This window comes from Marmota monax, unplaced genomic scaffold (genome assembly GCF_021218885.2).
Source record: "Marmota monax isolate L192 unplaced genomic scaffold, Marmota_monax_Labrador192_F-V1.1 WCK01_AAM20220418_F8-fsc00025, whole genome shotgun sequence".
Classification (NCBI taxonomy): domain Eukaryota; kingdom Metazoa; phylum Chordata; class Mammalia; order Rodentia; family Sciuridae; genus Marmota; species Marmota monax.
The window spans coordinates 2,023,555-2,132,808 of record NW_026691950.1 but is presented as its reverse complement, the minus strand read 5'-3'; the positions used below and the strand labels follow the sequence as shown (position 1 = coordinate 2,132,808).

At 36.6% G+C, this 109,254-nt stretch overlaps 1 protein-coding gene, 1 non-coding gene and 2 pseudogenes across 10 annotated transcripts; 2 read left to right on the top strand and 2 right to left on the bottom strand.

Moving 5' to 3' along the window:
• Window positions 1–22,119: 22,119 nt before the first annotated feature.
• On the bottom strand, window positions 22,120–97,090 carry N4bp2 (NEDD4 binding protein 2). Of its 9 annotated transcripts, none has more exons than XM_046452224.2 (20): window positions 96,956–97,090; window positions 91,542–91,605; window positions 88,888–88,987; window positions 77,352–77,430; window positions 75,329–75,675; window positions 70,384–71,545; window positions 66,576–66,700; window positions 61,186–61,274; window positions 56,681–56,757; window positions 52,213–52,368; window positions 47,442–49,810; window positions 46,726–46,811; window positions 46,139–46,184; window positions 44,469–44,665; window positions 43,099–43,217; window positions 40,377–40,515; window positions 36,253–36,441; window positions 34,973–35,141; window positions 30,397–30,520; window positions 22,120–29,171 (listed from the first exon to the last, which is right to left on the bottom strand). In XM_046452224.2, exons 5-20 carry the CDS (start codon window positions 75,555–75,557, stop codon window positions 29,126–29,128), a joined length of 5,322 nt encoding a protein of 1,773 aa, XP_046308180.1. In that variant the 5' UTR covers window positions 75,558–75,675; window positions 77,352–77,430; window positions 88,888–88,987; window positions 91,542–91,605; window positions 96,956–97,090; the 3' UTR covers window positions 22,120–29,125. The 9 variants fall into 9 exon arrangements, with proteins under 9 accessions (XP_046308180.1, XP_046308020.1, XP_046308092.1 ...); XM_046452064.2 differs by lacking the exon at window positions 96,956–97,090 and adding an exon at window positions 96,217–96,344; XM_046452136.2 differs by lacking the exon at window positions 96,956–97,090 and adding an exon at window positions 96,217–96,344 and having other exon boundaries at window positions 75,329–75,584.
• LOC124110130 (small nucleolar RNA SNORA73 family) lies at window positions 88,299–88,484 on the bottom strand. Its single transcript, XR_006857190.1, has one exon. It is a non-coding gene; the product is annotated as a small nucleolar RNA SNORA73 family (small nucleolar RNA).
• Window positions 97,091–100,888: 3,798 nt separating the features above from the next.
• LOC124090613 (cytochrome b-c1 complex subunit 7-like) lies at window positions 100,889–101,158 on the top strand (annotated as a pseudogene).
• A 6,414-nt stretch (window positions 101,159–107,572) lies between these two features.
• Window positions 107,573–108,118, top strand: LOC124091528 (large ribosomal subunit protein uL11-like; annotated as a pseudogene).
• The last annotated feature ends 1,136 nt before the right edge of the window (window positions 108,119–109,254 follow it).

The window sequence follows — 109,254 nt, the reverse complement described above, 5'->3', positions numbered from 1 at the left end:
TGGGAAAGAATGTATTGGGAAAGGGATCAATGCTATCAATGCATTGCCTTCTTTCTCACTCCCTCTCCCCAGGCCACACTTAGGGTTTGTCATTTTCCATATCCATCAATAAAGTCTTGAGAAAATGAACATGTGGAACACAATGTATACCTGTATTGAAACATTACCACATTAATATGTACAATTGAAGTTAAAAAATAAAAACAAATTATTTTGAAAAGTTAGAAAACATAGTTTGAGGCTGGGTGAGATGGCACATGCATGTGATCCCAGTGGCTGGGGAGGCTGATCCAGGAGGATCAAGAGTTCAAAGCCAGCCTCAGCAAAAGCAAGGCACTAAACAACTCAGTGAGACCCTGTCTCTGAATGAAATACAAAATAGAACCGTGGATGTGGCTTAGTGGTGAGGTGCCTCTGAGTTCCATCCCCAGTACTCAAAAAAAAAGAGAGAAAGAAAACATAATTTGATATGGTGGAGATGCTAAGTTATGCCCCCAAATCCCACTCCTTAGACATAACACATATTTTTTAACTAGTACATGGTAGCTCAGAATAAGGCTATTTTTTTCCCCATCTTCCTTTCAGCTAGCTGTTACCCTATGGCTGAGTTCTGGCTAATGGGATATAAAGCAAAACCCCCAGCACCCTTCAGGAGTGTTCCTGATGAGAGCAGTTGCTCTCTCCTTTGTCTCTCCTTCTTGATGCTCAAGTCTGAGCATGGTTCATACTTGGACCATGAAGTAAAAGCCATGAGTTCAGCTTAGAGGAACAAGAAAGAAGAACAGAGAGCCCCTGATGCTGGTGTTGCTGCCATACCCACCTTGGACATCTACCTCTGGGCTCTATTTGCATAGAGAAGAGAAATCAGCTTCCCACTTGCTTTGCCCACCGTTGGTTTGGGGTATCCGTTACACACCATGCAGTCCTAATTGAAATATTAATTTACTAGATGAACTAATAGCAAAAATGCTTTTAGAAGAGGGGTGACAACCGTATCCCTGAACTGCTATTGAGGAGAAATGAACTAGCCTTGGGACTAGCTTGCAAAGGAATACAGAGGCTGAAGAGGAAGGGCTGGCAATGCAGTGAGAAGCCAGGGCCCAGAGGAGTATTGGAGGATTGGAGGATGGAGGCAAAGATTTGTCAGAGGATTTTTAAGAATGAGAAAGCTAGGGCTAGGGTTGTGGTTCAGTGGTTGAGCACTCGCCTAGCACGTGTGAGGCCTTGGGTTCAATTCTCAGCACCACATACAAATAAATAAAATAAGCGTATGGTGTCCACCTACAACTAATAAATAAACATTAAAAAAAAAAAGAATGAGAAGGCTAATGTTAAATATTCTGATCTTTGGGGCTGGGGATGTGGCTCAAGTGGTAGCGCGCTCGCCTGGCATGCGTGTGGCCCGGGTTCGATCCTCAGCACCACATACAAACAAAGATGTTGTGTCCACTGAAAAATAAATAAATAAATATTAAAAATATATATATATATTCTGATCTTTTGAACTCTACTACAGTGTAATTCCCTAGTTTATCCTCAAGTTCCCAGCAGAACTCTAGTACACACAGTCCTCTGGCTAGGGTGAGCGGGCGGTTTTAGAAAATCAAGGAAAAGGCAGAGTAAGACAATAAGAGAAGTGAAACATAAAAAAGCTGCACATTTTGGGGAAGCAGGAAATCACAGCTTCTAATAAACAAGAGCTTCCCTGAAAGCACATGGAAGGGAATACAAAAAGAAAAAGAAAAATGAGGCAGAGCTCATGGACCAGTGATGCTTTATTCAGCACTGGAGGGGCACATCTTTAGGGGCAAAATGGCGGCGGGACACCACAAAGTTCTGGGTTTTACAGCAGAACAAGGTCATGGGAGGAGTTAGTGACTTTGGTGGACCCTTTTGATGGGCAGGGGACAGAGCCAGGTCATGGGAGGGGTTTTGGTGGCCGGATCATTTAGGGTAGGGGAGGAGGCCAGGTAGGGGAACAGGAATGTAATCTCTTTGGGGCCTATTGTCCGAAAATTCTTCATTTCCCACAATCTCTAGAGGAAAAAAAATGGGTAGAAATGCAATATTGGCCACTCAAGATGAAATGCAGTTCAGAGTCAGTATGTTACATATATTTGCATTTTTTGATAATATATTTACATATGCTATGCCCTAGTTTGTAATGGTAGAGGTTGCTTAGAAAGAACTTACCTCTCCAAAATGCAAACCATATTTTCCTACAATTATGTTTTATCATTCTTTCAAAATTACCCAGCAATGACACAACAGTTTAGATTCTAGTCTCTGGTATCAATTTGCCTGCTTTCAAATTAGGAATCTAAGAATTTGCTTTTGGAAATGATGAGAAATAAGGATAGAAGTTCATCATATTATCAGTGATGAAGATTGATCAGCCTGAATGTCCAACAATAGAAAAACAAATCATATGTTACATATTACGGAGTATGTTTGTAACAATTATAATTAATTTTAAACACATGTAAAATATGATCCCACCTCTATTAATTTTGAAGGACATGGAGAATAAGCCCAAGGGCATTTCCCCTATCTGCAGCTACTCTCCCACCCACCTTCCTGCCACTTGTGTGGAGATGTCTATTGTGAAGGATACAGAAAATAACATCCCCCAAGAAAGAGGAACAGCACCCAGGGAGAAAAGGAGGACAGTGTGATCCGGAGGGAAGGAGGGGAAGGCAAACAACAGGCCCTGGCTCTGGCCTTTCATCCAGTAACAATGGGTTTCAAGCTTTTACAACTGTTTTCCTGAGTTAGATTTTTAACCTGCACAACTAGTTTCCTAATGGCCCAACTGGCACTTTGTCCTCAGTCTCTAATGATTAAGTCACACTAAACATTCGGCTATGATTAACTCTCATTAAGACCTAGGAAAAACAGACTCCTCTTGTAACCAGTCACCAATTTCCCCCCTGAAGATGTGCCCTTCCACCGCTGACTAATAAAGACAGCCCGCCTCAGCCAGAGAGAAGGCAGGAAGGGAAAATGGGGAGAAGACAAAAGCAACTCACTCCTGACTGAACTGACTGTCCCCACGGCAATAGGCCCCAGAAAACTTCCCTACCTGTCCTCCTCTCCCACCCTAAATGAGCACGCCAAAAGTAGCTGACCAACTCGTTCCATGACATGGCTCCGCTAAATCCTATAAAACTCAGACCCTTGTCGTAGCCCATCGCCATTTTCTCTCCTGAAAATATACCTTTTCCTTGCTTAATAAAAAGCATAGCTGACCCATTGAAGTTGGCCTCCATTTTGATTATTTTTGCTTTCAAGTTTTATATATACAGAAAGGCTGGACAGGAAAATTAGCAAAATGTCAACTCATAAACATGCCATAGATTAGCTCTTTAGCTTCATCCTATAATATCTATTGCTTTGCATCCTTTAGTCTGTATCTCCCTATTCCCTCCCCATCCCTCCCTCAACTCATCCTAATAACAGTTTAATTCTTCATCTCTATAAACTTAATTTTTTTCTTTTTCTTTTTTTTTAATAAATTTCACATATAGGCAATATCATGCAGTATTTTTCTTTCTGTATCTGGTTTATTTCACTTAGCATAAGGACCTCCAGGCTCATCCAGGTTGTAACAAATGGCGGAGTCTCTGTTTTTAAATGCCATATAATATTCCATGGTATATACACAACACACCATCGTTTCTTTATGCACTTGCCTGTTGAAGATTATTTCTGTGTCTTGGCTATCGTACAGAACACTGCAGTGAACGTGGGGGTGCAGAGATCTTTATGAAGTAGTGATTTCATTTCCTTTGGGCAAATCCTCAGAAGAGGGTCCCTGAGGCATCCATTAGTAATGAGTGTAATTTCTCTAGGAGCCTCCAGAAGTCTTCTGTTGTTGCTGCACCAACCTAAACGCCCTCTGGCAGGTGCACAGTTGGTCTCTTCTCCACACCCTCCTCAACTCTTGTCACCCCTTGTTTCTTGATAATAACTCGACTTGTTTTGAATGAGGTTAATGAAGACTTCTTTTCTTCTTCTTTTTATTTTAGTTGCAGTTGGACACAATACCTTTATTTTATTTATTTTATGTGGTTCTGAGGATCGAACCCAGCGCATCATACATGCTAGGCAAGCTATCTACCACTGAGCCACAACCCCAGCCCACTTCTTCTTTATACTTCTTTTTGTATTTTCAGTGTTTTCTCACAAGCATTGTTTTTATCATCAGAAATAAGTCAAGGAAAGTTTTGGTTCAAAACCTAAAATCCAAACTCTCTGTTCTTGTTGAAGGATATAGAAAATGACAAACCCCAGGACAGGGAAATGACAACAACCCCCCCCCCACACACACACACACACACTGAAACTGTCTGACCTGGAGGAAGATGGAGGAGAAAGGAAATCATGAATCCTCTCCCAGTAAATCCTTTCCCAGAAAAATGGCCTCCAGGGGAAAAAGCAAACTTTCATCCTTTCCTGGGGTTCATCCCCAGAATTTCCACCAAAAGCAACATCCATCCCTTCCTAACCACAATGGGTCCTAACGGGAGGAGGTGGATAACGAAATGCTGGGCTCTGAACTTTTACCCTTTCTTCCCATTGCAGATGAGTCCTGGAAGGAGAATAGCAAATAGTGAAGCTCTGGGTAACAATGGGTCCCAGAGGAAGGAGATAGTAATGAACATTGAGTTCTGAGCTTTTCCCAGGGACAATGAGTTTCAGACTTTTTACAACATTTTTCCTGACTGCTCAAACCAATACATTCTGCCTCAATAACTAATTCACCCTCATTGTAAACTATAACACTCAGGCCCCTTCTGTAATCGGGGGCCATTTTCCACTCCAAAAATGAGCCCCACAGCGTCAGATTGATTGACTCCGCTGCTGATCCATTGAGGTCTGCTTCCATCTCGGTTATTTGTGTTTTCATAATGGTACCAAAATTGTATTGGTTATTTTTTCTTACACTTGTACTTACTTCTGGAGACAGAAAAAAAACGAGAGAAGAAAAAAGATAGGGAAGAGAGGAGAGGATAGGTGAGGAGAGAGAGAGTTACAATGCAAAGAAAACAAATATAGCTGGTTTGCCAGCAGGGGCAACACACAAACTAATTAATTGACCAGCCCAGGCTCCGCGCAGCAAACACACAGTGGAAATGTGACCAGCTGGTTGACTCGCCCTGGTGTATCCCCACCAATGTCAGCCTGCTTGTTTCCAGGCTTCCTGTGTTAAGGAGAATGCTAGTGGGAATATCTGGACCACAGCTTTACGTTTTCTGTACACTGTCTCCTTCCACAGGGTACATTTCCCTCTATCTCCTTCCATAATTTTTCACTGTGAAGTCTTTCCTGGCTGCCCCAGTCAAAACCGTCTTCTTCCTGTTTCCCCCACATCTCTACTATAGGATTTATCATCAATGCTGTCTCGTAGGATAGCCATGTATGTTCTTTGTCTCTGCTGCTATTGCATATGTCCTGGAGGGCAGGGACTGTGTCCTCCACACGGCAGAGTTTCACACTGAAATCCTCATCCAGAGTACTCTTTGTCATCGTAGGGTGCTTTCCAGAAAGCCCCTGGGGTTATGGCAGTCAGTTGGCTTTTGCAACTTTGAGTTGCCAGTTAGCTCACAGTTCTGAGCAATGGAGTGAGGTGTGAAAACAGAGGTTTCCTAACCCAGCTCCTCGGTGGAGACGAGAGGTTCTAGGAGAAGTTGGCCTGATGTGCATGCAATGCCCTCTACTGCTGGCAGGAGTAGAGTTAGATGTAGGTAAAGACCTTCCTTTTTTTCTGGGCTGGAGGATGGGAGGATGAGGAGAATGGGGAGGGGAATAGAGGAGCAAACTGTCAGCATCGAGGGGGTGTCAACTGAACATGTTCTCAGAGATCCCTACAGGGAATACTAGGTGGTGTTTTGCAAAAGACAAAAAAAAAAAAAAAAGTTCGTAGAGGCAATATAATCAATCATTCAGCAAACATTAATACTTCTTCAGCTAGAAATGTGCTAAATATCAGGAGATTTTAAGAAAAAAATAATACATATTGTTAGGAAAGTTACAGTGAAATACTCTCACAGATTGAAACCCACATTGCAGAATTGAATTGAGTTAGAACTTTAACGTATGAATTTGTGGTGGTGGGGGCCTAATTCTACTGAAAACACCCACCAGCATCTTAGGGGATAATCCAAAGCTAAACCCAAATGTCATCAGATCACATTAAACAGCTTCCCTGAGCAGGTTGCACATGAACTACTGCCCCCATCGTCCCTGGGAGCAAAAGCAGTGGGGAGGGAGCAGGGCAGTGGAAGGTCAGCAGCTGGAAGAGACCTGGCAGTCTTCCCTGGAGCCTGGCCTCTGCTTTTCTAGCTCACTCCTGCCAGAGGGAATGGGCGCATGGCAAACAGCGAAGGGGACAGCATGCCCTGCCAATTCAGTTTGGAGGAATTTGCCAAGGGCGGAAGGCAGCCCGAGAAAAGTAGAAGCCCCGTCCTTTAAATCTGCAACCCAGCAAGACGGGCTAAAAACATCTAAATGCTTCTTCCAAATTCTAGTATACTGACAACACTGGGGACTAACTAAAACACGCCAATCTGCTTTCACTGAAATACTAAAGCTGAATTCTTAAACAGGTTGCCAAGAAAGCAAATAGATCTTCCAATTGTAAGCATCTAGAAAATGCATTTCAGATCACCAGCTTCTTGCCCCAGTTTCAATCACACCAAGAGGGACTAAGGCAGAAAAGACCCTTGAGCAATCTGAGGATACTGGCAATACAACTGCACTCTTAAATGGCCCATGACATACTAACCCAATTATTTAAGTTAATGTGCAACCTGATACAGATATTGAACAAGAGATTATCTCATTTTGCAGCATCTGGCCAAAAAGACACAGCTGGAAAATATATATATCGTAAATAATTTCTAATTAGAACACAAAAATGGATCAAGTTTGCTGAGTTTATGCAGATGTTCTTAGGAGACATCTACCAGTTCATTTCCTTTTGTATTTGTAATCTTTAGAGAAATTGTCTCATGAACACTTAGGTTGGGAAGTGGAGTGAAGAGGCAAAACACATGGAGGTTTATGATGGGGGATGGACTCAAGGCAAACTCCAAGTAATCCAGTTCTAAATTGTGGTATAAAAAAGCTACAGGGAGCTGGGTGCAGGGGTGCACACTTATAATCCCAGTGGCTTGGGAGGCTGAGGCAGGAGGATCATGAGTTCAAAGCCAGCCTCAGCACAGTGAGGCGCTAAGCAACTCTGTGAGACCCTGTCTCTAAATAAAATACAAAATAGGGCCGGGATGTGACTTAATGGTTGAGTGCCCCTGAGTTCAATCCCTGGTACCTCCCACTCCAAAAAAAAAAAAAAAAGCTACAGGGAATCCTAATTCTAAAGCCAATTGGTAAATTCTCTGAACCTCACCAGAAATATGAACCAAATTTTAAAATCATAAAGCATCTAGTCACACAGAAAAATGAAAAGGTAACCCTCTCCTCACCTCCAAGCCACACAGCATTCACTGGCTAATCTCTGACCTCTGGCAAAGTTATGAGGTTCCCAAATATATATACTCAAGTCTAAATTATTGCTGTCAATGAGAAAAGAACACATGGATTACAAAGAAAAGAGTCATCCAGAGAAAACTGGTCTCGTCAACCCTTGCCGGTTCTGGGGACATTAGTGAATTCTGTGACCACACAGTGAGCACATTGTGCAAATGTGACTAACTGGTCTACCTCGTAAGTCTATATCCCCACTGATGCCAGCCTCTTTGTTTTCGGGCTCCTTTTACAAAGGAGAGTATTCATGGGAATATCTTTAACACTACTTTCAAGCATCATGCGAGCAATTCTTGTCCAAAACCTCCAAATTAATAATCCTTGGGATAGTTTTCAGACTCCCTTCTGCTCCTTTCCCCAAATTCATCATAGTGAAATCAGTCTTGAAAATCAGGATCGGGTCCTTGTTCTCTGGGTGTTGGAGATTAAACACCCAAGAAACACCAAGGCAAGAGCAAAACAAATTTATTTAAGAAATAGAACAGAGACAGAGAGAAAGAGACTCCTCTGGAGAGGAGGGGGTTCAGAGCTGGTTCCTGAGGGAGTGAAGGGGCTTGCCCCTTTATAGATTTCAGGTTTCCTTTCTTCTCCTGCCCCCTCCTCCTCTTATCTTGCCCATGTGACCAAGAAGTGCTATCTACCCATTTCCTTTTCTTTGATACTCAGCTACCTCTCCTTTGCCCCCATCTCAAGAGTACTAGTGATCAGTAGAAAACCCAAAAGCAATCAAAGCAAGGAAGACAAAATATGGATAATTGGTCCCCATGTAAGTGCCAGGGAGTGCAGAGATGTTACTTTATCACTCATAATAGTTTCCAAAAGCATAAGCAATATTAATACGTCAAGAGAAATGTAACATTTAGACCTCAGAAAGTAATCTTCCCACTATCATTTATAACTTGTCAGACTTAAAACTTAGAAATCACAGAATGGATGTAACCCACTCAGACACTGGCCCAGTTTAGTCCTTTAGAATTCACACGATATGCAACACGGTCACATGCATTCCCTGTGTTTTTCTCACACCGGTGTCATTTTTTTTTTTAAGAGACAGAGAGAGAGAGAATTTTTTAATATTTATTTTTCAGTTTTCATGGACACATCTTTATTTTTATTTTTATGTGGTGCTGAGGATCGAACCCAGCGCCCCGCACATGCCAGGCGAGCGCGTTACCACTTGAGCCACATCCCCAGCCCGGTGTCTTCTTTCATTGCATGGAAGATGCTGGACATGAGTGTTTTTATCTTCTCGTTTTCCTCCACCCTTCACCCAAAACACTCTTAATGAAAGCGAGTTACCTGCTGGTTATTTTTACACAACCTTCTGCCTTTATGAAATCACATAGACACCTATTTCCATTGGCTGTGCTACAAAATAGAATTAGATACACTTTGGAGTTTTTTGTCTGTTTGTTGGCTTATTGAAAAATAAAACATCATGAGTGTCCTCTGAGTTAACTGGTATGGATCTGTGGTAGATTGTATTACCCAAAATAGCCACAATATATCTTGTTCCACAGGCTTTTCTAGAACCTGCCACGTTCCTGTAAAAATATGGAATCTATTTCCCCTTTTCTTGAACCTGGGAGTGTGAGAAATACAAAGTCCGGGGGCCCAATTTCAGAAGATGGTATTTAGTCTTAAATGTAGACTTATGGAGGATATAAGAAAATCAGCAGAAAAGGAAATAGAACAATGTTTACCAGCAGTTAACACCTGAGTGTGACAGCTTCACAGCCCCTTGACAAACAGGAGGTGAGGGGGAAGGAGTGCCAAAATGCTTTCTGCCACCAGAGGACAAAGGGAGGTGGAAATGACTAAAGGTCTATTTTTCCCCCCTTGATATTGGGGATTTAACCCAGTGATACTTTACCACTGAGCTACATCCCCAGCCCTTTTTTTAATTTTTAAATTTTTTTAAAAATTTTGAGACAGGGTCTCACTAAGTTGCTTGGGGCCTTGCTAACTTGCTGAGGCTGACCTTAAACTTGGAATCCTTCTGCCTCAACCTCCCGAGTTGCTACGATTTCAGGCATGTACCACTGCACCCAGCTTAAAGTATAGTTTTTTAAACAACCTAATAGGAGACAATAAAACCTAGGTGACATTTGGGGAGATTGTGCACCACCTAATACTCAGCCAATGAGGAACCAAAGGAGGGACCTTTCTCCTTAGGGGATAAAAGGCTGATAGTGACAGCCGCATGAGCCTTCTCTCCCAGACACCCCATCTGGCAAAACCATCATAAAAGTAGAGCCTGGCTTTCTCTGTACCTTTGCCTCTCAGTCCATTCTTTGGGTTTAGATAGGTGAGCATGTTTCCCACAGGAGGACCTGTCTCTGTCCTGACAAACAGACTGTGACAGTGGTGATACTGTGTGAGCAGGTTGAGAAAGACAGTCCTCCTCTTCCTTCTCCTCCCAGATGCCACAGTGTGAGGCCAAACTGCCTCAGATGATTCTAGCACCTACCACTGATTCCTTTTCAAGCCCCAAGACACCATGAGGAAGAAGCCATTCCATTGTGCTTTCAGTGTCTCTGTGGTGCCTTGTCCAAATTCCTGACCCACAGGATCCATGAGCATACTAAGTTTTTTTGTTTTGTCAGTAAGCTGCGAGGGAACTTTGTTACATGGTGATAGGTGACTGGAACCTAGTGGCTAACTTTCACAGTATGGCTGCAGCAACCTGCTAGATTACCCTTTTGTCGTTGTAATTAGTTATCCATGACACCAGAATGCATATCGATTCATTGTACGCAAATGGAGCACAACTTTTCATCTCTCTGGCTGCACTCCATGTAGAGTCACACCATTCGTGCAATCATAAATGTGCCTAGGGTAATGATGTCTGTCTCAACCCACCATCTTTCCCACCCTCGCACCCCCAGCCCTCCCCTCACTCCCCTTCATCCCATCCAAAGTTCCTCCATTCTTCCCTTGCCACCCATTATCAATTTTTCGTGAACGCTAAAGTAAAGGCAACTGCAGACCTCGATGGATTAGTGATGTTATATGAAGCAGCTGAGGGGCACATTTTCAGGAGGAAAAATGGCAACTGGTTACAATAGTGGTCTGAGTTTTATATGGTTCCGCTAGACTTGAATGTGTTGGCTGAGCAGTTTGGAAAGTTCAAAACTCCTTGTTGCTGGGAAATGGTGGAAGTCCAGAGCCCGTGGTTTTCCTTCTCTCCCTGGGACCCATCTTTCTCCTTCTCCTCCTGGGGGTTGTTGATTCCTGCATCCTTCCATTCTCTTTGAGGGCATATTAGTTTATTTCCAGTTTTTGCCACTAAACAGAACTGCAGTAAACAATCTTGTATGTTGAGACTTAAGTCTTATTTCATGAGAATTATAAAGTAGAATTGCTGAGTTTAAGGTGTTGTTTTTTTTTCCAATGATTTTTTTTTTCAGCCCTGAGGTTTGTAAGGGTTTTATCTTTCTTGAGAGAGGAGCTTTTTGATTTGTCTTTCTCACTGTGTTTACATGTCATTAATATAAGTCTTTATTTTTACTGATTCCTTCCACTATTTTCTCTTCCGGCTCTTTTTCTAACTGTTTGGGATGAGCACTGAGTTCTTGTGTACATCTTTTGTTGGCTCTTGTAGTTTGGGTATATTGGGCTTTCCATTTTATCTTTTACAGGGTTTACAATTTCAATTCTGTTTCTAGTTTGATCCAAGTATTATTTAGAAGGTTGATATTACATTATAATTAATAAATAATTAATTTTTTAAACATTTATTTCTAATTTTGTAATGGCTTTATATATCCCTTGTTGCTTTGAAACTTACATGGTTTTTTTTCTTTTTCCCAAACTTCTTCTCCCTGATCTTCTTTTCCCTAACCTTCTCCTTCCTGATCTCTTCTCCCTAATCTCATTTTCTCTGAATCACCTCTTTAAATGCCCCCCACCCCCGTTCCTGCTGATGGGCAGAATCACAGCCTTTGGGATATCTCCTGTATTTCTCCTTTGCTAGCAAAGCAATAAACCTTATTTTTCTTTTTTCTCAAAATCGTGTCCTTGTTATTGGATTGTCAATGGGGACAAGGACCAAGCTTTCAGCAACAATTTCATTGATTTACCTCAAATTTCATCAGATAATGTGACCTGCAAATATATCATTTACGTTTTTTTTTAAAAAAAAAACTGTTTGCATGTGTGAGTGTGTGTGTGTGTGTGTGTCTCTCCAAGTTCATGATGTTTTTATAAATAGCCAATGGCCAATTAGAAAAACCTGTCTATTCTGCACTTCTCAGAAGAGGATATACAATCAATCAACAAATACATGAAAAAATACTCACCATCTCTAGCAATCAGAGAAATGCAAATTAAAACTACTCTAAGATACCATCTCACTCCAATAAGAATGGCAGCCATTATGAAGTCAAACAACAATAAGTGCTGGCAAGGATGTGGGAAAAAGGTACACTCATACACTGCTGGTGGGACTGCAAATTGGTTCAGCCAATTTGGAAAGCAGTATGGAGATTCCTTGGAAAGCTGGGAATGGAACCACCATTTGACCCAGCTATTCCCCTTCTCAGACTATACCCAAAAGACCTAAAAAGAGCATACTACAGGGACACAGCCACATCAATGTTTATAGCAGCACAATGCACAATAGCTAGATTGTAGAACAACCTAGATGCCCTTCAATAGATGAATGGATAAAAAAAAAATGTGGCATTAATACACAATGGAATATTACTCAGCACTAAAAAATAACAAGATCATGGCATTTTCAGGGAAATGGATGGCATTAGAGCAGATTATGCTAAGTGAAGTTAGCCAATCCCTAAAAAACAAATGTCGAATGTCTTCTCTGAAATAAGGGGGGTGACTCAAAATGGGATAGGGAGGAAGAGCATGAGAAGAAGATTACCACTAAATAGGGAAGAGAGATGGGAGGGAAAAGGAGGGAGAAGGGGAATTGCATGGAAGATGGAAGGAGACCCTCATCGTTATACAGAATACACATATGATGTTGTGAGGAGGAAAAAAAAAAGAAGAAGAAATGTGTCACATTAGATTGGATAGAGAGATGTGATGGGGAAGGGAGGGGGGTAGGAAGGAGAGCAGAATGAAATAGACATTACTATGGCTGTATGTATATAGGTGACTGTATGACCAATGTGATTCTGCAACCTGTACAATCAGAAAAAAAAAGAGAAATTATACCCCATTTGATTCAAATGTATGAATTGTCAAGATCATTGTACTGACATGTGTAACTAATAAAAAAAGAAAAAGAAAAACCTGTCTATTCTGTTTGAAGGATGTATTATTCTATACATACTTGTTAAAGCAAATGCACGGATTATACTTCTGTAACAGTATACTTCTGTTGCCAAAAGCTCAGTTCTTGTCCTCAATGCCAATCTAATAATGAGGACACCATTTTGAGAAAGAAGAAAAAGAAGTTTTATTTCTTTGCTAGCAAAGGAGAAACACAGGAGACTCCTGTCCCAGAGGCTGCAATTCTGCCCATTGGAGGGAACATGGAGCTGTTAAAGAAGTGATTCAAAGTCTACATTCCACGTGCTCTCTGTCTGTCCAGGTGGTGACGCACTTGTGAATTGGGGAGAGAGTCATTTCTTAGATCTTTTGCTGCTATCCTCAAAGTCTGAATTACTTTGTTCCTGTGGTGGGTGTGTGCTCAAGGACAAATTACTCTGCCTATGCTGGGAAGAAAGGTAAGAAAGGTAATCCTGTCCCCCAGAGTAGGGAGAGGAAGATTAGGGAGGGGAAGCCATTAGGAAGGAGGGAGAGAATAAAACAAACATGTCCACTTAAAAAATAAGTCACAGTGGCAGAGCAGCAAGGGCTCTCTATATTCAAAGCATAAAGTGGACCACTGTTACACTTCTATGGTCTTTCTTATTTTTTTGTCTACTAGATCTATCTAGTTCTGAAAGATGTATAGTAAAATCTAATTTCCTTTTTATGAAGTTAAACTTACATTTATAATTCCCTTTTGATTTATTTATCTTTGGTCATTAGGTTGTTTGATGTGTATCTTCATGTAGATCTTAACCCCTCCCCCAACCCCATCTCCTGGGTTTTCTGAGAAATTTTGCAGCATTGACTCCCTTCTCATCAAGCACGTCTCCTTTCTCTTTAGTCTTAATTATCATGTAGAGTGCATATTTCCAGAGAGTCCATCTTCATTCATATTTACAATAAGTGTCATTGTTCACTCATCATTTTTTTTCCTTTCTTGCAATCTCTCTTGTCATTCATTTGCTGAGTCCTATTTTCATTTCTACTGATGGGATTATGTGAATGAGATTTTCTTGGAATTACAATGGTGCCACCTCTTTCACTCTGGCCAGTGAATGGTATCCACAGCCCAATTCTTTTCCACTTGTAAATAATTTATTTCTGTCTGGAAGCATGTAAGGCCTTTCTCTTTAACCTTGAGTTGCAGGAATTCTGTCAGAGTATGTTTAGGCATGTGCCTTTTTTCATCAATCCTGCCTAGAATTTATTGAGCACTTTTGGCCTGCAAATATAAGACTTCAGTCAGCTCAGAAAATTTGCTTCTATTAAATTTGACTTTTCCCTTTTTCACTGTTATTACTCACATATTAGATCTCCTGGATCTGTCCTCCCTCTTCCAGTAGTTACAGTGTCCAGGGAAGATTTTGAAAAGGTGGATTAATGCCTTTCCTAAAGGTATTGGACCATCACAGATACCAGCTCAATTTGCTACTGTAGCCCTTGCTGATCTGCCACAGCAACTGAATTTTAAAATGGGCATGTTTCTTTCTCTTCCTCTCCCCCACTCCTCCCTAATCTCTCCCTGTCTGTAATCACAGGGGAAACGTGATTACCTTTCTTCCCATCCTAGGCAGAGTTATCTGTCTCTGAGTACACACCCACCACAGCAATGAAGAAATCTAGACTTTGGGGATGGTACTGAAAAACCAGCCTCTACCTCAGAGCAAAGCCTGTCCAAGGAAGGGGGTGTGACCCTTGTCCTTGGAAAGACCCACAGAGCACTCCTAGGCACATACCCACCCTGCTGAGTTGTTTATCTACAAATAACAGGAGAGATCTGCGGAGTCAGGTGTCCCTGACTCAGTCAGGCTAGGTGAGGACCCATAGCAACCCCCTAGCAACCACCAATCAGCATGAAACAGGGAAAATACCTGGGATGCCAGATGACACCCCAGTAGTTTATGGTGGTCGATAACATGTTGGGAAACCATATAGTTCAGCATGTACTCTCCTCATGGCTTAAACCAATCAGTTCAAATTAATCCCCCTCTTGTACTAACCAATCACCCTTACCCAACTTGTTCCCACCAGTGAATGTGCTAATCATGTTTTAGAGTTGTTTTATGATTTTCCCGAGATGTGTGATGATTTGCTAAGAGATGCTATGATGTATGTGAAGTCCCTGCCTTCCCCAAAGAGAGAATAAAACTGCTGCAAACCCTGGGCTCAGGGCCTCTCAGTGTCACCAGTTGCTGTGTGCACAGAAGACCGAGCTAGTTCTCAATAAACATCTTTTTGCTGCTTACATCGATCTTGGTCTCTGGTGGTCTTTTGGGGTCCCGAATTCGAGCATAACAGTACCAGAAGATCTCAGAAATGTCTGTCTCCCAAATTAACAAGTGAATTACAACTCCAACAGAAAACACATGGAATGTAGCCTTTGAGTCACCTCTTTAAAAGCCCCCTGTTCCTGCTGATGGGCAGAATCACAGCCTTTGGGACAGGAGTCCTCTGTGTTTCTTCTTTGCTAGGAAAGCAATAAACTTCTTTTTCCTTTTCTCAAAACCATGTTCTCATTATTTGATTGGCATCGGAGACAAGGACCAAGCTTTCAGCAACAGTACTAAAAACAACCTACATGGAAATATAATAAAATATCATAATTTATTCTGACCTTGTAACAGTGGTCCACTTTATGCTTTGAATATAGCCCTTACTGTTCTGCCAATTGTGACTTATTTTTAAAACAGGCATGTTTATTTCCCTTAGTCTTTCCCTCCCCCTCTCCAATTTTCTCCTCCCGTATCTGGGTGTGGGAGACAGGATTACCTTTCTCCCCATCCTAGGTAACAATCTGATCACTACACATTGTATACATGTATTGAAATGTCACTGTACTATATGCCAATTAAAAATAAAAACATATTAAGGGCTGGGGTTGTGGCTCAAGTGGTAGAGCGCTCGCCTAGCACACGTGAGACACTGAGTTCGATCCTTAGCACCACATAAAAATAAAATAAAGATATTATGTTCAACTAAAACTAAAAAAAAATAAAAATATATTTAAAAGAAAAATACATACAATTTGCAGACTAGATAATGCTAGTTATCAAGTATGATTTTTTATTATATTTAAAAATATGCATCTATTGTCTCTTTTTTTAATGTTTTCTAAAAGTGATAGTTAAAAAAAAAATTTTAAGACAAAGAAAGTAAAATCTCCCACTCCTCCCTCTGACTCCCCAAGCCTATCCCCATGATAATCTGCTCTTATGTTTCTCATAGAATCTTTCAGAAATTCTTCATGTGTAACAGGAACAAAAATTATTACTGTGGGAGTATTCATGGCTTCCTTCTTCCCCTTACTAAAAACTTCTGACATTTGCTCCCTGACCACTTCCTACCCACTATTCCTTACCTCCCCATTGTCTTATTACACAAATGGGATAAATGGGGAGGGAGAAAAGATATTATAAGTATCAAAGACATTGATATGAGAAATTTACATCCAAAAGGCCCAGAGCTATTCACTACAAGAAAAAAAAAGGAAGGAAGGAAGGAAGGAAGGAAGGAAGGAAGGAAGGAAGGAAGGAAGGAAGGAGGAAGAGTAATAGTTGAGCCCTAGCACTGGCAAAGGTATAAAAGAGAGTTTTGGTGAAAGGGACAGAGAAGGAAATATGGAGTCAGAGGCTTTGGGGTATCCACAGGATACGAGAGAGGGAGAGACAGAAAAATACCAGGAAAGACAGATTTACAGTAAGTGTTCATACAAGTTACATCTATATAACTTGTTACATAAAACACAGGGGTTTCATTCAAGTTCTTTGAGGAACACAAATAAAGATTACAATTACTTTTATGGTCTTCTGAACATGACACGCTCTAAAGCCAAATCATTAGGGACCCAGAATCTATTCACTCTATGTGAAAGTCTGTACTATGTGTATGTACAGATATATACATATGTGTGAACATATCTATAGATACATAAACACACATAGTATTTATATATTTGTACTTAAGATTTACAGTATAGGCAAACAGACATGAGCAGTGGGAACATGAAGTTAACGGGATGATTCTGTGCTGGCTCTGTCATATGCTTTCTTTTAAGAAGTAACTTAACTAAGGCCATTTGGCCCTGCTATTGCTTAAGTCAACAGGATATGTTACTTGTGATGTTGGAGAAATGCAGGCCTAAGACTCTTCTCTGCTAAGAATACAAGCTACCCTGAAGGGAGAACTTCTGTGACCTTTATACAGACCCAAGATTCCAGGACTCAGGAAGACAAGATAATTAAAAGCAAAGCCCCCCAACCATAAAATCTGTAAGAACAATTTCCAGTTAGAAACCAGTGCAGCCAGGCACGGTGGCACATGCCTTTAACCCAGAAGCTCTGAATGCTGAGACAGGAGGATCGCAGGTTCAAAGCCAGCCTCAGCAATGGTGAAGTGCTAAGCAACTCAGTGAGACCCTGTCTCTAAATAAAATACAAAATAGGGCTGAACCCCCTCGATGGGTTTCATTTGTGTATCTGCGGTTAAGATCTTGCCCAGTAAGGACTTTAAACATATGATGCAATCTTACTGTCAGTCAAAAGTTGTGATGTGGTTGAAGAGAAAGTAAGGACTAAGAGACGGGTAAGTGAGAAATGAAAGACGGAGACCAGGCTGAGATACACACTAGAGTTTATTTTTCAGAGCTGACAAATAAAGGCACATCTCTCCATAGATGGAGAGAGGCAAAACAGGCTTGGGGTTTGGGACTTTGATGGGGCAGGCTCAGGAATTAGAGACTTAATGTGGGCAGTTAAGGGTTGGGTTGGTATGAGAGAGTGGTGAGCCTTTCTCAGAAAGGCCCTTGGGAGGGATGATGAAACTTTTTCCTTAAAATGGTGACTGTCACTTAAGATGGGTGTCCAGATGCTAAGCAAGGACCTTATAGTGGTACCTGGGTGGAACTCTCTTGTCCCAAGCTACCCTGAAGTTCTCGCTTCAGGGTAGCTTGGGACAAAGGGTACCACGTTACTCTTACAAACAACCTGCTCCCTCCCTCCCTCCCTCCCTCTGTAAGATGCTTTCTTTCCTAATAAACTTTGCTATTACCTTTACCACATTTCATGTCTTGCCTGAAATTTTCTCCTGCAAGAACACAAGAGTCAAGAAATACACCTTAATCCTGAACCACCACCATTAATTTATCTACCTATATCCTTTCCTTTTAAAAATCATGAATGATGTCATCTCATGAGAGTTCTTTTGTGTCTTACTTCTTTTTCCCTTAAGAATAGATTGATTTTTACCCTGCCTACTTCCAAAAAAGGACTGAATTAGCTTAAATAAAATCACAGGCACAAGACCTAAAATTGTTAACTATGACTCAAGGACAGAAACCAATAAATACAGGAGCCAAGGGAGAAACTATATTCAGAAATTATAGCTAACAATTTAATTGAATATAATACAAAATTAATAAGGTTTTTTAAAAATAGACTCCTAAGTAACCAATGGCCAGAAGTTATTTTTGAAGGGAAAAAATTAATTTTACCTAAGAAGAGACACAGTAATGAAAAGAAAAACAGTCTAGAGCTTAAAAAGATAGTGAACTGTTCTTGCTTTTTTAAAATTAGAGCTTTATAGTTATATGTCTCTTGTTGCTTTACAGTCTCATCCATGTCAGAGTTTTAGCAAAAAGATGCAGAAGAGTTGCCATCAATCCTCAGGCCTTTCTCTAAATAATGAAACTGCAACAATCCAAGATAGAGGATAATTTTAGAGTATATTTTATTGGTTTTTATAAATTCACATGAATAAACAGGAAAGAGGAAACTTCAGACAAAACAGTGATGTCCCACTGCAAAGAACTGATCCAAAAAGACCTGGGAAAATCACTATCTCACCATCCTGTGGGTTCCTCTAGTGACGTTATCCATCTCATCTCTCCAGGTTGTACAAAACAGCAGACTAAAGAATAATAATCCTTATAAATCTTTCCTTAAAGTGTGGCTGCACTGAGTCAGATCCTATCAGTGTGAAGGATGGGGACCATGCAAATAAAGAAAACAATTTTAATTCACCCACACTACCAGCGACTGGCTTTCAATCTTCCTCTCTCTTCCATTGCCCGTCACCTTCCTGGGTAATGTGTACACAAAGTGAATGATCCAGAAATTTTATATCATTTGGTGACCTTCTTCACTCTGATGACCATCATCTCTAATATTTGAACTCCGAAATTCTCTCCCTTCTGTTACACCTCTTTCCACTTTCCTTCTGCCTCAAATTTTCTGAATCTGTTTTTTCCTTCAACTATACTGTCACAGTTCACCTCCATTTTCCCAGTCTATCAGTCCTCTTCAGACAGATTCCACTTGAGTCCTTACCCAGGCCATATCTCACTGACAATCACTTCACCCTCCTACACAGAGCACCCTGAATTCCTCCTCTCCTCCCGCATTGACCCTGTCCATACTTGGTTGCCAGTCTATGTCCCTAATAAACTCAGTGATGTCTCTGTTCCTCTGACTCCTGAAAATTGCTGGAGAAAAGCCACTTGATATAAAAAGCAAGTCCCAAGAGTTTAGGACACACAGATTTCAGTCTGCATCTGACTCTTGCTATTTATTAGCCAGGAAAATTGGAACAAAATTATATAACCTCTCTGAACATGTTTCCTAATTTGTAAAATAGGGTATATCCTTTATAATATTTTCAGTTGTTACAGAAAGACCAAACAAAAGTAGCTTATTGTCTCCCAAAACAAGGCAGCTCAAGATTGGTTCTAGAGGTCTCTCTCTGTCACCAAGAACAGAAATAGTTTTCTTCTTATGTTCCTCATTCCTCGGTCCATTGATTTGGACCTTTGATTTGTTTCTTCATGATTTCAACATGGTGACTACAATTCCAGGCTTCACACATAGCCCTGAAGCATAGCTGAAAACTGCATTTCCCGCCCCATGCTTCTCTATCCTAGGGAAGAAAACCATTCTATTAGAATTCTTTGGCAAGGTTAGGTATCTACCCTTTAGCCATTCACTAGCAAAGGGAAATAGGATTGCCACAGTTGGCTTGTGACTAATCATAATTCACTCTCTGGGGCTAAGCAGGGTGCATCTTCCCTGAGCACACTTATCACTATACTCGAAAAAATCTGTCGAGTAGGCCAACACTTTCTGCCACGTGAGCAATAACACACACTCCAATGGGCAGTTATGAAGATTATATTGAATACATTTGCAAAGTTTACTTGGTGCTCCCTGGCACACAGTAGGCAGTGATTTTCAAATATGCTTACAAATTCTTTCATACTCTCTCCTTCAAACATGTACAGCTAGCCCTGCTAAGTGGCACATGCCTGTAATTCCAGTAACTCAGGAGGCTGAGGCAAGAGGATCACATGTTTGAGACAAGCCTGGGCAATTCAGTAAGGCTGTCTCAAAATTTTAAAAAATGTAACAATCAAAAAAGTGTTGGAGATGTAGCTCAGTGGTACAGTGCCACTGGGTTCAGTCCCCACTACTGAAACAAAACACAAGGGTAAAGCTAATGCCCTTACCCTTGAATATGGGCCAAACTTAATGACTTACTTCTAACAAAACTAATTAGGCATATAATGGTGTGAGACCACCACCATCAGGTCATAAAAGATTTGAGCTTGTTTTCCTCTCCTAGATGGCCCACTCAGGAAAGAGAACAAACATGTTTTTGAAAAATCAGCCCCTACCTCAGAGCAAAGCCTGTCCAAGGAAGGGGGCGTGACCCTTGTCCTTGGAAAGACCCACAGAGCACTCCTAGGCACATACTCACCCTGCTGAGTTGTTTATCTACAAATAACAGGAGAGATCTGTGGCGCCAGGTGTCCCTGACTTAGTTAGGCTAGGTGGGGACCCATAGCAACCCCCTAGCAACCACCAATCAGCATGAGACAGGTAAAATACCTGGGATGCCAGATGACCCCTCAGTAGTTTATGGTGGTTGATAACATGTTGGGAAACCATGTAGTTCAGCATGTACTCCCCTCATGGCTTAAACCAATCAGTTCAAACGAATCCCCCTCTTGTACTAACCAATCACCCCTACCCAACTTGTTCCCATCAGTCAATGTGCTTATCATGTTTTAGAGTTGTTTTATGATTTTCCCGAGGTGTGTGATGATTTGCTAAGAGATGCTATGATGTATGTGAAGTCCCTGCCTTCCCCAAAGAGTGTATAAAACTGCTGCAAACCCTGGGCTCGGGGCCTCTCAGCGTCACCAGTTGCTGTGTGCACAGAGGACCAAGCTAGCTCCAATAAACACCACTTTGCTGCTTACATCGATCTTGGTCTCTGGTGGTCTTTGGGGGGTCCCGAATTCAAACATAACAGTTTTAAGGACAGCCTTTGTAGGGGCCCACATAGGGGGAAATTAGGATTCCCACCAGCAACAAGCAACAACTTCCAAGCCAGGTGAGTGAGCTGTCACCTTGAAAGTGAATTCTCCAGCCCCACGAAACCCTTTACATGATTGATCTCCACGCAACATCTTGGCTGATCCTCATGAAAGATTCAAGTGAGAAGCTCTCAGTAAGTTCACTCCAGAATCCCCGGAAACTCTGAGGAAATATATATATATTTTTTTAAGCCAACAAATTTTTGGGTAACTCTTTATACAGCAATAGATACAACAGATTTGATGCCAAATAGAGGGTTCTGCTACTTGAAAAAAAATTAATGTAGAAGGTTTGGAACTGAGAAGCTGTAAAAACTTGGAAGAATTAGTGAAAATGGGAAGGCCCTGAAGGGACTGTTTATGTCAGTCTTTGAGAAAACTGCCAGGAAAACCAGTAAAATTTTATAGCTTCCTCAGACAATCTGAGTAAAATGTGCCTTGATTTTCTTTAATAAATTCTAAGTCTAGGCAAATGCCTTAATGAGCCTTTCTGTACTGCAGAGGGTAGAAAGTATAAAACTACATTTCCCAGGCCCCTCCTGCAGGTACGATTTATATAAAAGATAGGATTTCACCAATTAGATACACCCTCAGGAGAGGTGGGAGGCAGCAGTAAGTGAAGGTCATCTACCTAGGGCTATGACTCACTCTGCTAATAAGTCACATTGTGGAGATTTTAGGTTTTTCTGAATAACCATCTTCAGCATCTACCATAAGTATGGCCAGTCTTGTTTCAGTAAGTAGCACCATCTACTTTAGCCATCTTATTTTGAAGTAAATCCCAACAATGTCATTTTATGGACATGTTTCGGCATCTTCTTTTTTAAAAGTAAATTCTTTAAAAAATAGAAAACCACATCATCATTCCTAAAAAAATGGGGAAAAAAAGCAATAGTTCTTTAATATAATAAAGCATCCAGTCAATGTTCACATTGCCAATTATCTTTTATTGATACACAGGGGTTTTGGTTTTGGTTTTGCTGAGGCAATACCCAAATAAGATCCACAAATCGCAAATGGTTGATATGCTTCTCAAGTCTTAATGTGCGAGTTCTTCCTTCATCTGTGTGATTTTATTTTCTTCGCAATTGTTTTTGAAGAAAGCAAGTTGTCTAGTTTCCCAGTCTGTGACTGTATCCTGATGAGAGTGTTTGTCTGACATTTTCCGTACTTCTGTCTTCTGGAATTTCTACAAAGTGGTTGTTAATCTGGAGTCTTGATCAGATTTAATTCTCCAAGACAAAGGTGCATTATCTCTGAGAAGACTTGCATCTGTCTCTATCAGGCTGCTAATGGTGACACTATCAGGCTGGGACCCTCTTTTAATGCATTTCATGGCTTGCAGGGTTTTTTGGTCTCCCCTAGTGATATGACTTTAAGCTGTTAATCTGTGAGGACTAGTTATGTTACAACTTTTCAGGATCATTTTATTAATTTATTGGTCTCTTTGTTTATCTTCCTTGGAGTCTTCTGGGAACAGAAAGGAGGGCAAAATTATCTGATCCATCCCCATCACCACAAAGGCAAAGCCTTTTAGTGTACTAGCTTTGTGGGGTGTCTCTTACTAGTATCCAAGTTGCACAGCACCTTTAAGGGCTTTCACTTAGACTTCTCCCATAAGCCCCTACTAACTGGCCAACTATGCAATGTTTTTAGGGTGTTTTTAATTTTCCCCCAACTTTCTTAGTGGGAGGGTCAGCCTTAGTATGTAACTATGAAACACACATGAAATACACATATCCTATACTAAATTGAGACAACAGTGCCAGAAACACGCTTTGACTTACACACCTCCTTCCAGGTTCGGCCTCTTATGTCACTTAGTTCCTTTCCTAAGAATCTAAGATCTATGACTAGATCAAGGCTATGATCCTCCCCAAATAAAGTTCTCATGCTGTGAGCATGACCTGCCTCAAGTCATTAGATATTGCCAATGCTATTTTCCTTAGAGGGCATAATAATTTCACAAGTAAGGACAACGTTTTAGAACCTCGTTTTTAATAAAACTTCATTTATTCTACCACTAGTATAACAAAACACAACCTATAAGCCTAAGCCAGGTTTAAAATTATTTAGACATATTTTCATACCTTCTTGTTGAAAGAATATTTTCACCAAATGACTTTAAATCCACAGGAAAGAAAGCATATTCAGTTCTGCATTGTGAGACCTGTGGATAAGCATTCAACTTCATCACCCCATTTCTTTGTCCCATTTTCACACCCTGCAGCCTCTTCTGCATATGACCAGAGATACAACTATTGATGGGTCACATACTCTGTCATTTCTCTACCCCAAAATGTAGTCAGTCCCAAAGTTGAGGAATTTGTTTACATTTTGACTTCACTAGTATTAAAATGCTAATATTTCATTAGTTTAATTCAAACTGAATAACCTCTAACAGAATAAGTCAAGATTAGCATGAAGAGTGCTCCAGAACCTACGAAAAGTACCAAGATTATACCTTTAGTGATGCACAAAAGCCATGAACTTGAAGTGTTTAATCTTTTTCCTACAGAAAGTCATTTGAATACTTTAAGCAGGAGAAAAAAGTTCAGATTCACCACCTCCAAAAGAATTATTCCTCCTCACTTAGTGCATGACAGTTCTGACTCACAGACATAAATGTATTCAATTCTAGTCCATTTTACTAGCTTTAAATATCATGCACCAAGTACTAAGCTTTTGGACATAGTCACAATTAAAAGAGTTTTAAAGGAAAACAAGCCAATATGCAAATACATTTTCCAAGGAGTATCACCAGGAATAACTTAAAAGCCTCATCTAGTTGCCACAATTAAATTATCACATCAAAGGTGAACCCACCTGCAATTAAGTCATCAACTGAAAGCCCATGTCATCTATCCCATTGTTTGCTAAGATTGTTTGAATATTTAAAGTTAAAACATATACAGCTGTGATTTCCTTGTCATTATTTCTCATATATGGAAGTCATCAACAAAGATCTATTGAAGAAATGCAACAAGAACTAATTTTCAGTCAAGCATGGTGGCACACACTTGTAATTCCAGTGACTCAGGAGGCTGAGGCAGGAGGATCACAAATTTAAGGCCATTCTCAGCAACTTACAGGGATCCTGTCTCAAAACAAAAAATAAAAAAAGGTGCCTACAGATATAGCTCAGCTGATAGAGTGCTTGCCCAGGGTTCAATCCCCAGCACCACAAAAAAAAAAAAAAAGAAGAAGAAGAAAGAAAAAAGGGGCTGGAGTTGTGGCTCAGTGTTAGAGCACTCAACTGGCACAAGTGAGACACTGGGTATGATCCTCAGCACCACATAAAAAAATAAATAAAGTAAATGTATGTCTCCATTTACAAGTAAAGAAAAAAATATTAAAAACCAAACCCAAAAAACTAATTTTCACATTATTTGCACAACATGATAAAAAAAACTAATAAGGTAGACACTGTTATTCATTCTTCTTTTCCGTTTTCTTTCCTTCAAGGACGCCCGACATATAGCTGAACATGTGGCAGTTTGAAATAGACCATTTCCCAGCTTTCCTTGCAGCTAGATGTAACCACATCACTAACCTCCAGCCAACAGGATGGAAGTATAAGTGTCCTATGGCAGCTTCCAAAAATCTTTAAGACCACTGGTACTTTCTCTTTGCTCCCTCCTTCTTTGTCCATTCTTTAATAGAATATAGTTAGGATAGTTGGGGTTCAGTCACCATCCTGGCCTAGGAAAATGAGTGCCATAGCCTGGCTATGGCAGCGTAGTGAGCTATAAGGGCCCTAGATCCCCAAACTTCATGAAAAAGAGCACTTCCATCAGTCCTTGGACCCTGGGATTTTCTATTAAGGGAGAAGTAAACCTTTCTTTTGCCATTGACATTGGGCTTTTCACAAAATACCAGCTTTCTTTGGATAAAGGAAGAAGGCAGTTTCATAAATGGCAGGTTTTTATAGACCTATACTGTGTAGCCACATCTCTCTCAGGAGGAGGTATTATATCTTTTGAAGTAATTATCCTAACACTTATGACAGATGCAGCTGCTCTATCCTAGGAATCAGAGAACTGAGGCTGGAGTTGTATCTCTGTCATTAACTGGCAAATCAGTTAACTTCTCTAATCCTATCTCTTTATCCATTAAATTGGGATAGCACCATCTATGTAATAAGATTCTCTTGAGATTTAAAATATAACATATGAAAGTGTTCCAGAGTATAAATCACTATACACATAACTGTTGGTGAGAATAATTGTAAGATTCCTGTGAAGAGAAGCTATCTTACACTATATTCTCAGTAATAAGTGCTCAATAAATATTTATTGAATAAATATTGTAAGTCCCTGTTAATGAGTAAATTAGTCTGCTTTCCTGAAGTTCAAAAGTCCTTTCTGCTATTTAAAGTATTATTCGAGTTCCTAACAGATATAATTCTTCATTTGATGTCAATCAAAAGATACAAGGGTGTGAAGAAAAAAAGCCTTACCTAATCCATTTTTCTGGTTCAAAAGTGGATCCCTACTTATTATACCAAAATCAACTAGAAGAAAAACTGTGGTACAGAAATGAAACTTTTATGACCCTTTCCCCCTGAAATTACAAAGTTACACACAAAAATATTCTGTAATATTTAAGTTACTAAACCTACCACATCAAACGAAGGATTTCCTCACACTGGACTGTAGCTAAAGCATTTTATTAAATTAAGTGTGAAATTTGCAAATGGTTTCATAAGAAATTTTAAAAGCAAAGTTATAAACATTTTCAATAAAAAAGTACAGAGTTAACAGCAAAATTACATTTTCTTTATAGTACAAATAAAAACATTTTGTTTCTGATATACCATCTGAAGATCTTATATTCTCCAACTGATAGCTGCAATGTTATATTTTAAGGAAAAATCTCATGGTTAATTCAATCATTTATTAATAACAGGTTCATCATTTGGACCATAAAAGTCAATTGCTCAACTTTAAGGAAAATAATAAACCTTGTCATATTATAACATGAAGTTGCAAAAGGCTCTTCAAGACGCAGATGTGTCCTGGCCTTTTTTCTCTATTAAATTCTGTAAAGAGGCATTAAGTAATACTGTAAACTTGAATTACACTTCAAAAATAAGCACCATTAACATACATTCTACATAAACTTACTTTGCCTTTTAAATGACACTTTTTTTGCCACACAAACAATCTGTTCTTTACATGTAAATAAAAATAAGCAATATTTAATCACTACACAAAAATATCATCAAATTTCACCTCATTGCACAATGAAAAAGCATTGAGAAAAAGCACTGGAAAAAACACCGCACATTATTTTTATCTTTTTTTTTATGCATTTTGCCATTTTCTTACATTGAGAGCAGTTAAAACATTGTCAGAGCAATTTCCTGAGTTTCAAAAGTTTCCAATTTCCAGCTCAGAACTAACTAACTAATCATGTTATTACATGTATCCTTTTCCTAAGCATACAAAAACACTTGAATTTAAAAAGAAAAAGGCTATAATAAAAAGACAGAAAACCATCCAAAAAAAATGTTTTTCCTTTCAAAATGTTATAATATGCAAAACATTTAGAGTCACAATATCTACTATATAATATGAACCATATTTAAAGGCCACAGAATTGCAGATAGTATTGAAATACTATTAGAAGAAACTTCAACTTGAAAATAACAGAGATATATGAACAGCCAGTAAGTGTATGAAAACATGCTTCTAATTTCTCACATTGGACAAAGGAGATACACAGATTGCAAACACTGTTAAGAATCCCCTGGCCCAGAGGCATGCACTCTGTAGTTTCTACATTAGTTCTCTTTTTCTCTTTCCTCTGGAAGATACCAGTAAGAGAATACGAATGGATTTGATACTAAAACCTTCCAAACCACAGAAGTGCTATGCTTTTCAAATATTTTAAAGTTTACAAAGAGCTCTTCTAATATACCATCACATGAAAACTTCAATAATGCCCAAGCTATCTTCCCTTCTGGCATATAGGATTTGAAAATGGGCAAAAGAAGAGGGATCATAAATTTTCTTTCCCAAATTACGTGTTACTTAAACTATACTAGGTAGGAGGGCAGGAGGTAGTATAGGTTTAAACAACTTCATAAAAATATTTATGATGCACAAACTCTGCTTGCAAATTTATCAATGGTAATGAAGAAATATTACCAGATTTACCAAAATAAGACATAAAATTGAAGTTGATACAGTATAGAACATAGCTTCTTTCATTTAGGTTTTACTCATAGACTACCATAACTACTTTTGACTGCTCCCCTATTAACAATCATTATCATCATAATATTGAAGTAAATCTGGCCGAAGGGCTCAAAAGTGATATTTTTTTAACCAGGTGAGAAAATATAGACACAAAAAGTGAGTATGCAACTGCATATACTCCAATACTCCACATTTTAGTGTTGTTTTTAATCTCTTTTAAATCATATTAATTTATACATAGGGATATTTTTATTTCATTAACAAGTATAATTTTATAATAAATTGTCAAAAGGAATTGCCTATTTTAATGTATACAACACTTCTAAACATTACAAAAGTGTGCAGTTTAGTTTATTGGCATGTTTTCCCATGAATTATTACAAATGTAAGAAAGTGAATAATACTTCACCAGTCATTAGCATTTCTAAATAATAAACATATATTCCTTTTTGTGGAAATAAATTCAAAGATAGGCTTTTTCTTTTAAAAGCATGCATGGATGATTTATGAAAACACATTTTTTGAGTGTTATTTTCATTAAAATGTTTGCTTATTTGGGAAATCATTCTGTATTTCCAGGATATTTTTGGTAACAATCCTATTATTCCTGTCCAAATGATTTTTTAAACTAAATAAAAAGCAACACAATTGTTTGCGAAAATTATATGTTGAAAGTATTCTATATATCCAAAATCAAATTTATTTTAGTAACTATCTCATACTAAAAAATTATACATTACCACACTAAACCTGTATAAAAAATTATACTTTACATACTTACAGGACTTGTTAGCTAATGAAACAAGAGGAGTCAATGAAAGTTTCCGAAAGTTGGCTCTTTTTCAAAATAAACGTAAAAATCTTTTAAACTGGACAGATTCCTTTTATGATGATATTAAAAATGTCTTCTGATTTAAATTAACAGGATTGTGACCTACTAGTTTAGAAGTTACATGCCCCCAATATAAAATATAGTTCTTTAGTGCTGTCTTTGCTGCCACTCAGGCAAATGGTTGGTTCTGGGAGTCCTAGAAGGCAGTAACAAGTGGCAGACAGCCCACCATCTCACCTCTGAAGACCTTTCAGCCTATGGAAAGGATAAGACTGCAAGATAATCTCAGACCCAACTTTCCTCATAGAAAATGCATACACAGAAGAACAGAACAAAAGGAAAGAGATGAGCCACATACAAAGCAGAAAAAAGTATGACAACGAGTTCCCTTCTGCAGGACAGATAAAATGAAATGATTTTATGTATTTGGCTTCAAAAGCAAAAAGAATTCAAGTGTTGTTGTTAAATAGCCTTTCTTTCTTTACTAATATTAATACACACCTCTGAACTGGTTTGAACCAGTTCTCAAAGCACATTACCTCTCACAGAAGCCTTTAGGACTTTGCTAAATGTCAAACAACAATTAATACAAAGGTAGCATTTTCTCTTTGAGAAAGAATCAGAGCACTTCAGACTTTAAAATTGCAGCTGATAATTTTCTTAGACATTTTGTAATCCATAAAAATTCTCTTTAATATTTTTAACAGGTAACATTACTTGGAATTTGATTCAGTAAAAAAATTAAACTTCTCTTCAATTTTGAAAAACAATTTTTTTTCTTATAAGTGAACATTGTTCCTAATAAACACACGTTTAAAGCAGAATTGATTGAATTATTTCAAATAAAACTAATTTTAACCTACAAACCTTCATACTTCTAAGTCAAGGACATTTATTTTACTTTAGCATGACTTTCAAGCACCCTGGTTTAATTTCAGAGAACCTGCAGAAATGAGAAAAGAGATGTTTTAAAGATAAAATTTTCAAATTGGCTAAGAAATGTTTCTTTTTTAAGTATTTATGCTTAGTGATATTTACTATCAAAGTGCTCTCCTTTGTCTATGTTTATGTTTCTTTTAATCTATTATCAAAACAAATATAACCCTAAGGCTGCGGGTTACTCCTAACTCAATAGTCAACACAATTTAAGATTTTTTCAAAACCTCTCAAAAGCCTTTATGAATTTGGCCTTCATGAAGAAGAGTCTGCTATATGGAGGATAAGACGGAGTCTGCATTACACTGTTTTTGTGCATAAAGCATCAAGAAATCTCTGATAAAGCAGGGAAGTCTGATTCTGGCCATGCAATACTTTCAATTGTCTCATGGTAAAATTTCAAGGAACATTAGGCAATAAAACAGATCATTAATCTCAACAATTCTGGTCTAACTACTCCTTTGTAAAAATATCTGAAATGTCACTTGTTTTCATGCTCAGAAATAAAGCTACCTTTTTCTACACTGTAGCCAAGAAACATTTTATTACATGCCATACACAAAATGGCAAAAATGAAATAAGTGGTTACCCTAACTAAAATTGGATGGGAGGCATGACTTAAGAGCATATATCCTCAGGAAATTTATCCATCAACAGATCTTTAATCTTGGACTTGGCATTTTCTGTTGTTGAATAATGGTCACAATAAAAAAGGACATTTTAATGTATGTCAGCAAAAATCATTAATGGAACTTATGAAGACATATAAATTCATATTAACTGGAGAGTTTCTGCTAAAAAGTTTCCACACTGTCAAACTAAACTACATTTTAGCAAAAGTCCAATTCCATTTAAAAATAATTTTTCTTTCAAAAGAATAATTTAACAGCAAAGCTTAATCTATGGTATGTATACATATAATCTAATTACATAATATATTATCAAAGGAACACAAATATATTTAATATATTCTATATTATTTTTTAGAATTTCAAAGTTATGATAAAGTTTTATCAGACGATTTCTGAAAATAAATGACTTTTTTATTGCTGGTTTATCGCACCACATAAATGTAGCAGGGAAGTTACACCCTAGTCCAAGTATGAATCTAGGCCTAAACCATGAGGTTCAATTCAGTTAACTATTATGATAAACAGACTGAGCATACTGTTACTGTTTACCTAACTACATATGGGCAATTATCATTATTAATACCAGAAATCTGTACCCACCTGAAGCTATGGCTTGTGAGGTATTTAATGACAGCTGGTTTGATGCGAGCAACTCCTCCCTGGCTGTGGTTTCCTCTCCCAGTAATCACAGAAAGATAGGGCTTACCACCATTCTGTTTAAACTCTGTTACAACAGGAATTGGAACAGATAAAATCACTTCTTACATTCTCAACAGAAAACATGCCTTAACTACTCAAATGCATATGAAAGGTTCATGATGATTTAGAGGCTCATTACCTCAGAAAGCCCCCAAATTAAAAATATGTTTTAAAACATACACTGCTGGGCTGGGGTTGTGGCTCAGTGGTACAGTGCTTGCCTAGCATGCATGAGGCACTGGGTTAGATTCTCAGCACCACATATAAATAAATAAAATAAAGGTCCATCAACACCAAAAAAATATATTAAAAAAAAAATACATTGCCTCACAGCAATTTCTCCACCTGAAAAACTTAAGTGGAACTTCTCCTATGGGAAAGGAGATTTCCATGCATTACTGCAAGTTCTCTCTGAAATGATGGTGACAGCAACAATATTAATTACATCTAACAATTACTATACACAGAGGGTTGGGCATGCTTTAAATGACTTATATTTTTGTCTGAATCACAGTTTTGCCAACAAATGACTGTATGACTGTGCACAAGTTACTTAGCTTCCCCTGTGTCTGTTTTCCTCATCAGGAAAATAAGATAACAGGATTACTTTATAGACTACCCCCCAGGAATAGCTATTAGCAAACTCACTAATTATACCATGAAGTGTAGTCCTACTGTTAAAGATGATTGTTAAGAAATTCTTCCTGATAGATAACAGTTAAAATACTGAATGAGCCTAAGATTTTTGAACAACTAAAGTTCCTGCTTTAGAAATGACCTTGGGAAAGCCAGTATATAAATCTTGAAGTTAATGACAGCTGTAAAAGCACAAAAAACAAAACCTGCTCATGATACAAAGTTGATTTAATGAATTCAATAAATATCTTCGTTCATAAATAGCACAAGTTTTGCTCTTAGCATAAAATACATAGAAACATAACATAGCATTTCATCTTCTGCTTATTAAGTTGTCCTAATACACCAAGAAAACCCCATCATATGTTTTTTCAAGTTTTATCATCTCCAGAGCAATGTTAGGCTTAGGAAAAAAAGAATTTTGTATTTTATTTTTATTGATTGATTGATTGATACTGGGGATTGAACCCTGGGATGCTTTACTATTTAGTTACATTCCCATTCCTTCTTGTTATTTTATTTATTTATTTATTTATTTATTTATTTATTTATTTAGAGACAGGATCTTACTAAGTTGATGATGGTCTTGCTAAATTTCTGAGGCTAACCTTAAACTTTCGATCCTCCTGCCTCAGACTCCCAAGTCACTGGGATTACAGGTATCTGCCACTGCACCTGGCTAGGCTTAGAATTTTAAAAGAACACATTGCTCTTGCATTTTTAATTCCTTATATTTGCCTAAATTTCCCATTTCTACTCTAATCCATAGCCATTATTTCAAGCAATGTTGTTAAAACTCATCTCTTTCTGGGTGCTACCTATAGTTAGGTTTCCACTTTATAAAAAGGCTTTATACTACACACCTGTAAATAAGGGAACTGTTGTTTAGGTATGTTATACCCCAAAAGTTTACTTACCAAAAATACCTTAAATCTCTTAACTGACCATAATTCACTCTCACACACTCCTTCATTATTGTTCCCCTTATAGGTTAGGTCATTTATACCACCTCACCTTTCAAAGTTCACATGCTGCCCTGAAGGTATTGTCCAGTTGATTCACATGCCTCAAAGTGGGAGTTCAGAGGATATTTGCTTCATTAATTAATTAAAGCGTATGTTTAACTTCCCAAATTACAGGCTGTTCCTGCTATTTAACACTTTTGAAAAAACTCTTTAACTCACTTTTCAGCACATTCCAGACTATTTCAACTGCAAATATATCAGTATGTATCTCAAAAAAGCACTCTTTTAAAAAATGTCACTACAAGTCAGACACACTGGTTATGTGTCAGTAGTCATAGCTACTTAGAAAGCTGAGGAGGAGGATCACTTGAGCCCAGGAGTCAGAGAACAGCCTGGGCAACAGTGAGCCCCCATCTCAAAAAAAAACAAAAAACAAAACAGCAACATCACCATCTTACAAAATTAATAACTCCTTAATATCATCAGTTTCTAAAAGTTTCTCTCCCAGTTATTTTTAAAATGTATTTTTAAAGTGATTTGTTTGAATCAGGATTTATTTTTTCCACATTTTTACTGGTGTATACATGATGATGGGACTTGATGATTTGTTGGTACATTTTCCTACATGCACACAATATAACAATATAATTTGGTCAATAAATTTCCCCAGCACTTCCTCCCACCCTCCAATCAGGATTTAAATAAGTCCACATATTACATTTGGTTGATGTGTATATGTTTGTACACATAATACACACACACACACACACACACAGTGGTGCTGGGGACTGAATGGAGATTGAATGGCTAGTATGTGTATATATGTACACGTATGCATACACATACACATGCATTTTGTTTTCAATACTGGGATTGAATTAGGAATACTCTATCCTGAGCTACATCCCCTCCCTTTTTTGTTTTGAGATAGGGTGTTACTAAGTTTCTCAGGTTGCCCTCAAACTTATAATCCTCCTGCCTTGATCTCCTGAAAAGCTAGGATTATAGGCAGATGCCACCATGCCCAACTTAGTGTTTGTTTATTTGTGGTCCTGGGGAATAAGGATTTGGCTCAGGTGGACACTGAGCTACATCCCAAGCCCTTTTATTTCTTATTTTGACACAGGGTCTCACTAAGCTGCCCAGGCTGGCCTCAAATTTGCAAACTTTCTACTTCAGCCTCCAGAGGGATTATGGGCCATGCACCAGCACTACTGGTCAGCTTGGTATATTTCTTAAGTAACTTTTAATCTAAAGGTTTTTCCCTCCTTTTGTGTTTTTCTTTAAAAAATATTGAGGAAAAAATGATTCATTTATCCTAGATTTTTGACAATCTGGATTTGCTGATGCATCCCCATTCGTGTTGTTTAACATGTTCCTCTATCCCGCATAAATCTCTACAATATGTAATCAGAGCTAAAGGCTTGATCAGCTTCTGGTTGGATTTGGGGGCAAAAATACTCTGTAGGTAGTGATGTGAACTTAAGTCACAAAACACAAGGCCCAGATGTCTCTATTTTTTTTTACAAATCTACAATTTTGACAATCCTTTTATGTTGTGACAAAAAGCAATGCAGGGCAGAGCAACAGTTTTTCCCCTGAAAACGCTTCTATTCAACAATACTACCATCTGGTGGTGATTTGCAGTAACTACAGGCTACTATAGGTCACCTCATAACAAGATGGGCTTTGGCTTCCAGAAAAAATTTGTATTTTAGCTATGAAGAGGTGTTACCATGGGCAAAGTATTTCTTTTTTCTTACAATTTTTTTAATTGAGATAAAATTCACATAACAAAATATCATTTTAAATGCATAATTCAGTGATTTTTAGTATATTTACATTTTACAACCAATCCCCCTAATTCCAGAACAGAGAACATTTATCATCTCCAAAAGAAATTCTGTGCCTATTAGCAGTCACCTCCAATCACACTCCTTTCCAGCCCCAGACACCATGAATCTATTTTCTGTCTTTATGGATTACCTATTAAGACATTTGAATAAATGGAATCATACAATTCCACTGTATGGATCTACTACATTTTGTTTGTGTATACACACACACACAGAGATTATTCAATGATGTAAAAAGAAGGAAATGTTATCATTTTCAAATATGGATAAACCTAGAGTGCATTATATCAGTTAAAATAAGCCAAGCAGAGAAAGACAAATACTGTATAATTTCACTTATATATGGAATCTGAAAAGGAAAGTCCAGGAGAAGAGAGTAGTGGTAGCTGGGAGATATTGGTTAAGTGTACAAACTTTCAATTTTAACAGTAAGTTCCAAGGAGCTTGTGTAACACTGGCAGCTATTACAAATATCACTGTATTATATACTTGAAATATGCTAGGTCTAGATCACAAGTATCCTCACCACACACACAGAGAGAAAAAAAGTGGTCACTCCAGGAGGTATTGGGTGTACTGACTTGACAATTCTGCAAAAATCTATCACCTTATTATTTTTATATTTTACTAAATATCAATTAAACAATTTATATCCTATAAATATCTATTGCTTAACAAACATCAACTGAACAAAAATATACAATATTACTGAAATGTCTCATTTATAAGTCACAAAAGATTCTCAGACTACACTACACCTCCCTTCAATAAATATAGCAAATAACCAAGACTGAGATATAAAGGGAAACAATGTGAAAAATGGTCATTCCAATGAGAACTGTCTACAAGAAGGCTCTATGGAAGAATGACGAATATAGCTATGCTAAGCCAACAAGACACTCATATACGTATGGCACAGATATCCCCAGCCTGCATGTTCAGTTGCTCCTGAATTTGCAAGTTATATCAAAAGACAATTTCTATTCACAATAGAAAAATGGATCATCACCTCACTCCTACCTTCAGTTTTCTGCTGTAAAACTGTCATCAAATGTTCTATTGCTTCATCCACATGCAGCCCATGGAGGTCTAAGACATTCTGCGGCAGCAGGGAGGCATTAACTTTCTCAAAGATCTCCACAGCAGCAAGGTGGTTGGCTTCTTTCATTTTCTGCTCATGAAGACTGCCCTTTAATTGTCAACAAATCACCAATGGACATTTCAGATATTTTCTACTTAAATGAAGAGGAAACTAACATTTCCTCTGCTCTAAATAAAAGGCAGAACGATAAGCCTAAAATCTCAAATAATCCAACGGGCTAAAGTACAAGAACCGCACCAAAATTTAGGTAAATTTCTGCAAATTAATAATGTAGTTTTAAAATATTGAATCATGGTTTCTACCAAATTTTTTGAACCAAAAATCATAAAAGAAGGAAACTAAACACTAGCCATCTCATGAAAGAGCCCACTCATTCAATATTGATAACAAGGTGTGCCCTTTGATAATCTTGGTTTCAGGGTCATTCCCTCTCATCATCCCACAATTACCTCCTACAGTCATCACCAGGGCCCTGTTATCAGGGCTCACAGAGCTATGCCAGCTTGACACCTTTCTGTGGTCAACCACAAAACAGCCATTGTGGAACCACAAAATGAAAAGTAAATCCAGAGGATTTCTTAAAATACCATGCAAAATGAGCCCCGGTGGAAATTTAATTTCCCTAAAAAATATTAATGTCATTTTCTTTTTCTGACCATAAAAGTGATACATTACTAGAGATTCAAATACAACAGAAAGCCCAATACCCACTAATTCCACTGAGATATATTCTGCTTCCTTTCCTCCAGAAAACTTACCCATTTAGAAGTGGCACTGAATGATGGAATCTAATCTTAAAGAAAATATGGACTGTCAGAATAATATGTAATTCACATAGGCTATAAATATGAAACAACTGAGTGGCTGGGGCTCAGTGGTAGCGCACTTGCCTGGCCATGTGTGAGGCACTGGGATCATTTCTCAGCACGACATATAAATAAATAAAATAAAGATTTATCAACAACTAAAAAAGTGTTTAAAAATATATAAAACATAGCATTCAAAGGAGATGAAATTCACACAACCACATTTTGTTTACATGAGAACGCCTTATTGATATCATTTATATAATCTCCAAACCACGCTCCCTACCCAGTATAATATAATCACAACACAGTACAGGTGTTATCTGCTTTAAGTTATTTAGATACCACCATAACTGACAAAGAAATGAATTAAAATCAGTTTTCTACTTTACCTGCTGGGCATAAAAGGTGGCAACATTTTTCTTCCCCATTCGGTAAGCTTCCTTAGCTTTGCTATAGCATTCCATCCTCTTCTGCTGGTGCAGGAAAGCCTCTGCCCTGTAGTCATCATACTCAGGGTACTCGAAATCCTGGAAAGATGGTTCACTTGGGGTATCTTCAGTCTCCTTCAATTTCTTTGCCTATAAGATATTACATAGTAAGTAACATTCAAAGACAGTAAAAAACACATATCTTCAGAAAACACATACAAAACTTGGGCTCTCTCATTTATCATCTTTCTTCTCAAAAAACAGATTCTACCTTTTAAGTCAGGCATTTATTGACTATCAGTAACTTTTTCATGTCATTAATGTTACCCCCCCCCCTTTTTTAACCATTCTTACCTCAGGAGATGATGAAGAGTTCCCTAAAGTTATGAAAATATAATTAGGTCACATACAAGCCAAAAAACAGAATATGAGATATTGAAAGAATAAAACTCATTTATCCAATGGAGGAATTCCAAGTTCATTAAAGGTAGAAATGGCATATTTATCTTTTTAAAAATCCAACTGAGAACTGGTGGTATATCAGTGGTAGAGCACTTGCCTAACATGTACAAGGGCCCTGAGTTCAATCCCCAGCACTGCAGGGGGCGAACTGATACAATAAACTGAACAATCTTCTCTTTAAAACAGAAGAGCCAGTCGTGGTGGCCCATTCCTATAATCCCAGCAACTAGGCAGGAGTATCAAAAGTTCAAAAGCCAGTCTCAGCAAAAAGCAAGATGCTAAGCAACTCAGTGAGACTCTGTCTCTAAATAAAAAATACAAAATAGGGCTGAGAATGTGGCTCAGTGGTCCATTGCCCCTAAGTTCAATGCCTAGTACCAAAAAAACAAAACTGAAAAAAGAGCTTGAGGAGTTATCATGGCTGGTAGTTAATAAAGATTGTAACTTTGTTCATGGGGCAGTTTCAACCAGCTAATTAGATGAGGTCAGCCACTAGCTACTGAGGTCAATTAGCTATTACTAGCTATTACTCAATTTCAAAGATCTTTTTAAAAAAATTATCATGTGATAATAATCATGTGATAATATTATCATATTAAAATTATCATGTGATAATAATAATGTATAAAACAGACCCTTAAAGGAAAAGTCACTGTACTGTAAAGATAATGAAAATTAACTATTATGTAAATTGCCTCAGTGCTCTCCACCAAAGAGGAAAATTATATTTTTAAAATAATATTGTCACATCGTGCATCCAAATATCTCTAGAATATCAAAAACCAGTGTTAAAAAATAAATAAAATACAGCCCAGGCATTGTGGTGCACATTTATAATCCCAGCTTCCTGGGAGGCTAAGGCAGGAGGATCATAAGTTCAAGGTCAGCCTGGGTTCAATGAAAAGAAAGAAAGAAAAATACAGTGATTTTTTTATATCCAATTTACCTCATTTATCTTCTTTTGGTGTTTGCAAAGAACTGCCTGCAAACAGCAATTTCGTCTCTCCTAGCTTATTATAGGGGAGGGAATTAATTAATACTACTTAAACTTACTTCCTTAAAAAGTAAAAGAATTCCAAGCAATAAGTGCCACACCAAGTAATTTAATAAACATTTATAGGCATTCAATACCAAAACCAAAACAAATTATAAATTTTAAATATCATAAACAAGTCATATTTTTTCTGATATCATGAACTGAAAGTAATAATGTAGGTTATTTGTTAAAATTTAAAAAGCTGGAAATTGTTATTTTGTTAGAAGTATTATCAAGAGATAAATTATAAAGTCATAAAACAATCCTTAATAACTTTGGCTTAAAATTTTTCTGTAATCTTTAATGTATAGTAAATATTATATAAAAATTATAATGTATTATATAATGTACATGTATCATACTAATTCATTAAAATTTTTTTTTCACATTTCTTGTCTGTGAACAGAGTTCAGAAGCCAAGAAAGACTAGAAAAAAACTGGTATAATATATACTAGTAGATGATTATATAATTTCTCCACTATTATATTTTAGCTTATTTGGACCCTAGAACTATAGAGGCTTGAAAGAATAATAACATTACCATGCTTCTAACTCATTACCAGACCTAAATCAATCAATTAATTTTTGCAACAAACACCCAACTTATTTTATGAAAAAACAATGCAAGGATGCCTCTTTTATAAAAATATTCACAGACCCTATCTTCTTATTCACTCTTGCTGGTGCTTAAGCACAGACCAGTTTATATTAAAGTTCAAATATTCTGAGTGCCTGGCTTACCTTCCTGATAAAATCAAAGACTTCAGCGAGGCAGTTTAATAAAAATACTTTCTACAGCCTGGTGCAGTGGTGCATGCCTGCAATCCCAGCGACCTGGGAGGCTGAGACAGGAAGATGGCAAGTTCAAAGCCAGCCTCAGCAAAGTCGAGGCACTAAGCAACTTGGTGAGACCCTGTCTCTAAATAAAACCAAAATAGGGTTGGGGATGTGGCTCAGTGGTTGAGTGTCCCTGAGTTCAATCCTCAGTACCCCCCCAAAATAATACTTTCTACAGTGTTTGAAATTTGCACAATGCCTAACACTATGGACATCATAAGTCTCTTACAGCAAGGGTCTCTTTTTACTAAACAATGCAAATCATATTTGGTTCTCTAATAAGAGATCTTTCATTGCCTGTTTTCAAAGAAGAAAAAACAGTAAATGATAAAAGATACTTTCTCAGGTACTCTTTTAAAATGCAGCTGGCATTTATTTTTATATCCATTTCATACGAATGTGCTATATTATAATTTCATTAACAAGAGCCAAGTGAAATATTATTTCTTTCCTAAAAATCCACCTAATAAGTATCACTTATTCTCTTATAAGCCTGATTGATGCACTCTAATGCCAAAATCATTTCCTATGGATAACAAACCTGTACATTTTAATAAAGGCTAAAGAAATAAGTAGTAATATTAAAATGTACAGATTTGTTATCCATAGGAAATGATTTTGGCATTAGAGTGCATCAGGCTTGTTAAAGAATCCTAAAAGATCTTTACCAGTTTTGTGACACCTGCCCATATTTTGTGAGCAAGACTAATCTCCAGAATAACTTAACATTTTGGTCAAGGTTTATATAATTCACACAAACTCCCTTTTCTGATTTTCCAGTCATCTCCCACTTCAAACAATACACCTCTCCTCCCTATCATTTCCCCCATCATCAGAATGACCCACAGTGCCTTGAATACCATTAGGACAGAGAAATAATCTTCATTTCTAGTCTGGCCTACAAGGCCGCATGATCATTCTGTACACTATTTGCATCTTATAATAAATGGCATCTATCTATCATGGTACCTTATTTTCCATATGATCAGAGGCATCAAGGATATCACTTAGATTCTGTTCCAAGAACAGCAATAATAGGTCACATGAATAACAGAATTACCCAAGTCCAATATATCAACTATGTCATGGTGAAATATTCAAAGAAAAAAAGGAACAAGTAATTTATCCCTGAGAATTCTTAGAAATAACGATAATATAGGGCTGGAGATACAGCTCAAGGGTAGTGCTTAATGTTTTATTTTTTGATGCTAGGGATTGAATCCAAACAAGTCTTTACCACTGAGCTATATCCCCAGCCTGGTAGAGCTCTTACCTAGCATGCCAGAAAGAAGGAAGAAAGGAAGGAAGGGAGGGAGGGAAGGAAGGAAGGAAGGAAGAAGAAAGGAAGATAAAAAGAGCAATATGATAAAGTTATGTAAAAATGTCTACTTATATAAGATTAATATACAAAAATTTTTTATGCATTTACAGTGAACAATACAAAAATAAAATTAAGAAAATAATTCCAATGTAAAATGTGCAACAACTTTGGAAAAAGAGCAGGGTACTTTCTCAAACAGTTATGTTTCAGCCCACATATTTACACTCTAGATCCATTATATTATAAAACCCCACTGCTATTCAATTTTGGGGGTGCACATGGAATTCTAAACCAAATATGCTATTGGTCATTAAATTTCCCATAGTCAATGGTGAGAAATAATCCTTAAAATTATTATGCTTAATGAACAAATCTTATTTTATATATAATTATCTACCATTATAGTGAAAAAGTAAGTAATTGTATACCTTTTTCTCTTTAGTCTTCTGTGCAGTATGAGAAGTGACATTCTCATTTTGGTGAACAAACTCTTGAGCTACAACTGTTTTTACAGGATCTCCTTCGAGAACACAGTTTAAAAATTGCACTGTGTGTTCTAACGAATAGCTGTAGAAAGTTTAAGTACAAATACAATGTCAATATGTAAAAATAAGATATGTGGAGACATTAGCATAAGCAATCATCAAGTATTTTGTAAGAAATAAATTTTCAACACTGAAACAAAATGTTTATTGTGTATTTCAAAGAGTCAAGAATGATCTACAGGAAGCTGATCAGGAACAGGATCACAAAAACTAACTTTAAAATTCTTAAAAAATTTCCAAAAGGTAACAATGGAGGGAGGGAGGGATGAAGAAAGGTTGATCAATGGGTACTAAGTTACAGTTAGATAACAGCAAGATGTTCTAATGTATTATTATATAGAAGGGTGATTATATTATCTATATTATCTACATCTATATAATATTAAACCACATTGGATACCCTCATGTTCTAATATCTAAAGAAATTAATTCCAAAGAAAATGATAAATTATTTCACACTACTCATTATTTCAGACTATTTATGCCTCTCATTTCTTCCATTGGCCAGATAATGAAGTGTTGACCATATCTGAATATTTTTGAAATGTTACAGGCAGTTATCTAAAATAGTATGTATTAGTACTCTTCAATTTATCATAGATGACTTGTGAAGGGAAGCCATTTGGGACTTGCAATTTCGCTTTAATCCTCTCATGATGCTGCCTTAGAAAAGCTCAACACAGAGGGGTTTCTAGGGGCTGAACGCTACTAACAACTATCCAATCTTTTTGAGCCCTTAAAATCACCTACCAGCTGGACATGGTGGTCCACACCTGTAATCCCAGAGACTTGGGAGGCTGAGGTAGGAGGATCATAATAAGACCCTATCTCAAAATTTAAAAAGCTGGGGATGTAGCTCATGGTAGAGCACTCCTGGGTTCAATCCCAAGGATCACAAAAACAAACAAAAAATCATCTGCCCACTCATGGGGCTGGAAGTTAGTCCCCACCACTGGTATTGTTTTGAGGGTTATGGCCCTAGATGATTATACTTCATTCATAAGTATAGATTATAAGATTATAGTTCAAGTATAGAAGTAACTTAGCCCACCTACCCTCCTTACCATAATGAAGCTGAAGCTACTGTTTGCTAAAAGAATCAGCTGTTGGCAGATAACCACCCACTCCAAGAGCCTGACTAACCAATCACTCTGACCATCCCTAGAAAGGACTCATGGAACCCCCTCACCTTGCCTGGGGAATACAACTCTGAATTGTTTCACCTCAAATCCTCTGGCCCCTGCCCCAACAGAGGAGAGCTACCAGATGCCAGCAACACCTCCCTATCCCGGAACCTTCAGAGATCTTAATACATAATTTTAAGAAAACAGTAGGTTGGTAGTAAAAATAAATTTTAAAATTATGGATTGAAATAATACTATTTAAAAACTAATTTAAATGACTTACTTAGAACTTTGCATACTTAACAGAATAATATTCTTTTCAAAAGTACTCTATAAAATATTTATAAAAAGTAATCATGTATTAAACCACAAGGAAAATCTCAAATTCCAAAAAATAGAACTCTTTTTGGCCATTTTCTTTCTTATTTATTTATCTATGCACGCAGTACTAGGGGTTGAACCTTAGGGCCCTCTACAGCTAAATTATATCCCCACCCCTTTTTATTTTTAGTCAGGGTCTGGCTAAATTGCTGAGGCTGGTCTCAAACTTGGATCCTCTTGCCTTAGCCACCTGAGTCACTGGGTTTACAGGTGTCTACCATCATGCTTGGCAAGAAAAAAATTTTAAAAGGGTCAACCTTACTAGTAATTAGGAAAAGAGAGAGAGAGAGAGAGAATAGAGAGAGAATTTTAATATTTATTTTTTAGTTTTCAGCGGACACAACATCTTTGTTTGTATGTGGTGCTGAGGATCGAACCCGGGCAGCACGCATGCCAGGCAAGAGCGCTACTGCTTGAGCCACATCCCCAGCCCAGGAAAATAAAATTTCAACAATAATGAAATATCTTTTTTCCTATCAGATTGGCAGAAACTTAAAGTTCCTAATATCCAGGGAGGTTATACTCTCTGTACATATAATTAATACAGCCAGTCTTTATTAAAGGAAATTTGCATTAGCTATAAAATTTTTCAATGACACACACTATAAAGCAACAATTTCACTTTTAGGAATTATCCTACAATAGCATTCACCCATGTACAGAAAGATGTATGTTCAGGGATGCTCACTGTAACATGGTTAGAATTTTCTTACCAGAAACAGAGGTATATTTAAATAATTATGGCACTTTGGATTAATCTGCAGGCTTGAACAAGAAAAGAGCAGATCACAAGGACAGAAAAATAAACACTAGCAAAACTACAAAATCAGTACATAAAATACAATCTCTTATTTAAGTACACACACACACACACACACACACACACATGAAAGCAAATAGGCACATATCATTAGCACATATGTAAGAAAAACATTGAAGAATATGCATTCCCAGGAACTGTTAGCCTTCTACATTATATACATTGCATTTAAATTTGTTTATATATTATTTTTTAATGAGAAAAAATAAAAAAAGATTATTTGGCATATGCTTTCAGTGACATCAGAGTAGAAACTCTAGATACTCCTTCTAGTACTCACTTGTGATCCTTGAAAATGTCCACCAGAAAATTTTGGTTAATGGCTGGAAATATCTTAAAGAGCTGCTTCTCCTTTAGTTTAGTGGCACAATCTTTTTCAAACATAAGTGTCTCCCTTTTCTAAAACAAAAACATAAAAATCACCTTTTAAGATGAAATTTATAACACAAGCAATGCTAACCAAAAGAATAATTATTTTGTTGCAAAAAAACTAAGAATTTACAAGCAATCACAGAATTTCTTCACTGATTAATGGTTGAAGTTAGTAGTGTATCATTGCACTATTTATTTATATCCCATTTTTAGAAAGTATTTGAAACCCAAAGGACTTAAAATCAGCATAGTACAGGGACACAGCCACATCAATGTTTGTAGCAGCACAATTCACAATAGCTAAACTGTAGAGTCAACCTAGATGCCCTTCAGTAGATGAATGGATTAAAAAAATGTGGCATATATTCCATATTATGTATATAATGGAATTTTACTCAGCAATAAAAGAGAATAAAATCATGGCATTTGCAGGTAAATGGATGGTGTTGCAGAAGATAATGCTAAGTGAAGTTAGCCAATCCCAAAAAACCAAATGCCAAATGTTTTCTCTGAGATAAGGAGGCTGACTCATAGTAGAGTAGGGAGGGGGAGCATGGGAGAAATAGAACTCTAGATAGGGCAGAGGGGTGGGAGAGAAAAGGAAGGAGCAGGGTAAGGTTAGCAAGGGTGGTGGAATGTGATGGACATCATTATCCAAAGTAACTGTATGAAGACACAAATTGGTGTCAACATACTTTATATACAACCAGAGATATGAAAAATTGTGCTGTATATGTGTAATAAGAATCGTAATGCATTCCACTGTCATTTATTTTTTAAAAAATCAATAAAAGACATTATATCATCTGATGATGCAAAAAAAAGAAAGTATTTGAAGTTGCTCATAAATATATAACTATATATATATATAATCACACAGATGTGTATGGGTGTATAAATATGTACACACACACTTATATACATATCCAATACATTCAATCATATTAATAAAAGAATATATATATATACAGTCATGCACCACATAACACCATTTCAGTCAATGACAGACCACACATACCATGGTGTACCACAGCCTAAGTGTGTAGCCTACACTCTCTTGGCTCAAGCAAGTACACTCTATGATGTTCACTCAACATATTGCCTAATGTCACATTTCTAAGAACATTATCCCTGTTTTTAATTGATACATGACTATATATAAATAAATAAAAGGTTAAGCATGGGGTCCAGTCTAGGAAACAGAATTAAATGAAAATCACAAACAAGCACAATTGATTGAGTCAGAAACAATAGCTTAGTATTTGTACTAACTCATACCAAATCATGTTTTTCCTGTAAGGCAATTTCTTCCGACATTATTTCTCTGAGTGATACTTTTTTAGTTTGAGTATTCCAATGATCCAACAAGGGGAGCATTTCGGGTGCTGCTAAAGTCTTCAGCAATTTTTTGCCTGTTCTCTGAGATGATTTTTGTTCAGGATTATCAAGACCAATATGTCCAACCAGGGAAGAATCTACAAGAGCAATATAAGTACTGTCAAATCCTCAACAATTAATGTACAAAATCCAACAGAGGTCAAGGAAATGTGCTACTGTTTTTAGGTTTTACTTTTCAGCTTTTAAATATATAATAGCTCTGAAATTTCAAAATACATCTACACATAATTGCAAACAAGAAATAAAATGTGTAAGTGTAGGAATATTTCAAATGAGAGCATTGATCTGAATAAAACTATTAATCAACTTAGCATATAATGGTGACATGTATTTAGGACACTAATAAATAAAGGAAGTTGCAGCCAATGAATTGAGCAACTGAACCCATTGGTCAGTTCTGCCCAGCTACTGCAAGGACTGAGAGGATCAATATTTTGGCAAATCTGAAACTCACTGGAGGCACACAATAAATATTGAGCTAATGATATTCAAAATAAAGAACTGAACATTCTAAGAAGTTCACAGTAACAGAATTTAATGTGTAAAATTTCAGCATCTCTACAGACACATGCTGACATATTGCTTTGTTTTCCCAGGGAGAGAAGAAACAGCAAACACTGGCATTCCCACAACCACCATACACTCCAGGCTCTTCTACCCCTCATACCGCTCTAACTGTGGAAACTATGATGTGAGCATAGGTCTGAATCCCAACCTAGAGCTCTATGCCTTGGTCACAGCTGGGAGTGGACAAAAGAGATGCCTGGAGGATTTCATGAACAAAGAAGTACCCTTATCAACACTCTTCCACCCCTCAGCAGAAATCAATGAAGACAATGCTGCCTTAAAGGAATCATCTGTAATCAAGTATTCAAGCTGGTAGGATGTACCAAAAAGCAGGCTGGCCTTTGGGCTCTAATATTTTAACATCAGTAAAAACTTTGAATAACCATGTAATTATTCAACAATGCTCTCAGGTATTATATTTTACTGTTCTCAAACCAAAATACTTTTCATTCATGCAGAGCAAAACCTTAATAGGGAACACTTTGACTATATTTATTAGATCATACTTTAGGTGTTTCACAGCACTCATGATAAAGACATAGTACAGAGGTTTTATTCTCCTTTTTTATTTTATATCAAGATTCAATGTTAAAGCTCAGCAAGGTAGGGTATGCCTGTAATTCCATAGGCTGGAGAAGCTGAGGCAGGGGGATCACAAATTCAAGGTCAGCAAGGCCCTAAACCACTCAGTTAGACCCTATCTCAAAGTATCAAAATAAAAGATTCTAGGGATATAGCTCAGTGGTAAACCACCCCTGGGTTAAATCCCCAGTACAAAAAAAAAAAAAAAAAAAAAAGGAAGGAAGGAAGGAAGAGATTAAATATTAAATACTTTTAAAGAACTTTCATTTACAAATCAAAATTTGAGTAACATTTTTGGAAGGACATTTAGAATGAGTTCTCACACACACACACACACACACACACACACACACGTTACAACATTAAGACAAGAACATCAAAAATAAAAATACATGCTTTACCTTGAATAACCTTGCCACAAGATACTTCCTCTTGTCTTTGTCGCTCCTAAAAACGAATGCAGAGCAGGGGATTAACAAAGGAGTGCACTGGTAACCAAGCTCACAGGTTATATTATTTTTCTCTAAAAATCATTTCTTTTTATATAATTGTAAATTGTTCTTACTAACTGTAAGGAAAACAATAAAACTAGATAAATGAAATTATAAATATGGCTATATCTACATACTGTTCCACTTACAGAGCTCTTACGTTGCATTTTCTAAAAAAATGTTTTTGAAATTTAATCAATTCACATTGCAGTGTTTTAGGGAATAAAAACCTCACTGTTTATTTTTTTTCTTTAAAAAAAAAAAAAAAAAATCAACAATCACACTGAGCTCCATCGCTAATTATATAATTGGCCAGTCTGGAAATAGCTCAAATACTGAAAAGAGAAAAACAATCAGTAATCTGTTAACTGGTAAAAGTTCATTCTCTCAAAGTCAAAATTCAATAAAACTTTTATATAGTATGGTAGATTTTATTGAAAACAAAGGTAACAAAATAAGACACAAAAGGAGTTCTTCATATAAAGAAGCCTACCAACCATTACAGATTCTTTCCATTTCTCATGAATCACTTTAGCCAGATTCAGATCTATATGAACCACACAATCCTCAACTGTTAGAGACCCTTGTAAAGGGGAGAAAAAGAAAAGAAAATACATTCATTACTCGTTATATATTTGCAGAAAATGTACTCAACTATCATATGCATTATAAAGCTGATTTGTATTATTAATTAGTAACTTATGCTCATCTATTTACTTAGCCTATTGGAATATTTTTCTGTTGTCATTGTTTTCACACTTCTTAATTGGTACAATTATACAAAGTTTCATAAAGAATCTAAGTTATTCACTTTCCTTAGTTTCAATACATGTAATTGATTCATTTCCATTAGTTCAGATTTTTCAGTAAGTGTGTTCTAAGAAATTAATTCTTGCTTTAAATGTATCTGGAATAGCACCAGAAGACTCAAAGAAGCTCATCTGTGTAAGTGTGAGATTAATACCACAGTAAATATTCAATTCACACATGGGATGGATACAAACTACAATATAAATGTTCTCTACTTCTTCAAATCTCTTTTTATTAAATCCTCTAAGACACATGCTGAGCAAAAATTAAGGCACTATGTGCAGTCAGCACCATAAATTACTTTTACTTTTCAGTTAGCATATGAAATAGTTTTGCAATTAAATAGAACCTCTGTATTTCTTTCACACAAAGACATAATATAGGTAACTTAGTTTTTCCTTACCTGAATCAACACCAACTGGGCCAAATAATTCATTGAGTTGAAAAGCCAGTTCTGGGGGTAATGCCAATTCCAGACAGTCTATGGTCAGAGATTTGGCCATCCCTGGCATGGGATTCAATATCTCAGTTTTATCTTCTTCATTAACTCCAACTGACAAGCTATTTCCTGCCATTAGAATTTTCTCCATTTCCTGTTCATCTACATTCATAAATTCTTCAGAGTTCACAAATTTCACATAATCTTTTGAAAGATTTTCATTTTTCTTTATTTCCAAAGAGTCAGTAAAGTAAACTTCTTCATTTAATTCAAGATTTGAAGTACTTGATACAGAGTTTAAAATATCTGATAAATTTAAAGAAGAACGCATACCATCTTCAGTCTCTGCCGCTACTAGACTGTTCTCTATTTCACTCACATCTTTAGGGGTAGCGGATTTTAGAAGAACTGGAAGAGACTGCTTGAAGCTACATAAACCTGATAGTTCTACCTGGCTGTTAGGAAGTATTTCACTATTACTCTTCAGATCTACAGCAGCATTAGGAAATACATTTGTTATTGATCCAAGCTTTTCAGGAGTTATGGCTCTTATTTCTGCCTGCTCTGAGTTTAACTTTTCAGCATTATAGCTAGACTGTGAATTAATATTACTGATACAGATTCCAGGACTAATTTCTGGCACAAAAGAATTAGAATCCTCTACTGTTTCTCTTTGGCTAATAATTTCCTTCAAATTCAATCCCATAGAAAATGGTCCAACTTGTGATTCATCATATGATTTTTGGAAATTGTCTAATTCGGTATCCTCACATAATTTAGTTTCAGAATCCAACAGAAGACTTGTGGCCCAAATAATATCTTTATTACACCTTTCATATAAATCTTTTAAGGCTTCTAATGAAAAAGATCCAAACAGCTTACAAAGGATGTTAAGATTTTCAGATTCATCAGCACTGGTAAGTTCACTTTCTTCAACATACGTGCTTTTATCATACATTACCCTATATGGAATTGTCTCTTGAACATTTGACTTTGTGTTAATATTGAAAGCTTTTGGTTTAAATCCATCTAATCTTCCTATTAATACTTTGATACAATCTGAAACACTGATTTTATTCTTTTCTATTTTCCATAACAGAGCAAAATCCTGTGGTTCAGTCTGGGTACATGTGCCTACTTCTATTCCGGGGACTCCTCTAGGCATTTCCCCTGGAAATTCAGCTAGAATTTCTGGCCCTACCACTCCAGTAATGGTTGCTGTATTACTAGTGAAAGTTAGAGGCAATGTGTGCTGCCCATGAATCATTTTACTTAGATAAGTTTGATTCTCCTGGGTCATTTCACTGGGTATCATGTCAGCACTTTGTAGAGTGGAGCTCCCCAACAATTTTAGTTCTTTAGGGCATGTGCCCCAACAGGCTTGTGTTGTATATAAGGATATTTCATTCATATTATCATTAGTTCCAAATTCTAGGTTGGGTTCACTTAAACCAGCCTTTGGCATTTTTGATCTATGCTCTCTCTGAGCTAAAGAATCAGATGAAGGCCAGTCACCCACAATATTAAATGAGTTTTTGTCAGGATTTTTATAAGTATCATATTTACAGCTATTGAGAAATTCTGAAGAATCATCACACTGCGACTTCCTGCCATCATCTACACTTTCATATGGAGATCCTTGTTGTTGGATATGATCTGTAATCATGGACACACTATTATCTGATACTTTGCGTGACTGAGGGCGACTATACTTTTTGTCACTTTGTATAGATGAAGCTTTTTCAGATTTTCGGTTCCTTTTTGTTCTCTGACCAATAGTCTTATCAACTGGCCAATCACCAACAAAATTCGATAGCTCATGTCTTGGAAACTTTTCTGAAGGTGATTTGCTTTTTTGTTTCCCAAAGGCCTTTTTCTTTATTGTTGTTCTTTCTTCTAATATTTCACCAGGTGAAGATTTTTCATTTTGAAGTGGTCCAGTATTTGCCAGATCGCAGTCTTGATTATTTTCACCAGAGCAAATACTTGGTGATACTCTATCTGCATCAGTTTTAATACACTGTTTTTCAGATGTCATTTCTACTTGCTCTTCTTTTTCTCTCTTGTCTGCTACTTGAACTTTGCTTCCAGAGTCTGAAAGATAGATGTGTGCAGCTTCCTGAATGAACTGACTCTGAGTGTTATGATGTATACCACTTATTTCTTTCCTTCCTTTGCTTATATCTGCATGGGGGAGATATGTAATATTCTCAGGCAACACCGTTTCTTTGGTCACTTCAGGATTCTTTTCTTCAATTAACTCTAGATGCTTCAGTGATGAGGATAAAACATTTTCTTCTTTTTCAGAGGTAATATCTTCATTGTCTCTTGGGCTGTAAGATATTTTTTAAAAGTATTATAAGGAAGTTTCTTAGTGTTGGCATTAATACCATGATTTAAGAAGTATTCGACTGAAAGACAGGGCACTTACCACTTATTCTAAAAAATTCTAAAAATAAACTACATTAAAATTATAAAAGCCATGCTAGGGATATAGTTCAGTGATGAAGTGCTTGCCTAGCATACAGCAATTCCTGCATTTAATCCCCTGTGTAACACCAAAAAAAAATTTTTTTTCTTTAAAACAAAAGCTAATGTTGATCTTCCCTAATATACTATGAACACATTCATTTGTTGTAGCCTCAAACACTTAGCTAGCATGAGGCTTAACACATCTGAAGCAAATTCTTTGAACTGTAAAGGTATTCATTATGCACTAAATATTAAAGTCAAGGATGTAAATTTGTTCCCAGGAGAGCATACCACCTCCCCAGCTTCTTTCAAACCTATTTAAACTTAGCATATGTAAAACTAGGTCTACCTCTATATCTATATCTGTCATGCATTACTAAAGCAGCTTCATTTACAAAGTCACAAAGAGCCAACCAAGATGATTTACATGATTAAAAGAAATTAGAGAAAGGGGAAGAGATTTCATTTGAGATGGCATCTGTTAAATGTTTTAAAATCATGCTTGATGTTAATTTCAGACTCAGAACACTTTTGCCTAATCTTACACTTTCAACTTCAGTGATTTTTCCTTATTTAATTTGTCCATTTATCCTCCTTTCTTTCTTTATTCTAGGAACCCTCAAAGTCCCAACTCTCCCATGAAGCCTTCCTAAGTGGAATCATACCAGACATTCATTGAACTTTCTATGTGCCAGATTCTATTCTTTACAGTATCCTATGAGGAGACTGTTGTTACTGTCATTTAGTAATAATGAGATAAAGTAGAATTTGTGATCTATCAAAGATTAGAGCTTTGGGATTTGGGCCTAGGAAATATAGCTCAAGTCCATGCTCTTAACCAACCACTTTGCAATACCATTTCTCAATTAAAAATCATTTATGAGTTTTCTCTTCTCCACTCCCAACTCCCTTTTTTGGGGGGGCGGGGGAGTACCAGGGATTGAATTCAAGGGCACTCAACCACCAACCACTGAGCCACATTCCCATCCCTATTTTGTATTTTATTTAAAGACAGGGTCTCACTGAGTTGCTTAGCATCTCGCTGTTGCTGAGGCTGACTTTGATTCTCCTGTCTCAGCTTCCTGTGCTGCTAGGATTACAGGTGTGCACCACAGCGCCTAGCTCCAACTTCCTTTCAACAGAGCCTCTCCATCTTTTATCATCATAAAATAGGCATAATTAAGACCTCTACATATATCTAGGTTCTTCTTTACTCACTTATTTATCAAATATTCATGTACTATAAATACTTAGTAGAATCAGTACTGATATGGTTTGGCTAAGTGTTCCCCAAAGGTCATGAGTTAACCTTAGTTCTCTGAGTGGCACTACTAAGTAATATGGAACATTCAGAGGTGAGAAGGCAAGGTTTTTTTGTTGTTGTTGTTTTTATTTTATTTTTTAACCATACGATTTATTTTTATTTTTTTTTTAGTCATACATGATACCAGAATGTATTTTGACATATAATACATACATGGAATGTACATACATCAATCATATTGTCTATTCTATTCTGCTGCCGAGAAGGTAAGTTTAACGGGATATTTCAAGTACACACCAGAGTATTGTGGGACAGCCCCCGACCCCATCCTTGACTCTTCTTCCTCTTTTGCTTCCTGGCTATAAGGTAATCAGTTTTGCTCCTCCACACAATCCCACCATGATAAACTGCCTCACCCAGGGCAAAAGCAATAGGGCAACCAAGCCAAAAGTAAACCTTTTCTGTTCATTAGATGATTGTCTCACATATTCTGTTATAGTGAAAAGGAAGGTGACTAACACAAGTATATCCTAGATAGTAAACTTCCAAAGGGCTACAACATATATAACTCAGTAAAAGTATATCATGAATAACTAACTTTTATGAGACTAGCTTGAAAGAATATTTTCAGTAAAATATTAGAAAATTAAGATGTGATTTGGATATACATAAAATAACAACAGTGAAGAGATAGGGAAACACTGGAATAGTAGAGCACATTACATAAAGAAGACAGATGTATTCATAGTACAATCACAAATTCACAAAACTCTAAATACAATGAAAAAACTTTTATATTATCTTTCACATGAACTTTCACTTCTCTAACTTAACCTCAGCTAACTCCAGAGGAGACTGTACCTAAACCCTTAAAAATAACAAAAGTCTACCTCATTTTTAAAGTTAATCAGCAGTAATTTTACAAGCTCCAAAAGTAACCGGTTTCAAAAAATATCATGTTTCAAATTGAATTTTTTTACATAAGGCATTTTAACCTACCTGGAACTTCTATCCTCACAAGAATATGCACATAATTCAATACGTTCAATTTTCTCTGGAACTGAAGAACTCATGATTATTGGCACTGAAACAAAACGTTGATAGTGGTCTAACATTCTTGTTATTTTTTCTTTGCTTATCCCATGAATATTACGCCTAAAAATTCCAGGAAAGAAAAGGTGCAAAGGATATTGGTAATTGATTTTTTTTTTTTTAAGAAATACAATGTCTAGGAAAACAATGATACATATACATTTCTCTTTTATTCCTTTTTTTTCCTTCACTACTGGAGATGGAACTCAGGTCCTTGAGCAGACTAGGCAAGAATTCTACCACTGGGCTATTATCCCCATTAATGATACATTTCTAACACATAATCTTAAACTGTTTATTATGATGTAATATATGCTATTTGATTTTAATTTTCATTTTTGTCAGACTTTTTCATAAATTGCCATTTTCTTAATCATCCCATACAATCTTTTCCAAATACCCTTTATCAATTTGTGAAAAAGGAGGTTCCAATAACTTTAAAAGAATTTGTTCTCAAGTCTGCAAAAAATCTCATAAGCATGTGACTGTCATTTCAAGGTATTAACGAACTATTAACTAGCAAGTAACAGACATCACATTATAAAAGTTTCCCCTTGTGCCAGTATGACAGACCAGATGCCCCAAACTGCCCTCCTACTATAATAAAACTAGATCCCAAGTAAATTAAAATGAACATGTTTTATTAAATTTTAAGTTCAAGCAAAGAACAGACTCTGGATATCCAAATATGAAGTTATTTGTGTTTTCACTCATGGTGGCTTATTTCTTCATGTGTTTTTGTTAGTGAGCTCATATTTAGTTGAAACTAAAACATGGAAATCCTTAGCCCTTAAACTAAAGGAGCTTTCATTCATATGGCATCTGGATCTGCATCTGCCCAGGAGGTGAGATGGTTATGCTTTAGTCACTCAAGTGTCTTGTCTTAATGAAAACATGTCAGCTACAACTCTTCTATCCTAGGTTAGAGTCAAGGTTTCAAGTCTGAATCCCAGGGCTAATGTTATTGTTTGCCTCTTGGATGAATCTGGCTTTCATATTTACCTACCTCGATCTTGTCTGGTTTCAGATCACAGAGAAGCAAAGAGATAGAAAATATGAAAGACAGGTTAAGAAACATAGACATAGAGGACAGAGCAAAAAGGTCTAGTACATATCTAATTCAAGTCCCAGGAAGAGAAGAGAGTGTATGGGACAAAATCAACTTAAAGAAAAATGCCGAAAATTTTTCAGAACTGATGAAAGATACCAATCCCCTAATTTCAGGAGCCAAATTCCAAACAAGATAAAAATAAGAAATCCATACTAGAAAACCAGAACCGAAACTGTCATATACCAAAGACAAAGAGATGATATTAAAAAGCATCCAGAATGTTTTTAAAAAAATTTTTAAGGTAGTCATCTACAAAGGAACCAACAATTAGAATGACAGCTAAGTTAACAAAAATAGAAATGAGAAGAGAGTTAAATGTCTTCAAAAACAGAAAATAACTATCAACCTAGAATATACAGCAAAAGTATCTTACAAGAATGAAGACAATAAAAGGATTTTCAAATTAAAATTTAAAAAAAAGAGTTTGACACCAAGCATACCTTCATTGTAAAGAAAATTTTTAAAGAAAAAAAATTCAGGCAGAGGGAAATTCCCAGATGAAAGGTCTACAATGCAAGAAAAAAATGAAGCCCAAAGCAATAACTACATGAATAAGTAAAAACAAATGCTGCCAATATATACTAAACAATGATACCATGTAAGTTGGATGGGAAGTAAGTATCATGGTTACAATGTCTTAAAGTTCTTGTACTTATGAAGAAGAAGGCTAAGAAAATGGTTTTAAAGTTTGTATGATAAAACATATCAAGTAACTATCAAAAGAATAATATAGTGTATATAATCTACAAATTGATAAAGTAAAAAAATGAATACAAAATGTAGATTTAATCAAAAAATTCTAAAATAAAGCATGATAGGAGAAAAAAAACAACTATATAATTTCTTGTGACAGAACAGTCACAGAAAAGGTAAGATAAAGAGAAAGCACAGTGAGACAGTAAGAAGGATGATCAATTACATGAATAACAAAACCACAAAAATAACTAAGTTTATGAGTTAAAAGCCAAGATGGACGGAATAGAATTTTTAAAACCTGACCATAGCAGTTACGAGAGATACATCCAAACATAAAGACATTGAAGGGTTGAAAGCACAAGTATGAAAAAAGAAACACTAAAATACTAAAAGGAAGCTGTCATAGTTCTATTAATATTAGACAAATTAAACTTCACAGCATAATTACTATTAAAAATGAAAGAAAAAAATCACTAGAAAGGTATAAAAGTTTCTTTCATTAGGGTGATATCAAAATCTTAAGCACCTATGAACAAATACTCTCAGTATATATATACAGCAAACTTAGGAAGAAGGATAAAGAGAAACTGACATGTTCAACATAATAGAGGAATATATAACACACCTCTCTCACACTGGGAGATTTCACCATCACTTTCCCAAATACTAATCTATCAGGCAGGAAAAAAAAAATAGCAAGCTATAGGTGATGTTAAGCACCATTAAGTAATAAGCATAATTAATGGATATGCTAACATACTATAACCAGTATACATTCTTATCAAACATGGAATATTTATTAAATAATGACCACTGGGCCATAACACATTTTAAAATATCAAAGAATTAATATGATACAAACCATGTAATCTGATCTCCTATATGTAAATTGAAAATCAATTTTTTAAAAAGGATAACACCTATCCAGAAATTTAAAAACACAGTTCTAAAAACACAAGAATTAGAGAATAAAATTAACCATATGCAATTTAGAAAACAAATAAGAAAAAAGAAAGCATTATATATTAAAATTCTGATACCAGATAAAGTAGCACACAGGGAAATATATGGCATCAAATGCTCCTATCAGAAAATGACTTGTATGTTCAGGTAATGAAGTTTTAAAAATAACAGAAAAAGCAAAGAAAACAGATATTTTTAAAAAGCAAAGAAGGTAGAATAAAGAGAATCAGAAATTAATTAAACATAAAACTACTTACAATAGAAAAGATCAACCAACCCCAAGAGTTGTTTATTTGAAAGGCTAATAAAATAAAATGTAACAAAAAAGAAATCTGATCTCTAGTGAGAATAATCAAGAAAAAAAAGGAAGATCCTTTAAACATACTAGGGTTGAAAGGAGAAACTTAATTGTTAATGCAGCAGAGATGTAATAAAAGTCTTAATAATTTTGGTGTGATGGAAAAATTTTAATTGAACCTTCTCACAAAGAAAACACCAGATCCAGACAGTTTTATAAGTAAATTTTATCAAATGCCTGAACTTAGATAAACTAGAATGAGAAAAAGAGACAATACTTCCCAATTAATTTTGTGGACCTAAAACTATTGATAGCAGCCAAGGCCAGACAAAGAAGGAAAAAATGCAGGTCAATCTCACTCATTTATCCGGATGCAAAAATCCTAAATGGACTACAGAAAACCAAATCCAGTAAAGTATCAAAAAGATAATTAAAAAGAAAAATACAGATATGTGCTACAACATGGATGATCCTTGTAAATATTATGCTAAGTAAAAGATGCCAGACACAAAAGCCTATAGTTGTACAACCATTTATATATGATGTCCAAACAGGAAAATCCATAGAGACAGAAAACAGATTAGTGGTTGTCAAAAGGAGGGGGTAACTGCTAGTAATTGCTAGCAGTTACAGGGTTTCTTTTTGAGGAAATGGAGGAATTAGTAGTAATGGTCATGTAACATTGTGAATAGTAAAGTTATGTTGTCCTTTAGTTGGTATTAAAGTTAGTTAAAACTACCAAGAGAAAACAGCATGACCAAAATTAAGTTAGGCCTATCTCTACAGAAATACAGAGAATAAAGCAAAACACATTGTATGTCCATGTCCTAAGTAACATTTTTACTCATCAAGCAACCAAATAAAAAAGTATTATCCTAAGAGGTGAGAGAGTGAAAATACTTGGATGTGACATTTACTACCTTTTCAATCCTTACCACCCCCTTCAACATTCTAACTCTGCAATATAAGAACCTCCCAGTAGCACACAGTTCAGCTGTGCCAAATCCTAGTCAGTTCTCATTTTAGATATTTATGTTACTATTAAAAGGAAATGAAGTACTACTACATAAAACAATTGAAATTTTTTTGACTATAAACACAATTTTAGAAACAAAAAACCTTTATTAAAAATGGAAAAACCCCATAAACAATACAAAATTTGTTATCAGTTTCTAAGTAGCAAAGCTGAAATCTAGTCAATTTTACTTCATTTATCTTCCATAAGAGAAAAAAAAAATCTACATGGATTTTTCTGTTACTGTCATGAAATGAAATAACAAACATTTTAGGTAGCCTCTAAGTTTTACCTTGCAAGCTCCTTCGGTTTGAATTTCCACCATGTGTCTGGTTCCCGGAAGAGGACCTTATATTTATGTTTTTGAGACTACAAATGAAAAGACAAGAACACTTTAAAACAATTATTTCTATGAAATTATTATATACATTGTTTCTAAACTCATAGCATGTTAAAAAATGAAAGAACCCCAAAGATTATCTGATGGGTATGTTAAACTGATAAAATGCACAATTTATTTGACCCAGCAATTAACTTACAGAAATTTATGTTACTGATAGCCAATATAAGAGAACAAAGATGGATAGATAAACACACACACACACACACACACACACACACACCCCACATACACATATGTTAGGATATCCAGCACTATCATTTGTACTAGTGGAAAATACAAATAACTCAGTGAATATTAACTTGGATTTGGCTAAGTAAATGAAGGTATAACCATAAAATAAAGATATTATGCAGTATTTTCTAAAATTTCACGTTAATAAAAGAAGTCCTTAATATAAATTGCTAAGAAAATTAAGACAAAGAATTTTTCACTTGGTTACAAAAGAATTATTCACACATTTGTATGTGCACAGAAACTTCTAGAAAGAGTGTCAAAATATATAGAGCATTTAACTCTAAGGAAAACTTCAGGCACTGTTTTTTGCAATTTGAATATTTATCATATATGTGCATAACTTTTATAATTTTGAAACTCTTTTAAGTAATAGTTTATAACATTTTCAAAGCGCTAATATAGGTATAGACTAAGAGCCAACCTCTATACTTGTACACAAGATCTAGCCCCTCTTTCCTAACCAAAAATAACTGAGAAGGGCAATTCTCCCTCTTGTGCCATCAATAAATCTTCCTTCCCTCCTTAATCAATCCCATAAGTATATGAAACTCCATCCAGTTATTTCTCCCATTTTACTCTTGTCTCTACTTCCACTGTCAGCTATATCCCTATTTTCCTGCTCCCTTTTGTTTTTAAAAAAAAAAAAAGTCTCAAAATTATTACCATCTTTTCTTTCTCTAATTACTCTATTCTAGCCTCTCTTCAGGCCTTACCAATAGGCATCAAACAAGCAAATAACTTCCACATTGAAAAATGCTATGATTCTCAGTTCTCTCTCACTTGACTCTAAGCCACATCTAACACACTTACTTTATGACACACTCTTCTATTTCATACTCTTATCCGTCTTTTCTATGCTAGCACTTTCTTTTCAGCTAATGATAATCTCCAGTTATACCAGACAAAGACTAACCTTAATGTCACAATTGATTGACTCCTCCTCCTCTATCCCACCAGTACTAGGAATTGAACCTAGGAACTTGCAAATGCTAGGCAAGCTTTCTACCACAAAGTTATATTCCCAGTCCTTTTTGGGTGGAGGACGGGGAAGACAGAATATCACTAAGTGGCCCAAGTTGACCTCAAGATCCACCTCAGCCTCCCAAGTAGCTGGGATTGCAGGTGTGTGTCACATGTTCAGCAGCACTCCTCTTTCTATCATACATCAATCCAATAAAAAATTCAGTTTGCTCTACTTTCAAAACATATCCCCAAATCTATTTTCATTAGTGCATTACAGAGATCCTATAATATTCAGATGTCATTACTCTGTTCAGAGCTCTCTATTATGGACTGAAAGTTTGTCTATCCCCAGAAATCATATGTTGAATCAAAGAACTTGCACAATGTGACAGTATTTAGAGATAGGACCTTTAAAGAGGTAATTAAGGTTAAATAGGGCTAGAAAGGTGTGGCCCTCATCCAACAGGAATATAAGACACCAAAGTGCTCTCTCCCTCCATCATGTGAAAGTACAATGAGAAGATAACCATCTTCAAGTCAGGAAGACAGCCTTTATTAGAAACCAAACTTATAGGAGCTTAATCTAGGACTTCTAACCTTCAAAACTGTGAGAAAATAAATCTCTGTTGTTTAATCTAACTGGTCTATGGTATTTTGTTATGGAAGCCCCAAACTAAAACACCCTACAGATCACTCAAGGTAAAAAAATGCAAAATCCTTATGTGATTGAGTCCTTAATAATCGGCCCTGCCATCACCCCAATATTCATTACATCTCCCAATATCCATACCTTCAATTTTATGACAAGATACCCAAAGTGGTCATTGCTATTTTCTTCCATTCCAAACAGAAAAGCCCAAAAGTCAACCCAGACATGAAACAAGGAAGTAATATAATGTCCTATAATGTGCCTACTCCTATCTCCTCACCTCAGCACCAAATTTCAAACAACTTATTCTACGTCTGGCAATAGGTTGGGTGTCTTATTACCTAAAGGGGTGTCATGTAGCAACACACAAGAGAGAATGTGAATTTTAAAATCTTTTCAACTCTTATATGATCAGGTAAATGTTATATTATTTGGGAGCATTCTGGCTGCCTTACATCAAGCTTCCCAAAGAGAAGCAATATATATGTTTAAAGCAAAGTAATAAGTTGTGGCAGTTGTCAATAAGACTACTTGACTGCTCCCTAGTTATCCTCAACTCATTACTTAGCTACTTTTTGTGAACGAACAGGCAAAGTGGTAACAGATTGTTCTCTCTGCTCTATTCCACTTCCTGACAGCTCTCTTACCACAAAGTGATCCCCTTCTCTACAGTAATTACTGTATCTACTTTTTGAAGAAAATATGAGTGTGGCACTCCATGATAAGGTGGCATCCTTTATATATTTCAAAGTGCAACTGGGAAGAGCCAAGCAATCAATACAGAAAAATAGTTTCTATATTTTCAATTATTATATAAGAACAAAGGAAAAAGAAAAAATTATAAAAGCCTGAGGCCTAAAAAAAAAAAATCAGAAATTCAGCAAGGAGAGAAGCCTTCTCTATTTTCTACATAGGAAAATAAAGTGTTTAAAACCTTGGGTTTTTCCCACTCCTGGGGATTGAACCCAGGGCCTCAGGAATGCTAGGCAAGCATTCTACCACTGAGCTCTACATCCCCAGACCATTTCATTTTAAGATAGAATCATTCAAAGGTTGCCAAGGCTGGCCTCAAACTTGGGATCTTCCTGCCTCAACCTCCCAAGGAGCTGAGATGTCTAAGAAGACAGCAGGAAGCAAAGGAAGCCCTATGGAGAAATCACGTAAGGTCAAGGGAGATAGTATACTCCTATGATAAACATATTAGCCCAGAAATTAGAACTCCTGGGGTCCAAAAGTAAACCAAATTTCAGCTCCCAGTACCCTAAAATCAAATCTGTTTCCTCTACTGCCCCTACACAGAAAAAAAAAAAATCTCATTTGCTTTCAAAAGACACAACAATTTTCTTCAGAAGGGTAAAGAATCATACCTTCAAAATAGTACAAGTGCACTAGGTACAGCAAAGGAGACAAACAGAGTCTGGATGTGTTAAGAATATAAAAGAGGAAACACAACACTCATTCACTACAGTAGAAATTGCATGTGCTAATGATGGAGAAATAAACCAAAAAATTATCCCACATTCACAAAAGCTTCATTTATGGATTTACTCAATTAATACATAATTAATATATGCCAAGTATAGTGAGTGCTATGCCCTAAAGATCCAATGACAAATAAAACAATGGTTCTACCCATGAGAATAAATTGATGGCTTAAAGCCAAATCCAGCACAAAAGCCAATATTTGTACAGCTTGGAAACTCAGAATAGTTCTTTACATCCTTAAAGGAAAAAGGAGTAGAAAGGACAAGAGAGGAAGAAACAGAGATTATTTATGGCCCTCAAAACCTAAAATATTTACTGTTACTTTATAGAAAAAGTTAGTCTGATCCATGGCCTACTGATAAAAACTGTATGCTTCATGTTACAAAAGAAGTCTCAACATACTTTATATACAACCAAAAATATGAAAAATTGTGCTATATACATATAATAAGAATTGTAATGCATTCTGCTGTCATGTTTTTTAAATCAATTAAAAAAGAAGTAAGTCAAGGTACTATGGGAGTAGAAAAAGTATCTAACTGGCTTTTAACAAGTTAATGACAGCTACAGAAGAGATGACCCCAAAGATGGGCAAAAAAGAACAAGTAAATGTAAACCAGGCAAATGAGGTAGGAAGGTGACGTAGGTGTGCTTCAGGCAAAGGAAGAAGGGCTAGGTATTAAGGAGAATTTGGCAAATTTGGCAAATAGATAATAAAGTTTATAGAATTCTGAATTTCTCAGAATAGCTAAAAAAGTTAGTTTTTGGTTAATTTGTAATTTAATAAACATGATCTTTTCATAAAATATATCAAAACAAAAAAACAATCTCAGAAATTAACATCTGAATTACAGAATTTAAAAATTAAATAAATTTACTAGCTTATGGAAAAACCCAGCTGAATTGATTGTGCTATTTTTCTTATTTTACCAATAACCAGAAAACTCAGTTAGAGAAAGAACAACCTGAGATTCTCAAGGGCTTGAGATTTACTTGGGTAATTAATATCCTCCAATGTTTCCAAACACACTATTTTAAACTTAAGAAAACTTATGGTACAAACCAAAGCAACATATGGCTTCATTTCCCAGGCCTGTAGGTTTGTATTGTCTATTATTATTGGTGATATCTTCTTCTCAAATGCTTCTTTAGCTGAAAAATACAATAGAAAATGACAAATCACCTTTAATAATATTAAGTATTATCTTGATTTTTAAAAAATCTGATCTTGTTTACATAATTTGAAAACCATAGACATAACCTAATTTTACTCACTACTTGACTTCTAAATACCACTTTTGAGGACATGCAAAGCTAAAGTACAGGTCAACGTTGAATAATAAATACTGAAGCTATGTAATCAGAAAAAATTATATTATGCAAAAAAACACATGGACTGGACACAGTGGCGCACATCCATGATCCCAGCAGCTCGGGAGGCTGAGGCAGGAGGATTGAAAGTTCAAAAAAAGACAGCATCAGCAACTTAGCAAGGCCCTAAGCCACTTAACAAGATCCTGTCTAAAATAAAAAATAGAAAGGGCTGGAAATATGACTCAGTGGTTAAACGCCCCTGGGTTCAATCTATGGTACCAAAATAAATAAATAAATAGATAAAAACTACATGGTAGGCTATATTAGATTTGGGAACAAAAAAGGACTTTAGTGGAAATGTTAAAATCCAAATAAAGTCTGGAGTTTAATTAATAGTAATGTACCAATATTAATTTGTTTTGATGAATATACCATAGTTACATATAAGATGTTAACATCAAGCAGAAATGGTTGAAGGATATATAGAAGCTCTCTACTAACCTTCCAACTTTTTGATAAATCTAAAATTATTCTAAAACAAACCAAAAAAATCATGTATGTCTCTAAAAAGTACCAAAAAACCCATAAATATGGGCTGGGGTTGTGGCTTAGTGGTAGAGTGTTCACCTAGCACGCGTGAGGCACTGGGTTCAATCCTCCGTACCACAAATAAAGATATTGTGTCAAAAGAATAAAATCATGGCATTTGCAGGTAAATGGATGATGGTGGAGAAGATAATGCTAAGCGAAGTTAGCCAATCCTCCAAAAACAAATGCCTAATGTTTTCTCTGATATAAGGAGGCTGACTCATAGTGGGGTAGTGAGGGGGAGCATGGGAGGATTAGATGAATTCTAGATAGGGAAGAGGGGTGGGAGGGAAAAGGAGGGGGCAGGGGACTAGCAAGGGTGGTGGAATGTGATGGACATCATTATCCAAAGTACATGTATGATTGGGTGTCAACATACTTTATATATAAACAGATAAGAAAAATTGTGGTATATATGTGTAATAAGAATTATAATGCAGAAAAAAAAGTGCATGTATAAAGGCATGAATTGGTGTGAACATACTCTATATGTGTAATAAGAACTGTAATGCATTCCACTGTCTTGTATTTAAAAAAATAAATAAAATCAATAAAACTAAAAAAGATATTGTGTCAACCTAAAACTAAAAAATAAATATTTTTTAAACCCCATAAATACATATAAAATATGTAATGATTTGAAATAAAGAAAACATTATGATATACTATTAGGGGGGGTTGTTTACTGAGGATTGAACCAAAGGATGCTTAACAACTGAGCTACATTCCCAGCACTTTTTATTTTTTATTTTGAGACAGGATCGCACAAAGTTGCTTAGGGCCATGCTACATTGCTGGGATTGGCTTTGAACTTGCAATGCTCTGGGATCACAGGCATGTGCCACCACGCCTAGCTATCACATACTATTGTAAAGGATTTTTTTATGAAACTAACTTTTTTCTCAAAGAATTAGACCATTCAGGAAATTAACACTGCACCACAACAAGAAAGTCTACAAGAAAATTATTTGTAAATTTTAAATGTTCTGCCAAGTCTCTTACAATTCAATAATGAAAAGACAAATACAAATACTTTAAAATGGGCAAAGGCTATTAACAGACATTTCTCCAATCAAAACTACAAATGGCCAATAAATACACAAAAGGATGTTCAACATCTTTAGCCACCAGGGAAATGAAAATCAAACCACAATGAAATACCTTCACAATCACCAAAGTAACTATCATCAAAAAAACAGATAATAACTATCATCAAAAAAACAGATAATAGGACTGGGGCTGTAGCTCAGTGGCAGAGCACTTGCCTAGCATGCGTGAGGCACTGGGTTCGTTCCTTAGCACCACATAAAAAAATAAACAAATAAAATAAAGGCATTCTGTCCATCTAAAACTACAAAAAAAATTTTTTTTAAAGACAAATAATCATTGTTAGTGAGGATATGGAGAGGTTGAAAACTATTAGTGGCAATGGAAATGAAACAGCTACTTTGGAAAACAGGCTAGAAATTCCTAAAAAGATTTGACACAGACATGCATGTTTACAACAGCATTATTAATATAGCCAAAAGGAAGCAACAAACAAATGTCCATCAATTGACAAAATGATGAATAAAATGTGACATATTCATATAATGGAAACTTAACTATAAAGAATGAAGTACTAAAAAAAAAAGTATTAACACGTGCTACAGTGTAGATGAATCTTGAAAACATTATGCTAACTAAAAGAAGCCAATCACAAAAGACCACATATTACATGACTCAATTTATGTGAAATATTCAGAACAGGCAAATCTATCAAGATAGAAAATAAATGGAAGGCTTGGAGTTGTGGCTCATTGGTAGAGTGCTTACCTAGCACCTGTGAGGGGCACTAGGTTCCATCCTCAGCACCACATAAAAATAAATAAATAAAACAAAGTAAAAAAAAAAAAGAACGTTGGTGTTCAAGAATGAGACACACTTTAAAAAAAAAAAAGGTAAACAGAAAAAATAAGGAATGACTGCTAATGGGTACAGAATCTTTTTGAGGTAATAAATATGCTCTAAAATTGATTGTGGTAATGGGTACACAACTTTGAATATTAAATTCTACTAAAAACAATTAAATTGTCCATGTTATGGTTTGGATGTGAGGTGTTGCCCAAAAGCTCATGTGTGAGACAATGCAAGAATATTCAAAGGAGAAACGATTGGGTTGTGAGAGTATTAACCCAATCAGTGAATTAATCCCCACAGGATTACCACCGAGTGGTAACTGAAGTGGTAGGGTATAGCTAGAGGAGGTAGGAATTGGAAGTGTGGCTTTGGGGTATATATTTGTATCTGGCAAGTGAAGACCTCTCTCTGCTTCCTGATCTTTAGCCACCAGGGAAATGAAAATCAAACCACAATGAAACCTCATGTGAGCTGCTTCCCTCTGCCACACTCTTCCACCATGATGTTCTGCCTCACCTGGAGTCCCAAAGAATAGAGTCTAATGTCTATGGATTAAGACCACTGAAACCATGAGCCCCCAAGTAAACTTTTCCTCCTCTACAATTGTGCTGATCAGGTCTTTTAGTTGCAGCAGCGAAAAAGCTAACTAAAACAGTCCAATTTAAATGAGTGAAAAAAAAAATAAAAAATAAAAAATAAAAAAAATAAATGAGTGAATTGTAAGACCCATAGATTTTTATCCCAATAAAGTTGCTTAAAAGAATTTGGGGGCCGGGGCTGTAGCTCAGTGGTAGAGTGCTTGCCTAGCACGCATGAGGCAATGGGTTTGATCCTCAGCACCATATAAAAATAAATAAATAAAATAAAGGTATTGTGTCCACTTACAACTAAAAAATATTAAAAGAATTTGGGTAGCTGGATGCAGTGGCACACACCTGTAATCCCAGGGGCTCAGGAGGCCAAGACAGAAGGATCATGAGTTCAAAGCCAGCCTCAGCAAAAGAGAGGCACTAAGCAACTCAGTGAGACCCTGTCTCTAAATAAAATACAAAATAGAGCTGGGGATGTGGCTAAGTGGCCAAGTCCTCCTGAATTCAATCCCTGGTATTCCCCCACCAAAAAAAGAATTTAGCCTGTGTTATAAATGTGTTATTTCATCATCTTCATCATCATCATTATTGCTGTGGTTGTTGCTGTAATAAGGCTATGTTGACCCAGTAACATCCTCTTTTATAGACAAAGATACTAGGCCTTGGAGTAAATAAATAATTTGTACAAGGTTACACAGCTAGTAACTGGCAAATCCAGACTTGATTCCCAGTACATTATACTGCCTCTTTTACTTTTAGCTGTGTTCATAATTTCATATTCCTGAGTTCTCACTTTAATTTTTAGCTCAAGAAAGAATATGTAAAAACTTCACAATGCCCAAGGATGCCAAACTCAAGTATCGCCTTCATAGTGCATTTATTATAAAAGAAAAACTAACTAAAATACCATCTGCATGTTTTAATAGAAATTCCCACACATAATTCAAATTATGCAAGTCATTAAACATTTAATAATAAAGTCACCTTCAGTGAATTGGCTGCTGTACTAAAAAGGAAACTAAAGTTTCACCTATGATCATCTTTTAGATTGTTTGAAGAGAGCCATTTTTAGACTACCTTCTATAAAAATTAAACCACTATAGGGAAGATCAATGGTTACAAGGCAAATTCCATTCTAGAAAACAAGAACCAGGGGCTGGGGATATGGCTCAAGTGGTAGCGCGCTGGCCTGGTATGTGCAAGGCACTGGGTTTGATCCTCAGCACCACATAAAAATAAATAAAGATATTGTGTCCACCTAAAACAAACAAAAAAGAAAACAGGAACCAAAGCATACCAGATACTGTAACCTCCTTGAGCAACTGAGATTCAAGCAGAAAAGTAGATTTACTTCTGACAAGATCCCTATGGATTAAATACAACTTAAATGTGCCATACAATATTTCAAGCATTTATGAAAGGTATTTTAATCCTGTGAAATAAAACTGTCTTGTTTAACTCTTACTACATACTATGTTTTTGATATGCGATGTCTGCCCAAAAGCTCCTATTAATTCAGGAATGTTCAGAGGTAAAATGCTTGCCTTATGAGATCTGTGACCTAATCAGTCCATCCTAGTTTAAATGGAATGACTACATGGTAACTGTAGCAGATGGGGCATGGCTGGAGGAGGTGGGTCACTGGAGGCATGTCCTGGAAGGGTTATTCTTCCTGTGAACCTCCCTCATCCCATTTCCTGTCCCCCGCCATGATGAGCAACTTTCCTCCACTGGGCCTTCCCCACAATGTGTTGCCTCCTCTTGGCCCAGAGCAATGGAGTTGACCATCTATGGACTGGGACTGAGACTTTTAAAACCATGAGACCCAAATAAACATTTCCTCCACTAAGTTGTTCTTGTCAGGTGTATTAGTCACAATGACCAAAAAAGTTAATAAAGCAATATGTAACATAAGCATGTTAATATAATACTATATATATTATATAGTTACAAAATTAAAGTTCACTATAAATTCTTTAAAGTTTTTCAAAATACAAACACTAAGTGAATTTTCTTTTTCTATTACTCTTAATATTACCCAGAATCTGATGTCTATTCTTACCACGATTCTGGTTCCATTCATGTGCTTCTCCTAAGTACTTTACATCGAACTGGTACTGTCCATTTATATAAAAATAATCATCAGTACTAAGAATGACTCCACTTGGATTATCCTCTTGCAAAGTCCTGTGAATGACAAAGGGAGTTATTTTCATTAATTTTCCTTCCAAAATTACAGTCATAATTCAAATAAAAAATTTAACAACTCAATTTACAAGAGTGAAAACATCGTAATATTCAAAGAAATCATACCAAAATCCTCTAAGCATAAGTTTGATTCCCAATAAAACTGGCCTAAGGCAGTTTGCTTATGTAATTTTCAGAAATATTTTTGTTATAAAAACTATTATAATTAACTATAAATGTCTGAAGATTAGTACGTTTTTAATTACCAAGAATATCTGACAACTAAAAATGCTTCAGAGCTCAGTCACAAGCATTCCCCTTGTCTGATCACTTGATACACAATTATCTATTTCACCCACCTTAAGAAGGTCATTTCAAAGCAGGCAAGTACTAAGATAGAACTAATATTTAAAAGTAGATGAAGATGGCCAGGCATGGGGGCACTTGCCTATAATCCCACTTACTTGGGAGGCTGAGGCAGGAGGATCACAAATTCAAACTGTCTCAAAAATAAAAAATAAAAAGGACTGGGATGTAGCTCAGTGGTAGAGCATCTCTGGGTTCAATACTCAATAAGAAAGAGGAGGAGAAGGATGAAGAGGAGGAAAAATAGATACAGCTCTCTGCATATTGCTATTAAACAAGTATACCCAAAACATCCAAAATATCATGTTAATAGATTATCAATTTAATCTGTTAAGCAAAATTATACAAACTTAAGATAGCTTTGTGGGTAGGTTTTTTATTCCTAACACCTCTTCTAATTCTGGAATTTACCTGCTATATATTTGAGACACACACAAAAAAGAAACAAAAATTGTAGCCACACTTTGAAAACCCTTTCAATCATTTCCCAGTTCCTCTCCTTCCCTTAACTCATTATCAAAACTTCTAAATCCATCTTCCACCTTCATGGGACAACAAAATTGCTTGAGAGTTTTTGTTTGTTTGTTTGTTTTGGTACTAGGGATTGAACCCAGTGGCGTATAACCACTGAGCCATATCCCCAACCCTTTTTTATATTTTATTTAGACAGGGTCTCACTAAATTATTTAAAGCCTCACTAAGTTGCTGAGGCTGGCTTTGAACTTGCGATCCTCCTGTCTCAGCCTCCCAAACTGCTGGGATTACAGGCGTGCACCACCACACCCCACAAAATTGTTTAACTTATCCCTTCATAACCCTCTTTCCAGTAAATTTGAAAGCCCTGTTTTTCCCCTTATTTTTCTTGAGCTCACATACTAGTTTAATGCCGTGGACCACTGTCTCTGAAAAAAACTCAGCTTCTATGTCTCCACACTATCCTACTTATTTCTCTCTTCATTCAAAAAATAATATTCCTACATTGGGACAAGCACTTTTTTCTCTTCCCATTCTCAAAGTAGAGCTGCCTCTGATTTTAAAGCCTCTGAAATCTAGTTCTACAATCCTGTCTCACAGCTCTATACCTTTTAAAATATGGTCCGTCATTCTAATTTCTTTCTCAAAATACAATGCTGTGACTTTCTGCAATATATGCATTATTAAATTGTTTTAATTTTGTTAGGTCAATGAGAACAGTCCATGATTTATCTACAGAAGAATACATTTGTAAATGCATGAATAAAATATGTGAAAATTAGGGTCAGGGTTGTAGCTCAGTGGTAGAGCGCTCGCCTAGCACGTGTGAGGCACTGGGTTCCATCCTCAGCACCACATAAATATGAATACATAAAATAAAAGGTATTGTTGTCCACCTACAACTAAAAAAAAATATTTTTAAAAAATGTGAAAACGACTGAAGTCTAGACAAGTAAAAGCTATCAAAAAACAAGTGAATGGGCTGAGGGCCTGTACAACCTCCTGCCTTTAGATGTTGCAGGCCCGCTCTGTGCCCTCAGCCCGGCGAACACCCACCAAGCTCTAAAGGGAAAAACCTTCTCACTAACCATGGGATGACCTCAAAGCATCATCCCCCTCAGCAACCCTAAGTTGACAGAGGGAAAATGTCACAGCACTGCAACCATTTTCTCTTTCTCTTTCAACATTCATTCTTTTGTACTCAGGATACAAAAAAAAAAAACCTGGTTTGTGCCACTCCCTTCAAAAAGCTCTGTAAACTTTGGGACATGGCATATTATTTGATTCTTAGCCTTAGTGACCTCTCCAGGCACCAAAACTGAAACCCGGCCCATTTTAATGTTCTGTTACAACAGTAATTAATACTGTCACTCTTTTTTATTCCTTTCCAACTCAAACTTCAGGTTTTGTTAATTTTCACTCTTCCAAGGTTTATATAGCTTATATTTGCCTGTAATTATAGTTCCCACAATAAAAGAAACATTTTTTACTTCAAAAGAAAAACAACTGAGGGCTGGGATTGTGGCTCAGCGGTAGAGCGGTCACCTAGCACGGGCAGGACCCGGGTTCGATCCTCAGCACCACATAAAAATAAAAGCATTGTGTTGTGTCCATCTACACCTAAAAAATAAATATTTAAAAAATAAAAAAAGAAAAATAACTGAAATGAGCTAATAAAACACATTCCACAGATAACTATGCATACTCACTAAGACTAAATGTACCCAGGACCAAACAGAAAAGACCCTCCCAAGAAAAGAGGGTAAACAATGAAAAACTTGGAAAGAAAAAAAGTATAGGCAAATAAAATGTTAGGAATAAATCTCTTGTCATTTAAAAGCTAAGGGAAGAGAAAAGGAACTAAGAAAATAGTACTTTTTTTTGGTACCAGGGATTGAACTGAGCGGTGCTTAACTACTGAGCCACATCCCCAGCCCATTTTATTTTTTATTTTGAGACAGGGTCTCAATGAATTGCTAAGGGCCTTGCAATCCTCCTGCCTCAGCCTCCTAAGTCAATTATAGGCACGCACCATTGTATTCAGAGAAAACAGTACTCTTGAAGGAGTGCCACTGGAACCATAAAAGGCTACTTCTAACACTGACTCTGGTCACCCAGGCCAAGGCACACACCACCTAACTTAACTACAAAATGAACAAAAATGGATATGAGAAAATAGTTGAGAGTACTGTTTTGCAATAAATAAATCACAGAAAATTTGAAGTTCTTTTACTACCATTGTTCATCCCTTATGCTCTACCTTGAAATCACACATTTCTAAAAATATAATTTAACAACATACTAGAATCTCAGACTCCCTACTACCAGTAGAATTCATGTATTTAAGACTTCCTTTCCATGAATGCAAAATTAATTATAGTTGTTTAACTCCATGATCAAAGTTGAACTCATCTTTCTCCCACTCAAATTAACTCTCCTCCACACAAAGTTATTCCTGTTGATTTCACAAGGTCAAAATATTGGAACCAGGGCTGGGTTGTGGCTCAGTGGTAGAGCACTTGCCTAGAACACGTGAGGCACTGGGGTTCGATCCTCAGCACCACATAAAAATAAATAAATAAAAAGTTATTAAAAAATATATTGTAACCATCTTAATTTTTTCTTCTATTCTCTCAAAGGTATTCTGAGAGGAAATTTTCCAATAAAAATTTCTAGAGAAAAAAAGTGTTATTAGCTACAAAGTTCAAAAAAAACAAGTGGAAAAAAAAAAAAATACCTTAGGAGTTACTAAACATCTCCATCAAGCAAAGCATTTTGCATATTCAGATTATCTGTTCAGAATCATGCATAATACTTCTTAGAATTCAATTGAAACCTCGTACCTCGCCAAAAAAGATTTTCCTGATCCCGGAAGGCCTCTGAGAAGAACAAGAACTAGTCCAACATATGATGTTGTCTTCTTTCTTACAACTTGAGAAACCGGAGTTTCTTGTACTTGATAAGCACTTGTTCCCTCTTTGTTTCTCCATACCTTTGTTGGGGAAGTGTGAGAAATGATCGAGGGTGGAAATGTGTAGTTAACGGGTCTCCAGTGTGCAGCTGTGGTTACAACAGGAGCCACAAACCCATGGCTTCCTTGAAAGAGGTCAAAAGCAGGAATCATTGGATTCCACATTGGTGGAGGTGGAGGAGGAGGAAGCAGTAAAGGGAGAGGGGTAAGTACTGGGCAGTAATTCATATCCTTCCCCTTTGGTGGTAGTTCAGTATGTTTGTGTGGCTTGAAATTGAACCCTTCAGAAGGTACAAAAATATCAGAGACAGAAGTAGACCTCTGATTCCCACCAGTATCTGGCAAATCACACCCTGAATTTTGCACAGGAAGGTTTAAAGAAGCTTGAGGTTCATTAGCATCCAAATTTACAGACGCTTCGGAAAGTTGAGCCTCAACACGCTCAGATTCTAAAAACTCGCTCTGTCTCTGATTGAGATTGCTACAACCCATGATAGAGTCATTTGTTGGATTTAAAGAACTACTGAGATGAGAATCTTCTTGGTAATCATCTTCCAAAACCAAAGTGTTATCCTTTATAAAACTTCTGGACCCATTCAAAACTGAATGTGAAGTTAATGGGTTTGAACTTACTGTAGAGACAGAATTTTCTAAATTCTCACTGTTGGAATCCATATTTTGCATAGAATGGACAGGAGTCGTACTACTTGAATGTGAATTTATAAACTTACTTGGGTCATTAAAACTATTAACATCTTGCAAAGGCAAAAATGAGTATACTTGGTCATCAGGAGAAGAGTTCAATTTCTCAAAAGCATTCTGTATTAAGGAATCCAAGTCTTCAGTCAGCTGCATATCCAGAAATGAATCCATCTTCGAATCTTCACTCTCTTCTTCAAGAGGACACTTCTCCATTATTTCACTTCCTGTTTCAACTGGCTGGTTCTCAGAAGCAACAAAGTTTTCTGCAGATGATCCTTCTATCTTGGCATCAGAGGCAGACAATTCTAATAGACAATCCATGGCATTTTCAACTGTACAACAAGAACAACAACAATAACAACAAAAAAATACATATAGATGTTGAAAAAGTAAGACATGACTTTATTAAAATCCAAGGAAAATACTGGATTTTGCCTTGAAAGGAATATAGAGAAATTTATATATATATTCAAGTCATCTTTTAGAAATTAATTTTTTACTAATATAACAAAGACTGCATTACTGAAGAAGTTTTAATAATGGAGACGTGCAATGCTGTTCTTTCAGACAAATAATAAACTATCATCCAGTATATAGTCTTCAATTAAGTTGTTGAGTAAAAGTATAAATATGTGGAATAGTATGTATTAGGGTTATTTATAAAGGTCCTAAATTCAGTTGATTTATTCAACAATTACCTATTGCATGTTATTTTAAGTATTGCATATTTAAGTACATATTCTAGTAAGTCTAATTTATAAAGACCATACTACAAATTTCACTTACTACAAAAAAAATTTTATGATCATGTACTACATATCAGAAATACTTTTTAAAAAAACAAATAAGAGTCTTTACTACTTCAAAGGATTTTGCAGTTTAATGGAGATTGAGGACAATTACATTAGAAAATAATTATATCATACTATAAATTAAATAATGCATCGTTTTGAGAGTGTACAAATGCCACAGCAGTGTTCAGGAAAGTAAGGAAAGATTTTACATAAAGGGATATGTAAACTGGCACTTGACGATTAAAAAGCAGTTTGCAAAATGGGAGGAAAAGGTAAGCCAAGGTTGAAAATACAAAGCATGTTTAAAGTATTGAGAGAAGTTGGTTGGAGAGAGTGAGTACTCAGCAATATGTATGGTGGAAAAGAAAAGAAGATAAAACTGCAAAGGGAGATGGGATAAAATTGAGAAGGGTCTTATATGGCATGCTAAGAAATATTAATTTTATTTTTTAAGGGAACTTGAAAAGAAACTGATAGTCATAGCATTTGGGCTAGAAGTTTTATACAAATCACCTCACTGAATCCTCGAAGAATACTATGAGGTATCTATGGAAATAGATGAAGACAATGAAGCTCAAAAAAGTATACCAACTCGGCTCAAGTCACACAGATAGTAAGTGACAGAGCCAGGACTGGTGTGTCTGACTCCAATGCTGAGCTCTTTTTGTAATAACAAATGAGCAACCATTAGAATTTTTAAGTATTTAGGAATGGGGATGTAGGTCATGGCAGAACACTTGTTTAGATGCATTAAACTCTGGATTTGATTCCCAGCACCACAAGAAAAACTTTTAAGCATCTAAAATTTGGGGTTTGTTTTTGTTTTGGGGTTTTTTTTGTTTGTTTGTTTTTGTTTTTTCCTTGATTTGTTTTAAAGAAGATTAATGTGGAAATGGCACAGCACAGCAGGTAACAGCTCTGGTCTGGAGTCAGAACACCGGCATTTAAATTCCTACTTGCTGGCTACATCACTTTGAACAAGTAATTAGCTTCCCTAAGCCTCAAGTTTCTCATTTGTAATATTGGGATAATAAAAGTACCTACCTCATAGGTTGTTGTGAGGACTAAATGAGATAATCCATGAAAAAGTGCTGTGCACAAGGACTGGCACCTAGTAAGCACCCAATTAATGTTCCCTTAAGAAGAAAAACAAAGAGGGATTGGAGGGGGCAAACCTGGCAGAAGGATCAATCAGGAAATCACATTAATACTACAAAGGCAAGAAGCCCTAAAAATGGAAAAAAGGGAAAAAAAAAAGAAAGAAAGAAAAAGAAAGCAAATATAAGAGGTATTTCTATGAAAAAAATCTACATGATAGAAAAACCAGAAAAGATCAACTTAAAAAACTAGCATGTATATAACAACAACAACAAAAAAAAGACAGCATTAAGTAAAAAGAAATACAAGACCAACATAGATCATTATCAAACAAAAAGAAAAGTCTTAAACAGAATGTTGGAAAAAATTTAAACTATAGTAGAAAAACAAACAAAAATATGAATGGACAATAAATATAAGAATATAAGAATTAATGAAAAGTCATCTATAAAAATGTTTACTATTTCTCTTTATTAAAAAAACACAAATTAAGGTACAATGTATTACTATTAAAATCTTAAAACAATTCTACATAATGCTGAAGAGGCTGTGGTGAAAGGGCTACACTTATTCAGTGCCAGTGGTATTACAAACCTGCATACCTCATTGGTGGGCAATTTAAGCAGTGTATTTCCAAGGGCCGAAAACTGCTCTTACCCTGTGACTCAGAAAACAAAACTTTGGGACTAAGAAAAAAAAGCCAAAAGAAAGAAAGAGGCTATTTTTACCAAGGTGTTCTTCACAATGTTAATTATTCATGAGAAACTTAGATAAATAAGTTACAGCACAATTCCTCACTGGAGTACTGGAAAACTGCTGAAAATAAACAAAAGGTTGTAGAACACTGAAAAACTGTTTATGTCATATTAAGTTTAAAAAGCAGAATATAAAATGTCATCAATGCTATTATTCAAACTACTGAACATATCAAATGTTTATAACAAGGTCCTCAGAAGATCCTGAAAAAGAGAAATAAGTTATTTGTTAAGATATAGGATAATATAGTTTTCTTATGGTTTCCTGCTCCTATGTTAATGTATATTCAACAAATTTTAAAGACACCAAAATTAGGAAATAAATGTTAAAGTCACTTACAAAACTACACACCATCATTTCTGAGCACCAAGTGTGTTGTAGAAACCTGGTTTTCTGCACACATACCAAAACAGAATAGGTAAAATATGCTCACATCACAGTTCACACAATGACTAAAAATGATAGTATATCATGTATTATCAAAACCTTCAAATCTTCATTTTATACTAATCATGGTCAATAACAATACTAAATATCATCAAGTAATTTATTCATCCAGTCAACTTTATACAGTCCCTCAGTCTGCAAACATACTTCTAAACAATTTATTACAAGTTATTAATAATTTACTAAGACTTCACCAAAAAAAAGAAAAAAAAACTCAGTCCTCAACCAAAAAGTCCTATAAGATATATGCTATTATTTTTTTATTAACAGATTAGAAAACAAAAGACTTAAGAGAGGTCAGCAGAACTGAAATGCAACCCAGGCCTCTTGAGTCCAAAGCCAATGTTCTGAAACAACACTACTTGCCTCAATTCTTATTATTCAGCTCTTATTTCTGTAATTATAAAAAATTACCTAGTCACTCAATAAATATCTGGTAACTTCTATTATGGGTCATTTGCTATTTCAGGGGTTAGGAATATAGAAGAAAAATTAAAAGTTTTTAAAATCTCTGTCTTCATGGAGCTTACATTCTAAGACACTGGCTCTCAACCACATATAATTTTGTCTACCAGGGGACAAATGACAAAATAGGGAAATATTTGTGATTGTCACAACTAGGGGTTGGGGTGCTATCGGCATCTAGTGAGTATAGGCTAGGGATGCTACTAAACACCCTATAATACACAGCAGAACCATTTACAATGAAGAATTATCCAGTCCAAAATGTCAACAGTGCCGACCTGTTCTAAAGGAAAGATAAAAAAATAAAATGAAGAATTATATCTATACATGCATCTTACATCTAGAACTGTGCATTTCTTAAGAGGAGAAATTTTGCTTTATTCTTCTTCATATTCCTCACAATACCAAACATAGTACCTTGCCCATGGCAGGTGCTTAGAAAATGATGAACAAAAGGGAAATAGGACAGTTACTTTACTATATTACTACCGATCATGGCATATATATGAAGTCTTCTTATAAGACGCAAAGGGTTCAAACTGAACTTTTTCTCACCTTTGAAATCACATTCAGAAAGCATCAAATACACTACATCAGGATCCAGATCAGAAAACATCTCTGAGATACTGGTGAAGAGTTCTTCCTGATCAGTGTTTGTCTCACACACGGAAGGAAGGGTAGTGGTTGACTCCTCATGACTAGCAAGACTGGATACGACAACTTCCTTAGAGTTTGCAGTCTTCTGAATAGGATTTCCCCCAAGATTTTTCCTTTTCCTTGGCATTCTGACTTCCAAAACTAAAATTTTTCCCTTTTTTAAAAAAATTTAAGATGTTTGATATTAAATCATAATTCAAAGAAAATAGCGTTAAAAATCTTGCACAATCCAGTGGTAATAGGACCTAAAATAGAAAGCAAGTAAAAACACTCAGGCTATGTAGTTACATTTCTAAAACTGGAATGACATTATTATTTATTCTAAGAAAGTACCATCGACTCTGGCAGCAAAGCCAAAAAATAGTCGAACAATTTCTCTGTCCAAAATATTCCAGTTTTTCCAGAATTGAACATGTTAAATAAAAATTAAGATATTAACAAACGTAATGTATTTCAGAACAGTGAATACACTGTGTGAAACACAGTGACTACACTGTTTTAATACCATTATTTCATTTTAAACACATAAAACAGCATCCATAAATACAATTATGATGCCTATTGAAACTACACTCAGATGTCAAATAGGCATCATAAACATGTCCAAAACTGAGTTCCTAATCAAACCCTTTGAACCTGTTCTTCCCAGTCTTTCCCATCTCTGTTAATGTAACTCTATCCTTCTCATGTCATAAATCTTGGAATCATCTTTGACTCTTCTCATCCCACATCCAACTGGTAAGCCAATTTTGCCAGATACAACCCACAAAATGTATCCAGGATGTGATCATTCTTTACCATCTCCACTGCTACCACCCTAGATTCAGCTATCTCAGACTCTCCCCTGGATTAATCAGACAAATCAATCTCCCTGCTTCCACTCTTGTCCCTTCAGTCTACTTAGCACAGCAGGCAGAGTGGCTCAATTAAACCCTAGGCTGGATCATACCCCTTTTCTCCTATACTATCCACCAGCCTCCTGTCTCAAGATGAAAGCAAAAGCCCTTAAAATGGCCTTAACCCAGACACTTGTTACCTCTGTACTGTCATCTCCAGATCCTCCTTCCCTTGCTCATGCAATTCCAGACACACTTAGCATCCTTGCTTTTCTTCAAACACATCAGCCATGCTCCCAAACAGGAACATTTACACCTTGGTTCCTAATATCTGAACTACTTTTTACCCCAGGTACTTTTAAGATATATTTCCTCACCACCTTCTTATCATTACTCAAATGTTACCACCTCAGAAACTCAAGTCCTCTAATTCCTTCCTCTTGTTGATTTTTTTTGCCTAAGACTTATCTTCTAACATGGCATATGTTCTATTAATACTGTGTTTACTATCCACAATCCAGTAAAGTGTAAGCTCCACAGGGCAGTGACTCATGTATTGGGAATAAAACTACAAAGAATTTACTTGTTTTCTCTGCTTGGATGTAGTCAATAAACACTTCAGATTTAACATATTTTCCCCAAAATCCACTCTAACTATCTGGTCTAACTACCATCATCTACCATTTTTGTCTCCTAACTAGTTAGGACTCTTGTCCTAACTGGTTAGCACCCTTGTCCCCTAAAGTCTATTTTCAACATACCTGCCAGAATGATCTTTAGACAACCTAAGTCTAATTGAATCAGGATCTGTTTTAAATTCAAGTTGTTCTCCATGTCACTTGGAGTAAAAGCTAAAGTTCTTTCAATGGCTTACCTCCCTGCTGACTCTTAATTTACTCTTCCCCAGACATTTGCATTACTAACTCCCATACTTCCTTCAAGTCTCTGTTCTAGTATCATATTCAATGATTTTTTTCTAATTGTCCAATTGAAAATCAAATACCCCACTCCCTCTGCCCCAATCTCCTCCCTTCCTGCTGACCACCCATTGCCCTTGTCACCTTCTAACATACTATAAAATTTACCTTTTAATTAAATTTGTGTCATAGGCTCTCCACCTTCCAGAATTGCACTGTCAATATGGCAGCCACCAGCCACATGTGCCTATTTAAATTTAAATTAATTAAAATTAAATAAAATTACACTTTTATATCTTAGATATAAGTAGAATGCAAAGAAATTACCAGAGACAGAAAAAAGAGTAGGTAAATAATGATAAAGGATCAATCCACCAGGAAGACATAGCAAGCCTAAATGTCCACATACTTAATAAGAGAGCTACCAAACAGATAAAGAAAAAAACTGATAGAACTGGAAAAAAAAAAAAAAAAAAAGACAAATTCACTGATTCAATACTGCTCCAGTAACAATTTACACAATTAGACAGAAAATCCCAAAGATACAGAATTCAACAATACCAACAATTAAGAAATCTAATCAACATTTCTAGAACATTCCACCCAACAACAGCAGAATATGAATTCTTTTCAAATGCCCACAGAACAACTACCAAGGCAAACCATAACTAAGCTACATAATAAATCTTACCAAATTTAAAAGAACTGAAAACATACAATTTGTTCTCCACAAAGAATCAAACTAGAAGTCAACAAGTCAAAGGACAACAGAAAAATCTCCAATTTGGAAACTAATATTCTTCTAAATAATCCATGGATCAAAGATGAGGTGTAAAGAAAAAATTTTAAATACACTGAACTGAATGAAAATGAAAATATATTATATTGAAATTTGCAGCACACAGCTAAAGCAGTGATGAAGGGAAATGTATAGTGCTAAATGCATACGTTGGAAAAGAAGAAACACCTCAAATCAACAGATATGCCCCCATCACAAGAACCTAGAAAAAATAGAAGGAAATGAAAAGATAGCAACGAAAACAAGAGAACAACAGAGAAAATCAAATTTTAGAAGTACAAACTAGTTAATTAAAATAAATACAATCCACAACCCTCTAGCTAAAAGAGAGAAAACACAAATTATCAATATTAGGGTTAAAAATGGAATATCATTACAGACCCTGAAGATATCAGTAGACTAGTAAACTACAAACATTTATACACACAGAAGACCAGTCTACCGTAACACACTCAATAGATAAAAGACTTATGATTTACCAGGCGTGGTGACACATGCCTATAATCCCAGGAGCTCAGGAGGCTGAGGCAGGAGGATCATAAGTTCAAATCCAGCCTCAGTAACTTAGCAAGGCCTTAAGCAATTTAGTGAGACCCTGACTCCTAATAAAAAATAAAAATGGGCTGGGGATATGACTCAGGGGTCAAGCAGTCCTGGTTCAATCCCTGGTACCAAAAAAGAAGGGGGGGAAAAAAACAACCTATAATTTTTAGTTAAATTTAATTCACAATTTTAAAACTAAATACACACACACACACATATCTCAGTATTAAATGAAGAACTCTTAACAAACATTTTTAAGAAAACTCAACGTGATTTCTACACAATTTCTCCTAGGAAATAAGAGGAAGGAACACTTTCAATTCATTTTATGAAGTTAGAACTATCCTGATACCAAAACCAGAGGCTGGGGATGTAACTTGGTGGTACAGCTTGCCCTGCACACCTGAGGTCCTGGGTTTGATCCCCAGCAATATCAAAAAGAAAGAGCCAAAACCAGACAAAGTCAAAAAAATACATACCAACTTCCCTCATAAATGTAGATACAAAATCGTTAAGAAAACATTAGCAAATAAAAGTCAGCAATATGTTTTAAAAAATTATATACCATGAAGTTTATTCCAAAGATGCAAAGCTGGTTCAATATTTAAAAATTAGTGTAATCTACAATATTAACAGGTTAAAGAATAAAAATTAAACTATATCAATCAATATTGGAAAAAGTCTGACAAAAATCAACACTCATTCATAATTTTTAAAAAACCTACCAGAAAAAAAAAAAAAAAACAGAAATAGAGGAGCACTTCCTCAACTTGATAAATAACATCTACAAAAAACCTACAGTTGGCTGGGTGGCCAACCGTAGTAGTATGGTGGCCCATGCCTATAATCCCTGCTATGGTAAACGAGGCAGGAGGATAGCAAGTTCAAGGTGAGACTGAATAACTTAGCAAAACCCTACCTCAAAATAAACTTTTTAAAAAGTTTGGAGATTTAGCTCAGGGGTAAAGGGATTGCCTAGTTTATGCAAGGTCCTGGGTTTGATCCCCAATACCATCATCCACCAAAAAATTTAAAAAAAAAAATAAATTTAAAACCCTAGAGTTAACATTATATCTAGTGATAAAATACTAAATGCTTTCCTCCTAAAAATCAGGAACATAGTAAGAATATTCACTCTTACCACTTTTATTCAATATATTGCTAGAAGTTCTAGCTTGTAAAATAAGGTATAAAAAAAAAAAAAGAAAAGAAGCATATATAGATCAGAAAAGAAGGAATGAATCTGTCCCTAATAAGAGATGATGTGGTCATTGAGGAATCTACAAAATATCCAACAAATAAGTTTAGCAAGGATGCAAGACAAAAAGAAAGAACACAAAAAATACAACAGTTACCTCTCCTAGCAATGTACATGGTTGCAGAATATTCACAGTCACTCCAAAAAACTATGAAATACTTAAGTACAAATCTAACAAAAGAAATGCAGAACTTTTATGCTGAAAATTACAAAACAGGGATGAAAAAAAAAAAACAAAGATCTAAATTCATGGCAAGACAGCATGTTCATGGACTGAAATGCTCAACATGGCAAAGATGTCAATTCTTCCCATATTCATATACAGGTTTAACACAATTTCTATCAAAACTCAAGCAAGACTTTTTTTTTTACAAACAGACAAGATTATTCTAAAATTTATAAGAAAAAGGAACTACAGCTAGAATAATTTTGAAAAAGAAATAGAATGGGAAGGGATCAATCAACCTTATTTCAAGAGTTCATAAACAGCTACAATAATCAAGTCTGTATGGTATCAGCAGAGTAACAAATCTGGGAATAGAATAGAAAACCCCAAAACGGCCAACATATATATGCCCAACTGGTTTTTGATGAAGGTGCAAAAGAAATTCAATGGAAAATACACAGCCTTTTCAATAAATGATACTGGAACAAGCAGACACTTAGAGGCAAAAAATATAAAGTTTAACCTAAGTCTCACACTTTACAGAATAATTAACTCAAAATAGATCACAGATTTAAATGTAAGAAATAGTGGGGTGCTGTGGCGCATGCCTATAATCCCAACTACTGGGAGAATCAGGCAGGAGGATCACAAGTTTGAGGCCAGCCTCAGTAATTTAATGAGATCTTACATCGAAATAAAAAAATAAAAAAGGCTGGGAGACTGTAGCTCAGTGGTAGAGAGCTCTGGATTCAATCCTGAGCACCACAAAAAAAATTAATTAATTAAAAACTGATAATTTGCACTTCAAAATAAAAATTTGCTCCATGAAAAATCCTTTTAAAAAAAGAAAAAAAAAACTCTCGAGAGGATAAAAAGACAAGCTACATACTTGAGAAAGAATATTTACTTATTACATGTATGACAAGGAACTAATATCTAGAATACATAAAGAACTCATGAAAATTTAACAGCCAAAATTAACAATTCAACTAGAAAATCAGTAAAAAGGGAGAAAATGTTATATGAAAGAAGCATACAAATGGCAAATAAGCAAATAAACAACCTTTGATGTCACTGGCCATTAATAAATGCAAATTGAAACTATAATGACATATTACTTACCTATTAGGTTGGCTAAAATAAAACAAATTGACAACATCAAATAATGGCTAAGCTTCAGAGACACTAGATCCCTCCTATGTTGTTGATTGGAATGTAAAACAGCATAGTCACTTTAAAAACATTGGCAATTTCTTAAAAAATTAAATATACAACTACCATACAAGTTGCACTTCTGGATTTATATCCCTGAGAAATGAAAAACTATATTGGCTCAAAACTCTAGGCAAATGCTTACAGCAGCTTTATTTATAATAATGTCATTCAATGGGTAACTGGTTAAACCAAATACGATACATCTATTCCATGAAATACCAGTCAGCATAAAAAAAAAAAAAAGACCTGATACATACATTAACCTATATAAAATTTCAGAGAATTATACTGAGTGAAAAAAGCCAACCCTACAAGGTCATATATTAAATGATTCCACTTATATAATATTCTAGAAATGACATAATTATAGACATGGAGAATAGATTAGTGATTTCAAGCCTTGAAAAAGGAGTAAGAGAGGGAAGGAAAAGTAGAAATGGGCAGAGCACAGTGGTGCATGCCTGGAATTCCAGCAATTTGGGAGGCTGAGGCAGAGGACCACAAGTTAAAAGCCAGCCTCAGCAGCTTAAGGAGACCCTAAGTCTCAAAATAAAAAAATAAATAAATGAAAAGGGGTGGGGATGTGGCTCAGTGGCTAAGCTCCCCTAGGTTCAATCTCTGGTACCAAAAAAAGGAAAAGGAAAAAGAGGAATGGATATAAATGGGCCACTTAAGGAATTACTATATCTTGACTATATTAATATTTGTATCCTGGTCGTGATCTTGTTCTATATTTTTACAAAGGGATACCTATTCAGGGAAACTGAAGTAGTGGGGCAGGGCAAAGAGAATAAGAAACAGTAAGGACATAGAGTTGAGCCATGCAATAAACATAACTAGACTTAATATCTATTCAATAAACTAATAGATAAATTGGGCTGAGGTTGTGGCTCAGTGGTAGAGCGCTTGCCTTGAACATTTGATTTGATTCTCAGCACCACATATAAATAAATGAATAAAAGAAAGGTCCATCAAGAATTTTTTTTAAGTTTTTAAAAAATTTATATATATATATATATATATATATATATATATATATATATATATACACACACACACACACACACATATACACATACACACACACACTGCACCCAAATAACCACAGTATACACTTTATTTTCAACTGCACATGAAATCATGCTAGAAATCAGCAGCAAAGTATAATTTAAATAATAATTATAATAATCAGAACCCAATTGCTTGAAAGTTAATTAAGTACAACTCTATAAGTGAGTCAAGGAAGAATTCACTATGTTGATTACAAAATATTTTAAACCAAATACTTTAGTTGTATACCACAGGTTAAGATATTGTAAAGTCATGCATAGAAGACAATATGTAAAAACATGTATATTAGAAAAGAAAAATGACTGAAAAAAATCAATGATAGTAGCATCTTATTCCCAAGCAACTGGGAAAAAACAGTGAATCAAATTAAAAAAAAAAAAAAACTATACAGAATAAAAACAAAAGAGCAAATAGAAAACAAAAATACACAAAAGGCAATCAAAATTAAGATGACATTGGGCATGCACCTGTAACCCCATCTACTTGGGAGGCTGTGACAGGAGGACCACAAGTTTAAGGCCCGCCTGGATAACTTAGCAAGACTCCATATTAAAAAAAATGGTCTCAAAAAATTTTTAAAGGGCTGGGGATGTAGCTCAGTGGTACAATCCCCCTGAGTTCAATTCTGAGTAATGGGGCAAGGGGAGGGGGATGATAAATCTCAGCCCAAGCAGGCATGTCCAGAAGAAGCTGAGGCGGGGAGATAGCTCAAGTCCAAGAATTTGAGTTTAAGACCAACCTGGACAACATAAGGAAGAAAAGAAAGAAAGAAGGGAAGGAAGAAGGAAAACAAGAGAAAGGGAGGGTGGGAGGAAAAGACTTCTTAGTTCATTTTATGAAGTTAGCCTAAGCTTGATACCAAAACCTTAACAAAGACTTTCAAAGAAAGAAAAATATCTAGGCAGGAGGTATAGCTCAGTGGAAGAACACTTTCCTAGCATATTCAAGGCCCTGGATTCCATCCCCAGAACCACAAAGAAAGAAAAAGGAAAATTACAGTCCTGTTTCACTAATGAAAACACATGCAACTTTCCTAAATAAAATTTTAAAGTAGAGATGAATAAATTATATGAGTGATAGGTTACCAAATATCAAAGTTACATAGAAAAAGAGTAATGCATCAATTTATTTTTAAAATACAAGATTGTATTAACATTTGGAAATCACTGTAATTCCTGACAATAAAGAAAAATCATATAATCAACTCAGTGTATACTGAAAAAGCATTTGAAAAGCCAACATTCCACTTATGACAACTCTACACAAACTAGAAATAAAATGGAAATGATAAAAACACTTATCAAAAACAAACACACAAAAACCCTCACAATTACGAACTTGCTGAAAGTTTTCCCTTTATAATCAGAAATGAAACAAGAATTTCTGCTATCACCACTTCCATATTCCATTGTTGTAGAGGTCATACCCAGCACATTAAGACTTGAAAAGGAAAAAAAAGTTGTTAAGAATAGGACATGAAAATACAGAACTACCAGTATTTATAGATTTTTGTGTGAATACAAAATCCAAAAGAATCTATACATTAGTAATCAGATAGTTTAGCAAGGCTGATAAGGTGTATTTGTTTATACTAACAAACATCAGAAAACAAAATTAAATCTGAAGGTCAATTCTTATTTTTTCAGATCTATCACAGCAGTACTTCCACACCTGATGGATCATATTCCATCCTGAGAACTTACTCTCCTCTCCTGAAGACATTGCCTCTCTCAGGCTTTTCAACTCAGGCTTTCTCAACTCTCAATTTGAAAACTGCTCTGAGGCTCCAACTGAGCCTGGGAGCCTCTTCTTTCTCATTGACCCTCACTGATCCAGACTCATGGTTTTAAACACATCAACCTGCTAACAAATTGACATCTCCAATAATACTTCTTTCCTAACTCCAGACATCAAACTACCCTCTGAACACTTCTACTTTATGTATCTAATAAACAACCCAAATTAGGCATGTGTAAAAAGTGATCTGATCCTCCACTAAAGAACTGCCCTAACTAGTCTTGAAAATCTCAGCTAATGGAAGTTTCCAGTTGCTGAGGCCAAAAAGCCAAGAGTCATTCTTGCCTCCTCTTCCCCTCACACCTTATATCTAATCATCACTTAGCAAATCCTGCCAGTTCTAACTTCAAAATACAATTAGAATCCAACCATTTCTCATTACCTCCACCCTACCTACCTGGTTCAAAAGCAACAGCATCTCTCATCTGATTTTGTTTTTAAGCGTATTAGCTCCCAATTATCTTTTTGATACCAGTTTTATTAAATATAATATATAAACTATAAAATTCACCATTTGGGGTTTCTCTCTTTTTTTTTTTTCCGTGTTTGTGTGTGTGTGTGTGTCTGTTTTGCAGAGGATTAACCCAAGGCCTCACACATATTAGGCAAGCACTTTATCACTGAACTACCCTTAGCCCAAAATTCACCAAATCAGAGGTACACACAATTCAGTTGTTTTCAGTATATTTATGGAGTTGTACAACTATCTCCACAACATAATTCCGGAACATTCCCATTACTTCTAAAAGAAACTCCATACCCTAAACCCTGGCAATCACAAATTTACTTTCAATCTCTGTAGACTTGTCTACCGTTCTGGGCATTTATATAAATGGAATCATACAATGTGATCTTTTATGAGTGGCTTCTTTCACTTAGTCCAATGTTTTCAGTTTACCCAAGTTGCAACCAGCCTGTATCCTTCATTCCTTTTAGTGCTAAATAATATTCTACTGTATACCACATTTTACTTATTAATCAGTTAATAGATATTTGAATATTATGAATAATGTTGCTATGAATATTCATGTATTAGTTTTGTGTGGACATATGTTTTCAAATTTTTAGGAACATACCTAAAGGCGGAATTACTAGATCATATGGCACCATAAACAAAAGCTTTGGTTGATTAGTTGGTTGGGGATTGAACCCAGGGGTGCTTTACCACTAAACTTCTACCCCAGTCCTCTTATATTTTATTTTGATATAGGGTTTTCCTAAATGGCTGAGACTGGTCTCAAACTTATGATCCTCCTGCCTCACAGCCTCCCAAGTTGCTGGGATTATAGGCCTATACCACCGAACCTGGTTCTATGTTTAACCTTTACAGAACTACCAGACTTTTTTCCAAAGGAACTGCATAAATTTCAGTTTCTGCTAGCAATGTATAAGGATTCCAATTTCACTACATCCTTACCTATACCTGTTATTACCCTTCTGTTTAATTATGGCCATTCTAATTGGATCTAGCTTTATCTAGTTGGTTTTTATTTGAATTTCCCTAATGACTAATGTTTTCTACCACAATTACAGATGCTTATTGGCACTTGTATATCTTCCCTGAAGAAATGTCTATTCAGATCATTTGCTTGTTTTTTAAATCTGCTAATCTGAAACCAGATTTGTCAGATTCCATAAAATACAGTATCTCTTTAGATTCAAGATGGAATTTTAGGCAGCCATTAAAGACTATATTTTGAGCTGGGTCCCTTTAGTCCTAGCTACTTGGGAGGCTGAGGCAAGAGGACTGCTGAGTCTAGAAGCTTGAGGACAGCCTGGGCAATACAGCAAAACCCCATCTAAAAAACAGAAACAAAAAAAGACTATGTTTTGGACAATATTTAATGGAAACTTTATTAAAGGAAATGTTAGAATACAACCTTCACAGACACCCAAATGGGACTGAATTACACAAGAATGGACCCCCCAAAAAAAATTATAGGTGATTTTTTTTTTAAATACTACTTTCGGATTTTTCAAGTAATCTATAACATATACGTTTTTCATATCACGGAAAAAACAATCATTATCATAAACTAAAGATGAGTTTTGGACTTTCCTTTATGCTTACTTTCACCAGTGTACAAATTATATATCTCCTAACACTCTTTTCTTTCATTTTATCTGTTGGTATTAAAAAAAAAATCTAAATACATAGGTAATCTGAGTATCCAACTAATGTTTTGTATAGAGAAAAAAATATGATATATAAAACATACAAAGCTGGCACTACCTCCCAAACACCATTTTTGCTCTATATATCCAATTTATTTAAGTCCCACTTATTCCACTATAAATGATGTTCATGTTTAACTCTTATACAATCTGATCTCACATATCATCATTTTTCCAGGAGAGTCTAATATTAAGACAAAAGTTTAAAAAAGCATATACAGTTTCTTCACATATAAACCTGACCTTAATTGAGTATCCTAAAAGGATATGTAAAATAAGAATGAGTAAGGTTTGATATATTTTAGAAATATACTCATATTAGAAAATGGCTCATATAAAGAACCTAAAAGTAGATAATTATTAATAACAATACTATGAACATAAATTCCACATATACAACATATACACATTTTCCAAACCCTTATACCTCTAATATTCAATTTTAAACTGATAGAGAAAATAACTGATAAATATTTACTCCCTGATAATCATCATAGCATTCCAGCACAGTAAGCAGAGGTCTTATCAATTCTAGTTTTGTTTGTTTGTAGTACAAGGGATTAAACCCAGGGGCTTGTATATGTTAAACAAGTACTCTATCACCAAGCTACACTTCCAGTCCTTTTAAAATTTTGAGACAAGTTCTTGCAAAGTTTGTCCAAATATGCTGGGTGCAGTGTTGTACATCTGTAATCTCAGCTGTTTGAGAGGCTAAGGCAGGAAGACTGTGAGTTTGAAGCCAGCCTGGGCACCTGAGCACCTAAGCAAGACCCTGTCTCAAATATAAAAATGACTAGGGTTGAGTGTAGTGGTGCAAGCCTACAATCCTAACACGTTTGGAGGCTAAGACAAGAGGATCATAAATTTGAGGCCAGTCTCAGCAATTTAGCAAGACCCTATCTCAAAATAAAAAGAAAGAAAAAGGGCTGTGGTCAAGTGCCCTTGGATTAAATCCCTATCACCAAAAAGAAAAAAAAAAAAAAAAAGGTGCCCAACTACACTAGAGTGAACATAAACTCTATAGTGGTATGGCAATGGTCAATACTGCCATTAAAGTAGACGTACGAATAATACCACTTAAAAAAAAAAACCTCCAACTAAAAATCTCATCATCAACACAAAAAATTTCCCATATACTTTTATGAATAAATCTGTTGTTACATGTATATATTGTCAGGACCAGTAACTTTAAATAAGCTTACCATTGTCATTGTGAAATAATATGTAAAAAATAATATTTTTCTATAACAAGAAAGATGTTCTGGTGGCTGGAGACACAGAACATTTGCCAAGGACGCACGTGGCCTTGGGTTCAATCCCCAGAACCACACACACATATACCAAAAAAAAACAAACTTCTATTTAATACTCATTATCAGCCATTTAGGAAGAACAGGCTTAAGAAAATTGATACTAACAACCAAATATATGAATAATAAATTAGCTCTTTAAAAATCATCAAAATACAAGAATACCATCAAAAAAAAATTCCCCTATAAAGTATATATAGGATCCAAACACACCATGATTCCAGACAGATCAGAAATCTCCCTCAAAAACAAAGGCTACCAAAAAACAGCACAATCCATCTTTACTAAGGGTTAGGTTACCTAAAAGATGATTTCAAGTGTACTGTATGATAAGGGTAAAGCAGATACCAAAATCTCATGAAGGTACAAAAGGCATATCACTACAAAGACAATATTTACAAAAAAAAAACGTAAACAATCACCTTAAAAGATATTTATATGTCATAAGAACTATTTCTTATAACTGATAATTGAAAACATCCTAAACACTGATGGAAATGAGTATGGTAAAATTATAGCAAAAACATCCTTTTAAAAATTATGCAGCAGGTAAAAAAAAACAGAGGTGTGTAGAAACCAGACAGAGCTCTGAGACATGTTGCTAAAGGTAAAAACCAGTTGCTGAATAATTTGGTTTTCGTTTGAAGAAAGGCAAGAAGATGGATTTCTCTATAACCCTTCAATATTTTCTATAATTTTTTACCAATTATTGTAACACTAGTCTTGCTTAATGATTTTAGAGCCTTCCATTATTAGTTTTACTGACATTTTTTTTTCACTAACATGTTTTCTACATGGTTTGTCTCCTCAGTCGCAAAGGATTCTGAGATGGTATAGGAAGATGCAAGCCCAGCTTCACCTCCGACATTGTGGAAAGAGACTATACATCCTGTGGCAGAGCCCCATGCTCCCCTACACCACTTAGACAGGGCTTGGAGAGAGTGACCTCCCAGGATGTCTACACTGGAATCAACTTACAATTTCATCCATATATGTTTGTCTCCCCAATTAGCTATATTCCTTGAGAACACAGATCATAACATATACTCCAAACTAGCACTTAGCATAGTTCCATGTATAAAATAAGCCACAAATAATTATGGATGGCTAACAATATATAAAATATCAATAAGCAAGAGTGGCATTTTAGAGATAGAGAAACTAAAACACTCAATGAATAGAAAAACTGGGACCACATTTAGATTCTCTAAGATGTTTTATACAACCACTAGCTCCTTTAGGAATTCTAGTAAAATAAATCCATGATTATTTTCCTTCTCATGAGACATTGTTCTTTTAATCATTCAACTATATAAATGAAAGCTTGAAAATCTACATGTAAAATACCCTACAATTTTAATAATACTTACCGTCTATCTGGCATTGATGCTATTGACATGCTTAGTAAGACCACAGTTGATACCTGCAAACTCTACACCTCTTCCTGTTATCCAACATAAAGTCTTCTTACTATAAAATAAAATATCATACATTAAAAGCAAACTCATATCAAATTATAACCTTAAATGAAATCAAATCCAATAGAATGTTTATAATGTAAATATACATGACATTCCAAAGAGAAAGCCATAAAAAGAAAGACTTCATTCACCACCAATGGAAGGGTCTATTAGACTCCGAAAATGGTTATATAAAAAGAAAGAATTAGGCATTTTTTCTGCCTTTTTATGAAGAATGATATTTCAAAGTAATAAAGTAGACCTAGTTGATGAGGGAAACCTTTATAGAGGCTAGCCTAATGCAACGTTAAAAGAACAACAAAATCCAAAACAAATCACCATTTTGTAACCCATCATTCTGATGATCACATAATCACTGATCAAGAATCATCAATAAAAAGAGAATAAAGAAGTCCCTGTTTTATTGTATTATGTTAGAACTGTTAGTGTGTCTGGCCATCAGCCAAGCTCCTAGGCCTCTCCTCTGGCTCCTCCTCCTACTCACTTCAGTTACCCAGGGCTGGACTGTCCCCTAGTTCTATGACTGGTCTAACCTGTTATCTTTTCATCTGTTAAAGAGGAGAATGAAAACAATGAGAACAAAAAAAAAAAAAAGAAAGAAAACAATGAGAACAAGACAAAAAACAAAATCTGTATGCCAGGGTTTTTGGTTTTTTTTTTTTAATCACTTGTTTGTAGTTTCACAAATAAGTGAAAACAGAACCTCCAAAAAAAAAAATCATCAATGAATGTTAAATCATTATTAGGTGAAAAGCTAATAGAAATTAACCTGATGAGCAGGGGATGCAGCTCAGTTGTAAAGCATTTGCCTGTATGTGTGAAGCCCTGAGCTCAATCACCAGCACGGCCAAAAAAAAAAAAAAGACAAAAAGAAAGAATTAATTAATCTGGTGCCAAATTAGCATACAACAGATTACCTGCTCAATGCAAAGAGAGAAATATAACTTGACAATGAAAAATCAATGTCACTACCTGACCTTGATGACCAGATAACATTGTAATAGTACAACAAGATATTACATGCCTCTTAATAAGAAAGACTATTAAGTACAGAGTATTACTAAATGAAATACTCTTCTCCAATACATTTTACCTAAATCTACTTGTTTGTAGTTTCACAAATAAGTGAAAACCTTTATATCTAACTCCCAGTTTACAAGAATTACAGGGAACAGAGAAAGCAGTCACATTGCATTATGAGGAAACAATCCAGCAACACAAATGTAATATGGTCTCAACAGAGTTATCAGGTCAGTAACACAGAGGAAGAAAGGAAGGTGTAGGAGTGGGTGGGAGAGTAAGAAGGACAATTCGAACAACCAAATGCAACTGGTAGCAGTTGATCAAAATCTGGTATTTAAAAAAACAAAACAAAAAAGCAGCAATTTTTGGAACAATTGGAGAAACATGAATATGGTAGGATTAGTATATATGAAGGAATTATTGATAATTTTACTAGAATGATAACAGAAAATAGAATATGATGGCCAAGGGTCAGGGGGAGGGAGAAAAGAGAAGCTGTTCAATGAATGCAGAGTTTCAGTTTATAAGGTGAAAATGTGCATATAGTTAGCAAGACTGTACTGCACATTTTTAAATGGTTAAAATAAGCCAGATGGGGTGGCACACACCTGTAATCCCAGCAACTCAGGAGCCTAGGCAGGAGCTCATTGCAAATTGAAAGCCAGCCTCAGCAGCTTACTGAGGCCCTAAGCAATTTAGTGAGACCCTTGTCTCAAAACAGAAAATAAAAAAGGCTGGGGTGTAGCTCACCAGCTCACTGGTAGAGTGCGCCTTGGTTTAATCCCCAGTACCACAGGCACGCACACAAAAAAGTAAATGTAAAGAGTTAACTACAAAGAAAAAGAGGTGGTGGGTTAGCAGGGAAAGAGAATGTTCACTTCAGAGAAGTAGAGTTAGAAACAGAAAAGAAAATCACAGCAGAAATCCTGAAAAATGAAAAATAAATTTTATTTCATTGCAACTACACAATTAATTACCAACTTTGGATCCCCTAACAAATAACTTTACTAGATCTTGATAGCTCTGGAAATGATATGCAAAATTTACTCCATCTGTTACTTTGTATTCCTCAATAAGAATGCAAATATCATATCCATCCATTCTCCCTATTCAACTCGCCCCCTACCTAGGGAGCTTTTCCCCATTTCCCCAGGTACTCTCTATTTCACCTACACCTAATTATTTGCTTCCCTCATCAAGTAGGCCAATATGATATCTCTGCCTCACAAATGCTCTGTCCAGAAGTCCCTATTCCTCATGCAACCAAAGTTGTACTCCTGTCTCAATTAACTTTACTTCAGGAAAGTTTTCTACTCTCCCAAAATCTGACTAAGCACTTTAAGCTCCTACTGTATTCTATGCATACCTTTACCTTAGCACCTTTATATTTATTTGTTTAGACTACTAGCCTAAGCATCTTACAGATACGTGTCTTATTTAACAAATGAGCTCAACAAACATTTAAAGTATGCTAGCACAAACCAAAATGCCAATTTAGTTCTCTAAAATATTGTATTTACCATTTCAGTCTCAGGAATACTCAGGTCCATAAAACAGAGCATCTTCTTCCTACAAATTAAGTACCTACAAAGATAAAATTCATAATCAGAAGAGTAATTATGAATTAGAGGGCTGGGGCTGTAGCTCAGTGGTAGAGCACTTGACTAGCACATGTAAGTCACTGGGTTTGAGTCTCAGCACCATATATAAATAAATGAATAAAAAATAAAGGTCCATCAATATCTTTAAAAATTTTTTAAAAACTTACACACACAAAAAAAAGAATTACAATGGAGCTGGGCTTGGTGGTGCACACCTATAATCCCAGAGGCTTGGGAGGCTGAGGCAGGAGGATCATGAGTTCAAAGCAATCTCAGCAAAAGCAAGGTGCTAAGCAACTCAGTGAGACCCTATCTCTAAATAAAATACCAAACAGGGCTGGGGATGTGGCTCGGTGGTCACGTGCCCCTGAGTTCAGTCCCCAGTAACAACAACAACAAAAAAAAGAATTGCAATGGAAAGCCAGGCATGTTAGTGCACGCCTATAATCCCAACAACACAGAGGAAGAGGTAGAAGGATTGCAAGTTCAAAGCCAGGGCAATTTTGTGAGGCCCTAAGCAACTTAGCAAGACTTTGTCTCAAAACTTAAAAGAGGGGGGTTGGGACCGGACAGTTAAATGCCCATGGATTCAATTCCCCGTACCAAAAGAAAAAAAAAAATTAGAATGGAAGCCAGGGACAGTGACACACATCTGTAATACCACAGATATGGGTGGCTGAGGCATGAGGATTGCAAGTTCAAGGCCAGCCTAAGCAACTTAGTGAAATCCTATCTCGATTTACCTCCCTCCTTTGTTATAACCTAACCAGTAAAAATAATCAATCACAATGTGATAGGAGAACAGAGTCCTAGGGAAATAAACTGGAGGCTCATGTAATAATCCAGATATATATCAAAGAAGACTTTTTCATGGAGGTATTGCCCAGAACTACAACCTGAAAGACAAGTATGAGTTAACAAAGCAAAAGAGGAGGTAAGGAGAGATCTAGGTAGGTATTCAGGCAGACAAGCTTCTGTACTAAGGCCTATATATTTAATGAACTCAGTATCTTAAGGGAGAAATGCAAGTAACTGAATAGGACTAGCATACTGAGGGCAAAGGGAGAACGTGACAAGAAAATGAAGATTGTAACTAAAAGCCAAATCATGAGGGTTCTGAAAGCCAAATCAAGTTCAGACTTTATCATTGCTTTCATTGAAAGCAATGAAAATCCACAAAAAAAAAAAAAAAAAAGGTTTTAAGTAGAGTGTGTTAAAAGAGATGACTCTAGCTACAGTGAAGGAGAAAAAAATTGATTGCAAGACAAGACGAGAAGCAGGGAGGACCAGTCAAGAGGCCACTGCAGCAACCCAGGTGAAAGATACCAACCATGAAATAGAATGGTAGCAGTAGAGATTAAGAAAAGGAACAAATTCAAGTGACTATTATAAAAGAAAAAGATACAATGGGGTTCAATGATCAATTGGAATGTGAAAGAAGAAAGAGAATAAACATTAGAAGAGCGAAGAACATACATAACTAAGTGGTGGAACATTTGTCTAGAATGCGCAAGGCCCTGGGAAGGAAAAACTAACTACAAAGTAATAGCAAAATTAAAGAAAAATATTTTCAAGAAAAAAAGACACTAAAAACCGTATTTTGGGGACTTGCTCAGTTTTAATAAAAAAGAGCTTGATCCAATAGATGATCAAAGGTTATAAACATTTAGAAAAACGTTATATACATTTAGAAAAATAGGATCCACCATTAGTGTAGTGAGGTTTAGTGAAACTGGTACACCCAGGACCTGTTCTCAGCCAAGTGTTAACAATGTGGGTTCTTTGATCCAGTAATTCCATTGATTAGTAGTCATAAAAATCTAGTTAATTTAAGATGGGCCAAGTAGCCCACACCTCTATAAACTCCAGCCACTTGGGAGGCTGAGGCAGGAGAATGGATACTTAGCCAGACTCTGTCTCAAAATAAAAATGGCTGGGGGTTGGGCTGGGGCTATAGCTCAGTGGAAGAGCATTTGCCTAGTATGTGTGAGGCAGTGGGTTCTATCCTCAGCACCACATAAAAAATAAATAAATAAAGGCATACTGTCCATCTACAACTATAAAAAAGTTTAAAAAAAAAAAGGCTGGGGGTGTAGCTCAATGGTGAAGTGCCTCTTGGGTTCAATCCCCAGAATGTGGGGGAAGGGTAGAGTACGGGGCTTCAATCTCTTAATTCCAAATGTAAATTACTTTTAAAGGCATATTATAGATATTTACTGTTTCATAAAGCAAACTCAAGTTTCTTCCCAAATCTTAATGTTATTTTGTATATAAAAAGCTGAAGGCCTGGTGCAGTGGCACAGGGACACATAATCTCACCAACTCAGGAAGCTGAGGCAGGAGGATTTCATGTTGGAGGCCAGAGTAACCAATCTAACAAGACCCAGTTTCAAAATAAAAAACAAAAAGGTTAAGGAATGTAGCTCAGTGGTAAAGCACCCAGTTCCTGGGGTGGGGGAAGTGTCAAGGGAAGGCAAAGCTAGGTAGTTATTTTCTAAAATTCACATTGACTAATAAACTGCATATCAAAAGATATGCATAATCATGAATAATCATAAAAAAGGGAAGGTTTTTTTGTTTGTTTGTTTGTTTTTGAGACAGGGTCCCCCTGTGTGGCCCGACCTGGTGTTTACCCAGGGTCTCAAGCATTGCATCTACCTACAGGCCAAGCTGGGCTTGAAAGAGAAGTGTTATAAGGAAAATAATTAGCATTTTTTAAAAGAAATGTACCTGCACTTATACTTATTTAACTTCTATAAGACACCGTGCCTACTTTAATGAAGAAAAACATGCCTTTACCATAACTCAAGTCATTTTTTTCTTTTTTTTTTAATATTTATTTTTTAGGTGTAGATGGACACAATGCAGTGCCTTTATTTTGTATGTGGTGCTGAGGATCAAACCCGGGTCCTGCCCATGCTAGGCAAGTGCTCTACCGCTGAGCCACAATCCCAGCCCAAGTCATTTTTTTTCAATACAGTTCAGTACTCCCATTCTCTCCCCTTCAAAGCAACTACAATCAACAGGTGCACTAACTGATACTCGCAAGTACTGTATGATGATTTGTAGAGTTGGGGTTTTGTTGTTGTTATGATTATTGTTGTTGTTGTTCTACAGGCTAATCATTTTTTCTTTAATTGTAGCCTCCCTGCAGAAGAGCAGCCATTTCTTTCCTATTCTCCCACCACCTCCAGCATAGCCCCTATCCTCATATAGCACTTTAAAAGGCTCTGGCATAGGAACCAAAAATTGATTTCATTCTGACCTATAAAAAGGAAAGATGCAAAAAAAAAAAAAAAAAATGAACCACGCTTGCCAAAACACAAAATACACGTTTACATTTCTTGAAGCGTGTCAAGAATTCTTCTGGGGAAAACTGAGGTTAAAGGGGTGAGGTACAAAAGAGAGATGGTTTTAGAGAAAACACAGGAAACAATAAAAACGGGATGAAAAGGTTGATATTGGCAACAAAAGATAACCGTTTTTGTTTTTTAAGAGGAAGAAAAGGCAAGTGGAAACCAGTCATTGTTTTCTAAGAGGCCAGGTTCATCTTCTAGATTTTCTCCTCTGAGCTCAACCAATCCCCACCTTTTCTGAGTTAACCAGTCTCCAGGCAAGCAGCGCTTCTTGATTGGCTTAAAGATGTCGAGTAGAAAAGCCAGCCAATCCTGCCTTCAAGTCAGAACTGTGCTATGGAGACATTACAACCACTGCATGGCGAGAATGTGTACAAACCTGTCGGTGCTACAAAGATCTGATACTAGTTCTAAGAGGGTTGCCGAAGGGAAGATTCTTCAAAGCCAATACTGACCATGATCTGACATCTACAATTTTTCATTCCTCTAGCTCTCTTAAGGGAAAAACTCTTGTAACCAAAAACGAATGAGGATAAACAGTGTCCCCGGTGAGATGACTCACTCTATCGAAGTCGGATTTCCAAACCGAGAGCTGGGAGAGGGTCCCGAACAGGTCCCGAACAGAGAAGAGCTCGAGAATGGTCCCAAAGTTGCGGTGGGGGTGGGGAGTGGACGCGGGTCTACGACGCACAAATACTAGGGAAGGGGAACGTCTCCCTGCAGAATCCAAAACCCTTAGGTGTGGAGTGAGTGGCTGTGTGTTTGGATTTGGAAAAGTGAGTAAATAAACAGCTCTGCTAGGACTACGTGCTCGGGAAGGTGGCCTCAAGTTCCCAGAAGGCTCCGCCTGGGAAACACCGAAGGCGCGCGGAGGAGTGCAAGGTCAAGCCCCGGCGGAATCGGAGGGGGTGACCAAGGGGGCAAGAGGGGCGTGTCTGGGGCCTGGAGGCCCGCCAGGCAGTGGGAGGCCGGGAAGCAGCCGCGGCGCCCGCCTTCGCCCAGCCTCGGGCTGCGTGCCAGGGCCCGCCTCTCGCCGACGCCTCACTTCCCTTCTGTCCCGCGGCCCGGCCCGCGGGCCGGACAGCCCGCGTCGGCCCCCTTGTTCGGAGCTTTGCTTTTAGTCGTAGCGCCACCCGCCGCTGCCTCAGGCCCTCCGCTTCAGCTCGGCGCCCCGGGATCCTTTCCCTCCCCGGCCCCTTCCCGGGCCCCGCCGCCTACCTCCCGCCCAAAGCCTTTACCTGCTCCTGGAGCGGGCGGAGGGCACCGAAGCCGGAGCCGCGTCGTCGAGTGTGCGACGCGGCACCGCGGGTCCGCAGCCCTTTCCCGCCGCCGCCACTGCGCTCTCCGGCGCCGCGCAGGGCTGGCGAGCAGCTGCGGCCGCGGGGGGAGACGCGCAACGAGCGCGCGGAGCGGGGAGACACTGCCGCTCTCTGTCCGACCGGGGAAGAGCAGCCTCACAGGAGCCAGCCGCGAGAGGGCGGGTGGGCGGCCGCGTGGGGAGGGGTCTCTAAGAGTAGGCAATGGCTGCCACGTCGCCCAGGTGGATCGCCGCCCTCCGCCTCCCCCACACCCGCCGGCTCCCCGCCGCGACCTCTGGTTCGTTCCGGGGCTCCGCCAGGGCGCGTCGACCCGCCCCGTGGGGCCGGCCCGGGCGACCCGAACCCGCCGGCGCTCCACCTCTCCCGCTCCCTCAGGAGAGCAAGCCCCGGCCTGGCCGGTTCTACGGCGTGGGGCCCCCAGCCCCCGCGGGCTGGCTCCAGCCTGTGGCTTTCCCCTTCCTAGTCAGGGGCACCGGAAGGAGCAAGCTTCTGTCCATTTATCAGGTTCTGGGGGAAGGCTGGAGCCGTTTCGCGCGGTTGAATGTAGCGACCCGGGGTCGGAATTCCTGCCAAAATAAGCAGTTGCTGAACCACGGCAGTTTCCAGCCCTCGTTTCTCTCTCCCAAGCCCGAAAATCAAAACAAACACAAGGTCGTACTAGCAGGCCGAGCTGAGGGAGGAAATAGCAGCTGGGGCGGGCCCGCCAGCGTGGGGTCCCGGCTGCAAGTTGGGAGGGACGGCGGGCGGGCCGGACCGCCCCGCACTGCTCGCAGGGGCTGCTCACTCCGGGCAAAGAAGGGCCGCAGCCGCGGCGCCCAGCGCGGAGACAAAGGAGACGGCGGCCGGACGGAGGCTGCCTGCTCCCTACCCGCGCTGCCAACGTGGGTCTGAACTCGCTGGCGGAAACAAACGTGCAGGCACATTTGCATGTGGAACTGTGGGCACCGGCCTTTGCCCCCTGCAGAGCTTGAGGTTTTTTTGTTTTTGTTTTCGTTTTTTCCTTCGGATGACAAGAAAAAGCAAGAGTATTCTCTTCCCTTTTGCGATTTCTATATTATTAGCCTGTCCTCCAAGCCTGCTCCATGTGTCCCCGTGAACTCTGTCTTCCCCGGTTTATTTGTTCTGTGTTCTGATATGAAGTATTACAGGTTATGAAAAATTCCCATCTTAGCTTTCTGACTAGTGATACTGATGGTTGTGGTTTTGCTTGGTGTTTTGTTTTTTTCCTTCCTCGGTCCCATCTCTTTGCAGTTACTTTGTATCCCATTTCGCAGAATAGAGAAATGAAATAAACTCTTGACCAAGTATTCCTTTTCTTCCAAAAGACATGGTCTTTCAATATTGTTAGGACACTTGCTATAAACTGAGTGTAAAGTTGGGGAAAGTGCAAGTGAATTTTTTTCTTCATTTAGATCTAATTGGTGCCCCAACACTATTCTATTGATTTTTCTAGAAACCTGTAAACAGGGAACTCAGGATGGTAAATTTTCTGATAAAATCACCCACACGAGGGGGGAGGGGGAAGAAGGGAATTTTTTTTTCCTCTTTTCTTTTTTTTAGAGATCTCTTGAGTTCCAGTGTTAAGAAATTACTATGCAAACACCTTTCTTAATGCTTTTACTAAATGTCAAAAACAAAAAATTGTAATAACCCAGAATCTCAATATATAATAGCCATTGCTGAGAACCTAATATTAGCTTTGCCTCTCAACAGCCCTTAATAGAGGCTAATAACTATAATATATGCCACTTTTGAAATGAAAGAACCCTAGTAATTATAAACTTCAAGCAAGTCTAGCAAATTAATGTTAATTTCGTTCATATGAAATACGTTCAACATGATAATAAAACTTGCATTTAAATTCTTTGTTTTCCTTTGAACATCTATTAAGGATTTATCACATTTTAAATCTGAACAATAAGAAATGAAGTGTTTTTAACATTGGAAAGAATATTTCAAGGCACAAAGACAACATCCGAGCTGAATAATTTTTTTTCCTTACTCTGCCAGTAAAAAGAAAAACGTCAATACCATAAAATTCTGAAAGTCAGACTCAAATGAAGAACAAAGCAATCTTTACTCAACATTCACAAGGCCAGCCTTCCTTTGTGGACGTTTATAAAGATTTCCTCCTCCCTTATTGGTTCAAATTCTAAGCCAATAGGAAAAGTACAACACATCTTTCAAAGGGAGAGGCAGCTTTAGGTTGACAAGGAATAAATGGATTGTTTTATGCTCATTCACATTCAAGATCATGTATCTTGTAATTTGTAAGAAGAAATTTTAAAATCTTTGAACTATTGAGTATCTTTATGTGGGTGCTACTCCATCTCACAACCTGCTCTCTGTAGAAGTCCAGCTGATTATATTGGTTATGCTATAATCCATTGTAACATTATTTAATTCAGGCTTTTTTTTTTCTCTCTCTTTCCTTTTTTTTTTTTTGGAAGAATCTCACTTTGCTGCTCAGGTATTGGTCTCCAATTAAGGGATCCTCCCACATCAGCCTCCCCAGTTAACTGGGACTGATTACAGGTATGGGCCACCACACCTAGCTGGTTCTAATGTTTTAGATAAAAAGACTAGCCTTTAAATAATGAAGTTTATGTTTTGAAAAATGTCTGCAACTTTTGTAGATAAAATTGGTAAGGCATTATAAATAAACCTTTTGTATTTGTCTAATGCCACGTTTGGTCGAACATGATTTCCTTCCAACTGAAAGTAATCTCTGCCACCTTTATATTCTTATGGCTTTGACTTGGAGTATTCTAGTTAATTATAATTATTTACATGTTTACACTCTCCCTCACTAGATCACTAATTCCTTTAAGATAGGTCTGTTTCCCATTCAGCCTTGTATTCCTTGCTGCCAAACTCATCATACAAAATAAACGCCCCATGGATGTCTGCTGAGTGAAAGAATGAATAAGCATTTACTCTTTGACACAATATATGGCAAATCAAAAGAAAATCTGTCTCAGGAAGTTTTTCTCTTTTACATGTTAGTTCATAAATTGTTTCCATTCCCAATTAAATTTAGGATAAATTTGTTGCAAGAACTTCACTGAAAGAAAATAGGACCAACATATGTTGGAATGCTTATGTTTTTAAATTTCAAATCTGATGGAAGCTGAATAGTATGTAATATTGCTGTTATCCAAAGTGAGTGAGTTTCAGTGAATTTGCGTAAGATTGCTTTAGCGCTTGGGAGATTGCTCAGTGGTAGAACACTTGGAGCCCCTGGGTTCAATCCCACACACAAAAAAGAAAGCTGAGGCTGGGGAAGTGGCTCAAGCAGTAGCGCGCTCGCCTGGCATGCGTGCGGCCCGGGTTCGATCCTCAGCACCACAAATAAACAAAGATGTTGTGTCCGACAAAAACTAAAAAATAAATAAATAATTTAAAAAAAAAAAAAGAAAGAATGAAAGCTGAAGGGAAGGGAGGTGTCACACCTGTCAATCCCACCTTCTCTGGGGGCCAACGCAGGAGGATTGCAAATTCAAAGCCAACCTTGGCAATCCCTGTCTCAAAAAAAAAAAAAAAAAAAATGAGGGGTAGGCAATGGGGAAAATGGAGGAACTGATTAGGCAAATAGGAGGGAAGGGGAGGGAAGGGAAGGGAGGGGGAATGAGGGCAGGAAAGATGATGGAATGAGGTGGACATCATTACCCTAGGTACATGTATTGACTGCACATATATATTGCGCAATGCTACATTGTATATAACCAGAGAAATGAAAAGTTGTGCTGCAATTGTGTACAATGAATCAAAATGCATTCTACTGTCATATATACCTAATTAGAATAAATTTTAAAATTTTTTTAAAGAGCTGGAGATGTAATTTAGTGGTAGAATGGTAGAATGCTTGCCTAGCATATGCAAGCCCCAATACTACAACAACAACAAAAATTGCTTTACCACACTCAACAGGTGCTGCAAGCTCTATGGCTTTGGGGAAATTACTTAAGTTTAAGACTCTGTTTTCTTATCTCTCAAATGGCATAATATCTACTTTCTGATGAATTAAAATAATACCTGTAAAAGTAAAGACTTATGGTAGTTATTATTGCATATACTAGTGTACTTAGTCACGAGCAAAAAGTAATTTTCTCCACTTAATTACTTATCTATAAAAGACAGACAAAGTCAGTTAAAAAATAATAATAAGGAAATAATTAAATCTCCTGAGGGAAGGAATAAGGTACTAAGAACATCCAAGAAGAGGTAACTTTTCAGAGTGAGGAGAATGAAGATACTCCAGTCGGAGTTAAAACTTAACGAAAAACCAAATCTGACTATTTCTCTTCTGAGAGACTTAACTATTTACATTAGCTTTTCTCAAAAATTGTGAAAAAATATATAAGTAAAAGATAAATAAGTTATACATTTCTTTTAAACTGGAAGCCTTCTCATTGCCTTTCCTTTGAATAAATTCTCACTGCTTTTATGAGATAAGTGTGTTTATAAAACTTGAAGAGAGGGCACTGGCCCGGCGCATCCTCTAGGACATACCCAGAAGGCAGTCAAGAATGGCTGCTGTTGCAGCATCAGGCCTGGTATTCCAAAATGGTATTACAATGCTGCAGGATTCAATAAACTAGGCTTAATGCGAGATGATACGATATATGAGGATGAAGATGTAAAAGAAGCCATAGAAGGCTTCCTGAGAACCTTTATGATGACAGGATGTTTTGCATTAAGAGAGCACTGGACCTGATCATGAGGCAACAGATCTTGCCTGAAGAGCAGTGGACAAAATATGAGGAGGATAAATTATATCTTGAACCATATCTCAAAGAGGTTATTTGGGAAAGAAAAGAAAGAGAAGAATGGGAAATGAAGTAATCATGTAGTTGAAATCTGTGGATATAGCTGTCCTCATAATATTTTTATGAAGTCGGTTAAATCTGAAACATACAATCTAAAAATTATTTCATCTGCATATATATTACTTTAAATAAATGTCTATCATAATAAAAAAAAATTAAGAGAGGGCTGGGTGCAGTTTCACACACCAGAAATTTTAGGGACTTGAGAGGCTAAAGCAGGAAGATTGCAAGTTCAAGACCAGCCTCGGCAATTTACAGGCTCTATCTCAAAAGAAAACATTTTTAAAAGGCTGAAGGACTGGGGTTGTAGTATGTATAAGGCACTGGGTTTGATCCTCAGCACCATATAAAAATAAATAAAATAAAATAAGTTTGTTATATCCATCTGCAACTAAAAAAAAAGTCTGAGATGTGAAGATAAAATCTAAATCCCTCAATCCCAGCCTCCAAATCCTGTTATTCCTGCAGGAATGGACCTGAAATAGGCCTTAAACCTAAGTCTTCTGAGGGATGCTCTTGAGAAGTAGACCTTTGTTTGACTCAGTTTCACTGTGTGTAAATGGATAGGCATGAGACAGTCTCCAAACTTGAAAGGGTGGAAATGTGATTGCCAAAGAGTATCTAAAAAGAAAAAGAAAAAAATCTTGATAATGCCAAGGATGGCTTCCTCATTACTAGGATAATCCTCCTCTGTTATATTGTACATTCACAGATACTTCTGTATCTTTGCGAGGGATTTTATAGGAAGCCATACCTCAGGCTGGAAGCATATTGTAGTAGCTTCCAGCTTTATGTCACTCTAAATTTTCATGTAGTGACTGAGGATGTAGCTTGGTGATAGACCAGGTACTTCGCATGCACAAGACCCTAAGTTCAATCCCCAATGTGCACATGTGGGTGAGCACGCACACATGCACACACAAAGTCAACAAGTATGGTTACAGGATATAAATTTTCCTTACCGGCAAAGGATATGCTTTGCGGGGCAGGTTGCTAAAGAGCAAACCCAGTGCCTATTGACATTTGACAAGTTTTGTCAGTCATGACATTCTGCTATTTGAGACAATCACACTCTTCCAAGTACATCCTACTTCCAGTGATGGTGAAACCATTGGCCCATATAACCATTCTCATTCATTTATCTGTGTCTGTACAACCCAACTCAAATGTTCTTCTTTATATAAAATTTTCCTGATGTCCCAAACACAATGAACTGCTTCTTCCTCAATCCTCCAGCAATTTGCATACATCTCTCTCACTCATTCGCAATAGTAACTATTCATTGGTGTACATCTTCACTAGAACTGTGAGCTCTTTTCCCCTAAAAAAGCAGCAGATATACCCACAGTAATTAGAAAATGTGGTTTTTTTTTTAAAGAGAGAGAAAATTTTTTTAATATTTATTTTTCAGTTTTCGGAGGACACAACATCTTTATTTTATTTTTATGTGGTGCTGAGGATCGAACCTAGCGCATGCCAGACGAGCATGTTACCGCTTGAGCCACATCCCCAGCCCTAGAAAATGTTTCTTACACATTGAAATGTAGTATACCCACTTTCAGGTACCTTCCTATCTCACAGTTTCCCTGTTGGTTGTACTTACTTCCATTCTACAAGAATGGACTTGAGAAATTACTCTCCCTCCCATGGCCACAGTTAATTAACCATGGTTGAATATCTTTATCCAGTTAGCCCCTTCCTGAAAAATATCAGACTTGGGACAAAGGCTATTAGTAAAATCAAAATGGAAATGATAAACAAGAAAAAAAAAAACAGCACAATTTGCCATCACAGACAACAGGCTGGTTTCTAAAATATATAAACACTTAGAAATCAGTAGGGAAACCACTAGCCAGGTGTAGTGCTAGTACAAGCCTGTAATGCTAGCTACTCAGGCAACTGAGGCAGGAGGATTGCAAGTTTGAGGCCAGTCCCAGAAACTTAGCAAGACTCTGTCTCAAAGTAAAAAACAGTAGTTGTTTGGTATAGCTCAGTGGTAGAGCACCCCTGGATTCAATCCCCATTACCACACAAAAAATAAGGAAGAGAACAACAACCCAATAGGAAAAAACAGTGGACAAAACATAAAAACGAATTCTCACAGCAAAAGAAATATAACTTGTTCTTAAGCATATTTTAAATCACATATGTTCCTGAGTTTTTTTTATTGCAGCATGATTTGTAATAGCAAAACATTGGGGAAACCTAAATGTTCATCAATAGGGAAGTGTTTAAATGCAGGATTACACCAAAACAACAGAATCCTATAATATAAATGAATGATGGCATTCTCTAAGTGCTGATGCTTCAAATCTCCAGGATATATTTTCTATGGAAAATATGTATTTATTATGCTGCCATTGGTGTAAAAAGAAAAATGGAGAGAGGGAAATAGATAGCTAGATACATAGATAGATTTTACCACATGTACATAAAATACTTCTGGAAGGAGATGGAACAAACTGTTCCATTGGTTGTCTTTGAGAAAGTGAACTGAGTGACTAAAGGAAAGAGGATGGAGAGATTTTTCACTATACAGTCTTCCCTTGGTATCCCACATGTGATTGTTTCAGGACCCTTTGTGGATACCAAAATCCATTCAAGTCCCTTGTATTAAATGATATAATATTTCATATTATGTAGTCAATCCTTCTCTATGCTTTAAATCATCTCTGGATTATCTGCAAAACCTAATACAATGGAAATGCTATGTAAATAATTGTTAAACCATATTGTTTAGAGAATAATGACAGGGGAAAAGTCTGTATATATTCAGTCCAAATGTGTGGTTTTTGTTTTTTCTTTTTTGTACTGAGGATCCAACTCAAGGGTGCTCTATCACTGAGCTACATCACCAGCCCTTTTTAATTTTTATTTTGATATTCAGTCTCACTAAATTGCTGAGGCCAACCTTGAACTCCTGCCTCAGCCTCCCAAGTCTCTGGGATTGCAGACCTGCATCACCACACCCAGTAATTTTTCTTTTTTTCCTGAATATTTTCAATCTTCAGTTAATAGAACTTGCAGGTATGAAGGGTCATTTTGAATCAAATGAATATTTTCTATGTAAAAGTAAATAGCACTTGGACTGGGGTTGTGGCTCAGAGGTAGAGCGCTCGCCTAGCATGCATGAGGCACTGGGTTCAATCCTCAGCACCACAATAAAAAATAAATAAATACATAAAGATTTTTAATAAGTAAATTGCACCTAAGTTAGCATAAAAGATTTAGGATTCTAGAGAAATTTGGTTTCTTTGCACCACTGAGTCTGTGGGTTTAATTCATGAACTGGGAACAACTGCATTGCGCATGGGAACTGGAGAGGAAAGGAAGCTGTTTTAAAGAATGAAGCCAACAAAGCAAAAAGATGAAGAGAAAAGACTGGTCTCTGAACAACTTGATTCCAACTCTTTCCTGGTGCCAGCTCCCCTTGGTTTCTTCAAAACATTCTTGTATTCTTATAATAAATCTCCCTCTTTTTTGGCCTAAACTAACTTGAATTGTTTTCTGATAGTTTCATCCAAAAGTATCTATTCTGGTAGTTTTCTGTAAATGCTTGTGGAAATGAAGTGAAAAAAATCTTTGTAATGGAGTTTATTTGGGTTCTCAAAATTTGATTATACGATTAAAGGGGGAAAAAAAAAAAACTATCCAGGCCAGACACGGTGGTGCACACCTGAACCCAGGCACTCAAGAGGCTGAAACAAAAGAATCTCAAGTTTGAGCCCAGCTTGGGCAACTTGTGAAACCCTGTCTCAAAACAAAAAATAAAAATATGGGAGCATAACTCAGTGGTAGAGCATAACCGGGTTCGATCTGCAGTACAAAACCAACCAACCAACCAACCCCTCAATGGAAGGAAGCCAAATCTAAGGCCATTCTGAAAGACATTCACCCTAAGCTAAGGTGGTGTTGGCTAGTGGAAAATATAAGCTGGACAGGGGACAAGTAATACATCCACCTTTTAGACTTTACTTTTAATCCCTGCCTAAGAACTTGACTGATCAATTAATGTTTGGTGAAGGCCTATCTGAAAGATAAACTCATGAATTTTGTTAATCAGGATGAAATTTAAGCATTAGGGAAAATTTTTATTTGTTTGGTTTGGTCTGGTGTGTTTTTGGTAGAAAGGCATTAAGGACAATTCCAGGTAAAGAGACCTTGGCTATCATAGTTTCAGCATATTCGAGTTTCCAAGGTCTAGGACTACTAAACACTTTGAGGCTAACTCCTTCAGAAGGTAATGTCCATTTCCTTCTCTCTCTACATTTTCTAACCTACAGATGATACTATCTTCTTCTACTATTTTTGTCATTCTTCCCAGCACCAGCTAAGAAGTTCTTAGGGAAATTTCTGGAAGGCCCAGAATTATATTTACAAAGAAACTCCTAGAGTTAATGAAGTTAGATATATTTTGTATGAGCATGGTATCACAATGTATACTCCAAGAATTCAGTACAGAAGTTTCATGTATGTTCATGTATCTTTTACATAAGGTGAATTTAAACAATGACAATATTTTATCTGATATGAAATAAGTCAGAAAATAATTGCAATATTAACACTATAATGTAGAAGAGCACAATTTATTTCTTTTTTCATAGCCTTTTATTAATAACTTTTTATAAATAACCTACAAACTTTCCTGAAACAAAAGAAAAATGAATGTTTAAAATTAAAATAAAATTTCATTTGAGTTATGATTGCAATTAATAATTACAACAACAATAATAGCTAACACATAGCATCTTCTATGTGCCAGGTATAAGTCTAAGCACCTTATTTAATTTAGGGCTGGGGATATAGCTCGTGGTAGAGCAGTTGCCCAGCAGTGCATGGACCCTGGGTCCAATTCCTAGTACTGAAGAAAAAACACACACACACACAATTTATTTCTATAAATTCCACAATTTATTTCTATCACTGAAATTGAAAGATAATGTTCTATAAATACTATAAATAGGGCTGGAATTTGTAGCTCACTGGTAGAGCACTTGCCTTGCACTCGTGAGGTCCTGGATTCAATCCTTGGCACCACATAAAAATAAATAAATAAAAATAAAGCTATTGTATCCATCTACAACTAAAAAAATTTTTTTTAAAAATACTATAAATACCAGGCTGTTATTCTCCATTCAACCAATATTTCTTGAAAACTTATTAGTAGGGATATTATAAAAGTGTAAGACATAGTACTTGGCTGTAATTTATCTGAAATAAGATATAGAAATACAAGTCATCATTGTTGTTATTTTTCTAAGTATATAGTAACATATAAGAATATATATTCCTGTGATTTGTGTTAGAGTCTTGAGGGAGCCCAGTAAATAGCATGCCCAGATTGAAAATAATGGGCAAGCATGCTGAGCACAGTAACCTACTCAGGAGGCTAAGGCAGGAGAATCACAAATTCAAGGCCAGCCTGGGCAACTTAGCAAGACCCTGTCTCATAATAAAATTTTAAAAGCACTGGTGGGGTAGCTCAGTGGTAGAGAGCTTGGCTAACATGTGCAAGTCCCTGGGTTCAATATCCAGTACTGAAAACAAAACAAAAGGTGTGTGATGGGAGAGGGGCAAGCATAAGGTAAATTAAAAGTTAAATATCACCTTGAACTGGTAAGGATTAGCTGGAATATACAGTTCATGAGAATCAAACTGACCTGTCACCTGAACTCTGAGATGAGATGAACTCACCCACCCTGTTCCACAGGCAGCACAGGGCCTCATTATGACTTTCATGGAACTGGAGGTACTTTTGCTTTTTTACTTGAGTCCTCCTCCGCCCCCATAAAAAAATAATATTTAAATTTTTATTTTGTGACTACATTGGTATAAATACAAATAAATTGTTACATATTAAAACATTTTTTTTCTTTGACTTAAAAGTTCATGTTTTTCTTCTGGTTTTAAAAGAAATTAAAACATTTTCATAAGCCTCTGAAAGTAATATGGACCCTAGACACTGTGTCCACTGTGTCTAATGGAGAAGTTGGCCCTAGGCAGCACACTGGACCAGGTAACTTCCATCCTGGAGGAAAACCTACACTCTGAAAGCAGGCTTACTCTTAAGAGGAAATGAGCCCAAATTGCTAGGTTGTTCTTCCTCTTTTCTCTTTCTCCTTCGTGTGTGTGTGTGTGTGTGTGTGTGTTGCTGGGGATCAAACCCAGGGCCTCTTGTGTACTAACCAAGTGCTCTACCACTTAACCATATCCCCATCCTCTACATTGTTCTTCCTGAATCTACCAAACTGATAAATTACTCTCTCCCTCCCTAGGAGTAAAGAGATAGCAAGGAGTTGCATCGTTTCAGCTCACCCCATATGACAGAAAACTATCAGGAGAGAAAAAGAAACCCTTTCTTAGCAATACTTATTACTGAAATGGTTGCATTTGGTTTCCACAATTTTATAAGATTACCCATCTAGCTTCGGAGGACGTCAAAGTGCAACTTTCTTTGGTAGTCCCAAATCCAGGTTTATCCAACACCAGCCACCTCCACCATGCTGCCCAAGTTCGACTCCAATGAGATCAAAGTTATGTACCTGAGGTGCATCTGTGGCAAGGTCAGTGCCACTCTGCCCAGGCCCCCAAGATAAGCCCCCTGGGTGTATCTCCAAAAAAAGTTGGTGGTGACATTGCCAAAGCAACTGGCAATTGGAAGGGTCTGAGGATTATAGTGAAACTGGCCATTCAGAACAGACAGGCCCAGATTGAAGTAGTACCTTCTGCCTCTGCCCTGATCATAAAAAAGCCCTCAAGAAGCCACCAGGAGACAAAAATAAAACAGAGAAACATTAAAAACAGTGGAAATATTACTTTCGATGAAATTATCCAACAGATGCGTCACTGATCTTTAGCTAGAGAAGTTTCTGGACCTATTTAAGGAGATTCTGGGGACTGCCCAGTCTGTGGGCTGTAATGTCGATGGCCACCACCCTCATGACATCATAGATGACCTCAGTAGTGGTGCAGTAGAGTCCCCAGCTAGTTAAGAAGTACATGGGAAAATATTTTAATAAAGGATCTTTTGACAACAACAAAAAAAAAAAAAAAAAAAAGATTACCCATCTAGCTGGTCACAGTAGTACTTACCTGTGACCCACCAACTCGGGAAGCTGAGGCAGGAGACTCACAAGCTGGAGGCCACTCTCAGTAATTTAGCAAGGCCCTAAACAACTTAGCAAAACCCTGTCTCAAAATAAAAAATAAAAACGGTTAGGGATGTAGCTCAATGGTAAAGTGCCCCTGAGTTTAATCCCCAGTACTAAAAAAAAAGCAGAAGAAAAAATTATCCATCTAAAACTTCTTTCTCCAGATTCCTCTACCAGAAAATTTTCTGATTATAACTAAGCTTTCCATGAAGCTATTCCTGCAAGGAAAGAGTGTCTCAAGCAACTGATAAAATACACAATCTGCTGTCTGGTTACATTTCTCATTATAAATTAATAAATTAGCATTCTAGTCTATATATTACTCTCACAGGAGACTGGATGCCTTGAGAATTCATGGATTCATTTAACTTTTTTTTTAACTGTTATTGAGCCCAAAAAGTTAAGTTTCAAAATCTGAACCATGTCAGCATGATCTAAGTTACAACAACCCTACCAGACTTTCTGAGTAACCAGTAAGATTTTATTAGCTGAAGTTCAATTCTTCCATTCTCTAACAATAGCACTCCCCACTGTCCCAGACTGCCTATCATAATCTGAAATCCTCAAATTAGTCAAGAGGGTGGAAGAAGAAACACTAAAGCAAAATTTTTTTGCAGCTATTGTTTTCTTCCAGTTCTATTCAATGACAAGTTATTAAAAATACATGGCTTTTCTCCATGGCTCATAATTAGGGAAGGGTTAGTCATTAGCAGTTAGTTCTTTGTAAAATAAATCATATCTTTTATGAAAAATTGTCTCTTAGAAATTTTTATGAGGGTTTCTTTGTTTTGGTTTTGGTTTTTTGTTTGTTTGCTTTATAGTACTGGAGATTGAACCCAGGGGCACTCCACGATTGTGCCACATCCCCAATTCTATTTATTTATTTATTTATTTATTCATTCATTCATTTATGATAAAAAGCAGGGTCTCACTAAGTTGCTGAGGGACTCACTAAATTGCCCAGGTAGGTCTTGAAT

Excerpts from the sequence above, each read along its gene's own strand:
- N4bp2 (XM_046452224.2), bottom strand. The coding sequence starts at position 75,557 with ATGCCAAGGAAAAGGAAAAATCTTGGGGGAAATCCTATTCAGAAGACT. Across the intron at positions 56,758-61,185 it reads TGAAGCCATATGTTGCTTTG|TCTCAAAAACATAAATATAA; the intron begins GTTTGTACCATA and ends TTTCATTTGTAG. Across the intron at positions 36,442-40,376 it reads AGAAGACTAAAGAGAAAAAG|GCAAAGAAATTGAAGGAGAC; the intron begins GTATACAATTAC and ends AATATCTTATAG.